Below are 144179 nucleotides of genomic sequence, written 5' to 3'. Positions count from 1 at the left end.
ATTATTTTGAATGTCACACTGTATTCCTCCTGCAAGGGTCGTGCGTATTTATTCAGTTATGAAAAACAATTTAAACGTATAGATAAGGTAGCCTACACTGCAATTCTCAACTTGTACATTTTTCAATCTTTTATCGAGGTTAATGCATTTGCGCAAAGGTTTACTTCCCTCTGCTTTATGTAATATAGTGAACTTGAATTGATTGGGGGTAAATCAATTAATAAGTGTGTACTTGTCAAAATATTCAATAACAGGTGTGTCGTCGTTAAACGTTCACCTCATTTTTCTTAAACGTTCACCTCGTTTTTAATTTATCGAATACATTGTTCCCGAAATGTTTCCTGTTATGTATATATATATAGTACATTGGCCTACATTGTGACTACCGCTTCGGATTTGAATGTTTGGTTATTTTTGTTATTGCCTACCACCATGTCATTGTCAAACCAACCCAGCGCAATCAAATAAATATAGCCCCACTGCTGTTAGGCAAAGCAGAAGCATAATATTGTATTATTTAAAGTAGAGTAAACATAATTATTATGAAAACATGACGACTGTCACATGTATATGCAGTATTCGTTTTCATTGATGGACATTCTTGGGGTTCACGAAACTATTAAAAGTAGGTCTACTTGGAAATGCATTCTCTTCATTAATAGGAAAACAATTGCTTTTCCCTCTCCAAGATGTTGCGTCAGAACACCGTTATTATTCTGCCAAACCCAACACGTATTTTCTGTGTCATGACCTTAGATATTTGGTTATAGTAAAGTTTTGTTTTAGGCACTTTTCGTGACGCATTGTCAAGATGTTCTAGGAAGTGAATTTGAGTCATACAACTGATAACGAGAACATGTAGGCTACGTCTACGATACATGTCTGGAGCTCAGAGTGGCTGGTGCATAAACTGTGCGTAATGGCTCTCATGTAGGCCGATACCGTTTTCAGGTAAGGCTCTTGTTACTTGCCTTGGCTCTCGTCTCCGCATCCATTAACTCAGGTTGGTTGAACGACTGCACAGACTGCCATTATAAAACGAAGATGAAAGTGTGTAATGATTTGAGCCCAGGTATTTACTGTGCTCAAGCTGAAACAGAACTCAAAGCACTGCCTGGAACTGCGTGGGAATTCTCCGCCATAAACGCTTTTATTCCTCTAAGTTGATGATCAGGTCTGAAATCTAAACCACAGTCATAATTATCCGACACGGCCGCCAGTGTCTCTTGTAGCTCGGTCGTAATGGTAGTGGTCATTATAAGGATATATTTCTGTCCGTTAATCAAAACAAAATTGAGTTGATTATTCTGAACTTTTACAGTTCAAGCTGAACCTTGGGTTATGTCGATGGTGAGTCTATTAGTCATGGGAAACTGAACCATTGAAACGTGCACCTCAGTCATTATTGATTTCCTAAATAACATTTTATCCAGCCTATCCTCATTTAAAACAGCCACACAAGTTGTAGTTCATGTTTAGAGAAATAGAGTCCTTAGAGTCCTGGAGAGTCCTTAGAGTCCTGGAATATAACAGCACAGGGAGAAGTATTGATTGTTTTAATTTGGCCGTTATGTTATAGATGACAATTAATAACATTCCATGGGCCGCTATTCATTTTTGTGTCCGGTTCCTTCCTCGTCCTTGAAAATGTACATGCATGGGATTGTATTATGTTAGATCAATAGTTGACAGTATATGTGGGCTAACAGTAATTCCATCAACTTTGTCAATAACTACAGAAGCAGATGGTCATTTTGACCGCATACATATCCTGTTGGCATGTTTTCATCCTACCTATATGTCCAATTTGATGAGACATCATCACAATAGGTACATTTTTGCCACTTAAACGGATCAGACAGCTTTTTCACTGTGGTACTACCCTAAAAAGGCAAATGTGTACCTTTTGGCACTTTTAAAGTACAAACTGCAAGGGTACAATTATATATCTATAACTAATGATACAAATCTGCATGTTGGTGACAAGACCACTAAGGGGCTAATGGACGGATCACTCACTATGCTTGTGAACCATGTCTTATATCCTCAACATAGTTTATTAGGTGCACCGCCCCATTCAAAAACATTGTTCACTCCTACAGAAAGTGAGTCACGTGGCTGTGGCTTAGTATATAAAGCAGGCAGACAGTCATCGAGGCATTCAGTTACTGTTCGATTGAACGTTAGAATGGGCAACATGAGTGACCTAAGTGACTTTGAGCGTGGTATGATTGGCAGAGCCAGGCGCTCCAGTTCCACTATCTCAGAAACAGCCGGCCACCTGGGCTTTTCACGCACAGCGGTGTCTAAGGATTACCGAGAATGGTGCGACAAGCAAAAAACATCCAGTCAGTGGCAGTCCTGTGGGCGAAAACAGCTCGTTGATGAGAGAGGTTGAAGAAGAATGGCAAGAATCACAAACCGACAAATCCCGGTTGCTGTTGCGTCATGCTGATGGCAGAGTCAGGATTTGGCATAAGCAGTATGAGTCCATGGTCCCATCCTGCCTGTTGTCAATGGTACAGGCTGATGTCGGTGGTGTAAGGATGTGGGCAATCTTTTCCCGGCACAACGTTAGGTCCCTTGATACCAACTTAGCAATGTTTGAACAATGCCACACCTTGTAGAATCCATTCCCCAATAATTCAGGTTGTTCTGGATCCAAAGGGGGGTCCGACCTGGTACTACCTAATAACCTGGCCCCTGAGTGTATATTTGTCATTAAGGCCCTAAACCCCTCCAACTCGACTCTGGACCTCGAAGCCAGTTCCACTGCATTTTTTCCATTGTTTCCTTCTAATCAGGGATTGATTTAGACCTGGGACACCAGGTGTGTGCAATTACTTTTCAGGTATAGCAGAAAACCTGCAGGCTCCAGACCTCGTAGGGTCAGAGTTGAGTACCCCTGCCCTAAACCATGGCAAGGAAGGTGCCCAACAAGGCCAATATGCAGGCATCCCGGTAAAAACAGTGAATGGTGTACAGTAGAGTAGTGTAGGGTATATTCAGAGACTGCTACTAAAGATCACGTGAGAACATTATGGCTCGTCTCCATAACAATCCAAGTTATGAATCCTGGTTTTGTGGTGATGAGAATTTACTTTTGTAATTATTCAACTATTATATGAAATGTTGTGCTGAGAACTAAAGCCTTGGGCGTAACTTACCCAGATAATACTGTACAGCACATTGTTGAAATGAACCCCAGTCTCCTGAAAGTCGCCAGATTGCCAGGTCTGTTTTTTTGTGGGTTGTGCTTCATGGGCCCACATGATTTTAGATAATGCCTTGCACGGACACACGGACACACACACACACGTAACACGTATAAACACACACATACACTATCTAAGGTCTGAGTCCTACCTTTAGATGTGTAACTAACATTTCCTCCCAACTCTCCCGCAGACATCAGGGTTAGGATTCCCTGACAGAGTAAAGGACATCCACTCATAATGAGGGGTCTATGCCTTATCTTAATTCTAAACATGTGCTTTTAGTGTAGTGTCCTGTTCTACGTAGTTATGCTCCTTCCTGTACGATCAAAGCTTTTCTGAAAGAAGTCATACTGCGTATTGTCTTGTAGGAAACATTTCCAGCTAGAATGAGTCAATCTTCTTTAGTGGACAGTTTTTCATCTGCTAGTTTGTTCTTACAGAACGCCATTCAAATTACACACTTACACACACTCACGTACATCTTATGTTACCAGTCATATTTGAACTATATCCACTTGTTATAACAGTTCCATTATAAATAGCAAAGAAGGACTTTAATTGGTATTCAACAATACCCATGTTGATGTGAACTGGTTGAAACTGGTTGAAATGAAATGAACTGACACCACACTGCAATAACACGCCATATAACAGTGACAACTGGACATTGAAATGATCTCTATTGTGGCTTTATGATAGTCAGAGTTATACGGTTGGTGCTAATGACCTGTTATGATTCCCTTCGAAGGAGTAGGGCCATTTTCATAAGATCTTTATGCGAATACAATGACAGGCTGCCTGTGTGTGAAGCGTCACACTGCCCTTGTTGTTTTCACCATTGCTGAGGATGTATCTGAGACAGGGAACATCATTTAGAATATATTTGAAAGTTCTTCAAATAGTTTCCAAATGGTAAAACAGTTTGTTAAGGAATCTGAAGAATCTGAAGACTTTGTATCTTGGCTAAAGCTCAAGAAAGCATGCACTCCTTTATCATTATTCCAACCATTTAATGGCGGTGCATTTGGAAGCAGTTAGAGGCATTTATGTAACCACATAATAGCCACTCTATCTTACTAAAGTGTTGTAACACTCCGCACTCTTTTCTTTGGTGCTGGCGGACATAAAGGACATTAGGAATAAATAGCCGTCGGGCTACTTCAATTTCGTATATTTCACAACTTGGTTTCATGTTAAATACTGCTACTGTTTACTCACCCAGTTAAACCAGCTCAATAACAGTAATTAAGTCGTTTAGATTTTGTATTTTGTGTTACCATGGTGGCCATGATGATTAGGATGATGGTGATTTGTTGTTGTTGATAATGATTATGTAGGGATACAAGTTATAAAGGCCATTAGTAAGCAGCACCAATAACCTTTTTACTTCAGTGCTGAAACATGGTTTTGTTTCCTAAAACTTTTCACACAATTTATTCTAGCTACACTTTGACTATAGGGGTGATGCTGGGGCTGCTGCTGATGATACTTGGTTGATACCTTTAGTGGTTTAATTAACAACTGCATATAGCTACATTAATTACCACACTGCAGTTATAATATTGCATTATTCTGAGCCTGAAAAATACTCTGACTTCATGTTCATTGAAATGACCTTGATCTGGTCTGTCAATTGGACCTTTTTGACAACTGTTATGTATTAGTAACCACATGCTGCTTAACATTCTGTCGGAAATTATAGCAAAATGGTTGAATGGTGTTGATTCTCATTAAGAGCAAGCGTCAAATGTGATAATAGTTTCGATAGAGCAGTGAAGTTGATTATGCTGCAGATCAAATAGGATTAAACATGCTTTTTTTCCCTTGGGTAAAACTCAAGATTAGAATTTAAGCCTTGAGAAATTGATGTTAATGGCTGTGAAGCGTGAAAATGGAAGTTACACGGCTGTAGCTCACGTTTTTTAGTACAAACAAATAAAAACATATATATTTTTTCACGCATGTCAGGCTGTCTAACCAGCTCTTTGAAAATGTAATTTAAAAACTCAACCAAAATCTTCTTTCAAAAATATAGATTTTCGACTAATTTACGATACAGGAAAATGTATTTTTGCCTCTCTGTTATACTCACTCCTCTATAATGGCGACTCAGCATGCAGGGTCCATATATGGACAACGTTTCATGGGCAGAAAAATTATCAAAAGAATTCAACTATAGGCTAGTCTATACAGCTATGTCTATGTTTTCTCAGTCGTCAATATCTTTTTATTTAGGGTTTCAACTGAATTGACAGGCTCTAGCATACTTTAAAATGGTGCATAATATTATAAGACGTTCAATTTAGGAAAACGTTTAATCTTCAGTGCGCGGTAGATCAGTATGGTAAAGACACGGAAAATAGAAAATAACGTGAACATGCCTAGTGTCCAAGAACTGTAGGCTATTACAATACTGCCACCATGTCTGCTGTAAATTAAAGCATGTCGCTGCATTTGCATTTTTGCACATATTCAGTTGACAACATGTAGGCCTAGAAGAACTTTACAGCAATGGACTAGGTTACTTTGATTAGTATGTATTGTGCTCCACGAATCCACTTTAGAAAACATAAATAGCCTACTATTAGGTAATTGAATGTATCCCGAAAGTCTCATTGAGGACTTAGACCTCATGGCGAAAGAGTGGCCCCTCTAATAAAACTGTTGAGCCTCAGGCCTGCGGTAGTGACTTGAGGTGAAACGCCCAACCTGTCCTCTGCACCAAATGGTGGTTCTTTAGAGATTGCAAATACTGTAAAAGGCTGCTTTGACATCTGGTTCATATTTAAAGAAAACAGTTACTATTTGGAAAGTATTCGTCGATAATTCACCCAATGGTTCGTTGTTAGGGTCTTGTTTTCAGAATGTTGATGCCATATTTATGTCCATTGTTCACATAAATTAAATCTAAATGTCGGGATCCAGCATTTTCATCAGGAAGAAAAGTTAAAGGCTACGTATCTTCTCAACACAGAGGGTTGGAAATAGTTTAGAATCAAGCCAAATGGGTCAGGCGCAGAAACACACAAGAGGCTAAATGGGAGGCCATGGCAACACGCCATCTCTGCCAAGTGCTCAAGGGTGCAATGGGAAATTACATGACATTTGCAAAGGGTTAGTATGCTAAATAATTGGCATTTATTTGTGTATTAGGAATTATTTGTTGTTTTTAAACATTCGTAGCATACCTGATCAGACAGTTCTTGGATGTAAATAATGAATTGCCATAACAAATAAATAGCACACAACCATATTGTGTTGGGCTGTTGGCTACTCGTTACATCACACTTTTAAGACCTTGTCATTCTCAAATATTGAATACAGAACTCTTAAATTCCAGAGAGCACTTAAATTCCAAGATATGGTTTTGGTAAATTTCAAAACGCCAAGGGTTTTAACCCTAATAGTCATTGGCATGTCTAGTATATACATTTCGAATCCACACGCACAAGTCCGATTTTTTTCCTGGCTACATGCATCTATTTTTGTACAAAAAATGTTGGTGAGGCCTATTCATGTTTGGTGATGCATTACAATTACGCACGACACGTTATCCTCAATAACTTTAGTAACTGCATGATATCATACTTATTCCACGATGGAGCCTAATAGTTTAATGTATTATTTCCAAACTGTATAGCCTACTGTATTCGCAAGTAACTCATACCAAATAACGCTAGCTATTGTATAGATTTTGGGTTTGAATATGTTTTATGGACAAGTAGTTTGAAATTGAATATATTACCGTTTTCAAAGTATTGGTAATACATTTTATTTACCCTCCTAGGAAATATTTAACCTGAGTTTATTTGCACGTGTACACCACTCTTTATATTGTTGTCTTCCCTCCGAGTCACTCCCCTTGTTAGTTGCGCAATTACGTACAGTTAATATTACTTAGGTTACAAATCAGTTTTGACACTTACCATTCCTTATTCCTGGATTTGGGTATAGGAAAATGCCTTTTATTTTCGTGGAGAGCGAGACAACCGTGAAATGCACCGACCCCTTTGTGAAGTCATTATGAGCCTCGACAACTGGGCCGGAAGTTTGACAATAAGGGTTATTAAGGCATTTCCTGCGTACAGTAGCTCTGTGCGCAAGTACAACATGTGCCATTAGGCGGATGCTTTGCACCTCCAGGAGCCAAGGCGCTTGGCATCGACGCCGTACGCATGAGACATGACACAGCAGACAAACGCGCCAAATACAGCATAACATACTGCAATCTCATCCTGCACTATTGCACAATTATTCAAGAGTAATCTCAATATACGTTTGGAAACTGTAGATTGAATTCTTAATACATTATTCTATAAATCATGTATTAATTGAGCGTATATAGGCTAGCCTAGTCACTTGCCCTGTGGTCTGTAGGTCTATCTTTGATTGAAATGAAAGGAAGGTGCTGGTTACAAACGTTATATGGTATGTGTGTACCTTGTGTGTTTGTGATGATGACACACAGACAGAGGCAGCCTTGAACTTGAGCATTTACTCAGGCAGGGGCGGGTCTGGTCTGGTCGGTGGCGGCCTAAACAGAGCCTTCAGGGAGGGCCAGACTCACTTTAAACTTGGCCTTGACCTTGAGGGCCTATTCTGATCCCTATGTAAAGACTACTGTCTGGGGGTTGTGTGTGCGCGCGTGTGTGTGGTGAGGGTTGGAATGAGTGAGGCGATGGGGCTGTTGTTGCACTTAAATAATCTGGGTAGAGGGTAAAGATTGAGAGAGAGTATTTCTGCCTATCCCATTTAAACACAATGTACAAATCCTGACTAATGAGAAGAATCAGCCACTAGTTTAACCTATTTGTATTGCTTGAAACGTTTTCATTATAGTTATATTGTTTGAAACATTGTCCATATCGCTGGACCTTGTGCGTCTCTCGCTGACGCAAATCAACCATAAAATGCATAATTGCGCCTTCGAGCTAAAATGAACATTTCGTTACCTGATAGCAATTCCAGAAGAAGATTGACATATGTTTTCATAATACTAGATAACATCAGGCCTACCTTCAAAATAGCAGAGTCGGAGAGGTAAAGGATTTTTAATTGCAGCATATAGGCTACTTTTCAGATTAAACACCACTTTTACGCACATGAGTATTTGCCCACTCATTTTATTTTTTATTTAACTAGGCAAGTCAGTTAAGAACAAATTCTCATTTACAATGACGGTCTACCAGTGAACATTATAGGGGCAGAACGATGGATTTTTACCTTGTCAGCTCGGGGATTCGATCCAGCAACCACTAGGCTACCTGCCGCCCCAAATCCTATCTCGCGCAACACATTTGTGAATATGAGAGCAACCTGTAATATAGGTATTTAGTCATTGTGTTTTTCATGTCGTCCTCTACAACTATGAATATAATTTTACGTACGGGCATAGCCTACACAGATTTTCCAAACCAAGACCCACTTCATGGCAGAATGAAAGCGTACTTTGCTTTTTTAAAACACTTCATGCCAGGTTTGAGATATAACATGTATTTATTTATAGTGTGCCTTTATTTAACTAGACAAGTCAGTTAAAGAACAAATTCTTATTTACAATGACGGTCTACCCCGGCCAAACCCTAACCCCCGGATAACGCTGGGCCAATTGTGCACCGCCCTATTGGACTCCCAATCACGCCAGTTGTGATACATTCTGGAATCGAACCAGGGTCTGTAGTGACGTCTCTAGCACTTAGACCTCTGCGCCACTCAGGAGCCCCAACATACTTTAGACACGTTTAGCTATATCTGGAATAATGGCAATAGGCCTATGCATTTGAGCATAAAATACTCAAATTCATAACTACAGTCATAACCACAGAAATAATGATTACACAAAGAATATTACTCTCAAGTGCCTCAAAACCCCACTAAATCTATTTGAACTTCACCCGTATTTTAGAAATCTTAAGACCTTCAATCCCGTTAATAAATTATCTTTACGATTCCTTCAGTAATATGTTTTAGCCATGAGCATTGAGCATTATATTCTAAAAGCGCACATAATTTACTATTAAACGTCCAAAGTAGTTGATTTCTAAAATCCCCCCTCAAAAATGTGCCAGGTATGCAATCTCATGTTATGCTTAAAGGATATTTTTATGACAACGATAAACTTTCTTCATGCATTTGGCAAGGACGATTATACGACTTTAAATATGTCCATAACCATTGGGAAATTTCCAGCATTTTACATGATCTAATTAAAGCCAAACCAAAAAGGCAAACAGTGTAACATAATCTGTTGGGTTTTGTGGTAAAATCTACATTAATAGTCATTTTGTGTGAAAGTTTTTTTAAAAGTATGTCTTAACAGTGTTAATTTTGAATTACCATTTCCCTATGTGAGGCCAATATGATTTTTATGCAATCGTTTAACAAAACAAGCAGGGTTACATTATTACTAGACTTTTGTTGGAGTGATTGCCAAAGTGATTCATTCCCAGATTTTCTGCGCATTCAATAGATGTCATAGGTAAAATAGTCCTCATGCCATCATTGCTTGACGTGCCTTAATTAACATAGGTAGTCCTTTGCATGGTTATCTTAGGGACTACATGCTAGTTTGTCTGCTTCCACTGGCCTTTGGAGAGCTAGGCGCATTGAGCTTTGGAAAGCTTTTTTCACCCTACAAATCCAGTACGAAATGCATGTAGAAAGGCTTTTGTACACCGGCTTTTTTTATTGAAATGCTGTGCTTCAGAATTGTAGTCAGAGGTTGAATTGTACTATTTCTTCCAGACAGCGTGTTCATGGAAACCGCAGAAAACACAACAATTGGGGAATAGAAAATGACAAAACAATACGCTGAAGAGTATCTCGTGTCATTTCTCCAAAGCAATATAAATAATGTATTTGACTGACATCCCCAACAAGGGTTTGTTGTACTTATCACGTGGTAAGCTTTTCATCCAATGGAGACGCGCCATTCCAAGTTTTGGTCCGTTGCGTCAATCCAGCTGTGGATGTAACCTGGTGTCCTACTCTGGACTTGGGTCTTTGAAACAGAATTCTCCGCCCGAATGGTGAGCGTGATATGACCACCTCCTTGGTCCTGAATCCTCGCTGGGCGGACACGGTTATGTTTGTGTATGAAAACAACTTGGATGAGCTGAACAAGAACATGGAGGGTCTGGTTGGTAGCGGCAATTTCGCGGCCAACCAGTGCAGGAATCTGATGGCCCACTCCGCTCTGGGGGGTCACCCCTCTAGCCTGGTGCACAGCTCCGGCTACTCCGCGGTGGATGTATCGGGCTCAAGCTCCGGGGAAACAGGCAAACAGTGCACACCATGCCCCGCGGTCCCTCAAGGCTCCTCCACAGGTCCCTTACCCTATGGGTACTTTGGCAACGGCTATTATCCCTGCAGAATGGGGCGGGGTTCGCTCAAGTCCTGCACCCAGCCCAGCGCGCTCAGCTACTCTGCGGAAAAATACATGGACACCCCGGTCACATCTGAAGAATACCCGAGCCGGGCTAAAGAATTTGCGTTCTACCACGGGTACCCAAGCCCCTACCAGTCCATGGCGAGCTACCTGGACGTGTCGGTGGTGCAGACTCTCGGGGCAGGAGAGCCCCGTCACGACACGCTGCTTCCAATGGACAGCTATCAGCCGTGGGCACTGACGAATGGCTGGGGCGGCCAGATGTACTGCTCAAAGGACCAGAGTCAAGCCGGACACCTTTGGAAATCTGCGTTGGCAGGTAAAAACATATGCTCTGCACACTGTTTTTGTAGATTATTAGATTACTGTAATGGGACACATTGTGACATGTGTTGGATAGCCCATATGAGGCAAATTAATTCAAGCTTTTTCTAATGCATGATCACGTAATACAATTACCTTTCATTCTGTGCATTAATCGCAAGCCATCTAATGCATTATGATTTTCAATCCCTTATTCTATCGCATGTTTGGGCTGAGTATTGAATTGTAATATGTGTCTCGGTATAGGCACGCACGTTCATATGAGCGACCATTTTGGTCGTTGTAGTCTTCCTGGTTTTCTGAGTTTCTGAATACCTCATTGTGGTGTTAATTCGTCAATATGTAGTGCAGTTATACACTTCCGTTTCTCAAAAACGCAGCATGGGTTATCCCTTGCAATGAGAAAGACTGAATTATAGAATTAAATGCACATTTTACAGACTTCAGTTTCTCTTTGTTGTCCATTGCAGATGTAGTGGCCCACCAACACGATGGCAACTCCTTTCGTCGCGGTAGAAAGAAAAGGATTCCGTACACCAAGGTGCAGCTAAAGGAACTGGAGAAAGAGTATGCCGCCAACAAATTCATCACGAAAGATAAGAGGAGAAAGATTTCAGCAGGAACCAACTTGTCGGAAAGGCAGATTACGATCTGGTTTCAAAACAGGAGAGTTAAAGAGAAGAAGTTCGTGGCCAAAGTCAAGACCAGTGCGCCGTAGTCAGTCAGGCTTGACCTAGACGATTTGGACGAGGGACATTGTTTTTGCTGTATGAACAAAAAATGAAGGAAAGAAAACGTCGACGTGGTACCTTTTTTTGGATTGGGATTTGGTGTGCTATTTTGCTTGCGCAATTGCATCGCCAATTCGTCTTTAGAAAAGAAGAAATAAAACAAGAACCAAGCCCTCTAAAGACAATGTTTTAGAGGCCTGTAAATACAGCACTTGCCTGCTTTAATGTAACACTTACGTCTGCTTAACTGTTTAACTCGTGCTATACATGAAGGTATATATAGGCTATTTGTTAGGTATGTCAATGTTGTTACTGCAGTAGAATAGGAAACGTATTATGCAATCATATTCCCAATCTATACTGTTTATAACGCTTGTAAAACAGTACTTTAAAAAAATATAGCGTAATGCTTAATAAATTGTTTTAATCCCAGTATGTTGTATACATTAAATGTTACTCCGGTGAATATATGTGTTATATATGTGATTATGTTTGCAAACCCTGTTTATATAGGGATAGTTAAAGATAAAATAGAATAATGATTGGTAAATGTACACATTGAAATAGGGATGGTCTAAGACCAAGAAATGGAGTTCAGAAATTCCAGTGCAATGTAAAGTTATTTCAAACCGTTTATAATATATTTGAAATATGAGTTTTACGCATTAAGTTGGTGATTAATTTGACATAATATGCTCCATCATAAAAGCTGCATCAAAAATATTACAAATATTACTTTTAAAGTATCCATAACCTTTACAAATAACATCATGCTTTTCGTGCCAAATAACAGTCTTTCTGGGGCTAATGATTTTGGTGGTGGGTAAAAGCTACTGTACCAATTGTGCCAAATATATCATTTATTATAAACTGGGTGGTTCGAGCCCTGCATGCTGATTGGCTGACAGCCGTGATGTACTCTTACAGTATACCACGGGTATGACGAAGCATTTATTTTTACTGTTCTAATTATTTTGGTAACCAGTTTATAATAGCAATAAGGCACCTCTGGTGTTTAAAGTATATGGTCAATATACCACGTCCAAGGGCTGTGTTCAGACACTCCGCATTGTGTCGTGAATAAGAACAGCCTTTAGCCGTGGTATATTGGTCATATACAACACCCCCGTTTATTACACTCTTTCCCTTTGCAGACTCCCCCCTTATTGCTTAAATGTACTTTGAAAGTTGAAGGCCTGCAAACACAGCCATATTTAAAATGGCTAGCTATATAATGTGTTGTATGTTATTACTTAGCCTTACTTGTATCACCTACTGATGCTCTTATTACTGCTTCATTAATACTCTTGGAACCCTTGGAGGTTTACGCAGGCCTAGGCCAATAGGCTACTTCAAAATATATATGAATGGTTTAGACAGGATTTTGTTAATTGGTAGGCCTATTTTATTTTTTAAATTAACATAATTACTAGCCTATTCAACACGAAATCAGTCAAATACGGCTACAAAGTTTAAACTGACTATAGATATAGGCCTTTAAATGCAAACTAAAACAAATTAAATTCACTTCAAGCGTCAAGAAATGAGTTGCATGTTCAATATTGGTTGTTAGTCTATATATCCTGTTCTCGGTGGATACGAGGAATGTTTATGTTCAAGAAGAAAAAAGAGCATGAGGCAACTGCAGAATTCCTTAATCCGTCCTTGACCTTGACCTTGAGTGTCACGTGCTCACCAGATCAGCAATAACGCTAATCATGAAAATGTACACGGGGAACGGGGTGTTTCTATGTCCCTATGAATAGCCTATAGCCACCGTTATGCTAGATCTGATTATATTCAGTTGTCCATATCTCGGATATACAGTAAATCTCACAACATAAACATTATTTTGTGTCACTCTTGTTATGGAAAAGGCCCTCAAAGTAGCTTCTAGCCTTGGTGCCCCACACATGCTTCCCTTCGTGTTCAGAGGATCTCATATTGGCTATCCTCCTGCGTAACTGTATGAAATATTATTATCCGAATGTTCGCTCGTTTGGATAAGTAGATTTACGCACTATAATCTGTTTAACAGTCTTTTGAGACGTGATTTACGCATCTGTCCGGTTCGGAACAGTTTAATTGTTGGATAGTGAGCAGAGCTAAGGCGCGCTCCGGCTGCATACTGCACTTAACGCCGGTCTAGATTAGTCAGGGTGTAAAAGGTGCGTCGTTATTCAAAGGCTTTGCATCATCACCTTTGCATCGTCCTGTTTTTTGCTGTGCTCTGTTTTAAATGCAAGTCGACACACCATATAGTCATGTATTTCGCTCGTTGGGGAAATATAGACACTTTTGGGGAATGTTGCCAATGGAAAAATGTTGCGGAGCGACATTTCAGATTAAAACATACACTACCGACGCATTGATTAAGACGTAGGTGTACCATAATATGTGCCATATGTAGCCTAGGCAACGCTCAGACAGACAGCATAGTCATGCAATAATAATACAGGTTGTTTCACTTTACCATTGATAAATGCAACAATTGCAAAAACGAGCTGAAGCACTAATCTAATGCTCCAACCTTGATTGGGGAAGTTTGTGCTTGGTATGGATCCTGACAGAATTTGAGAGGAACGATATCAAAGCCCGTTGAACACTGTACACTGTACTGTGCCGCTTTAGGCATTGCGAGAGACTTTTGGAAACCCGTCTGAGTTTTTTAGTATTCCAACCCAAACCCATATATTTTATGATATTATCCTGGTGCTACTATCAGACCAGTCATAATTTATTTGACATACGATACCAAAATAAGACGATATAAACAGCTATTAGACCTCATAGGCCTATTTCAACACAACCTAAGGCGCTTGTATCACTTTGAGTGTGCAGCTTTTTGTGCCCCGTAGCATTTCTATTCAGGTAAGCGTCAGTAAATAGCAATGCATGCCATTTGAAACCAAATTTGTAATGTCGTTATTTCAGTTTCATTGTTTTAAATACAATTGAATGATGTATTCCCAGTATATCTTATTGATTAAGTTTGTGCATTAGAATAAATTATAATCAACATGGCCTATAGCCAATTCATGGAGATTTTGAATGGACTAGTCATTTCTCAGTCCAGATTTCACGGCATGTGCAGTGCTGCTTTTCAGACCAACACAGCGTAGGCTAGACGTGCCTTGCACCTAACTGTGCTAGGCAATAAATGCAGAATACCATTCCTTCCACCGCTGGTTAACATTGAACTTGACAAAAGCATTCTAACAAACGGCGCGTCTGCTTTGTGTTTACGTTGTGGTTTAATGGTAGTTCCTTCTCCTCCTTTAGAAAACACACAATATGAGCATCAAGCACGGAAGTAGCTTTCCACCAGCAATACAATAAAGCTGCATTTTCCCTCAGTTGAAATACCAGACCCTATAATTCATTGTTTTACTCTTCTATTTACAATAATAAATTGTAATTGGTCGATATTTTATCAGTGTATAGGAAATATAGCAATTTCCCATTTCGTATGGCCTATAGCCACTTCAAGGCCTTTTACGTGCATCTGGGCCTATCCCACTCCGGAGTGACGGAAGATTGACGCTGTAGCCTATAGTGCCGCAGTACAGAAGCAATATTTTGGCTTTTGTTGAACGTTGTCTTCACTGTGATCGTTACTGTGATCGTTCACTGTGATCTTTAGTCAATTTAAGATATTCTCATAACACAAACGCTCAGGGACTTGAGTGTGCTTGATACCCAGCTACCAATACAATATCAGGGTTAGGAGTATAGCCTATAGCTTTGCTCAAGATTCACAGAGATATAACTTGTAACACAACCACAAAGAATAGCATCTCGTGGCTTTTTGAAGTAGGCAACAGATCCTATCATCATCACACAGCATTCCAACTCTGAAGTGTGACGATCAAAGTGTGACGCTCAAAACTAATTTATTGATAGGACAGGCTATGCCACATATTGGCTATACATGTATGCTTTAATATCATAGTTTGGCCTACTTTACTTTATTCGATGTATTTGATAGGGACAATGTTTATGTCTGTGAAACTTGACGGGTATATGGAAGCAAATTTAAAATATATATTTCAGTAGGCCTATTTTCAATTTGAGTATTTTCTCAGAAAATGAAAATATGACCTACTGTGATAGGAAAGTTACACACAATGAAATGTGGTAAAGCAGTTAATAGGCTTAATTCTATGAAATATTTTGGACATGGTAACTTTAGGCCTATTCTAGATTTGAGACATTCGGCCACTCAGGCTCATCTTTAAAACTCCTGAGTGTGCTTTAAAATATGTATTTTTTTTTTCTTTAAACAAGGCAGATTGCTAATTAATATGTCAATCTGTTAAAATAGGAATATTTTGACAGTGCTTTTGGTGGCTTGCTTGAAGACAAGAAGGAGAGACCAAGCTCTACCCCGTGATGTCTTCCAGGTAAATATATCTTCAATTGGCCGTCCCAAGAGCATGCTTCATTTCAAGAATGCGCCAGACTCTTCTCTCTCAAGTTCACGTCCAGTCCCCCGTCCCCCTTCCCCCGTTTATTACACTCTTTCCCTTTGCAGACTCCCCCTCCCCCTAGTCTGCATTGAGGACAGTCTTTTGTTACACGGTGGACTTTGCAGTTGAACTTGAGACATCTTGTAAACAATAAGTAGTCTGGCCCTTGTCTGGACAGAGGTGGTCAATAGACCTGAGGCTCAAAACGTATTCGCTGCATGCAGGAGGAAGAAGAAATGACTCTACACACCAGGCCTCCAACGATGCACCTAGAATTAGTGGTCAGCTCAGTCTGAGCTCCCTGAGCTGCAAGGTGACACACAGGCCTACATGGATTAATGAATTGAGAATAAGACCTGCATTCCCATATAGTATATATGGGGACAAGGTCAAAATCACATGGAAACATAGGCGATATCTATATACAATATTTACAAAGATGAACAATAGACACATGTAAGAAGATATTGTGGGAAAAGATCATAGATGAAAATCCCAACCTAAAGACACATTTAAAAAAGCACAACACTAATAGCCTAGCTAAACTGTAGCTGAGCTAGAATTTCCCCAAATGTGTGCTTTTATAAAGAGCATTAGATTGTAGAAACAAATGATGTTTCTTACAGCCACATCAGCTGGTGCCAACACTATTCCAATAGATCATGAACTCAACTGTAAATATATTTTCTGGCGGTGCACGTGCTTGCTGCCCATATAAGTGGTCAAATTTGCTATTTTGAACGGCTCACTATGATATGGCTACACCACATTTTGGGATTGAAAACTCGCAGGAAATAACTAAAATGCCTTTTTGTTGTTGTTGAGCAAAACAAATAGTTGGCCTTGCACTGTGTAGGTTCTCAAAAGTCACATAGGCCTATCATTTTCAACAACTTTTATCTGTTTACCCTATATGTATCCAACGTACTATTATTATTATTAGGCATGTTGGCTCTAACTATTTAAAAATAAAAACTGTAGGCTATTCTAATGTGTATTGTATGTCTGAATCTTGAATATTTATTTACATTTTTATATATTATTATTTTTTGTCATATATGCCCTCCACAACAGTTCACAGTTAGGTGTCCAATATAAATGCTACCAAGAACCCTGTTTTAAAACTGTTTTATATATTTGTTTTATGTCACATACGCCCCCCACAACACTGCACAGTTAGGTGTCCAATATGTATGTCTACAAACTTTTCGAATGTACATATTACCATTAATAAGCTACCAAACGTATAGCCAATAGCTGGATACTTACTGACATTACATTGAGAAAGGAGAGTCATTAAGATGTATTGATAAGGCTCTCATCATGTTAGGTATGTATTCGTATGCCGTTATTTACCTTCCTTGTAGAGTGACATGCCAAAAGTTATTGATAGGCCCATACGCCAGCAAAGGGACTTTTGGATAGACGCATTCAACCAGGCCTAGATTATTGTATTTTCAGCTGCCGGATATGGCTGAATAAATGGGGCTCTGGAAGACAAGGCTAGGCTACCTACAGGGATAAAAATGAACAATATTTAAGAGGAATAAAGACTATACTGAAAATAATATGAGAGGAAATTATACTAAAGGGTGACAGCATGGACTTGGCCGGCCGTTTAGCCATGCGCTAGGCTACTCAGTGTATATCTTGAATCCGGTTTGGTTTGTGCTTTCTTTTCTTATGTCGCCAGGGGAACTGAGAGAAGCGGGAGAGGTGTTGGTATTGACAAACAGGAACACGAGTTGGAACTCTTGAGCGCGCTAATGATCACCAGCCCACCCGCGCACAATGAAACCACATCATAGCATCGTTCTGATTGAGAGGAAAAGCCCGCCTACTTAAACCGAGATCAACATAACTTTAAGACTACGCAGTAAAATAACCAAATGTATTGGCATGCAACACACAACTCATCTGTGAAATTTTACTGGGCACTACAATTATGTTGACCTTATAAATCGGAGTTGGTTTTGGAAGAAAGTGAGGCAATGTTCTACATTGTGCTGGGCTAACTATTGGTTCCATCATTTTCCCTGTCATTGAAATCATTTACGCACTGACCTCCAGTTGTAGAGTCTAGTTATGTTATAGCTGTTAGCTACATTTGGATTTATTTAGCCCACCAACAATTAATTTCAATAACATTATGCTGAATATATTGTCAATGATCATATATGGCTTTACATATTAACTCATGGCCTACAATTACAAAAATAATGTTATGTCCCAAGTCCTCAGTATCGGACCGAATAACACAAACATTGCTATATCTAGCAAGCCATGCTTTGGTTTAGTTTCCCTTTCTACATGCGAATGTTTTAGCATTTGTGGCACAAATCCCATTCAATTCATGGGACGAATTTTGTTCAAAACATCTAAATGTGACTTTGTTGAACTTCACAAATAATTTGAGATACTTTGGATGATTTGGACATGATGCGCGAGATATGCTAATATCGGTCCCATGACACAAATTGAAAAACATTAGCATGTGGAAACAGTGCCAGGGAAACTACACCGAAGTATGGATTGTTGTCATACCTTGTCCATTGACTGCTTGACTGCACTGACTGGAAACCAATGTGTCATTTTGTCATTTGAGTAAACTATCACTTTAACCTTGCTCCATGCCTTGCACAAGCATTACAATCGGACTCAGTACGTCTGGATGAGTGGTGTAGCTAGAATCGTAATGAAAGGCGTGGATGTTGTTAGCAGCCCAGTGCACTAGCCCGCTGGCATCGCGTGGATGTGGTCCAGATGTGTTGGGCCGCGCCAGAGTGCAGAGGTGCCCTACACGAATCAGCAGCGTGTTAGAAGCCGAGGCCCAATTGACCTCACTCACATTCCTGGTCGCAAATTCCATATTTTGAGGGCCAGTAAAAAGGGCATTTTGTATCATGACGTGGGTGGTTTGTCAACACCTCACGCCAGACATTGCTCTCGGGGGTAGTGGTGTAGGCAAGCCTATAATGGACAAGAGTTGATGCCAGGTGTCGGAGTGTATCAGCGAAACCGCAGTTCAAAAAATAGCCTGATATAGTTATCCTGTTTTTTGCAGGCCGTTGTGTATTTTAACGTTTTTCCAAAACAATAACACACAAAATCGTCAATAACTTGTAATTCGGTTAATTCATTCTCTACAGCCATAATTGATCACCTTTTTTTTCGGTAGGCAATAGCTTCCCGGGTTAAAAGCAATTCCATTATCCTACATTGGGATACAAATTGTTGTGGAACTTCAGAGTTGTGCCCGTTTAAGATATATAGACAACGTTATATATAATGTTGTAAGCTGTATTGGTCAATATAGCCTAAGTAACATCTGGTGAACAAAGTAAACGGACATGGATAAACGAATGCAATCTTTGTAATCCGAATTGTGTTACATGTTTGATACAGGTCTAACTGCATTCCCATTTTGAGATATGAATCAGACCTGCTGTGTTTGACCTCTGACACTATTCAAAACGTTTAGTGGTTCTGTGATATAAATTCTAAACGTAATATGCTACCAATTTATTTATTTCGATAAGTGCGTAAAGAAATACTAATGTAACTCTATTAGTTCTAGAGAGAGTCTCGCAAATGCATGCTTCAATATGACCAATCGATTACAATTGAAAGTTGTTGAACTGTTTATACATTTAGCCTGAATGTAGAAAACGATAGGATACAGTGAGCAATAAAATAATGAATTATCAATAACTACTGCACACACACTTCTTATAATGAAAAATCTAGGCTACTGAAAGAGCTACTGCCTAAATACTGCAATGCGGGTTCCTGTGTGTCCGTCGAAATTAGCAATTTCTTCTTATGCATAGGCATATGCTGTGTCATGTCAATACCTTATATTTCGTTAGAAAACATGTCAATACTGAGTTGTAATTTTGCGTTATAAAAATATTTGCTCTCATTGTCGCATGAAATATCTCTAGAGGCTTTGATAGACAATAGCTGTTTGTTTATCCTATTACTTTTTAACCAATACAATAATATGCATTGTATACAATTCCGATTTAGTTTTATGTTATTATTCTATGCATTATCTTTTCAAATCTTGATTAAAATGTTGGATGTTATCTGGTCCTACGTAATCTATGCGGAACAATACAAGAGGATAAGATGAGAATGGTAAAAACGTATTTATGTGTGGTCTAAGATGTTCTTGAGTTTTATGTTATTATTCTATGCATTATCTTTTCAAATCTTGATTAAAATGTTGGATGTTATCTGGTCCTACGTAATCTATGCGGAACAATACAAGAGGATAAGATGAGAATGGTAAAAACGTATTTATGTGTGGTCTAAGATGTTCTTGAGTCGACCTACCTCGAGCTGAATTTCTTTCTACCATGTTCATCTTGTAAAAAGTACTTCCCAACAATAATACTATCGAAAAGGTATACAACAGAAGCGTTCTTATTTTATGGATGTTTAATTGTCCTTTTTTTTTCATTTTTTTTTTTCAAATCATATGAGTATATTTCGTGCTCCCAGACACAGAGTCTAGGCCTATATTTTCTGACATTCAACAAGTTATCATTAGCTTCACGCACGTACCGATTAATCTTCATGAATCATGAATACTTATTTTGGGCATCAGCGGTTTCTATTTTTTTTCTGTACGTAAATTGCAATTTTACTAGCCTTGCTATGAGGTAGCCTACTCTTGATTTTGTACAATGTGATGCTTGATGATTGACATGAAAAATTAAAATAATGTATTCAAATTGTATCATATTTGGTTAATAGCCTATTTCCCAATGCCTTAGTAAAGCAGGAAGGCATAATTTGGACTTCTTGTTGGGGTAGCCTAACTATTTAAAATAGTTTATTCACTTCTAGGCTGCACTATAAACTTGTAGAATATAATTGTGTTAAAATATGATTGGTACATTTGACATGAATTCGTATGCATAATCAAAGAGACACATTTGAGCAACGTCCTTGTCTTCAGTAGGTCGGCTCTCTTCTGCCATCTTGCGTCGTTTTGAGTGACATGCAACCAGATAGTTGCATTAAACGTCCACTAGTAGGCTGGCTACCCATGAGGTCGGTGGAAGAATTCTCCTTCAAGGGGGATTGTGCAGAGACCGCACTCACAAACCAAATATACCAATCTTTAGATCGGGATTTGACATCAAATAGAATAAAGAGAGTTATAGAAACGATACTTTACACAGACAGAAGCGAATTTCTTGGTTTTGTCCTCTTTCACGGTCACTCAAGGTCAAACGCGATCTTGAAGCGAGAGCTTCTGATTAGAGAACGGCCTAGTGTTTTACGATTCCGAAAAACCCGGCGGTCCTTCCCAGTGACGACATAGGCTGCTCGTTTTACAGGAAGGCTCTTTATTGAATTGTTCTCGCTCTGATAGGCACCCGGGACATTGAGCGTGTGTTCCCCATCGTAATTGTCTGTCGGAGGCAATACAGTCACTGAAATACATATCTATAAAATAATTCACCCTTGTCCAATGATCTAGATTGGCTGTCACCAAATATATATTAATACAAAATAAAACTCAGGAGTTATTGGAAAATACTTATTCGCATTGTGCAGTTTTGGTTCCAATTTGAGAAGTAGGCCCGTATGCCTACATGCGTTTTGCATGATTTTGAATTGATCAACTGGCTTAGTGGCTTCGTTATAAATATCAATGTTAGTCAGTCCTAGTAGTTTTTAATTCATCCATCATGAGATCACGGGTTGCCTATCGACCATCTTTACATATCGATGTTTGATTGCTTAACACAGGTGCTGGTAGGGCCTACTGTAGGCCATGTACAGTAGACGTATAGTGTGTGGTTCTTCATACTTTTTCATTGATGTTTAAGTGTGAGACAACACTGCCCAACAGGTTAACCATGACTAAAACACAGTTTCCATTCAGAATGCAGTTTATTAGATATTGGGCCTTTGTTCAAATAAATAGCATGTCCATGTAATATACTGCATGCATGCCAAGTAGGCAGAGTGGAAACCAAGGAAAATTCTTTATGAATATTCTCTTATCAGCATGTTTATTTAATCACAGGCTTTTTCAGGCTGAAGTAATAACCAATCAACTTCTCCGTCTCCCAGATTCCAGAGGGATCGTGAATAAGGCGGACTCATCAATGAGGACCCCATCCTTGCATCTTTCATGGCAGAGGGGCAGAGGGACACACCAGAACAATACACCTGACGGCTGTGGACTAATAGAGAGAATGGAACAATGATGAAGAGGAAGATTTTTGGATGACATTGAAAGTGCCCTTGATATAATTGTGGGTTGAATTGAAAACCACGTCTATTGTGGTCTGATATGTCAACATGTTGGAAGAGAGACTCTGTACAGGGTGTCATTGTTAAGCCAGATTTTGACCATATAATAATTGGTTTAATATGCTAATTGCAAGCAGACCATCCAAATCATCAGTGTTTGGGCCAAAAGTGTGTAAACTAGTAAATTTGGTTGTGAATCAGCAGTTGTTCTCTTTTGTCAGTCACTGACAGTCACTCAATTAGCGGTCAGCTTACACATTTTAGATTGATAAGTTAGTCTAGCCAGTTATCTAAATGTGTAGTAATCATATCTGAGTACCAACCGGAAATGCAGGGCACGTGCCCAAGGGCCCTTACCCCCAGGGGGCCCCATTGATTTTGTTAGTCACTCTCACTCATGGCATAAGTCATGGCAAAATGTATAGAATTGCAGGAAATTAGCTATAAAACTGCAACATTTTCTCTACGTTCCATGGCAAAAGGTGTAGAATTGCAGGAAATGAACTTTAAACGTACATTTTGTTCTCGGCTGTCATAAAAAATGACCCCCCCCCCCCAACCAAATATCGCGTAGGGCCCCCAAAAGGCTAGAGCCGGCCCTGGATGGAGTAGACAAACACATTCTGTGACGAGTTTACTTTTCTCATTTGTTCTTGTGTAAAACAATGTTTGGTAATCTCCATGGACAGTCTGTATATTGCGTCCATCATAGGCCCCATTATAGACAGATGCTGCAGTGAAACTTAAATGTCTATATCTGGGCATTTGTGATTAAAGCTAGTATCCTTAGTTGCTACATCCATTTTTTTGGACTTATAAATTGAGGATATATACCCATTGATTCTTGAAGAATATAACTTAAATGCCTCATGAGCTTTGTTCAACGGTTGTATCCCACCAGAACCCAAAATATAGGCTTGTTTTACTCCAACGTTTGTAAACAATATAAATGTAAATAAACACTGTATAGCTTTAAAACATGGTTACAACAATCATTTTGATATTATGGATAGTCAAGGATCCATTGCTCTGTCTATGAATTTGATAGTGGTTACATTTCTCCAGGCGCATCCCTGAGTTTTTTTTTTTTTTTACTAAAACAGTGGCGGGTAACAGATTTTTAATTGTTTTAGTTCAGGATTCTAACTTTAAATGGTGACAAATGTATCAGTAATGTCGCAATAAAAATACAGAGTAGATTCTCACTGCCTTATTGTTTAGGGGCAGACACCAGTACTCTCCACTGCAGACCTTGGCAGACATAAATCAGCTTTTAGTTTTCTTGCACCTTATTTGTGGAACAGTCTTCAAAATGTTCTAACAGGTGATGTTCTGGTGCCTCTATGGCAATTCAGAAAGCTGATTGAGGACGTATTACTGATGAATGTGTTTATTTTTTTATGACCTGTTTTTCTGCTTGCATTTTTGTATTTATATTGATTTGTGTATTTTCTGTAATTTATGTCATTCAGGGCTCATCTGTAAAAGAGACATTGGTCTCAGTTTGACTCCTTGATACGATTAAGGTTAAATACAAACAAAAATAAATACAGGAGTCAAAGTTAGGCAACACTGTCACCTTCTGGTCATAGGATTGTATTGCACATCGAAGGCAGACGTCACGTCTCTCATTCAGTTTGCTTGGCGAACAGTATTTCAACTCAAAGTATTAATTCAAAGGCATAGCTCTGCTCTTTGTCCATATATTCGTGGGATAAATAAGATGGCTTCAGCGAAATCTAAAATACAGAGCAATTTTGAAATACAAGACTTTTAGATTGAGAGCATCTCATTTTGATGGTGCTAATGGATGTCTTCAATGCAGAATTATAGAATTAATCCATTGACTTTTGAAAGGATAACTCATCATGCAATACAAATGATTTAAAGCATGCTGTTCTGAAATCGACTCATAAAGATGCAATTAAAAGAAACAAAAGCAGTCTTATAACACCCCATTTCCTAGAAGCAAGCTACTTAATAACAAATAAATAACAATAACAAATAACAATCCATTTACCCCGCCTTCTTCTCTCGCCTCTCCTCGTTTTTCGAGTTATGACAATAGTAATTATGATAATAATAGATAAGAACAATGACGGTAACAACAATAAAGATGTTTCTTAAAAAAACAGTCAACAATACTACTACTAACAACAACAATGCTATTATTGTTGTTTTTAAATTGTCATATTTATCACAACAATACAAGTGATAACAATACTAATGGGCATCTGGTAGTAGAGATAGGTGAAATGTAAAGGCGGGCTACACGCCTGCTTCATGCTCTAAAACCTATTGGTGACTAGATGCAGGATATTGAAGTATCTCGGTCCTTACAGAATGGTGATACTTTGTTTAAGTTCTGTTTGACAATTATGAAATACATAGCACTATAGTATACCATATAATGTTCCTAATGTGTGAAACACCCTGCATTAAGCACAAGGCAATCTATTCCGTGTTGTTTAGTTTCCCCCTCCTAGTTCAGCTTTGTAAATATAAAATGAGGATTTCATATTGAACGACTGCTCGGCACTTCCATTCATGCGTTAGATGCCAAAATGGTCATCTGCCAGATAAGACTTGTTAAAGTTCAAATGTGCCATTCCATTTCTGGTTTACGGCACAGGAAACGTATAATTGATAGCAGAACTTGCATGTGGGTTTGTCCATGTCCGTATGTCCCAAAGTTAACCACTTACTGTCGTTCCCACTGGGCACAGACGTCAGTTTAACGTGTAATTTTCATTTACATTTGGTTTAGTTGTCAACTAACTTGAATTTAACGTGAAATCAACAAAACATGTCACCATGTCATTCAATTTAGGTTCAAAGTTGGGTGAAAGAAACATGACATTTCCTTACATTGATGATTTTTTTGCAAATCCAATCAGTTTTCCACGTTGATTCAACGTCATCACATAGTTGTTGTTTTTTAAATGACGTGAAACAACTTTGATTCTACCAGTTTTTGCCTAGTGGGTTATTTCGCTTGTATTTTGCACGGAGCATGCTAGATCTATTTGTAGATAGTCTTTCAAAAGTGTGCACCGCTGAAGATTTTTACAGTATTGAAGGTAAACGTTCAGTTCTAATAGCCTTTTTTGTGTATCTATTGCGTGAGTAGTCGAAACGAAGGTAAACAGAGGAGATTCCGAATTCGCCATGGGCCTAGACTACTATGCTGCTATATGAATTGTTTCAATCCTTGACCTACGAATAGGCTACTGACTTCGTCTATACCAGACAAACAGGTATACCAATACCCGTGTTGGTAATTTGGCAAAGACCCCATGCTGGAAAATATTGACTCGTGTTCTTTTGAGGAAGCAGTGAGTAGCACATAGCCTATGAATAGCGATTTCCAGTAATGTAGCCCATGCACTCAACTCTTTAGTGCACGCGCTCGACCTTCCAACCTCAAGGTTAGACTTTTGCATTGTGCTGATTATAAGATATGCAAATCAGCTCGTTATAATATGGTTTAATTCTACTAATGCACTATTTTACTATTCTCAGCAAGCAATGCACTCACAATTCTATTTTCATAAAAACCAGTCGTTTTTTTTATATAGATAACGACTCATGCATGCATGGACAGCCTGGTGGGTTTGTCTTTAAAAAAAAGCCCAGCATTCCAGCTTTGAGAGGAAATATCTGCATAAGATCGATTCCATTACCTTCCAGAGCAGCGGCATAGTATTTAGAGCCTTTATCAGCTGTAAAACTTTATAGCAATCTGGGGGCTCCGTAGTCATGGATACAGTTATACGAGTTTGGCTGTCGTTAGTGTCACCATTTGGAGAGCAATTCTTTGTGATTATGAAGAAGGAATGTTCGGAATATATAAATTGTCGTTCCTTCGTTGCACAAAAAAAAGTTGGGTCTAAAATTGTACTTTGCATATAAGATAGTATTCTATCTGGGCTCCTAGGACATGGCCATCATTCCAAGTTCCCCACAAATGTTTAATTGCTTTAGTGCAGCCCGCCAGACAAAAAGTAAACAGCCGCATGAGACTGGGGTTGTCAACGTCAAAACTGCAGTGTCTGGAATATAAACGAGGCCAAGGGCCCGCCGGAAACGATTGGATTAATTTTTGCAAAGGAAGATACAAATTCGTTTGGTTTTGGATCAAGAGGCATACAGCTTTAATCCAAGGATGTTTACGTCAATACGTCAATATCCTCGAAGTCTGGTAAGCTTTGGTCACTTTTTCTGAGTGTAGTTTTACTGTATACGTCTTCCCATAGCTTATTGTTGTTATTATTTACCATCCCATGGGGCAGGCTTTACAGAAAAATATGGGAACAGTTCATCCCACGAGGCTACGTGTGCAGTCCAAGTTAAAGCTACATTGAATGATGTAGCGTAGGCCTACTGTAGAATAGGTAAATTATGTATAATATAAACAATTTAAATATAGGTGATGCTTTTAAAGTTGTATAGACAGACCTATGTTAATGACAAATGTGCAGGCCTATGCAGTACTAACGCCGAAGCAGTAACAATTGTCCTTCTGCGCCCATGCAAACGTTTTATACAAACTTCTAAATCGTTCTCAGTTTTAACGTTGTTTTTCTTCTAATGTAGGCTATATTTTCCTCAGACACGGTGCTTATGTATTCTTCTGTCGAAGTCTGACCTTTACATGTGTAGGCTAATAGACTTTATCATGAAATATTAGGCTATCAGTTTGCAATAGTGCTTTTGTTGACCAATGTGCATTTCTATCGGATGGACAGTCGCAAGGGCCTATTGGTTTGCGAGAAAGAAAATGTTTTGTTACTCGATTGGAATGTAGGCAAGTTATGTTTCTTAGCTATGTGTTTCATATGTACGAAATATGGTTATAGCATACGGACCTTTTAGTTTTGATCAGTTGGCTAGTCTATAATTTAGTGAAATGTAAGAATTAGGCTACATATTTATGTATTAGTTGCACGCAGTCTTTGTTGTCTGTCCAAAGCCAACATGCTGTATTAGTTAGCCTGTAAATGCAGTGCATCAAGAAAGGTGTATAAACCTCTAGGCCCTACAAATTCACAATGTTATATCTGTACCCACTATTCAACGTGTCATGAGCCCTTCGATTGATTCAACTGTACAGTGACATCTGGAGGCCACAAAAGATGTTGACTCGGGGAGATTTCCAAAACGTTCAATGTCCCTTTGTTTTTAGTAAACCTCGTTTTTAACTATAACCTTTACTTACATTCAGCAGTATCTGTATTCTCTGTCAATTTTCAACATGCACATTATCCCTTAACTTTTTTTTCCTTCATCAAACCTTTCACATCAATGCTGTAGACTACTCCATTGATTGGGCCTTGTTGAATGAGCACTAGGCCTGGCTATTTAGGATACATATTTTGCGCATACTTGGCACCAAAGAGCACATATCATTTTATCGTTGAGACATACAGGTGTTTTCATTTGTTTCTAAATTCAGAATTTACGCACGTGTTTCGAAATGAAACCCTCCATTTGTTTTGTACACTGCTGTTCATTATCGTCCCTTCACCCCTACCTACATGTACAAATTACGTCAACTAATCTGTACCCCGGCACACTAACTCGGTACCGGTACCCCGGTATATAGCCTCTTTATTGTTGTGTTATTGTGCTACTTTTTATTATTATTGTTATTTTATGTTTTACTTTAGTTTATTTGGTAAATATTTTATTAAACTCTTCTTGAACTGTACTGTTGGTTAAGGGCTTGTAAGTAAGTATTTCACGGTAAGGTGTACACTTGTTGTATTCGGCGCATGTGACAAATAATGTTGGATTTGATTTTGATTTTTTAAAACATACCATACCATTGCCTAATACCATACCATTGCCTAATCCAGTAAAATGTTGCTGCTTAAAAAAATACAATACTTTTACAATTTGAGGCTTAGTTGTAACCCAGGCTATGGGTCATGACATTTAATTTCGTGTAATTTCAAACATGTAATACTAGATAGCCTATATCGAAAATTCTGCAGTTAGTTTTTACTTCAGCTCGTTCGTGTGTCCAGAAAAGGCCTATCCTCTAACCAAATATGAAAGACAGTCCTGCATTAAATTATTGTTTTCATGCCATATTAAAGTGTCTATAGGTGTGACTGAAATAGTACTTTACATAAATGACAACAATTGTAGATTAGCGATGTGTTGCTAAAAAGGTAAGAACATTATAACTATTGCTGTTATAGCTATAGGCTTTAGTTGTTACTATTGTTATCATTATTGTATTATTACTAAACAATACAGCGTTTAAAAATACATTTACAAGATGAATCCTTATATATTTTATCCATTGTTGGAAAAATTCAAGATTGTCTGTAAAGCTGGGGGGTTTATGTACAAACAATAAAACAACGTTTACAGAATATAAATCATCAACAGCAATGACTCATTAGGTTATAAGGAGCCATGGCTAAGGCACTGTATATAACCTGTACTAAAACACAAATAAGTGTGTGATTGTACAAAGTATGAAGTAATCATCCATTTAAAATAAGATATGTGGTCATATTGTCTGCATAATGATGTAAGTGATAGGCTATTGCTAGGCGTGCATTTGAGCTAATAACTCTTGCGATGTATATGACATTGCTGCACATTTCGTCGAATTTATAGGCATAAATCTGACTGATAAATTGTTAAAATTGCCATTTTAACAAAGGATTTTAGCCGAAGCGAAACGATGCTTAATTTTGACAACAGGTTTGAAAGCTTTAATCCTATAAAATCATACACGTTAAGAACGGATATGAATATGCTCATACAGCTTGGAATAGAGGCAAGCCAGGCGTAAATATATTATTAAACGGAGTGAGTGAATTACACACTGTGTCCAAAATATAATTGAATGCAGATATTCCATCTAGCAGTGAACAACATGTCAATCTCTGCCATTTTGAAAGCCATTTTGAAAACAACTCTGCTACTTCCATTGACACATTGGCGATATGCATTTAATTAAATTAAAGATAAGCTATGGCTCTATGAGAATGGATAAGAAATCTGCAACCTATTACAGAAATCATTTAAACAGGAAGTTCTGGCAATAACAGATTTAGGCGCTTGAATTAACCAGCACCGCAAGGGGAGGAGCCTGGCCGTGAACCCCAGACGCTATTGGGTCCCTTGCAGGAAGCTGCTCGCCAGACTCTTTTCGCGAAAATATGTCCTAGCAATGTCATGCTCTGAGAGATTCGTTTTCACGGCGTCCTTGGTTAACTCTTTCGTGGACTGTCGTCCAAAGGAGCCCCCCTCTGTCGCCCACCCTGACCCGGACCGCAGAGTCCAACATAACTGGGGTTCCGTGCCAAACACGGCCATACCCGGGACAATGAACCAGCACCAGACGTTGCAGCCGCAAGAAGCTATGGCTCAGCCTCGATACCAATACCACCAGGGAATACTGAACTGGGACGAGCCACACTTGAGCCCGGTCCGAGTGCCGCAGGTCAGTGCGTGCCCTTATAGCGCGTCAAACAGAAAAGACGACTCCTCCTATTTGCTGCTGGAACCGGACAACCACTCAAAACCGTCACCAGACGTGTCTGCCTTCACCAGACTAATGTCAGAGATGGGCTCCATGACGGGTGGTTCTGGTCCAATTCAGGGCTACTTCCGCCCGGAGCAGTCATGCTCCGGGTTCAAAGTCCAGGAGTACAACAACAGCGTGCACGGCTTGCCCACGACCAATCCACCGCGCACTCCCCACTCAGTCTCGAGCCATTTGTACCACTTGAGCTTCCCGGTGCTGCCATATCCAGACACTGACATCAAGCGCGTTATTGATGACTTAGCGTTGGGCAGCAGTGAGTGTCCAGCCCAGAGAAGCGATAGCAGCAGCATCACCCTGGCCAGCAGTCAGACCAACACGGAAGACTTAGTCATAGGTTTACGGCGAGACAAGCCCCCATCAGACTTACCCAAGGGCGATAAAGGTCCCAGACAGGAGTCGCAAGGTGGGTAAATGGAATGAAAAGTGAATGAAATGAAAAAAAAAGCTCTGAAAAGATAGAACGCGACCATGGCAATAGCCACAGGAAAACATTATCCGGTCAATCGAGACAAGGTGTTTTTTTTTACTAAGGCTGTTAAAGGGAAGAGAGAGGAGAGAGGACAAAGGGAACCATTGCTCAAAATTAATTTATTGCACGGAACTACCCTGCCAGGCTAAATTGCACTCGATTTTACTGTGCGCTCCTTTGAACATCAAAACAGCGGATGTCTCCTTTGTGTTTAGGGACAGTTAGCTAGGTGTAGCCTACAATTGACTGTGGGCCCAGGTTTATGTGAGGGTAGGCTATAACCGACGGACTCAGTCTCACAATAAAATGTAGGCTAAAGCTCATGCTAGCTTCTACTTGCCTGTTGCAATGCTAGATGCTATAGCTAACATGTATATAGTTTTGTCAAATGAGCACTGAGAGGTGTCGTAAAATATCCAATTTAAAATCGGGGTCATATAACAAGGACGTTAACCAATGAACCAAATATTAACATATTTCAACTCCGGTTGTAAAGTCATCACACATGACAATATTTGCCATTGAGTGTTCAAAAATTACGTAATTTTGTTCAAAATAATACTTTTCTTTCCAACTATAACATGTTTGTCAATAGTAAATGTCGAAATAAGTTGTCCAACGGCATTTGGCATATTACAAATAAATTGTCATTATAGGCCTAGTGAAACAGATTAATGGGTCAACAACAACCCATTTCTACTTAAAATGTCAATTCATTTGTACATTTTTGTGTGAAATCGTCTGATTTCTATATCCTACTCAGATTAGAGTTTTGTCATATAATGATTTATTCAGTAGGCTAGCATCATTTAGCCTAACAATAGCCTATGCGTCGCTGTAAGGCTACACGCCATTCACATCATCTGCTACACTCAGATAGACTACTACTTAGCTCTTTGTCCATTTACAAATGAAACATAGGAAAATATTGAGATGTGTAATAGATTTGATGCAAACATGGGTCTAGCATCGTTTTTTGTTTGACGTATGGGTTGCTAGGCAAATTGAATTTACTCCAGTAGGCACAACAGTCGTTAAATTCAGTACCATACTTGTAAGACCTATTCCTATGCCTCTCCTATGCATGTCTAGTCCTACATAATTTCCATTTGTCCTTTTGATAATAGTTTGTTCTTTTGACAATACCCAATTCGCCCCCAAGTAGAATGTAATTCGTTGATAACGTGATAACAAACCCTGCATTTCAGAGAACTACCAGAGAACTAGCAATCAGTGAATTAGAGGAGAAAATAGAACACAAAACAATTGTACTACATCTCTCTCTCTCTATCACACACACACACACACACACACAGACACACACACACACATACATAGGGGGAGAGAGGCATGCCATGTGACATTATATCCCGTAATAAACTGAACTTCTCAGCCAGGTAATGCCCGCGGAAGCATTATAGAAATGTGCATATCCTGGAACAAAGAATTTGCGTTCTGCCAGTCTACCACTAAAGACTTGTTTTGTCTTGTTTTGACAGAGGATGCAACATTAGAAAATGATGCAACCTGTGGATGGCTGTGGGCGAAGGCGGGGAGGAAGAAGCGCTGTCCTTACACCAAATACCAAACACTGGAGCTGGAAAAGGAGTTCCTCTTCAACATGTATCTGACTCGCGATCGCCGCCTGGAGATCGCTCGCAGTGTCAACCTCACTGACCGTCAAGTCAAAATCTGGTTCCAGAACCGCCGCATGAAGATGAAGAAGATGACACGGGAACACAGAACCAGGGACTCGGTCACACATTTCCCAATCTGATTCCTCACAAACATGGTGTGCAGAGACAGACCTACATGGACGTGACACGAGATGACGCAACGTCAATAATAGGATGGACCATATACTGAAGGATGTGGTAGAGGCCCTGATCTGAAGGATGACCTGGATGAAAGTACTATCTATGTCCTATACACTTTGCATGAGGATGTGGTGGCTGTTACCGGTTACACTTTAGTTTTTCCATGAAGGAGACATATCGGCGAAGATTTTTTTTCTCCATACCCCTGTCCCGCAACACCCTTCATAAAAGCACTTTATTTGATTATTGTCTTGTAGTTGTTTGTTGATAGCTCAATAGAATGATTGCAACGTTGCTTAATTTGTATTTTTGCCAGACATAGGCTACTGTCTTGAATCGAAGACTATTGTTTACAGTTCATGCTAGGCTATGGGAAGCCAATTTGAAAGGATCACTTTTATTTATAACGTGAGCACTATTTTATTTATTTGCGGAAGCAATTGTATTTGTAAGCTTTGAAAAATGTGCACCAGTAAGCACAATATTTTGAACTTCAATTTTGTAAAATAGGAAGGATTTAAAACATTATTTCTTGTTTATACGGAGTCCTTTTTCAGATAGCTTGACTTGAAACAAAGAGTGTGTTGATTACAATAATGCATGATTGGATGTATAAAAAACAAACAAATGTTTTCTAAATGAGAGCATTTGAATTAAAGGTTACTCTTTCTGTGAAATAGGGAAACGTTTTCTTACGCACATGAGCCCTTGACGTTCCAAAAGGCAAGCCTGGGATATAATATATATTTTTGTCTTGTATTATCAATGTTTGTTTTTATATAGTTTCGCCTATCACTTCTGCTTGAATAAATATTCCCCAGTTCCCATATGTCTTAGTTTGCAACTTCGATATGTGTAGATAGATGGAGAAAAACATACAGCTGCTGAAATAAATATTTTCCCCACCATTACATTTAGTGTAATTGTTGGGTACATCCCATTGCAATAATTACTAGTTCTAGACACCTATTACCACCCTTAGCCCATCCCTCTTCCTAGTAGCCTTCTCCTACCAGGTCATATGAGCTCGAGTAATGTGATTATTCTTCCTGTAATGATGATTGTAATTGCTGTAACTATTATTATTACGCTAGTATTTGTGGTTTGCAGTAGCCTAGTTGTATGGTGTAATGTTCTTATCCTAACAAGCAATGTCAATGCATATATTTGGTTTATGCAAGGTCTAATTGAAAACAATTTAATATGATTTAGGAGTGATTAATTGTAAAACAAATATTTAAAAAAGAATAATGTATATAATATACTTTTCTGAGTTTAGCCTACATTTATCTTGTGGATTTAACTTTATTTCCCCCCTTTTCACTAGCTGGGTTCAGTGGCCACCATTTACTGTGGCCAACCTTCTGAATTCAAAATACATTATTTTTTTTCCCCTTTTAAGGAAAACAGAAGCCAAGTTTCCGCTGCTGATGTGCGGCTAGTCTTTCACGCCCCCTGGGAACAGCGTTGACCTACAAGCATTCCACATAGAATTTCCTCTTATTTTTGTCTTCCAGATTGTTAGAGATTGGTCGAGCTGGAATTATGACCTGGTCTGTGGCATTTATAGGCTAGAAATAAGAAGCAACGTATAGCCTTATGCCAGATCATCATGATAACCATTGCACGTAGTAAAAAAACGAATAACCTACGTGTATTTAGTGTTTACATAAGATTATTTAATCCCTATTGATTCCGTTTTTATCTAGATGTATGTATTCATTCGACGTCATTGACGTGATCCATGGTTTCATTCTGCATGCACTTTCTATAATATTGTTTGAATATGAATAGTTGATGGAAAACACATGCCGCAACTTCCCTACAGTGGACACTGGATATGCAGCTATTGGCCTTTTATCTCAAAAGGAGACTGTGTAGCGTCTCCTGCTAGTATCGCCATGTTGAAGAGCGCACGATTTTAGTGACGCTGTCTGCGGTCTCCAGATTTTTATCAGGGGCAATTGACAGGGCATTTATTGTAGACTCAGGAAGTCAGGGTAGCAGATGTGTCCCAGGGATTATAGTACTGTACTTTTCACTACAATATTATTGCCTGGTAATGTGTCTAACAAAGACGTCCTAACGTGCGTTATAGGCCTTTTTGTGCATGATTGAAACGGCATGGGCATGCTACTTCCGCTCCTATTCTTTATTCCTACTGTATTGCAGTTTGTATCTTGTCTCGTTTTCTAACTGCTGATCACTTTAGTAGGCTAATGTACATGGAATAAAGGCTACAGTTGTGTTTATGTTATTCATATTGCGGAACGAAGAATAACGTTTATGGATGTTCATCCACGTTTATAAGGTATGGGAACTTGTCCAGTGGCTCAACCAGGTTCTCTGAAGGTCTTTGAAGAGAATATGTGAGACAAGCTGTTGTGTGATTTAGGTAGTTTCAAGTTGTTGGGCTGGACGTATATCACAGGAACCTGAAACTACCTGAATTACTCCAGTACTGCACATCAACGCTCTTGCGTAATGGACGAATGCAACAACAACGAGAATACGCCGTTTACACATGTCTGCGCACTACCCTACATTTTGTAATTGCACAAAAAAATTGCATTCAATATTATCTAAAAGAGTTGTTATTGTTGACATGTATTTCGTCCCAAGAGTCAATTTATTGCACATTGGCGTGTGGAGAGTTAAATTGCTAATTTAGGCCTTCCCCAAAATGCCTGCGTACACTTGGGTGTGATGAACGCTTCTTCTAAAATAATAAATTTTATGAAGTACAGCAGGCCCAGACGCTGTAAACCATCTCCATTAAAGACACCAGCACCAGGCTCTACCTCATGTTCACCCCAGCTTGTTTATACTTTGCGTCAGGGGCAAGGCTTTCATATAATTTGCAGGCCATTTAATAGGACATTAACATTTACCGTCTACAATACATTTTCTAACTTCTATCTCGTTTTAACGTTGTAATACAAGACAAATATCATTCACCATTTTTTTAAATAGTTTTCTGCGTTGTGAACACAAACTTCTCAATAAAGCAACAAAAACAAACTCAGAAGCCACATATGCTTTTGATAAATGCGTTTATTTCTTACAGATAAATGTTACAGCATTACTATTGATGGTCTATATACAGTGCCTTCGGGAAGTATTCATACTCTTGACATACCACATTTTGTTGTCTTACAGCCTGAATTCAAAATTGATTAAATGTTTGTTTTTTCTCCCATCTACACACAATACCCATAAAGACAAAGTAAAAACATATATTCTCAAAATTGTTGCAGATTTATTACATTTTAAATACAGAAATATCTCATTTACATAAGTATTCACACCCCTGAGTCAATACATGTTAGAATCCCCCTTGGCAGCGAATACAGCTGTGAGTCTTTCTGGGTATGTCTCTAAGAGCTTTGCACACCTGGATTGTACAATATTTGCATATTATTCTTGAAAAAATTATTCAAGTTATATCAAGTTGGTTGTTGATCATTGCTAGACAACCATTTTCAAGTCTTGCCATAGATTTTTTAAGCCCATTTAAGTCAAAACTGTAATAAGGCCACTCAGGAACATTCAGTGTTGTCTTGGTAAGTATCTCCAGTGTATATTTGACCTTGTGTTTTATGTTATTGTCCTACTGAAAGGTGAATTTGTCTCGCAGTGTCTGTTGGAAAGCAGACAGCCCCAGGTTTTCCTGTGCTTAGCTCTATTCTGTTTCATTATATTCTAAAAAAAACTCCATAGTCTTTGCAGATGACAAGCGTACCCATAACATGATGCAGCCACCACTGTGCTAAAAAATATGAAGAGTGGTACTCAGGACATAAAGTACATTTCTTTGACACATTTGTTGTAGTTTTACTTTAGTGCCTTATTGCAAACAGGATGCATATTTTGGAATATTTGTATTCTATTGAGGCTTCCTTTTCAATCTGTCATTTAGGTTAGTATTGTAGAGTAACTACAATGTTGATCCATCCTTAGTTATTTTCTATCTCTGAGTGGTTTCCTTCCTCTCCAGCAACTGAGTTATGAAAAGACGCCTGTATCTTTGTAGTGACTGGATGTATTGATACACCATCCAAAGTGCAATTAATAATATTCAATGTATTTTATATTTATTTTTACCCATCTAACAAGTTGCCCTTCTTTGCGAGCCAATGGAAAACCACCCTGGTCTTTGTGGTTGAATCTGAGGGACCTTACAGATAATTATTTGTGTTGGGTAAAGAGATGAGGTAGTCGTTCAAAAATGTTGAACACTATTATTGCACACAGTGAGTCCATGCAACTTAACATGTGACTCGTTAAGCAAATGTTTACTCCTGAACTTATTTAGGCTTGTCATAACAATGGGGTTTTCATTTTTTATTAATTTGTCAATGTTGCTAAAAACATACTTCCACTTTGACATTATAGACTATTGTGTAGGCAGGTGACACAAAATCTCAATTTAACCATTTTAAATTCAGGCTGTAATACAATAAAATGTGGAAAAAGTAAAGGGGTGTAAATACTTTTTGAAGGCACTTTCCGAAGGTACATCTTCATCTATAACCCAAGAGTTACCATGAACGTTACCACAGGAATGTCTCTGTTGGGGATATGACTGTTACACGTGAATGGCTGATACACTTTCTCTTGTTTGTTTTGATGATTTCATGGGAAAGAGTATAGACTTTTTGGACTGGTACAAAGAGCGAGGCCCTCGGGGGTGTGTGTGTGAGTTCTGTGTTGTGTGTGTGTTTGAGAGAGAGAGATCTGTCATCATGAAACCTAACAACTTCATTAACTTGGTCTGAAGGCGGATTCTTACACGTTCAATGGCAATGAATTTAAAACAGGTTAGGCCCTATCTGCCTTTGCATTCTGCATTTCAGTTGGCATTGAAGCCTATGATCTACTTCCCCAGAGTTAGATGAACTCATGGATACTATTTGTATGTCCCTGCATACATTATGAAGGAAGTTAGAGGTAGTTTCGCGAGCCAATGCTAACTAGCAATAGCACAATGACTGAAAGTCTATGGTTTCGAGTAGCATGCTAGCAGTTACTATAGACTTCCAGTCATTGTGCTAATGCTAGTTACCAATTGCACTAACACTAGCACTAACACTAGTTAGCAAATTCCTTAGCAAATTCCTTCAATTCCTTCAAATTGCACGCAGAGACATAAAAATGGTATCCATTAGTTAATCTGCCATTGGGGAAGTAGATAAAGGGTTTCATTGCCAAAATCCTGAAGTATCCCTTTAAGGCTTATCCAGAGGGGGCTCACAGAAAGATGACAGAGTATGTACATGTCAGAACGGTCATTATCAGACATAGTGTGTTTGTATGCAGTCATGTCAAACTTTCAAACTTCTGTAATATTATTTCAGCAAAGTATTCACGAAAACACGACCCTTATTTAGACGCTAGCCGAAAAGGCTAAAGGCACTTGCACTTCAACTACAACTTCATGATACTGCGTTATATATATATATAAAAAATAATATAGATATATATATATTTATATATATATATATATATATATATATATATATATATATATATATATATATATATATATATATATATATATATTATTTGTCATTATATTTTATCTGATCAGGATAGATAATGCAGTCCAATATCTTAAAGGCTGGTACTTTACATTCCACAGAAATGTAACGCTGATTCATTGTGTCTAGTTATTGCTCAAATGTGTAGGTTACTGTTTACTGCTTTAGGCTAGTAGCAACAATCCCCGAAAGAACTGCAGACTTCATACTATTTAGCATATAGGCTAATATTAGCTGCACGCTATACTAATGCTGAAGCTTCTACTACTAACCTATATAGGCCTACTGCTGCTACTGCTTGCTTCATATATGACACCCCGTAAGGTTATATATAGAATAAAATTGGTTCCATATATAACCTTGTATGGAATGGAACCCTAGAGTTCTATATGGAACCTTACGGGGGTTCTACATATAAGCTTTAGTGGTGCTTTACGTATGAAGCAAGCAATAGAACCCTTTTTGGTTCTATCCAGAACCTTTTTCTACGAGTGTAGGCTACTCACAAAACGTATTTGATTAGCTCTCTTGTGCGGAAATCCACTTAAGAGACTTTATGAGTGTCTGTAAACAGTTATAAAGAACCTGAGCATAATCATAAGGTATAATTTAACTTCCACGTCACTAGTGTTGCCCATAGCTTTGGAGAGGCTATATGATAGCTGTTATAACTCCTGCCAATATCAGGTTTCTTATTGAAAAGTGAGGGCCTCTGTAGTAGAAAGAAATATCTGATGATGAATTATAAGTTTGGATAAATATGTTTATTTCATGGTTTGTTTTAAGTTGATTGAACCATTTTGTGTTATCAAATCCTTATTATTGTAACTTGTAGGCCTATCTGCTTACCAATGATTACATTTTGTTACGATTTCTGTATTTCTCAATTTGCCATGTTAAATTGTATTTGCCAATATGTATTATCAAAATAAATTAAGAATAGTCTGAGTCTAATTTGTGTACATTTTTATGCTCAATGCATTATAGTCTACTACGATAGTCTACAACAATTAATTAAACGTTTCTCTTGACATGTTTTTAAACATTTCGTGCGGTTTGCAGATAATGTTTTCAATGTTTACTACTCCAATGTATCTAATTAAATTGTTGGCACTTTGCACAGCGGGTATTTGGTGGAGTTCGTTAATTAAATGATCACTGCAACGTTCAAGCCAGTGGAAGGCAACATGCAATGCTGTTTTTTATTTAACCTTTATTCAACTAGGCAAGTCAGTTAGGAACATATTCTTATTCACAATGACGGCCTAGGCACAGTGGGTTAACTGCCTTGTTCGGGGGCAGAACGATAGATTTGTACCTTGTCAGCTCGAGGATTCGATCTAGCAACCTTTCGGTTACTGGCCCAAAGTTATGTAGTGAAAAACATTCAAATCACCTTACATATGAGTCTCATCTACCCAATACCCCTTTCGCATGTTTTCGTGTTTTGCAATTATCCTATATTTTTAACATAACAGCTGTTAGGATATTTAGTGCTCAATAAATATGCAGATATGTTCGAGTGCAAACACAGGGCAAAGTTTTATCAGCCGTAGGTAATTTCTATATTGCTGTTCTTTTTGCGCTTGATAGAAGTTATTCTGAAGCTGAAATGCATTAGTTGCTAGCACCTGAGCCAGTGGAAGGCAGAGAGAGCAGTGAAGGCCGAGGCCAAAGCTTTGACCCGCTTGAATGTGACAAGTCATGCACAATACGTGGAAAGCCGCCAGAAATAAATATGAACTGTCTCCAAAACCGTTAACTTACGAGTCTTCTTTGCTTTCCCCTGTATCAGTAAAATGGTTCTCTTCCGCTGGGTTTTAGAATATCCTGGTGTAGTCTCATTAGTCTCATTTCTTCGGTGTTTACTTTTTGTGTCTGAGTGTGAAGTGAGCGTTTTTGTCAGTGGCAGGAATGCTACAGCAGAGTCGTTTACGGTCCCCGCCACAGGCGATATATCAGGTCTATAAAAATCAAAGCTGCCTGATGTAGCATTTTATTATAGTATTAAACGACCAAAAAAGTTCAAGTAGTTTATTCTATAAAGACAGGGGATTGGCACGCAGTAGTGTTTAATGCGCTCGTTAAGAAACATGACTGTTAATCTGCCAATAAAGCATGAACATAGACATTTCCTACACCAGAGGAAACTCAGACGGAAGTTTGAAGAAAACAAACTAATAAAGGTCTAAAACCTGAAGATTTGAAACATAAAACGTGATAGGCAAGAGAGATGCATTTGATTTGATTTGACATCCAGAGATGAAAGCGATAGAGAAATAATGGCGCCTTAATAGTATCGTGATGTTACTTTGATTCTGATGCTGTATTGGGCATTCATACACGTAATATATTGGATAAGGCTTATTGTATTCAATGGCCTTGTTCCATAAAACGCATGCATGTATCAGTTTGATTAAGAAAATAATGTGGTCGCTTATTTGTCGTCCATTGTTTCCAATATGCATTTATAATATCCTTGGGATCCATAATTTAACTGGATATTTCTACGACAGCCTATAGATACCCACATATATATGGACGCACTCCCATTTTGCATATTGCATAAACAAGACAATTTATTTAGAGAGGAAAATATGTACAGTGCTAGGAGAGGTGCAGCCCCTTGGCGGATTGATTTACGCCCCATTGACGCTTTATCAGGGTCGTGAAAAAAGTCTGACCAATCATTTCGCTCCGAGCGCACAGCCCCAGCAACCCAGCTCTACTTTGTTCGTGCGCTCGTTGAAGGGGAGTCGCGTAAAAAAAACGACTTCTGTCCTACATGTTTTGAATTCAATGAACCGTGTTTTGTATAATGTCCGAGAATGTCAATTTCTGGAACTCTGAGCAACTATTATGTGGACTCTATAATAAGTCACGAGAGCGAAGATCCGACTTCAGCCAGGTTTTCCAATGTACAGTATTCCAACTCCAGGCAACCGGGGGGACATGGCGAGCATCCCGAATTCCCCTCTTGTAGCTTCCAGCCTAAACCTCCAGTTTTTAGCTCGTCCTGGAGCCCTTTCAGCCCCCATGCCTCCAATGGCTTACCAGCGGTTTACCATCCATACATCCCGACTCAGCCCGTGCCTTCCACCGACACCCGATACATACGCACTTGGCTCGACTGCGCTCCGCGCTCGGAGTCCCTCCCCGGGCAGGGACAGGTCAAGATGGAGCCGCTACTGGGACACCTCGGGGAACCCCCCAAAATCGGTGGACACGAGTACATTTTGGAATCCTCTTCGGCAAGAGAGATGAATTCCAGCCAGGGCTCCGGATTCGAGGACAATAAGGATATTTGTGAAGTTAGCGAAGACAAAGACGGGCCAGATCAAAGTAAGTTATAAAACGAGGAAGTGAACAGTCTGTAAAGCTTTTAATGCGGTCATAAAACAGGAACAAAGAGATTGCGAGTCATAGAGGCTCACTACCAAATCTGGTTCCCGTAGTGTGCGTCTAACTTACTATGTATGTTTACGTTAGAATTATTATCATACATTTATACATACAATCTGGTCAAGATATGGATGATACTCTGTTTTGGATTAGTGCGACATTTCACGTGCGCGGTTTTCTGCGCTGACCTGCCTTAGTTTTGGGGACCAACTGGGAGTGAATATAATTTTACTGCAGCCCTTTTCACACTGAGTTGTGTAAGTTTTGGCACACAGCCTCTGAGAACAGGTTCTCTGCGCTCAATTGCACTTTAGTGCCGTTCATTTTCTCAGCAGCTTGTTTTAATCCAGTAATAACTGAACAACACCTCAAGAAAAACGTCCCTCTGTTGAACTATGTGCCAAGAGTCTATCCAATGCAGAATTAGAAGTTACCAGAGAAAGGCCCTCTTAACTCTAGTCAATATTTGAGTGTAAATATCCTCTCTAAGGGGAAACGTGTTTTTATTTCATTCACGTCTGATGGCAGTAGTCTATTTATAGACGTTTAATGTCGTTTAGAAGGTGGAGTGTGGGGGATTGGGCTATATGTTCGTTTCTTCAATTATTATTTTGGCAAAGAAACCGCATTGACGACATTTTCTGGAAAGCAAGTTTTATTGATGCCTTTGGGACTGTTGAGTGGGCAAGAGTTTCTCTTTAACACCAGAAAAATAATCTGAAACATTTTCCAAGTGAGACTCTCAGTTTTTTTTTTTTTTTACTAGCAGACTCATTTGTCTGAGCTATATGACATTATGTGGAGGATGTCGGTCACTACTCTCAGTTGACTCACTGTTCTAGCCATGCCTATGGTTGCCTTGACAGAATAAAAATAATTTTCTGTCCTTTACCAACACTGCATCATAAGATCAGGCTGGCTATTAATCAGGCCTGGAGCCGAGTCGGAGTAGAAACCTATTTATGTGTGCTACTCTGCAAAGCACGGTCTTGTTGAAATAGGCTGTGCGTGCTCGCCCGGTAACGTTTTGGTGCACCGGGAAACAGAGATATACCATAAATATAGGCTATCTGAGGCATAACCTTAATTGGATCGGTCAAGGTTCTGACTGATGGTCATTTTCGAGTAGCATGGACTGACGGTGGAGACGAACATTGATTTTAATCCACAAAATGGGTTTACGCAAACGTGAACTCTCTAATGGATGGTGCACAACAGAATTCCCCTTTGTGTTGTCCTGGGCGGCATTCCAGAATAAACTACGTGCAAAGGCAATGAAGTTGGGAATTACACGTCCCTCTTTGTGCTAGCAGCGGCTCGTGAGTGAAAAAAGTTATTGCCCCAGAAGTTTATTAAGTTATAAGACCAGCAAACATCACTATTAATTGTTGTATGTTGGCTCCCTGGGACAGTTCGGGGAAAAAAATATATAAAATACGATGCAACCTTATCGTAGAGAAATGCAATAACGAATCTCTCTTGGCATATACGAAAGGTCAATTTCTCAGACTATTAAGGTAAAATTGCAAAGAGACATGATGGTATTATAACGGTCTGTAGCCATTATGTGTTTCCATCCCAACATTCGTCACAAATCAGACCCCCACGCCATGATTATCCAGCGACAATACCCTCTTAAACTTGCATTGTTGCAGATCATGTCTTTGAGCTGTCTCATAAGTATTTAGATGGCACACCTCTATCTCCGACGTGTCCGCCGGCAACGGATAGGTTTACAGGGTTATCAATCATCCCCGGTGGGGTATTTCCTTTCATGATAAAAATAGGATTGCATCATACGATTTAGGATATTGGAGACCGTTGATGTGGTATTAAAGTGCGTGTCTAGGGGCATGGGCCGATTGGATTTCCTTACATTGGTTACATGTATGTAGCCTAGGAGAAATGGCCATCGGCTTCAATGAGCCCAGATTTTTTTTATCTGTAGAAATGCCCAGATCCATTGGCCACAGCTATAACCCTTCACATATCCATACGCGTTATGGGATAGCACTGGATGGTTTGTCATGCAGTGACAGGAAAAGCCCTGTCTTTGCACGGGACGAATGACACTAGGTGATTATGTACTTGGGGAATGCGAAGCACCACTTTGCGTGTCACAAAGCCCACTTCTACCTCTAGTGCCCCGGAACAGGTATTGGTGTCCACTTGCAGATGCAATCGTTCCAATGCCATGCCTGGGAGATTTATATCCCCACTGCCTTTTCAGTAATCACGGCATTCTCAGTTTAAGCTTTTCAAGGCCATTTGAATGCCATGGTAGCCCAACATGCAGGCTCTACACAGTGATGTTATACCAAAAGCAACTGAGAAGAAATGTAGATGGGCCTACATGAAAATACATAGCATGCATTCCCGAGAAAGCCACCAGAGAGGAGAGGCGTCTCCACGGAGACAGCAAGAAATATTTCCCCTGGAACATTTCCCATAAAAAGGAGATCATCCACTTTCCAAAGCAACCGCATTTGAGGGGGACTGCATTTTTGTTTGGGTTAGCCTCTGTTGCTCACTACACGTCTCTCATAGTTCGAATGCTTTTGGCTCTGTTGGGGGAGGATCGCTTCTCCTCATAAGGATGCTGCGCTTTCTTCCCTAATTGCATTCGGCTGAGGCCTGCTAACCAAGCTGAAGGGTGGAGTGCATTGCAATGATTGGAGGTTTTGACCAACAACAACAAAAAAACTACGGGATACGGATAATCACAGTTTACGAGATAACATCACATTCCAAGTGTTCCATCCATGTAGAGTGCACTTCTCACAAACAGGGTGATTTTCAAGGTCTAGTGGGGTGAGGAACACGAGGACCTTTTCCATTCTCTTTGTGTTTCCCATGTATGATATTGTTACGGTAACGTGAAAAGACACCTTGCGGTCCAGGAAGTACTTTCATGGTAAACATGTACAGTGAAGGAACTGCCTGTCCTCTAAACCCATTTACAAGACCCACCAAGGTCACCTTCGGCCTGAGGGGAGGTGAGGAACTACTTTCCTCTCTTCTCTGCTCCATTACATTACCGAACACTGTTCCATTTGGAGCAATATGAGATTTGGCTTTTGATATCACTTTAACCCCAATTATGTATAGCATTGGCATGGAAATCTTGTTAGCACGCACGCATGTTTGTATTTAGTTATGTTATTAGGCTTGCTAGTCTCGGGCCTATTCTGGTCTGTGTTTGTTAACCCTTTACTAAATGTGTCTGTCTGACTTTCCCTTGTAGATGACCCATCTGCCAACTGGTTGCATGCCCGGTCTTCCAGGAAGAAGCGGTGCCCTTACACCAAATACCAAACCCTCGAGCTCGAGAAAGAGTTCCTCTTCAACATGTACCTCACCCGGGACAGAAGGCATGAGGTAGCACGCTCGCTGAACTTGACCGAGAGACAAGTCAAAATATGGTTCCAAAACCGACGGATGAAAATGAAGAAAATGAATAAGGACCAACCCAAGGATTAAGAAAAAAAGGGAGTTATATTAAAAACACCACCATCACAAAGAGTCTGCTTTCGCGTGACTTTTTCCTTAAATAGGCATACATGGACTGTCATGGGTAAAGTGGGGGTGCAGGAAGCTTGTTTTTATTATTTTCCATAGCGATGTGAAAAACACCCTCTGATATTATAGAAGCGCAGACCAGTAGAGAAAACTCTTATGGTCCTTTGTAGCTGAGTTGGTATAGCATGGCGCTTGTGACGCCAGGGAAGTGGGTTTGTTTCCCGGGACCACCCCTTACATAAAATGGATGCACGCATGACTGTAAGTGCTTTGGATAAAAGCGTCTGCTAAATAGCATATATTACATTATATAGTAGAAAGGAGGGTGGATTCACGCGGCTCTTTCTCAAGCACTACTTTTATCACTTATTTATTGCTTTACGCATGACACCAACGCTTCATCAGGAGAGGCATGGAGGTGCTGAAACGTCGGTTCCGTGTGGTCATTAATACATAAGAGAAACGGTTGTAGTTAAAGGGAGTGTGCGACCTGCATTTATTCTTATCTTTTAGTTTTTTCGCTCCATTCCTCTCTTCAGCTCCATAGATGCGCCGGACATAACTGGTCTTTCACGAAAAATACATTATTTTATTATTCGAGCAGCAGTTCCCCCAACTCAGTCGCCCCAATTATGTTATATTGTAAATCGATTAATAAGCTAGTGTAAAGGGGTTGGCCTATTATTATTATTATTATTATTATTATTATTATTAGTGTATTATTTATAATTCCTTGTAGAGTCACATCCCCCAGAGCCCCTTTGACTGGCTCGTTTTTAGTAAAATATCAGGGTTCCATGTATTTGTTGTAATCCCTTTAAATACTAACTCAACAGGTATGTGCACACTCTTATATGTGTCTCTTTTTTCTACATGTGCATCATTTTACCTTCAAGTTCCTTGTGCGTAAACGTGCGTAATAATCCAACCCTGTTCCTGGAGAGGTACTCTCCTGTAGGTTTTCACTACAACTCCAGTTGTAACTAACCTGATTCAGCTTATCAACCAGCTAAATATTAGAATCGGGTACGGTAGATGAGGGTTGGAGTGAAAAGCTACAGGACAGTAGCTCTCCAGGAACAGGGTTGGAGAACCCTGGTCTATGGGGTATTTATCCTTTAACATTTCCTTGCGGCCAATGTTACTATTTCGTTGTGTAATTTCTAAAAAAATAACTTAAAGAGTTTAAGCCGCTACTGAGAGTAAATATTTTAGACTACTTTGATGTGGAAATTAAACAGGAATACGTGTTTTCGGGTAGATAGCGCGACATGGTATATTTCCTTGAAGCATAATATGCAACATGCTACTTCACATTCAATATGGAACCTTGTTCGTGATTGGGATTAAGCCTAGTTTTATATAGTTCGGTCTGCCAATATAAGGTCAGCAGACCCATTGGCCTGTAGCCATCTTGCATTCATCTAATGACTGTGCATTCTAACAGTGGAACGTTTTTAAACATTTACGTGGAAATGAAAGGGCCTTCAATAACCCGCCCGTTTACACTCTCTCTCGTTTTGATATATGCCATGAAAAGATTTACTCATATGCGCTTAAATACAGGATATAACATCCGTCGAAGAAAAACAAGCCTACATTGTCTAAGAATAAAAATGTTTACATTGTTAGCGCATGCCTAATATCATAATGAAATGTAATTTATTTCTTTACGTTTGTGTGTTTTGAAAATGAAATCTATTTGAAGAAAAGCAGTTTTTGGATGGTAATATTTCTAATTGATTGTAAATAGAACTAGGTGAATAACCTCGATTGTTTTAATTGGAATGAGTTGCATATGTTAAAAATTGGTGTTTTGGGAAATGACATCGGAGTTGAATGAGCAGAAGTCATTTTTCCAGTTTTAGATATTGTTTACATGTTCTTGTCCAGAATGTACTGAGCGTTAATGGATTTAACCGTGTTGTCGATACAATAAGGAATGATGTACTTATTTGGTGTACATGTATTTTTGTTTGTTTGTTTGTGGGAGTACTTACAAACATCCTGGGAAACTCTTATGATGCATTTTCAGTGAGATATGAAATGGGTGGCGTTTCTGGAGTCGCGCGCATGGCTGTCCTTCATTCTGAATATTAAGGAGCATTAGACCCTATTGTCTCTCCATGCGCTCGAGCCTCGCAGCTTTCATTATAGAGGCCTTCAGGTCATCTCAGTTGGACTCTTCATTTTTAATAACAGCAACGCTGTAAGCACCGACTCCAGAAACTACTAACCCCCTCTCAGTCTTTTTTTATATCACATTAATCTCTTGTGTCTCTCATGTAAATTGTATTCAGTCCTGTGTTGTTTATCTGTGAGATAGCACTGCTGATGTTGGATTCGTATTAAAAAAATAGTTTACATTAGAACATTGTCTCGGCACTTTTTTACTGCTATTGATAACTTAATGGAATTGATATGAGATTAAAATGAAAATAAAGCAATTGTATTTATGATAGCCAATTCATTTTAGACAGTGAGAAAGTCTCGAGAGTGCGCAAAATAGGGCGCATATGCGCCTTCTCTGCGTGTGAGTGAGAACAAAACAAGTTTGAGCCTTTTCATATTTCCAAATTCATTTCATCTTTTAGGAGGAGCATGTGTTCAAAATATGTCTCGTGCGCCGGAGCATTTGTCTTGAATTGTACTTGAAGGAAAGGAGTCAATTTGGCCAAGTGTGCACATGGTTCCCTGAAGAAGATAGCCCTAGACCCTAGCATCCATTAAGATGACCCTATGGCAATGTTTATCTTGAAGTCTTCATCTCATACGTTTATGAAAATTTAAAGTTTTGGTTATGTGTATTTAAAACGTGCCACTCTGGGTAGAACCCGAGAAGGGTTTAGGGAAGGACGTGGAATGAAACAAATCGGCTGTGCTGTATTGTGCGAGGAAAATACTAATCATGAGGCCTGTGACACATGACTTGTGAGGTAGGTTATGATTCTAAGGCCCATGTTCCCTTTTTTCCAAAGATGAACGCAAAGAAAACTGTATGATTTTTGAACGCGTCTTTCCAAAAAATGGCACGCCCAGCAAATGCCCAACCCTTTGCATAACGAGTCTATGCATTATATTGAACTAAAAAGCAGTCTATTCATGAACTTGGATTAAATAGTTTTATAGATATTGCGCATATTTTGGTACAATGTGGTGCATAATGGTACAATTCATACCCTATAACCTTCTGTAACATCCTATAATAAACTATTATGCTAAATGTTTCATTGATTTATTTTCAGAAATGGAAAATAACAACATGGGCGCGGAACTCTGGAAACTGAATATAGGCTACATGAGGTTGAATGCACAATAACATTGTTGGGTGTTATTCTCTGAATCCCTGCAGCCTGTAGTAATTAAAATATATCTTGAAGTTCGGGCCAACCAGAACTACTGGCTTGCAGATGTGCAACTGAGACATCGAAGTTTTTTGCGTCGCCAAGCATATGTGAATAAAAGGCCTATTTCTTCTTAAGTAGTCGAGGGGGTCAGTATTGGTTATTACGGCTCTGTACCACCCAATCCTGGGCCTGTTATGGTATTTTTCAAGAGGAAACAAACAGCAAAGAGGATGTGGGCTTTCGTTTGGGGAGGAGGAGATGTGGAAGCCGACTGTCATAAAAGAGAGAAAGAAAATTCAATGCGGTGTGCCGCAATAAAATAATATGACTGCAATAAAACTTTATAGGGTATAAATTTCTGAAGGTTAAGAACTAAACGGCTGTAAAGCAAACACCGGGAGAATGAAAAGTTTCAAGTCCTCCTTAATAACTGTTTCGAGGTGTCGTGGGGTAGGCCTAAACCACGTTCTAGACTGGGGATTTACGTTGTTCCATTGCGTTTTGTCGTTTATTGTTTGCTGCGTTTGTTGTTTACGGATTCCACTAGGAGTGGGGGGGCTTGCGTGGCGAGGTCTGGACTTCCAGATGAACCGCCGGAGTCCAGTGTTCTCGCAGCCTCCCTTTGTTTCACTTCCGAGCGCATCCTGGCCGCCCTACAGCAGTGCCATAAAACGCCACAAAAAGATTCTGGCGAGACGTCTGACATAGGGGAACCTTAATCTGTATACAACCTCGCGCCCAGGCTAGGCTGGCCATTTTGTGGCAGAACTTTACATTGTTAGGTCATGGAATAGGTTATAATAGGTGGTCAGAGTGCAGCTCTGTTACTTTTTAAAGCTCTGTTTTCCCATGTTCTCAGTTTGTAATTCTGTTGTATGACAGTATGATCGGATTTTGCAGACATTCATTGAGTAAAAAGGCAAACTCCTGGATAGAGTAAATAAAATGTATAAAATCTGTAATCTGCATCTGTAATATGCCAGATTGTCATACCAAATCTGAAATTACTATGATCGTTGCAACCTCTTTTTGACAATCATTACCACTCGTCACTATTTGCTACCACTATGAGGCCTACAATTAGCCTAGCTCTACGACACTTTTCAAAGAAAATACCATAATTATAGGCTACAATTAGGCCAAACAATAATAACCAGAGATGAACGAATAGTAATAAGTAAAATGTATATAATACTGTCTCTAAATTTCTTTGGCATTTAAATCTCTGCAAGCTACACTTCTCAAATATGTGCATAGTCAATGAATGTTTCTATTCATACAGATTTGTATTGTGAGCAAGTTTTTTAAAGTTTTTTTTTTTTTTGGTTGACAGGTGAAACAAAAACCAAAAACCAATAGAAATGACATAAATGCCCACCCCTCCGCTTCCAACCCACAGGACCTGCTTAGATAAGTACACATATTAAAAATCATGACGTTATACTGCCAAGGGTTGTAAGTCCATAAGTTAATATTCTCTACTTTTGCACCATGTAGTCGAGAGATCATATGAACAAATGTTCCAGGAGTACCCTGGGGGCAGAGAATACAGACAGGGGTTGAGTTTGTCTTCATCTGGGAAGATTTTTTGGAGTCGCATAACTCATATGGGCTAAATGAATATTATATTGTCTCTAAATTGCTTTGACTTCTCAATCACGGCAAGCTAGACTTCCCAAATATGTGCGTAGTCAATGAGTGTTTCTATTCACATTGTTGATTATGTTTTTCCATCAACTTTGGCAAAAGTATGGAAATGATCATTTCCTAGCATGAGCTTGAGTCAATGTTCTTAAAATAAATATTCGGATGATTCTTATTTTCGAATATGGTTGAAGCATAATTTACCCTCGTGTTTACACGTCATTCGTTTTAGAAATAATGAATAACCTCACTTGCCATATGATTACAAAGTTACATAAATATTTGAACATTTTCGTGTTTTTATTTTTTTCCCTTACAGCATCTCAAATTATATGTTTCATTTGTTGTCTGCATATTATCAAATGCAAGGTATGCTTTCTACTAGGTAGATAGCTCATAGTGTAACAACTTAAATGAAACAAATATGTGTTCTATTATTTTCCACAATATGTAGGCCCATGTACGGCAGCTAATTATTTCTGACAAAAATACGTTTATAAGCTACATATAGATATTCCTCAATTGATAATGTGTTGTCAATTAAATAGACCTAGATAATTACCCATTTTTAGCTGTATTAATTCATCTAGACGGCATTAGGCCTGTGTATAGACTAACATGTCTTCAGACTGTCTTCAGACTCAACCAGAGGAACAGCCCTTGTAGCCTATATGTTTATATATATTTTTTTTCCGAAATAAGGCCTATACTTTCACTGTTTAGTTGTGAAATACCTTCATTGTGTGAGTGTATGTGTCGTGTTTTATAGAATCATAAACTGGTAATAATCTTAAATCCCTGCGGCACACCTAAAAACGGCCTCTTGATGGCGATGTTGGTCCACGAAAGAAAGCCACCACTGTGTTGTCCGCCTATCCGGAAGTCCTTAGAAAACTCAGACATGCCACTTACACCACCTAAACGTGGGCCAAGAGAGCCTCTTGAAGAGATTTTGAATGGCGGCAAGAAGATTAATATAGGCCTATATGTTTCTCCTATTTTATGGTAAGATTTCAAATAAAGGCCTTTGTATTTGGATAGTGAAATAGAAGCGCATTGACAATGATTTTAACTATTTGCTTGCTTCTTCAGAAATGTTATTAGCCTAGAAATAATTTATTTGCCCTAAAGCACTTATATAGAGGGCACAGCTCTTCTGAGAAGATTATATAGCCTACTAATTTTAAATAATTTATCTTCTGTTGGTTTAAAGTTGTTGTCCATGACTTTGGGAATAATTATTCAAATCAACCGAATGTTGTGAAGGTTTTTATGATTTATTGTTATTCGACTGCAATATGTTATACTTTGTAGTACAACTATTATATTCATTATTTTTGATCGAAAAACGATGTTCATATTGATGTTTTTCATAATGTAACGAAATATGGAAATAACAGACTCGTGCTGTAAATCGTCATACTAGATGTAAAATGCCGCTAAATTGGGTTCAGCTCTACATTGGTAACGCTTTAGCGCTGTGAAATATGTTTGAATTTACATTAGAACCCCCTGATATGTAAAGGATAACATTTCATTCAGTGTAGCTAATTTGAAAGTTCGTTATAATTCTAATATATAGCTAATTGGTTTGGGTTAGAACCTTTATTACAATTGCAGGACACTCCTTAACGTAACCTATCGTGAATGCACATGCTATACAATATGAACATGGCAGACAAATTGTCCTACTGTAAATTGGACATTCACATAACATACATTTTATAGTTTTCCAAATACACGGTCAAAGGGTAGTCCTCATTCAGTTCTTCAGGTCTCCTTTGTCAATAATATGTTTTAAAAATGGCAACGGTTACGTTTGACAGTAGCCTAGCAGGGCTAATACCTGCATACGCACACTAGGAATAAAATAATGCACATAAAATAGATATTTCCTCACATCATTTCAACAATCCTGAACATATAGGCCTGTATCTTACATAATATCGGAAAACTGCATAACGCAAGAATAACAAAAATCGTAAGTCATATATCGGCTAATATAGCCTAACTAAGAAATGTTATCATAATCTTAATTATCTAGGCTAGTTGTCCTAATACTAGAACTCTGAATAAATGCTTGAAGACACTCCTCCTTGGCTTCATTTAGTAAATGCAAACTACGCTCAGCCTATTTCTTAAACCAATCACGTATAGACAGGTCTATATTCTCTTTAAAACTGATTTTAGTCCCAATCCTAACAATATTTTCGTTTTTATGAGGTCATTAACGAACACAACCTTTCCACAAATTGTCCCCTCGTTAGTTATTCCAGAAAATACGTCTAAGGGTTAAAATATCAGCTTCTATAATGACAGTCCGTATGGAAAACACAACTAAAATGACAATGAAATACTTGAATATTTCTGTATCGGTGAAATTGCTCCAAGTGAAGCATTTATGGCTTTGGTCGTGGAACCTCATAAAATCCTAACAGCTTTTTTGATGCTAGGTGTAAACAACAAACAGCCTCAGCGTTTATTGCATTTTATAGTTTGTTAAACCATTTACAACCACTTTCTCCATTATACCACGAGTGGCGCGCCTTCCAGACATCACATCTTTATGAATATCATATTTATAAAAATACGATAATCAAAATGTTAAATCTGACTACCTCATTTGTTCTCAACAAGCCTCAGACGCTGGTGCCGGGGCTTTGACAAGTTGTTTTAGAACTGCAATTACATTTATAGGACTTGTTAAAACTGATACCAATTACATCGTGTACTTTCACAATTTGCCAGGGCGACCCTGACATTTTCGAAAAAGAGGAACCCACCTCGTTAGAATTTAGAAATGAATGAGTAGGCTATATGTGCATCCCTTTAGGTTGACCATTAGCCAGCCTACATGCTAAAAATCAATCTCTTTAAGAGAGGTTTTTAGAGTGGGTACGTTGGGGTGGGGGGTGCTCTGTATTTGATCTGATGCGAAGCGGCAGATTTCTCATTAACTTACCCGCTTGAATATATTAATGCGCATATTCTCCCCTCCTCTCTCCCCGACCCCCCTCTCTTTCCCTTAGTCCCTTGCTCCCTCTCCGTCTCTCTCCCTTTCTCTTTTTCTCCCTTTTTCATTCTCTCACTCCTTCCATATCAGAAGCCCGCAGAGCAGAGCAGTGTCCGTGTGGGATGCGAGAAGCCAATGAGATGAGGACCCGATAATAGATGCAAATTATCGTGAAAAGACACCGCAAAATATGAAACAACTCATTTGCAGCGGAGTAAATCACAGAAAACTGTTTGTGAACTGGCACCTCATACCGGAATTGTGATGCAGGAGCATTTCAGTGGAGACGATTTTATGGAATCGGCATGATTGTGGCTCCAGCTATTTAGATTGAGTGTTTTGAAATACAACATCGGTCCATATATTGCGAACTAGCTCGGGTTCTTTTTTTTTTTTACCCAAGAACTCGTCAATTGCCTTCCTCTCGAGCTCTTGAGTCTTTATAATCACAAACAACAACAAAACCAACAACAACAAAAGATGAGTTCATATTTTGTCAACTCTCTCTTCTCCAAATACAAGAGTGGAGACTCTTTACGTCCCAATTATTACGAGTGCGGGTTTGCGCAGGACCTTGGGAGTAGACCCACAGTAGTGTATGGACCAGGCACTGGAGCAACTTTCCAACACCCCCCTCAAATCCAGGAATTTTACCACCACGGCGCGTCCACGCTCTCCAGTGCCCCTTACCAACAGAGTCCCTGCGCCGTAACATGCCATGGCGAGCCGGGCAACTTCTACGGGTACGACGCTCTCCAGAGGCAAACCCTTTTTGGACCCCAGGACGCGGATTTGGTCCAGTACAACGACTGCAAGCTAGCGGCTGGTGGCATCGGGGACGAGACGGAGAGCACTGAACAGAGCCCCTCTCCAACGCAGTTATTCCCGTGGATGAGACCGCAATGTAAGTCAGAGCTAAAACTGAAACACTGCTTGTGGGTATGCATAAAAAGAGGGAAAGGGATCAAATGTTAAACCTTACACCATCCGCAAGTAGGGCTGAGGTACATTTCCTGTGTTTAAAAGGAGAGAGACGGTGCTTTTATGGTTTTATGGTGTCCAAAACTTGCGAATCACTTTACAGTTTAATGACCCCGCCATATACAAGAGAGAGGGGAATAGAGAGGAGAGCAAAGATTTTCTCTCCGTGTGCGAGCTGGCCCGCAGCTGATTCTCTTACTTCTCACCCCGGTTAAAGTTTTACTACTCGCTTTTACGACTTACAGTGGTCTCTGGGATTATTTCGCTACAAGGTGGCCATTTCCCACAGGTTAGGCGCTTTATAGCTTCACCTAATGCATTGAGTATCCTATGTGTGGACGTCAGACATGATTTACTTTGGATTTGACTTCATATCCTATGAATGTGTGGACATTGAACATCCAATCATTTGAATTGTATTGCAGTGCTGCTAAATCACTTCAAGTCAATCTAGGTTTAAGTAACCTTGGGGATATAAAAACGAGTGGATTTTATAATTGATAGCTTCACTTTGTAGGCCGAAAGACAATAACAATTGCTTATGGGGATATTGGGGATGGAGTTAAGAGGATCGTATTTGTGAACTTGTATAGGCTATTCGTAATGGCTATTTGTATGTGTTCCTCAAACATGTCCCCTCATTTTGCCAACAGCTGCCGGACGAAGGCGAGGCCGACAGACCTACAGCCGTTACCAGACACTGGAGCTAGAGAAAGAGTTCCTATTCAACCCCTACCTGACCCGCAAGCGGCGAATCGAGGTATCGCACGCCCTGGGACTGACCGAGAGACAGGTCAAAATCTGGTTTCAGAACAGGAGGATGAAATGGAAAAAGGAAAACAACAAGGACAAGTTCCCCAGCAGTAAGACAGAGCAGGAAGAGATCGAGAAGGAGAAACGACAGAAGGAGCAGGGCGCGGGGACACACTCGTCCGGGGAAGACTGCGACAAAGCCAAGCAAATGTAAGCTATAGGGAGACTGGGGGGTCAAAATCAGCACCGCGGAAAAGGCAGCGAGAGCGATAAGGAAAGAGGAGCCAGCATGTGGTTTTGTCTCGGAAAATGGCAGTCTTTGGCTAGTCGTTCACGGTTTGATTCAATCGATGGGAAAGTCTCCTGGCGGTGACAAAGGACAGGACCATTCACATTGTGGTTGTTGGGAGACAAAACGAAACATTTGAACGGGAAATTAAGCATTTGTACTTTTTATCTGCTGTTGGAAAGTATTATTGTGTTAAAAATAGCGTCCTTTCTTTGTGGAACATTTATCGTGAAAAAAACAAACATTTTTATTGTTAGAATTTTGACATTAACAATTATCTTGGCAGCTGTATAGTTTTTAAGTTAAATTGTGCAATTTTTACTGTTCTCACTTCAATGTTATGATGACGTAGAGAATAATGAATTCCAACAACATGAAACTGCCTATTTATGCTGTAGGCTATCCTCTTTTTACACTTGTCCTTCCTTAGTTCGTTTTGATTGATGGTATTTTGTTGTCTTCCTTATTTGGGTAAGCATGCGCACAGTGCAAAAAAATAAAAATGAATAAAAATACAATGGAAATAAAAAAGGATGTCATGTGACCCCTCGTTCAATCAGAATGTGTACTCTAGGCTACTCGTTAATTAGTTTATGGGGACTTGATGATACGCTTTATTGTTCTTCATCACTTTGTTCTATTGTCTAAACCTGGAAACGGCGGAAGACAGAGGACACAATAAAGTTTACAAGCGAGGATCTGTGACATCATTGCTGTTCTCTGCTTAATTTCCTCTCAAGGTGTGAATCCCAATAGCCACCGTCACCACACAGACTGACTCGGCCAATTAGTAATCTCACCCAAAATGACACAAGTGCATCAAAACCTTCACCAAACCAATAACTATTTATGGATACTGGGTGCATACATCTAACCATGTAGGATGACGCATGGTCAGAATTGTGTCGTACGTGTTCATCTCCACACAATGTTGACGTAGATAAGGCCGTGGCATGTGGAACCACACTGTAAAGGCTGGCTAAATCATATGACCCACTTCAGAAGAACACGTGATGACATTTCACTTCCAATAACAGTCACATTTATGTTGAGTTTTATTGGAGAAAGGAAAGAAAAAAAAAGGTGCATAAAAGCACCTGTGCGCCAGGTGAATCCTGTCAAACACTGCGATAGGGTGGTAAGTGGCACGAGGCGACTCGAGACAGCTCCTGGCCCCCCTGTTCCGTAAAAGCTAAAGTGCTTGTGTTAGAGGGATGCTCGAAAGCAGAAATGATTCTAGAACGGGCCCGAGTGGGCACCACTGGTCCACGGACAAAGTTCAGGCTGCATGCGCAGAGACCAGGATAACAGACAGAGGAACTTGCTGAGAGATCCCACCGCTGACAAGGATAAGTAAAATCAATATGCAAACAAATAGGTTTTTCTTATTTGTGGGGTAGCTAACGAGAAGTCGAGGACATTGTATATATTCATTTGGATATTTGTAAGGATCGGGCCTTTTTATCATTGTGCATCGCGCCGGGTGATTACATAATATATTCTATTGACCATCGATTTGTTTGTGTTCTAGTTAGTTCCCTGATTGGAGGTAGGCCTACCGTTCGGCGTACAGTGAATAGACTGAAGTATTTTTATTTGTATGGTCAGTGGTGCACTTTTTTTCCACATTAGCTGAGCTTGTAGGAAGCCCTGTTGTTATTGGATGAGTTTGTATCACATGGCCCTCGTCACGTGGCCCCTGAGGAAAAAGGGGTGATTTTTGGTGTAAATCTAGACTGTAATTCTGTAATATATCACAGTACCTCGTAAAACCGACACTAAAACCTCCCGGCCTACAAATCACCGGTCAAATTATGAGTTCATTGTATTATGCGAACGCTTTGTTTTCCAAATATCAAGCTGCAAGTTCGGTTTTTCCAAGTGGGGTCTTTCCCGAGCAAACTTCTTGCGCCTTTGCGTCCAGTTCACCAGGCGCCAGCAGCTATGTCTCGGGCTCCGGCGGTGCAGGCTTCTCCTCCTCTTCCTCCACACTGTCGGGACTGTACAATAACGCAGGGAACATGCCCACCCAAACCCGAAGCATGTATCCCTCTGCATATGGGCTGGGCACCGGCTCTCTGAACATGCACTGCTCCCACTTTGAACACCCCGACCTCTCCATGATTTGCTCCGGTGGTGACCCGTCCAAAGTGTCCAGCTGCGGTAAGGCGGAGCAGAGACAGAACGAGGACAGTTTACGGATCTACCCCTGGATGAGAAGCTCAGGTACGTGAGCTTAAAATGTATGTTTTCAAAAGAAGAGGAAGGGAGAAAGGAATGGGGCTTTGCTCCCACCTAATAATTGCGCTAAACGGTCTTTAAACAGTGTCGTTGCGAAGTGGCCAGAGCGACTTCCTGAACTATGCTTTACACCGCTTTGCCTGCGCAGATCTTTTATTGCTATACGACCTCAATAAAACCATAATTTAAGACATCTGAATATTCATTAGGCGGTATTGTGTTAAAACAGAGAGAGGGGGCGTTGGATTATTTTACTCCGTCCTCGGGTAGAAAGAAATCACTTTCTGCATGATTTCCTGGTCCCTGCCCTGTGTTCACTGGCTTATATTAGTATCGCAGAAATGCCTCCGAATGTTGCAAACACCCTAAATAATACGATGCTAATAGTTGGTTAGCTCTTGGTTTGCGATGTTAGGTTGTGTTGTTTTGTTATTGAAACGCCATTGTCTAACATTCTGAACTGGCTTGTTGAATAGTTTCAGTGGGCCTTACAGCTGCCTACTGCCCACCCAGCAAACAAGTAAATCTAGTCTGAGAAAATGATGCTCACAAAATAGCAATTCATGTTACGCCACTGTTAGATTAAGTGTACTGTCAAATAATGTGTGTAAGTGGCTGTGTAGCTGTAGTATATGTCTGTGCGCGCGCCTGCCTGTGTTTGTGAGGTGTGCGTTTTACGCACTCAAGGAGGCTGAAAAATTACACACCATCAAGGAACAACAACTTTCAGTGCGCGCGGCTCAAGTGAAAAAGTGTCTGACAACTTTTTGTCTAATGATTTTCAGTAACCTCTCAAGGCCTTGGCTACTGCTACCACAAACTTCCTATCAGTCAATTGTCAATTTAGTGCTCCCTTCTCTTGTTAGCCTCTGGCGTAAAACGTACAACATCATAAATCGTTTTGAAAATGATACGTCCTCATTAGCAGGGCTTTTGACATTTACTAGCAGGTATTCGTTGCCACACGTTTTCTCATAAATTTACACTCGTCGTGTAAGTTGGGTGTAAGCTATTTATGTCCTTGTGTGAAATATGCGTACTTGAAAAAAAATCCTCATGGAAGCGTGCTCATGCCTGGCATGTCTGACTCTCTTTGCCAGCCTACCGCTTGCTAATTTGGTTATAGGAGCCACCAACTGACTTTGAAAACCTAATTTAGATTTTCAAGTGTCATTTAATGAGGTACCTGGTATAAAGAAATACGCGTCATTGGTGTATAACAAATCAAGACATTGCTCAAGTTGACTAGGTAGACACAGTGACAGGCAGTCTCTCTCGCTCTCTCTCTCTCTCTCTCTCTCTCTCTCTCTCTCTCTCTCTCTCTCTCTCTCACACTCTCACACTCTCACACACACACACACACACACACACACACACACACACACACACACACACACACACACACACAGTCTTGTACAACTAACCTTGTGGGGGGACACAATTCACTCCCATTCAAAATCCTATTTTCCCTAATCCCTAGACCTAAACCTAACCCATACTCTTACCCTAACCCTAATCTTAACCTTAACCCTAACCTTAACCAAAAAAAACTCACCTTAACCCTGAACCTAACCCTAGCTTCTAACCCTAACCCTAAAACTAACCCTAGCTCCTAACCTGTAACATAATTCTAACGTTAACCCTAAACCCCCTAGAAATAGCATTTGACCTCGTGGAGACTAACAAAATGTCCCCAGTTGGTCAACTTTTTGTTTGTTTACTAATCTTGTGAGGACTTCTGGTCCACACAGACGCACACACAAACACACACTCACACACGCACACACACACACACACACACACACACACGCACACGCACACACACACACACAAACAATCTTTCAGAGATGAGACTTGCTAAAAAAATGTATTTTCCTGACATGTTCATCGGCGTGGCATGGCCTAACAATGAATTTATATAATTTAATTTAGATGAGTTGTTTAACTAGCCTATATGAGTGTGATGTTTCAGCCTAACAAAGCAAATATTTGGTCTGGAAATACACCCACTTCCCTATAACTTATCCTCAAGCAAATGTCACTTTATAAATAATACCCTTATCAAATATAGTTTATAGATAGTAACCCCCCCCACACACACACACACACACTTTCAATGTCTTATACACTGGGACGGGTGTGTAGTAGACTATGCGCGAGCGTACTAGAGGGCCTCTGAGAGCACAATGCTCGCCCTTGTTAAAACTCCTGACAAAACTGCGATTCACGGAGAAGAATTCCAGCCAAGCCGTTTCTCTCTGCTGAAACACAAATCACTGAGGACACCATAGGAGAGAAAAATATAATCAATATGACCCCCCCCTCTCTCTCTCTCTCTCTCCCTCTCTCGCTCTCTCTCTTTCCCTCCCTCTCTCCTTCCTCGACGGGCTCCCCAGACCTCCAAACCTCCTCCTGTCTCATTTCGAGCCAGTTTCACCCAGAATGTGACACGTCGCCAGAGAGGAAATGAGAACCACACCAGTGACCACGTCGTGCAATAAAACCCCACAGTGCAGCAGCTCAGCTCAGACTCCATTAGATGTCTGCCTTGAGCGGAAACGGGAGGAGACCCGTCCCATTCGCATCGTATGCGGAACTTTTGGAAGTAAAACCCCTTGTGTATGTCAACAGGGAGTGATCTTGTTTTGCTCTTCGCTTATATGCCATCGAGGTTTATTCGAGAAGGCCCTACGCCCCATTACGAGATAGGGGTTCTGTTGTGTGGTGGAGGTTATGTTGTTGAGCACATCAAAACACCCATTTCTGTTCCAAGGCAATGGAATGTTAGGTATTTTGTGCGAAAGGGAAATGCATGAATACACAGCTGAGCATTTTCAGCTGGATTTTATGGTTTTATAGCCTACTTGTATTTGAATGATACGGAATGATACTGTATATCAGTCCATATAGCATTACAGAGTTATATTAATTGCACCATGAATGTCAATGAAAAGTAAGTGGCGCTAAGTTCGTTTAGACACTTTACAAAATATAATGTATTATGCATATGATGGAATAGGAAACCTATAGATTACCTAAGATGGTAATACTAAGCATGTAAAGGCCTATAGTATCTCATTACAAATATTGCTTATATATTACTTTTCTTTTCTTATTATTTTCATGAAACGTTGCTGGATTCCAGGGCAAAATTACACGAAGGATTTGTGATAGGCCTATAGCCAGCTATACAGTCAATGCTATCTGACCAAGGAATACTAATGAAAAAAAAACACATTTCTGATAAGTGATACTTTTTTACTAGAATTCCGTAACAAAATAACAGTGTGGAGATTACTATCACTTCCGTTCAGGCCTATACATCCGCTTCCCTCTTACTACCCCACGGTTATACCTGCGGGGATTGTAAAACTGTTTACTGTACACTCTTAAAATTAGTAGTGGGAACAGCTCGTTAAATGTAACTTTTAGGTGTTTATATTTGCTCTGCAACATAGGCCACTACTGAGGTAGCACAACAGATGCACCCAGCTAGATTCAGAAATGTAATTATTTCCAAACTATGACAAAGATTTTCCCAGTTGCCTTTTAACCTCTGAGAAGATAGTAAATAATAACAATATCCTCTCCACAACTAATCCTTCGAATCATATCATCTTCAGAAATATGACTCAATTGTTGCATTTATTCAGCAAATATCACAACATTTCCTTCCACTGCACTTATGCTTTCCATGCACGTTTATCAAAGCTTTGTTATTTAGTTTAAAAAAAAACTAACGACAAGCTATGGCCTATATGCCTACTCTTTCACAAGAACAAAAAACAGAGTCGATCTAGATAGAGCATTCGATTTCATTGAATTTTTTTCTATTTCAGTTTGCTGAGGAAAAAATGAAATATGTTTCCGCTCAATTTCTGTCTGTTCGGTGTTCTCACGCAAGCTCTGCCTCTGTTATATACAGGTGCAGACAGGAAGCGAGGTCGACAGACGTACACGCGTTACCAGACCCTGGAGCTTGAGAAGGAGTTCCACTTCAATCGCTACCTGACCCGCCGAAGACGCATAGAGATCGCACACGCGCTGTGTCTGACGGAGAGGCAGATCAAAATCTGGTTCCAGAACCGGAGGATGAAGTGGAAGAAGGAGAACAAGACGCCTGGCCGGAGCTCCCCTGCAGCCGAACCGCCGGGGGGCGAGGAGGACGAGGATGAAGACCAGTAGCGACGGTGAATGGACGGTGAAAAGACTAATGAGCACTACATGAGACTGATATTATATTAAAACCGTAGGGGAAAACCGTGTCCCCCCTATTCTTACACTGAGTTAAACATACAATACTACCTATAAGATTAATGATTAATGTAGCCTATAGCCACGTCTTGTGTTGTTAAAAGTACAGTGAAATTGTATAAAGAAAAAAAAATACTATGATTTCTAAGCGATACTAAATAAGCTATTGTTGCTTAAATGTTGATTTAGGTAAATATTATCTAGTTCTTTGGCATAGACCGTAATATTGCAAAACTCTGGTTGGGAAAACTAGCCTGTATGCGAGAAAAGGGATCGGCTTTGCAGCAGTTTGGCAACTCTAAGGTCATCCTTGTTCTTATATTTTCATTCTCTGTCATCTTGTGATCTTCTGGATGTATATTTTATGACTTGTTGTAAGGGCTTTTACCCCCATGTCAAATGGACCACGATATGTAGGAATTTGTATAATTTCGTGTTGTGAGGAACTATGTGTTATTCAATTGCACAAGTGTTCTGTCAATAAAGCAAACAGTAATATAAATAAATATATTTAGTTTTTTATTTATCTTGGGTTGGGTGTGTGCTACATTCCTAAATGCTTAGGCCCTATATGTTTGTAATACATAGGCATATGCGATGGCCTATCGAGGAGGCTTAGGCTATTTGTTGAATCAGAAATAATATTCTTATCGAAGATTAAAAAAGAAAAAGACAAACGTTAATATGTATGATGGTTCAATGACTAGGCCTAGGCTCCATGTAGGTGATATTTATTAAATGAATTTCACCAAATGAGCCTACATTAAGCATTTTGTTTAACAAGACCTTTGAAAGCATAATACTATCCACAATCTTATCCGAATTTTGTCAACTTTTTGTTACGCCCATTATCACATTTTGTTGAATGTAGGCTAGCCTTCCACTGACAGGCTAGTCTGGTCAAATAAATAAATAGGCCTATTCATTTGTAGGCCTAATAGCAATGTGTTATCATTTTCATGTAATATTATTTTGAATCTATGTTTATAAAGACAAGGTAGCCTAACCTGTTTATTTTGTAATGCAGCCCAATGTTTAATATTGATAATAATAGGGATACTGGCATCGCTATGAACAGCCTGTCAGTATTACGATTTCGATCCTGTTTAGTTTACTGATGCAAGCGTTTGAATTATTTTGAATATTTAGTTTAGTGGTATATATTTTAAGCTAACCTATGGATGTTAATTATACCCGTTTGCCCTGGAATTGTTGGCTGTAGTCTCTGCCTTGGTTCTGTGCATACACCACTGACCAAGAGAAGACGTATATTGCGGGTTGTAACTAATGCGTTTATTGCATCAATGAAAGACCGGAACCCACCATAAAAGTAACCAAAAAATCAACAAAATGGGAAACAGGCGCTTACGAAAACGTCTGCTGATGTGCCAGGATTGCAGACCCTGCAACAATGCCAGTCTTCGGAGTTTAGTCTTTCCATTTTCATATTCGTTAACAATCAACACATTTCATTTGCTTATAGGCAGCATCAATTTGCATCGTTTAGTTATTGTATACTAGACGAAAACGAAACCAGGATGCAAATGCGTTTCATTCTCTTTAGGACCTTCTTAGAAGATATCTTTATGATTTGGGCCTTGGCCACAATGCGGCGATTGTATGCCGCAGTGCGAAACATTTTACGCACGCCTTTTGTAGCAAAGATGTTCAGTTGAATGTTGATATTTGCACATTTCCATGGTTGTGTTGTTGCACAAGATTGTGTTGTTGCACAAGATGAAACCTTCTTTATCAAAGTATCTCCTATTGGATATTTTGGTCGACTGGAATGCTTTGTTGTTTAGTTTACACGCCTTAAAGTCTGTTTTCAATGCTATATCGTAGCCGTGCAATATTTGTTGTTCTGAAAATGGTTTTGTTCTGAACATCCACCACCAATACACCGTCAATACATACAGCTGGTCTCATATGCAAGCAATATTAATGCGACTAATAACCCTAACATCTGAACAAAGGCCTCGGGAATGCGTCGATAGCCTATAACTAAGGTAAATGGCTAACATTGATGTAATTTGAGGATGCAACTATTCAATGAGATATGCTGGTTCATCATTATCTCTTGTTGTAAGTAGTTCTTGTTTTTTATACAATTTAATTTTCTTTTACATTTCAACAATACAATGATAATATAACTAAACAGCTGGGAAAAGGTCAATATAAGCCTAGTCTTGTCCTCCAACGCATTGTGCCAATAGCACACAAATATATCCTTTTTCAAATATCTTTGGAGAAAAGACTAGATATGAAATATCTGAGCAATGTAGTTGTATTAATTGCTTATAAGAGCACAGAAACACCCTCACAAGAAACGTTTATGTCTCACCGATCGGCCTACAAAATCTTTCATGTGAAACACAAGAGAAATCCTCCCTATGCTTTTCCTATTTGAGAGAAAAAAGATGGCGATGGAGGAACCACTGCTGCTAAAGCAGTCATGAAGAAACGCAATAAATTCCTTGTTGTTTTATGAAAATTTACAACTTTGTGATAGAACTTTATGAGTGCCTGGGTCCTGGGATTGGCCGAGGATGGTCATGTGGATGGGTAACCGTGAACATGAACTTTTTATGATTTCCCAAGTGGTTATATTGCAGCAATCTTTTGGACACCGCACCTTCTGCAGCAACACTGTGCTCCTTCAAGGTTCTAGGCGGTTCAATCGCATGTATGAAATAAAAAAAATAACATTGTCCCCGCGCAGTGTTTACAGAGAAACTGGGAGACCTGCCTCCTCGCCCTGCGCTATGCTAATGTGGCCGACTGTGATTGGGATTTCCGCTGCGATGGAGAGAGTGACTGACTGTGAGAGATCTGGACACACCGGAGGGTCTCGTCTAATTTTTCATACCGGGATGCTTCATTCCTGTTGACTAATGTAAATGAAACGGTATGGAGGCGGCCTGCGACACTGTAAAGCCACAGTGGTGACTTCGCGCGCTAATGGCTGTACGGAGCTGGGGCAACGGGAATGCTGTACCGCGAGCTGTGCGAGACTCGCGGATGCTATCCAAGGACTTAGTGACGGATTATCAACAAAGGTAAACGCGTGCTTGTCTGTCATTACACTCACGCTGTCTCGTTTCACAGAAAGTTTGAAAACAATTATTCAAAACGCAATCATAACTTCTCTCTCCAATGAAAATATTCACATTTTAAGTGTGCATAAACCTTTAGTAAATATTACATTCTATTATGACGTTCTATGAGATGTCGTCACTCGAAAGTGCTTGGAGATGTTTACCTTCTTATGTGTGCATGACGAATTTGTATTTGGTTCGGAGGCATATTAGAGAAATACATATCGATTTCGATATGCTCATTTGTGGCTGGCTGAGGTTGTTTGTGGTATAAGGATACCCGTCTCCGTGCTGCGAGGGCGAGGTTTGATGTAGCGGCTCCTATGCAAATAGAATTTCTGATGTACAGTCTTGGGTCACCTCTTAAGTGGAATCCTTAATCAAAAAACACGGAGCTACAACATTCCTTCGCTCTCATACGCCTCCCTAAAGCGTGGAAACGAACAAGACGAGGCACACAACATGGCGTTTTGTAGAGATAGCAGATGATCGTTTGAGTTTAGCATTGAGACTGACCGTCTTTTTTCTAAATCCTCCATTACGCTTGGGGTTGACAAATAGTGGTGTAGTGAATCACTTCCAGATCACCGACACAACGCTTCCAGGTTACTGGACAGTTGGTACGTCTGTGCGGTGTAGAATGTTTTTGTATGTGTCTGCGGGGTGATCTCGCCCACTTTTATTGCTTTATTTCCCCTTTCATTCCCCCTTCTGTGCCATCATCCGGTATTGTTTTTACACGCTAGACCCTTTGGTGCCCATTTGTCGTATCCTCCTCATTAAAAGGTCCCCACACCCACCATAAAGGCTACTTCAACAGTGCACTTGTTATGATATCTGTTTCATTCCGTCTGTGCCTTAAACCAGACGTAGTCTACTATTTAGTTATTTCAATGTACCACCATACTACAACTACCACAAATAGCCTATACTTGTTTGCCAATCCTCATCCAAAGTAATAACATATTATTTTTCCAATGTGTAATCAATGGCGGTATTATTATTATTAGTATGTAATGCTTAATTGTGTGTGATGCTATTCGCTTCTAGCTGTGTATCAAGGGTCTGACAGTCTATCTGCTTATACATCGATCTGCAAGTATATCCATCCGTGTGTGTGTGTGTGTGTGTGTGTGTGTGTGTGTGTGTGTGTGTGTGTCTGTCTGTCTCTCTGTCTGTCTGTCTGTCTGTCTGTCTGTCTGTCTGTCTGTCTGTCTGTCTGTCTGTCTGTCTGTCTGTCTGTCTGTCTCTCTGTCTGTCTGTCTGTCTGTCTACAGCTTATCACAATATCTCTAATATCAAAATCAATTTTCTTTATCATCTCACTTCAGTATATGACATCACAACAAACAACACAACAATTCCTTATTCAGTTTATTCAGTAGCACGCAAAATACAGACTAAAATCCAATAAAAAAAGTGACATGAACAAAACAAAGAACCACTGGATGAGATGGTATTTAATTGCAACATGTTGTAATATACATTTACTATGTCATAGCATAGTACATTTGTTATTGTGTCACATATTGTCAGCAACAGACGCAGCCCACTACAGAAGTTCATCCATGCAGATACAATAACTATCAAATAAATAAAGGGTAGCAGCCTAGTGCATAAACATATATCCTATTCCACTTAACGATTATAGAGACTTTGTTTTGGATTTCATTTCCAAATGTGATAAGCTGACTTGGCAGTCTTGAAGCTTGCAGTAATGCCAGTTGATTTGATCTTGCAGTGACGCAGGTCGCTGTTTGCTGCAGCTTCTGCTCCTTCCTAACTCTTTGGTGCCATCTAGCGTCCATTTTTCCTTAATGCCCAACAGCCTCCAATATCAGGGCCTTCTGTCTGGTGTGTGTGCGTCTGCGTGTGCATGTGCATTTATGTGTGTCTCTGTGTTCGAGTGTAATAGTGTACAGTTGAACCCTGCATATTGTGCTCCTATGATTGTGCAGAAATGTGTTTGTCGCTAAGTGCGTGAGCTGTTGACAAACAGCCCACAGATGTGATATTTCCAGTGTTATTGGTCCCTCTTCTGAACTATATTGTGTAACAAAACGGTGAGGCCCTGGCTGGGGCAGGAGATAACAGGAAAGCTGTAATGGGCGGGTTGGGCTCGGTGGCAGTGAAACGTAAAAGAATGCAGAGGTTGTAAATTCTCGAGCTGCTGTTGCCGCGCTTTGATGTGCCTGGGTTTGGGGGAGATTTGTGGCACACATGCAGAAGCCCAAGCCTTAAGGCTCGATTTCTCCCCTTCTAAAAAGCCCTTCACCAAGACGTAAGCGGATGACCGCTCCAAGGTTATTGCATTGTGCAGTGAGTGGAGCGTGTAGTGATGGCCCCGTGTTAGAGCCAACCTGGATTCACTCACTCAGTGTAACTTTCACTGTTATTACCCGGCTGACTTTAGTTGGTCATTTGGTGTATTAAGTGATGTTGTGTGCTCTCTCCCCAAGAAAACAACCGTGCTATAAATGCAATCTGGCCCTATTATTTGTGAGGGTCGTGTTGAAGTGGAGACACAGTGAGAGGGGTATGGAGCTGTGGTGGTGGATACAGGGGAGGTGTGTGTGTGTGTTGGAACCACACAGATTTGTCCTTGGTCACTGTTTTCATTTGGTTTAGTGCGGTCGCACACTCAAGGCAGTCATTTGTAAACACCTCGATACATTTTTTCGTACCGTGTGTGTGTTTACATTGAGATGGCTTTTTAGTTTTAATGTCAAATTTAATTTTACAGCTCGGGGATTCGATCTTGCAACCTTTCGGTTACAAGTCCAACCGCCCTAACCACTAGGCTACCTGCCGTCTAGCCTATGTTACAACAACATAATAATTTCCATTTGAAGTGTGTATTTTACAATATCAGAATAGATTAATGACTAAATATCTATATTTTGACTGACAACCATGATTAAAAGTTACAAAACATCAGAATATTAGCAGTACAATGTGTTAGAAGTAATTAGGTCTACAGTAGGCCGATATGAAACTCTATGAGACTAACGCTATGAAATATTTAATGAGTAACCCGTGTCCAAAGCTTTTGGCTGAAGGCTGATCAGGTAACCGTCTAGTGACTTCACAAGGATTGAAAGTCCGTGAAGGACTAGTCACTTTCTGGAGAGCAATAACAAATATGTAAGAAACGGTCTGCCCTGTCTATCATTAACCAGTACAGTCATTCACTTGATAGAACACCGTTGTAACACCGCGACTTAAAACCACGCAATGCTGCATGGGCCTATATAGGCTACGGTAACACTATTTGCTAATATTGATACAATTAGTTTGCTACTATTTGATTATAGTTCTAAACGTTAAACTATGCATTTCCAAGCTAAACATGTGCGGAAAAGCATGGTTATGGTTACCTTTAATTCATGCATTATTCACTTAGGCTATCTACCTCCGTTTAATTCGATATTTCCACACACTGTCATGCATGTAAAGACTTGCAGAATGCCTTGTGCAGAACTGGAGTTTCTTCAGAGTTATCGAGTCGCTGTGTTTGCAATGAAAATGTATAAGACTGGTGAACCCTCGGTTTAATTTAATACAATTGACTAAAAAGTAGAATATTTCAATCACAATAATCACTTTCAATAATCAAAAATGTTAAAAGTAGGATTACTGTTTATGACAACTGTAGCAGAATGGGGCGGAGAAGTGTCAAAAACAGAGGCTTCTTTTCGATAACCGAATGAATTAGGCTACGCACGCGAGTGCGCACTAAACCTGCGAATAGAAGTCAAATGGCTCTAAATACTTCTGAATTGTTTCTTGTGTTATGGTTAGGTAAGTTCACTTATATAATAAGCACTTAAAACAAATTTACAGTAAAGTAAGAGCTAAGCCAGGGGCATTTGTTATAACTTCTGCTGCCACCACTTGTTTTCAATTCCAATCGTGTCTGTGAATTTACAAGCCCCCATAAAGTCATAAAACACAAAAACACTTTCCCCAGTGAAGTAAAACAGCAACTCCAAAACACAAGACACCACAACTCGTTTACAGTTTTCTTGTATTTTAATGAAAGGCCTACATTATCACCAAGATTACAGATAGGCCTTTTGACATTATACGCAGTTATTAACTTAGCAGAACAAACAATCGAGATGTTTAATCGTGCAAAATATACTTGTAAGACAATTATTTCCATCAAAATGCTGCGCGTAAAACCCCCTTTTATCCACAGTAGAAAATATAACATTTACAAGGAAATATAGGCCTATTACTACTTGACTTTGTTTCACACACATACTCATATACATACATGTATTAATATATTATACCTTAAACAAATATACAGGACAATGCAAGACCGTGAAAAGAGCACATACTTACATATGCATATGTCATGCGGAACTCGGGGGACTATGAGGTAGTTCCGGGAAATATGACAAAAAGTGACAGGCGAGTGTTTCCTCCCTGGTCTGTATAAACAAATCACAACTTTTTCTCCCTACAGTCAGACGCATCTTCACTTGGATTTCCGGTCATAGTCCATATATATTGTGTAATGTTCAACGAATTGGTATCCAGTGTGTTGCTTCTCATGCAATTTGTAGACAACTTTTCTGCAGTGCAGTTTTGTCCACAAAAGTTACCAAGTCAGAGTACTTCAGCTGGCTTTTACCTTGCTGTTCGTAAAGTTATAAGGAGACCTGCAACGAGACAAAAAGCAAAATGAGAATTGGTTCAGAGGAACAGACATTACAGTTAGTTTTTTACACAATAATAGCCCCATATCATCAGATCATTATGCTAAAATTTGCATTGTTAAGACTGAAAAAAAAATGGCTGATGGTAGTTATTATTAATTAATTATTAACCGAGACTTAGACTGGCCCATTTCTCTGTGTACTTTAACAAATGGTCACACAATGGACGTTTTCCGTTCACACAAAACTAAGCCAAACCAAAGGAAGCTCTGTGTCCTGGTTTGAAAGGGAACCAAAATGAAAGTAAAAATACACAGACTGCCGGCGCTATTCTACAGACAACACTTGTATGAGGACCGGACTTATTTATGGGACTGGCTAATTTATGATTTTGTAAATGCCATTTGTAAATGAAAAACAGATCCAGACCTGACTTGACTCGTGGTAGAAAAGTCAGCGAAACATGCAAAGCTTTACGACCTTCCCAGTCAATAATTTTGAAATAAAAACCGGTGCATGAAATGTGGTCAGGGCAGCATGCATGTAAATACACACTCAGACTAGACACATGCGGTAATAAGGAACTTGTATGATACCGCAACGTAGGCCAGAGCCGTTCAACAAACAACCAATGGTAACATATCGACTAATGTACGGCAGCTAATTTGCTCTAAACATTTATAAAAGCCAGGGCTCTCAAAATATTGTATCATATTCAACTAATATAGGAATATTGTTTAGTGAAGGCAACTGTTGCAAAACCCAAAGCAATTGTAATGCTGAATATTACAATAAATTCCAATAAATATAATAAGCACGTGCATGTTGAAATATACTTTAAGTATATTGTCAAATACCCGGATGGAAATCGCTATGGAAAAAATGGTGATGATAATGTGATGTAAGAGGGGAGAGGACATATTTCATCACATATCTACTGTACTGAGCGAATAAATCAGGCGACCAAAAATATAAACGCAAAATATTTCAAATGCAGAAGATAACTCAAACTCCCATTGGTGCGTCTCTATGTGATTTACGTTTTCAAGTCCTTTTTAATGTGGGGATTATTTGAAGGGTCATATTTGTTGTCTTGAGTGAGTAGGGCATTTACCGTATATGGCTCACCAAAGACCAAAGAGAAGGGGGAGAAGTGTCTATGTATTCAATTTACCACTTTAAAATTCCAGTGTGATTCGTATTGTGCAATCTCATTGGAAGGAGAGAAAGGCGAAAGAGATGGAAGAGAAAAAATGCCTGCTCTCGGGTTTGCGTTGGGGTCCCCCGGCGCATGCAATCACATCCCCCCCCCTCCAGGGTGCTATTTTGCAGACACTAACGCACGCTATTGGTCAGCGCCTGGTCAGATGGTATGGTTTCCCTCTGTCCCGCACTGGCACATCGCCACCCAGCGCCCCCCCTCAACTAAAACCCAATCTCCGATAAACTACTAATAGCTAAACCAGTTGGACTATAAAACACAACAAATCATAAACCAAGGAAAAGAACCTGTACCCTCCCAATGAGTTCCTATTTTGTAAACTCAACTTTTCCAGTGACTCTGCCTGGAGGACAAGAGTCTTTCTTGGGACAGATACCGTTATACTCCTCCGGATACACTGATCCTTTAAGACACTATCCTGGTGCTGCCTATGGCGCTACCAGCGTTCAAGACAAGGCGTATCCATCCTCGTATTACCAACAGGCGAACGGTGCCTATGGCCGGGCCAGCGCCGCCGGTGCATGCGACTACGCAGCAGCCAGCTTTTACAGGGAAAAGGACCCCGCCTGCACCCTCGCCAGCATAGAGGAACATTCGCTCGTCCTGAGCCAAGACCATCGCAAGACGGACTGCTCGGGGCAAAATAAAAGCATATTCGGGGACAGCGAGGACCAGAAGCCCTCGACGCCCGTTTATCCGTGGATGCAGAGGATGAACTCGTGTAACGGTGAGTCCACATTGTCATGTCATTTGTTTTTTCTTACCGTTTGTTTTGGTTTTTGCTTGTCTGGGCTGATACATAGAGCTTGCCTATTACATGTGACCTGCAGCAGCACTTTATAGCGCCGGAAGAGCATACAGTGGGAAATATTGTCGCTCTGGTTGTGTCTTAACACCCAGGCTGAAAGTAAAGGAAGCAAAGCATGCTATACAAAATCAAATGTACACTTTTGATGAGTCCTCCATGAGTACAGTTTTTTTCTCCCCATAAACTGTTGTGATTATGGTTCTTATCGCCTCAAGGCTGACATTATTCACGTTGTAGATTCAAATCGCACGGAAAACACGAACACATCCTTGGCAACAATGGAGCAGCAGTTCCATCAAAGATGGGTTCTTATCACAAAATGGCTCGTATTGTTTTTTTGACAGAGTTCCAGCTATTAGTGCTTAGTTATTCACCACAAAAAAGACTCTCACTATCACAAAGTTCAAAATGTATCACAAGGCAAATACACATAGTGACAGTGCTATGGGTTACAGTTATAAATGATGTCCGAGGCATGACATATGATAGGGAAGCACACTACACACAATAGAGGAATAAATTAGCACCATAAATTACATTCGAGGAATTCCGTTTCGACACACAAAAAAAAAAAAACTTAAACAACTCTTAATAGACAGTGAGCGAGAGCTACTCTTCCTTGACTGTTGGATATCCTAACATTTGAATTATGATCACTTTAAGTGCACCCTTCTGTATAGGCTTTTTATTGTTTTCTGTCTCTAAGCAGAAGCTGTGTGTGACTTGCCAGAAGCAGTGTGGGTAAATTAGTGAATGCTTAGAACTATGATGATCAATAAAGAGCTCCTTGTTCTTTAACGTTATGATGCGCCATGGTTTGCCCCTACTGCAGGCTAGAATGTGTTTATGAAGATAAAATACGTTGTTATTAAACTTGTCAAAACTAACACCCCTTCTCCAAATAACTTATCTTTTTGTATGTGTGGGAAAAAACAACAGGAAATAACATGATATTTCAGTTGCTTATATGTAATGGTCATTGTTTGGCGCAAAAATACAGCCATGATTCAAATATCGTGCATATTTGTAAAAAATATGACATAACCCTGTGCAATATGATGTAAACAGCACTTTTACGAACTAATTTAAGGGCAGCTTCTAGGACTATGGAAATTAATATCATTTTTTTTGCTACTGTACACCACATGTCTACCAGTAAGGCGTAAATCTTCAGCAAAAGCTCACGAGTTCCAGTCATGGTATTCGCCCCAAGCGCTTTCTCCTCGGACATAGCCTGTCTATATCAGTGGTATAAACACAAGTTAATGTTTGACTCTCTCTTCCCTTTCTTTTGACAGGGACCTTCGGTAACCCCGGTCGAAGGGGTCGTCAGACGTACACACGCTACCAGACGCTCGAGCTGGAGAAAGAGTTCCATTTTAACAGGTACCTTACCCGGAGGCGCCGTATCGAGATCGCGCACGCACTGTGCCTAACAGAACGCCAGATCAAAATTTGGTTCCAGAACAGAAGGATGAAGTGGAAAAAGGAGAATAAACTGATCAACTCCTCTCAGACCAGCGGAGAGGAGGAGGAAGAGAAGAGGTCAGAGTAAAGAAAAGAAGAAGACAAAAAAAATGCATAAAATGGCTTATGGCATCATCTTCGGATATCCTACACATATGAAGATACTACCTTCATATGTCCAAAGCTCCCACCGGTAAAGTTGTGTTTGGTAAATTTGTTGTAGCATTCCAGAAGTTCACTTAACTGTCTATTTTTGTTATTGTTATTGTAATTTTATGTTTCTTTTTTTTAAATCATGATTCTGGTAACTGAATGACAGTGTTTTTGTGCGCTTGCATCTTGATTTCGGATGTGGCCCAAAAAATGATTGGTCATGTTTAACGAAACTATTTGAAATATATGTCATATTCGTGTTCATATTTAAACTGTATAGAAATAAAAGGAAATTCTCCTTGTATGGTGAATTAATGTATTTCTTTTGTAAGTTAAATACCCAGCCAGATCTAGTTGTTTTGTTGACTTGTTGTATAGTTTCATGGGGAGAACATACTCGATCTACTGATAATTCAAAAATACTAAAAGACTGGGTCAAAAGTTTATATTTTATGGATTTTATACGTGGTTTATGTTTGTGGTTTTGTCACAAATAGGTATCTACTTACGAAATCATTCAATAAAATGTAATAATTATTCAACCTGTCTTGCACGGTCTGAGCGAGCATGCTTACAGGTCTTTGAGATTTTGTCACTGCTTAGAACGCCATTTTCAGTAAGTAGACTAGAACACATTTGGCTCAGGAAGTGAAATAAGCCTAGGCCTATATAATTCAAAATTATGTCCAGAACAAAACTTGTGGATAAGGTTTTGAAACAGGAAATCATAGGAAAGCTAAATTCCTCTCTGGAAAACGTATTTTTAAAGAACCGTCTACCATTTGGCCCTGCATAAAAACAGCGAGCACCGTCCATCTGCTGCAGTTATAAAGGTATGCGCTAACACTGACTTGGTCATAAACCAAGGTTTGCTCTTTCACAGGTGTATGAAACACACGAATTTGAATTTAACCGATGGAAGTGAATACTTAAGGCTCAGTGACAGCAAACTGTGCGAGGCTGATTTAATTAATGGCTGGGAGAGAAAGTTGACCTGTCAGCCCAGACACTCACCCAAACACTCAAGTGTCCATTCCACGACCCCCATGTCTCTCAATGGTCACGTTCCCTTTCCAGGTACCATCAGTGTGACATTTCATATTCAATAGAACCCTCGGGCCTGGTATTCCCTCGTAGATAATTACACACAAATGATCTGGAAATTGTCAACCGACAACCTCCCCAGTGTACATGACACATAAAGTAGCCAAGACATCATAGTGTTGTCATTTAGAGTTTGAAGGAAAACAGCACAAATACATATGGGGGCTACTTGTGAACTACAGCAAAATCTATAGAAGTGGGCCTTGCTCGGAGTAGACTGATATTCTCCAGGCTTCATGTTACAGAAGTAGCACACACACTTAAAATAGCCTCAAGTGTGATATGTGGATACGTAGAATGCATAAGTATCAATCTGTCTCCCCTTGGAGATAGTCTGGACTATTTCAACTATCCTTTTCCGGTCTATATGTAAGCATAAATGTGTGTTGTGTATAGGGGGGGTTTTACATATCATGGTACTCATAGCCCATATGAAATAACTTGCGCCTTTCAATCAACAAACCATAAATCAATCATTACCGTATATCATGACTTTGCATTCCTCTCGTGAACAGCGACACGTTTCCAGTCAAAAACTTTGCATGCGTGGTGCATTAGAAAAGAGCATAAAATACATAGACAAATGGTGTGAAGTCGAAACAACACCTTTATTTCCTTTCACGGCTAGGTCTACTCACCGACGACATTTTACTTACAGGTAAGAAACATTACCAGGTGTGCCATTGGCTTAGACTGAAGGTTTACTCTTCGCTTTAGAGTCTAGACCTATTGTGTGTTATGTTCTAAACCTCAAATGAGTAACCTCAAATGAATAATACAAAAAGGGAATTATATATTAATATGACTAATATCATAGTGTTCAATATCAATCAGATATTATTATTATTAGTTTTTATTTGTATTATTATTATTATTATTATTATTATTATTATTATTATCTATGATGGAGAGCCAGTGCGACTAAAATCTTACGAGACACTTCCCCTGAGCATGGTAGAATGAACATGACTCTAAAATCGGCATCATAGCTATAAACGTTATTAGCTGTAGTGTGTGTTGGTCTACTGTATTAATATTCAGTTATTAATGGTGCATTTATTGCCAGGAGCCCACTTTTTCTCCCATAGAAAAGGTTAGCAAAGACGCAAAATGATACTGCGATCACAACAACCGATAAAGAAAGTTATGGGGTAACAAATCATTTTTATTCTTTCCGAAAAGAGACCTAGATCATAACTAAAACTCCTTCTCTTAAAGTCCTTCTTTACTGCATTAAATTAAATTCCCAGTAGGTGACGCTCTCTGCCAACCCGGAGCACAACCCTGCAACGGGGAGGCACACGTTGACTTGAGTCTAACGACTCCCATCTCGTCATCATTTGTAACCATAGAGCATGAATTACCTCTTGAAGTCATCAGTGAGAATTTACGACTGGTCAACAAAAGCACGTGATTCTCAAACGCACCCCCACCCCCATATTTGGCCGCATACATAGCAAAAACGAAGTACAGTGCATTGCTATAATTCATTAATACATCATAAATCGTGAAGCACAGCGTTATAACGACCAAGATCTACAAATCAAGCCCTCTAAAACAACCTAAATGAGCTCTTACTTTGTAAACTCGTTCTCAGGGCGCTACCCAAATGGCCCCGACTATCAGTTACTAAATTATGGAACTAGCAGCAGCGCTATGAACGCCTCGTACAGGGACTCCGGCACCATGCATTCGGGCTCGTACGGCTACAACTACAATGGGATGGACCTGACCGTCAATCGTTCATCCAATACGGGCCACTTTGGGGCTGTTGGGGATAACTCCCGGGGTTTCCAGTCTCCCGCTCCGGAGACGCGGTTCAGGCAGCCGTCAAGCTGCTCGCTGGCGTCCCCGGAGCCGCTGCCGTGCTCCAACAGCGAGAGTCTGGGACCCAAATGCTCCTCGCCCCCTTCCGACCAGAGCGCCTGCACGACGGGCAGTAACCTCACCAACACCACACATTTCACTGAAATAGACGAGGTGAGCGCTTCCTCCGAGACCGAGGAGGGCACCCATAGAGCCAGCGCCAACCCCGCCGCCCGGACGCAGCAGAAGCAAGAGTCCACAGCAACCTCCACCACCACGGCATCGAGCGATGGCCAAGCACCACAGATATTCCCTTGGATGCGGAAACTGCACATTAGCCATGGTATATAGCCTACGTGATGTCTATCTGTACTTATTTTGATATCAGAAAGGTTGTGTTTTGTGTGTTCGTTTTATCCGTTAGCGTTTCCTCTTGTTGCTCCTGATGGTGCCTTTATTTGAGCAAATTCCACAAAAGCACCATAAATCTGTCAAGAGGGTAAGCCTCGCAAACCGAGGGCTAGAGAATGGAACGGGGTGAGAGAGAGAGAGAGGGCAAAACGGCAGGAAGACTTAAAAGTTGTTGTACCTTTGAAAAGTTAAGCTTTATTACGTGTGGGAACTTTATTACTGCAGGGTGGGAGTAAAGGCAATAAAATGTGGAGAACGGAGAAAGCCAGTAGAGGGGAAAAAAGAATGCAAGAAGTTGAGGGATGTATTATTAAGGACAGTGGCTATTCAGGAAAAGAAAATACTACTGTTGTAACCAAGCATGTTCTTTGTAATGGGGAATAAGATGCCCAGTGAAAGGAATTCATTGATAGCCTAAAAAAAACACACAAAAATAACCTGATACAGCCGGATGAGGCGTGTAAACACCATTTGGGGTAGTTTTATGTGCAGTGATAGCCGTTGCCTATATCGGTGGACTCGGTCGTGTGTTGTGTTTACAAACGTGTGCTGTTCAAAGTTATTGAGTATTTGCTTGTGTAATGCTTTTTGGTGGTTCTTTCTCGTTAATGTTTATCCCCTTGCGTTTTATCCATGCTATTCAGATATGACTGGACCGGACGGCAAAAGGGCCCGAACAGCATACACTCGCTATCAGACGCTAGAGCTGGAAAAGGAGTTCCATTTCAATAGGTACCTTACCCGGAGGAGGAGAATAGAGATAGCCCACGCGCTGTGCCTCTCAGAACGGCAAATAAAGATCTGGTTCCAAAACCGAAGGATGAAATGGAAAAAGGACAATAAACTGAAGAGCATGAGTCTGGCTACTGCAGGTAACGCTTTCCAGCCATAGACGTCACGCAAGTAAATAATACACTACGTGGGGTGAAAAGAATACACACATTCAAAATAGTTTTTAAAAACACTATAACTGAGTACTGTACAGCGCGGCATCTTTTGGCATGTTGTTGATGTTTTAGGGCAACTTAACTTATACTGTGGTACTGCTTCTATAAAAACAGTTCATATTCATATTCCTATGTTGTTGTCTTTTTAACACAACGGTGATTATTGTTTGGAGGGGGGGAAAAGAAAAATAGCTATCAATGCCGCCCGTTGTTATTGTTATAAATATCGTTTATGTGTCAAGTGCTATGTTACTGCTTTCTTGAAAGTTGGCATGTGAGCTCTTAAATGTTATAACTTATTTACAAACTATAACGAACATACTTTACGAGTTTACATCTTTAGAGACTCCTCTGCCCAAACATGAAGTTAAGCTATTTTAGACAGGCCCCTGTATTGCTTTAGCAGGAGTCACGGTGTGTTATATATGATCACCTTCATGTTTTCATACCATTGTTTGAATCATTTCTTTGGATTATTGTGTCATGTGTTTAAATTACTCATTTATTTTTTGAAAAAAGGGAAACTTGTATATACAAAATCGTGACTAGAATTCCCGTATCCGTTCATACGTGTGTGTATAGTTATATTCCAAATGTAATTGTATATTATTGGATCATGCTTATGTTCCAGAAAGGATGTATATATTAGACATTTTTCATGTGACCAATTGGCTATTTGTATTGGGCAGAGTGAATGACAAGTGTGTGGGGGAAAATGACAATTGTCATGTCGGACTGCCTGTAAGCATTCTGCCAATAAGCTTTTTGTATTTGTTTGTAGCTTACCTTGGAGTACAAAATAAAGTTCCTCATACTCAGACCAAACCCCTCGAGCACACTGCTTGTAATTCTCTACCCCCTGCCTACCTCACAAACGACCCAGCTGGGGTCAAACACGCATCTCCCAGACTACCCACTGTCCAAACCTGGTGGACATGTATCCTGCTTTGTACGACATCAGCTGTCAATTCGTCTCCAAAACCTTATCAAAATACTTCGGGAACATGTCTTCCACAAATGCAGTCGGCCAAATGATAGGCTGGAATTCAGTCATAAATGGAACAATCGCAGATACGCATTACGCACAAGGACATAGCCACTACTGCAGTCATTCCCATGTTTAAAATGCAACCTGAGGGACATGTGGCAATCCCAACGACAAAACAACTGAAACTCAACTAAAATACACACCGAGCACACACTCTTGGCCCATCTCTTGTTGACAAACGTTGACATCCAAAACATTAACGAATTGGGCACTTTTCTGTAATGATTTCCTCATTGTTAAACGGTGCCCCTCCTGTACAAATTAGTTTACGTCTCACTTTCAGTAAACAAGCACTGAACTTTCAAACTTACCGGTGGGTTCTCAACCGTTGTTTCTGGTCCTACGCTACTTTTTAGAGCCGAGTAAAGGTCCTGCCAAAAAGCCCCATCTGCCCGGCGCTGCCTGGCCAATTGCGTTTTGAAAATTTGCTTTCCCCTTTGGCCAAACTATACCAAAAGAAGCTATGACATTTACATGTCAAACGGATGAGGGTTTTATCTTGAAGTTAGATCGTAAAAATCGCCCAAGCCACCAACAGATACCCCTTACTGGCTCTCAAAAGTCACGTGGGGTCCATAAAGTTAGTTTTATGGTTTTGGGGAGTTGACAATATATATTTCACATTCTAGAATGCAAGTGACGGTTTAACTGCTTCCGAGGGATTCTAAAGGGTCAGTAGTTAGACAAGAGCTCTGTAGTAGGCCACTGCCATGCCCTTGTCTGGTACACACAATGTCAGCGCTCCGGTTCGAACCATTTCAATGCGGGAAATGTAGCCTGTGGACTGTATGAACGCACCAACTGCACAGTAAGTCCAGTTTTAAGGCTGATTTGGCTGGTGGTTAGGCCTAGGGACAAGGGGGGATGAAGAGGGGAGGCATCGTGTGTAATGACTGTAATTTATTTGACTCTCAACAGTGGTATTAATATGGTGCCCATTCTCTGGAACTTCATATATTTCGGGTATTTTAGTTAGGCCTATCTGCTATGTGTGGGGACATGTGATATAGGCGTCATAGATGCATGTGTTTATGTGTGCTTGTGAATATGCTTTAGTTGTGTATTTGTTGATGTAACTATACAAACCTTGACCTCTGCCTCCGAGGGAATTCATGTAGACTCTACTGTTGAGGGAAGTTACTTAGACATATAGCCTGTCGTTTTTTATTGTCATTTTGCATCTATGAAATAAAGTTTTGTTGTGGTATACACTTTGACATCCTGATTTGAAAGTATTGTTATTAGATATACAATTATTGAAATGTTATTGTCAATAATCTCATAACGAATTAATAAAAAAAAAAAGCTAAGGCGTTAAAGTGCTTGGTAACCTGGAGTGGAGTTGCTTCAGCCACAAACAGATTACAGCATAGGCTACTCGACGGTCATGGCGATGGGTCCTTAGACAGTATAGAGCTGTGAACAGAAAATAGAAAAGTTCAAAGTGATTATTAATATGAATATGAGTGTAATATGCGTGATTATGGTTGTACATTGTTTCTACCTGTCTGATTTGAGGATCAGATATGCTATTGTGATTATCCAGTTGGCAGTAGATTACTTTTACCCACACTTTTACCCACACTTTTACCCACACTTTTACCCACACTTTTACGCACACTTTTACGCACACTGGTTTAGTGTGTGGAATGGATATCAATACCAGCAATCAGAAAAAGTCACCAAGTCCACTATGCCAAATTCCATGATTTTCATAGAACGAACCCCCCCCCCCCCCCACCACACACACACACACACACAATAATGATATGCGTCCTAGAGGTACAAGCAAATCTTTGTTCGTACCCTGCCAAAGTATTTTCAAGCAGGGAGGGTGTGAATAACTGAACTGGATGCGAACATTCACATTCGACCCCTGTATCAAAATCTCCATGTAGGCAGGACTATTTCAAGGAACAAAGCCTTGAGTTAAAGTCCTTGAGATATATTCAATCCCATGGAAATGGCACCTCTGTATGACGTATGATTAAATCATGTAAATTGTTTAATAGTTGCGTCAACGCGACACTTACATTTGAGACCAACTGTAGCTGAACTCATTTGTAAACTTTAAACTCTAAATCATTACATGTCCTTGTGTAAAGATCTTTATCGTGGAATCTCTGGCAGTTACTGTCGTTCAAAGAACAGAGGATACAGACGTCATTATTTTAACAATTAATAGCTATGTAGTCTACCCAAAGCAGGGGGCGACCGCAACAGAGATAGGCTAGCGAATCAACGGCTGCTGATAGGGAGGGATTTTATTTCGGAAGTTCCTCAGAACTCGTCTACAGATCTCCAACTGTCATTAATTATTTTCTCTCAGATCTATCCCAATGTATTTTCAATCTGGGAACGATTGGCCCTCTTCCAGTAGTTTCAACAGTCTGGACAGTTCTTGTTTGTAAGGACAGTTGTGCGTGCACATAATGCAAAATATTAAAAAAAAAAACATCTTTACGCAGTGGAATATTTACCAGAAGAGTTATTCAGAATCAACAGTTTTGGTTAGCATTACTCATATTCATGACAGGCCAAAATTAATTCACAAGGATATGGGTTTTATATGTCTAATGGCAACTTTTGCATTTGATAATCGGAAAATGGAAAAAGGCTTCTCTACTAGCCCTATTTAAACTTATATTCATAGGACGAATAACAGCATATCGAACTATGAGCAGACTGATGTAAACACGTTATTAATGTTTAGTTTCACAAGAATACCTATATTACAATAACGATTGCCAATTAGGTTAATATCAGATTATTTTCACTGAGACTACATTTAATTGCACTTTCTCTTTTCACAAATATTGTCAAAATCAACAATCATATATTCAGCTGTTGGGAAGCGTCCCATACGGTAGACAATTTGAGAATCCAATATTGTCCAGTGGGATCTTAGGCCTAGTTCATGTGTTTTTTAACTCTCAATCCTACAGCGTCCTATTTATATATATAAAAAAAAATGAATATTGGGTTTCCGGTGTATTTTACTCTTGGCTCGTGGTGTGTGTGTATGTATATGTGTGTGTATATGTGTGTGTGTGTGTGTGTGTGTGTGTGTGAGCGCGTAACAGACGGAGGAAGTTCCAGCCAGTAAACAGGAAGGCGAAACTCTGGTCGCGAGGAGAGGTTAGGGCTTCCATTTCATTTTTCATTGGCTTCCTTATTATAATGATAGCCAACAGTCGGGAGGGCTCTGGCCAGAGGCCTCAGCCGGTCACAGAAGTAGTGCGACTTATGCATTTTTTCCTCTTCAAAGTTGTCCAACGGGTTCACCGACCTAAACCCCCACGATGTCGACCACTTAGTTTTTTCATCATCCGTTTCCCGTTTAAGTAGGCTACATGTACTTTTTGAACAGTCAGAGGTTTAGCATGAGCATAAAAGTTTGTAGATGCGTGGGTGAGTAACTAGGCGACAGCTTTTTCATTGCAAGGTGTGTGTGCTTTTACGTGTGGGGTGTGTTTTGGTTATGTGTAGGCACAACATGAGAGAGCAGAGAGAAGCGTATCGGTAAATGGGTATGACAAATTGTATTGTGTTTTAACAGAAATTCTAAGATGTGTGTCACAAGCCTTGGTCTTTTGCAGTGCTTTCAATTTGAGGCGTGTATATAGCCAATTTCATTTGAGTTTAAAGAGAACATGACTGACCTAAATAATCTTGAATTATGACTGAAACTTGTCTATGGAATTTAGAGAATTGCTGTTGCTTGTGTACCATATGAGCACGACTTTCCCTTTTGTCTGTGTCTCTACTGTTATTTGGTTTCACAAAAACCTCAAAATCTTTCCGGTCTTTTCGATGGAGGACCTGGAACATTCGTGTGCCACAATTTCGAACGTTTAAATTGCCATTTGAAACCACGTAATGTGTTTTGCATATTGATAGGGGTAATCTGGGTGCATATCTCATCCATAATACATAGGGTGTCACCGCGAGGTCAGCAGACGAGCGATGCAAAGCGAGCTCTGAGTGCGCAGGCGCAACCACATTACAGCAAGCCCATCAAGTACCATGTTTACCCACCGACAGGGGAAAAGGAATGAAGTAAGTTGTTCTTATTTACCTATTGTTTACCCGCTTCTGTATCCGCTTCTCAGGGTGTAATAGGTGTGGGGGGGGGGGGGGGGGGGACGAAAATATCCTAAATGTGTTTTGCACGTGGGCCATGTAGTCTCCACGTTTGAGAGATGACTTCAACGGAAACGCGCTGAGTACTACTATAAATCTGTTTGCAATTGCAGGCTGAGCAAATCTGATATTCCTTGCGTTGAGATAAGAACTTGATAACGCCAAATCCTTGTTAATATTCGCTAAGATTTATGATAAGGGGATCACCCTCCTGCAAATATTTGAGGTTGTATATCACCTATATTGGATGTGTATTCCATGCATGTTGAAGTTTAGTGATAACTGGGGGAAAGGGAATCTGTACATCATTTCATTACTTCAACATATTCCCTTCGATGGGCTATTAATTCATCCAGAAACCGCAAGTTATATTTGTGCAACTTTTAAAATTCTTATGTAGGCCTATGTATGTGCTTTTTTTTGCATATTGCAGATGTGTAACATTTATTTCACTTCTAAACTAGTTGTTAATGGTTTGCGTCCTTCAATTCTATCTATACAATTATTATTATTATTATTATAGTTTAACAATGAAAGTGGGCCATTATTGATCAAAATGTAATGTGTGAAAGACACGTACGATATACAGGACTGTTTCATGTGAATACATATCGAATCTCACACTTTTACCATTTGATGTCAGCATTACAAAGTATTTCCCAATAAAGTTTAGTTAACTTTGGTGATCTTATTCTTCCTCGAAAACCACTTCACCATAATCCAACCATCCACCAACAACCTCTTTTCAAAAATACTTATACAACTTAATGTGTTTCATATCTTATTTTTATCTCAATTTTACGCATGGTGCATATCTTCATCAGGCTAAATATTTTCTGGAGTAGGCCTTAAACCACAAACACAAAAAGCTGGATGTCTTCCCCTTGTAGTTATTTTTACACAATTAGATCTGTGCCAAGGAATATTCACTTAAAATGCAACTCTCTCCCATCGCCAGCAGAGCCCGCTTTAGACCAAGTTCATAGCCACAAGAGAGAGTTGTGAGTCCGCTTATCTTCCACCCACCCAGCGCTTCGACCATTTGAAACATAACAGTCGATAACCTAAACACTGTTCTTTACTAAAATAGCCCTCTCAACTGCGTAAAATTAAACTTCGATTCTACAAAGTGGAGACCACGAATCGAAACAGTCTTACTACAATACAAACAGCAATTCACGTCAGACTGTCTATCTCCCTGTTTTTCGTCGCTTTGTTAACTACACGAAGAGCTGGAAAGGCAACAAGAAAATAAACCAGCAGTGTCTGTTAAAAGCAGTTTTGACATAAGAGAGTAAGCATCGTAGTCTCCCGGTCTTTCTCTTCTCCCCTGAAGCTAATAAAGGAAGTTGAATCCAGTATTGGTAGAATGGCTGTATAGCTAGCTGCATGGGGTCAAACAGTTGAGGGGTCAAAAGTTTACGTCTTGCGTGACTCTGCAGTCGGCTGTCGACTCTGTATTATAGACCAATTGCTTGGTGTCAATGGCAAAGTGGGAAAGGAGAGGGAGGGATAGAGAGGAGGGGGCGCGAGGGAGGGGGCTATAGATTGTCTCATGCGCAAAGATGAGAGAAATGATAGAGAGAGGAGAGGGATAGGTGAAGGGCTGACCTTCGTGGTAACAAAGCAAGCCCCAGCGCGCGACGGAGAGAAAAATGGACGCTTAGATTGAGGGAAGAAACGGAAGGATTTGGTGACATTGGGGGTCTCTCACGCACAATGCAGGTGTTTGCTCTCCCCAAACGTCCTGTCACAGGGACAACGGGAAATATCTAATGGCTCGTGCAATAAAATTGTATTTATTTTCAACAGAATCAAACAATATGTCTGTTGTTGTGGTGGTCTAGTTTACCTTTTGGCAAAGGATTACGTACAGAACGAGAGTAAACTACCCATACATAAAATGCATGATGAAATTTTGATAATTTTCTCTAAAATAGCTCACGTCTCTTCATCGTATTGCAATTAAATGATAGGCTAGCATGTGTGGTTCTATGTTAATTCGTGGGTGTTTTAAAAAACATCACCATATAGGCCTAGATCTAGAATTATATAGTTTCCCCCTTTCCAGCATTGGATAATCAAAATAATGATAGGCCTTTCAATTAAGCACACTTCATTGACACTAACCTATATATTTCCGCGCGTGTTGCATTCTTTTAGTGTCAGACATTTAGCTAATTGGCCTGTATGAGGACACTTGTCAGTTGAAAAAATATGGGAAATTACAAAGTAAAATGAATGATTTGCTTTATTGTTATTAATTCTACTCTTCTAATACTACAACAACTGCAACTATTATACTTGTGTTAGTCGTAGTTGTAGCAGCAGCTGGCAGTAGTGATGTGCAGTAAATCATTATGGCGTTAGTGTTACTGCCATGGTGGAGGTCAAATTATACAAGTAATAGGCTATATAGTATAGGCCTAATAATACAAGTGGTGTTAAACTTGAATGTAGTGAAATATCTAAAATATCTGTATACGATCTGCGGTTATGAACCCCAGAGCCCTCCCTTCCCCCCCCCCCTTCCCCTCTCTGTGCTTATCAGCGGAACGCCTTCAACAAACATTTTTATCTTGCTTACCATCTTAAAAATCCCTCACCTTATCTGATTTTCCGCTCAAAAAATAATGCGCACGGAGACAGAACCAACATCTTGAAAAATGAGTCTTTAGGCATCCTAAAGAAAGTTTATGTTATAAGGCTGGAATCCTTATTGAGCAGGTTCATTATATTTCTAGACGCTACAATTGCATGTGATGGTTTTCCCCTCACAAATGTGTTGGATTGTTTTTGTTTATGTCTATTTTAAGATCATGTATTTCGCAACCCCTGTAACAATTTAAACAAAACACAACCAAGTATGTAGGCTACTAAAGGCGTATTGCAATGTCGATTATTTCAATAATCAGAAGAAGGAAATCACCCTCTCTGTTGAAAATGTAAATGTTTCATTTCCAAAAAAAACTGCTATAAACAGTGAAAATACAAGGAAAACATCCCGTTCCCCCACCCTGAGGAAAACAACCGTTTTCATTTCACTGTGAAAGGGATGGGTAAAGGATAGTGGTTGGCAGAAAAGGGATGTTTAGACAACGTTTTGTCCACATGGTGACAACTTTCCCTAGTAAGAATATCAAAGTTGAATACCTGGAATAAGGCTATCATACAATCTGGTTGACCTTTGGAACCCTAAAACACCACCCTTCAGCAAATTCATCAACAAAAAGGACTCCATTTTTCTTGACGTAAACCTCTTTATCTACGTCGAGAATTTGAATGGGTGACTTTGGACATATTGTTGAGGTATGCTTAATGTTGGGGGGAGAAAAGAGAGAAGGGAGAAACGAGATAATTGATAATGCAGTAAGTAAATAATTACGTTATTGACAAACATTTGGCCTAATGGTAGAGTTTAGGATTATATAATTCTGGTTGGTCGGTATTTTGGCAAACAAATAAGTGCATAAGTGGTGAATAATGGTGTTAGAGAACATATCCCTATTGGAGTTCATCCGGAGTTCACTGAATTAATTTCAATTCCATTGTAGCTTGTGCGGTTGCCTAGCAGGGTATTGCCGTGAATTTTAATATCTGCAGTTTGCACACGGCTAGAGAAAGACAATAATAAATGTAGCTATCGTAGCTTTACATTTTTCACTACGTCAAAATAATTAACATCGAATGATAGCAAAGATTATTTAATTTCTGTTGAGCTTAAACACGATGCGTGCGTCCCTAAAATGTGCAATGTAGGCCTATTATATATTTAGATGAAAATAAGACAAAAAGTGAGCACATATGTTAGATCCACAATACTCAATAAATCTAGTGTAAGGAAAGGGTATCGAATATCCTCAACTGCAATTACTTAATACTTTCAAATGCATTTATGGTGAAATATAGGCTATATAGGCAACTAACAATCAATTCATCAATTTATAAAATGTTAAATGTTAAACAAAGCATATACATTTTAAACAAGATAGATTTCTAAATGTTAGTCTACATTAACAATATTGTATATCACGGTTTGTTAACTGCACATTTTGTTCATTGTGCACAGGAGATTTTATTTATGCAACAAAGAAAATTAAAATCACTATGCTTGAGTTGTTTTTCGGGCTTGGAAAGCCTTTTTGAATGAGCCCCCTTCCTAGTCCATTTTTCTTCAAAGTAATGACCTGGGCACAATTCTATATGACCGAGCAAGCTATGCATACATTACTATAGAAGTTGCGTGTGGGAGAGACCCAAAGAAGGGGTGAAACGCAGGTCAGCACGTCTAACAAATATTAAAATGTCCTCGGACTCTTGACACGCCTTGCTGTTTAACAAAGACTGCCAAACTGCGAGATTAATACGAAAACTTGAGTCCACAACAAAAATGCCTTAAAGCACCCGGTGGTTTGTCGCGTTCACAACAGTAGAGGGGTAATGTGCATTTTATTTTTTTTAGATGTATTAGGTGGCATGCGGTGGTGTTGAGCAGGGGGATAGACTAGCCCTCTTTAGTCGCCCACCGCAAGGTTAAAGCGACTATGTCGCATTCGTTCGACTGAGGAAGTTGGTCTCCTGCTGTTTAATCGAATTATTTTCTTCCTCTTATAGTATGTGTAGTCTACGCGTCGGAGATTGGCTTGCGCCCTTTGGATAGTGTAATGTCCGCCTGCCCATTGTCGCCCTATGCAACCGGAGTGAAGCTTAGGCGAACACCGCGGAAATGAGAGGGAGTTTCACGCAGAAAGGTATCACGGAGAGGTCACGGGCTAAACCTGTAGTGTTAGAGAAAGGAAAAGGGGGCTTCAGGGCTCACGGTACGGCGAAAGAGAAAGAACGACTTGGAGAATCGACAATAACCGGAGCAAGACCGCGTCCTGTGTGCAGCAGGAGAGATAGGGAAAGGAGGGAATCGAAGACGAGATGAAATGTGCCAAGGAGAGAAGTAAGTAAGAAATTGGCGCTTCATTTACATATCGCGGTGTTCTCCATAGAGCAGGTGCTTGCCTGGGCGAACCACGTGCTTTGCACTGCGGTGAGTGGCACTGTTCCCCCTCCTTTCATATTCCGAGTAGTTATGACTTTAATTCAACCCATTGAGGCGCAGGACCCTGAGCACCGTGTGGTGTTTTGGGGGTGAATATTTACCTTGGCTATAGTTTGTGGGTGCTCTCCTTGGAATGCCTGTCGGTGTACACATTAACCCCCGAAGGGGCAGATGGCTCAGGGGTCCCAATGCCGTTCAGAGGGGGTGGTTAAGGGGGTGAAGGCGAGGTCGTGGACTCCAGGGGGTGAAATGGCTAGAGTGGGCACAAGGGCTGGACATTCTCCCTTATGCTATGAAAACATATTGGTCCAATTTTTGTGCATTAGAATTTAGTCGCGTGACATAAGTATGATTAAGACTAGCTGGATTACTTTGTTCATATTGTCCACATTGTATATGATTCATTCAGCCGCGATATAAAGAATTCCAGCTGTTTTGAGGAGTAAGAAATAATAGACTGAGACAATGCAAGAAAAGGACGATTTGAGTGTTCAGGACATTGTTAAGGCCTATTTGAGAATTAAGCAGCCCAGCGAACATGTAAACGCTAGGGGTGCTAAAGATTTCGTAATATAGATTTTTTTTTTTTTTTTCCCCCTCATTACAAAGTATGAAACGAACAAAGATAATTTTGGTATAGAGAGGTTCACTTCGATTCCGTCTACATTTTTTCGTTTTTCTGAATTTACGTTGGCTTTTGCGCAGTAATAGTTCCATAAGTTGAAATTGGTCCCAAATTCCATAACAAAGAGCCCTTGCGATTTCTAAACAAAGACCCATCCAAAGAATAACCTATACTCATTGATATATGAACACTTTGAGATATATCTATAGACTAAAATGGACACATGGGATTATGAAATATCAATATGCCTGCTTTTTTCTTGTTTTATCGCTCTAACTTATTAGTAGCCTATTAAATAATGGCACAATATAAGATATTTCAAATTATTTTAATTCTCCACCATATGAGTAGCCTACACATGGGATTATGAAATATCAATATGCCTACTTTTTTCTTCTTCTAACACTGGTATCGTGTTAGATTATTAACTCGTATCTCCTCATTAAATAAATAGCCTCAATAAATATATAAATATTCTCCTCAATAAATATTTGAATATGTAAAAAATATATTTTCTAAGTCAATATTGCAATTCATTTTAAAAAATGTGTATGTGAATCTAATTTGAAATGCCTCTTACAGAGGATGGTTTGAGAAACATGCTTGAGGTTGATTGGAGGTGAAGGTCTTTGTTTTAATGTGTATGTACATTATTTTATTTTTGGAAAGTAAAAGCTGTGCTCAGAGACTATTTCACATGTAGCCTGGGCCTATCATTCTCAGGGGTAGCCTATACACACATTTTATCCGAAATATTTCAACATCGTTTGATTAGCATTTTAATATAACTCTGTAAGTCATTTACAGATATAAAATGCCAACGCAACCTATTTCTATTAGGTATTGTTTACAACACATTTAACACACATTTAGCTCTCACAATGAAGTCGACATCAAATGGTATTCTCTGTAGAAGATTATTGTGGTTCTAAATGCTGTCGTACACAGGTCTTACCTTGATAGTATTGATGATATTTTAGCCTTTTGTATATGCTTGCTTCTTCGTAAGGTTTGAGTCTTGAGTAACCAGAATGAGTATATGTGTTTTTTTCCAGGACGTTTAAAATCGAAATGAGAGACTCTGAGCTTGTTGTGAGGGGGAAACTTGTTAAAAAGGTCGTAAATTCTGCTGTGCTGCTTTAAGGATGTGAGAGGAGTTGGCCACTTCTTCCTTCGTGCATATTTTATTGTTTTATATACCCTACATCCGGATATTGCAGTTTGAGTGGTGTTTGCCGGTGACTTGTAAACAAAAATGACCTGTCATAAAAAAAACAAATGTTGTATTATAGCCTGGGCTCGAGCATCGGTTGACCTTTCTGAAGTTTGACTCACTTGAGCTTTCTTACTATGTGTATCGTTGCTTGTCAATATTGTGTACAGTAGTCGATAAGGAGCTGGCTATCTTATCATCCCGCACACCCTCAAGTTTATTCACTTGGCTTTTGTTCGCTCTGCATTGTCAAATGGATTACTGGCTTCGGTTATAAACGAGCTACCCCTTCTCTTTTAATTGTAGAAGTGTGAGCTTCAGTCTCCCCTGAATATAAATATTTTTTAAACCCAATTACTTTCACTGATTTGCTCTTACTATTATATTGTGGTTACTCAAAATCCCAATGCCATTCACCTATTGTGCAATATATTTTGGTGAGTCATGATGTCTTTTTAAAAACATAAATGCATAGAAGAAACAAATGTGAATTTGTAAAGTTGGTCCCTGCACATCACGAGCTAGCTATGTTTGCGAGCAATGCACCTTTCATTATGTAGTGCTGTAGCACATTGCTGACACACTTGAAGGAAGCCTGCTTTGGGCGTAGCACGTTGACATGACGCAGTCAAGGTGAGCAGCCCCTTTCAATACCTGTCCGGAGAATACCTGTCATCTATATATACCCTGTAGATCCGGATTTGTGTGAACAGACTCACGGTCACAAATTCGTATCTAAGGGAGTATGTAGTTGATGTATACACTACAAGCCATCGATGGATACAGAAGACTGTCAGTTGATGTTTATTTGAATTGTGTTGTACCATTAGGATATATTATCCCAATGTAGGCTAATGGGGTGAGATACTTTGTTATTGTTTTTCATTGTTGATCATTTCAGTGGAAAAGGTGAACCGAAAGTTATAATGGGTTTTATTTGCCATGTTAATCTGTCAAGTGCTGTGATTTGCTTGTCTTCCACTGAAAAGCGTATTCACGGTGCCACCATTTCGATTGAGAAACAGTCCATTTGGACAACAAAGGAGTTTATCGCATGATCACTCACCATGCATGGAGCCTTATTCCATCGATAACATTGCATGGGTTAGGAGAATGGAGCCCTGATAAGGACCAAAACTATTATTCGGTTGGCAATGCAAGGGCGCCTGGTCTCAATTACTATGCAAGGTAGGTGTGTAAATTGGTGTGCAGGATAAACGTGGTGTTTAGGGGGAACTGACGGTGAACTCGCTTTAATGCAAAGGTCTAGCTGTGATTTAGGAGGCTTTGTAACCTGAATTAGTTGATGAATTTTTTATCGATCCTAAACAAGCCTAGATTCATCTCTGACAGCCTTCTGCTGCACGCAGCGCACGCCAGGGCATTCTCTCACCATTATTGGGGAGTGCATTTAAAAGCTTGGCAAGAACGAGCACACGGGATCACTTTTCCCAGCCCTTGTTTTCAAAAGCTCCATCCAAAATAATAAAAAAATAGTGAGTGAATAACTATCAAGCTTGGGACGCAACTCGTTTCTTGTTTATGTACTGTATCACGAATTGGACAGGTGAGGGGGTTGGTTAGTTGATCTGCTCTGTAGACGTTTGGAAACTCCGGTGGTATGTATTTCTGGCGTGTCTGCTTCAGGTTGTTATTGTTTTGATTCGTGCTTTTCGCGAGCGTGCTAGTGTGCAAAAAAGTATGCAACATTCGGATGCCACAAACTATGCCCAGATGATGTGCGGGTATGGCTAATCCTATTTCCTTATCCGGGAATCGTCAGGATCCACGCCATTGGCTCCTGCTGTCACATGGATTCTTAACTTTGTTCACTTGACAGAAAGTAGGAGGGTTCTACGAAACAGGAAAACGAGTAAAGCGATAGATATAAATTTTAGTATATTTTGTGTGCAATTCAAAGAAATTAATGGCCATGAGTTCCTATTTGATCAACTCAAACTATGTGGACCCCAAGTTTCCACCCTGCGAGGAATATTCACAGAATGACTACCTACCCAGTCACTCTCCGGACTACTACAGCGCCCAGAGGCGAGAGCCTGCTTTTCAGAATGAGTCGATCTACAACCAGCGGTCAGGCTGCACCGACCCGCCTTACACAACGTGCCAGGGTCCGGGGCAGCCCACGGTGGTGATATCTCCACGGGGTCACGTCCTCCCCCCAGCCGGACTCTCAACCCCTGCCCCGGAGCCTAGCCACCATTGCGACTCCGGAACTCCAAGCCCTCCACCCGCCTGTGGCCAGAATCCCCTCAACCAAAGCCCTTCCACGGCCAGCTCTCGCAAGGATCCCGTGGTTTACCCCTGGATGAAAAAAGTCCACGTAAACATCGGTAAGTGCTGCTAACTTCTTCCTAGTCTGCGTCTTTGTGAGCCTGAATCAGTTTACCTAAGGTGGGAAGCTTAGTGTCTATCTCCCCTCGTGAAGTAACCCTTGGTCTAGATTTACGATCGGCTGTTTGCAGGGCAATATAATTACATCCACCATAAATTTTTATTGCACTTCTTCGCCAAGTACCTTTGAAGTCTATGCAACCTAGCCCTTCTAATTTCCTCCTAAAATTGGTTTTATGACGACTCGACTATCCCATAAGTTAAGTTTTATGCTTTGGTAATTTGATTTTAAGTGGTTGGATGTACAAACGTGTACTTTCCTCTGTCGCCTCTCTATTGTTCATGGAAAACTTTTATGGAAGCTAAAATATTCATATTTATGGAGACTTCAGTAAAACACTGATGGTAAAGGCAAATAGTTGAACTCTATTATGGACCCACACAACTATTCTGCAATAATTAGAGTGTGTGCTTTGAGAACTAGGGCATGCATTCAGACAACGACAAATGAGACTATTGTAAAGTCACTGTTTAAAGACTTTGCCCTGTGCATAATGCCAGCGCCATACTCCAGAAATTAAAAATTAAGGAGTTAGGGCCTTACTTTTAGATAGGTTACTGTGTTTTGTTTTGTTTTGAATTAGTTGAATCATTATCCAGCACCCATTCAGACTATAATAACACCCTCATGCGCCCCTCATTCACAGTAAACGTAAAGAAAATACAATGAGCATCCATGGATTTAGGCTTACTTGTAGAATTTTGCATAACATAATCCAGCAAGGTTATGTCTATATAGGCCTACCCTGTGACACGTTCTGAGGCCGATTTAATATAATATAAAATAAAAAAAACATTTAATAATATTTGTTTCGGCCTACAAATGCGATACATGTGTGTTTTGGGGATGGCCTGTAATATATAGTTCTCTGTCCCACAGTGAATCCAAATTACACAGGGGTGGGTGAGCCCAAGCGCTCGCGGACAGCCTACACGCGACAGCAAGTCCTGGAGCTGGAGAAGGAGTTCCACTACAATCGCTATCTGACCCGGAGACGCAGAGTGGAGATCGCCCACACCCTGGTTCTGTCCGAGCGCCAGATCAAAATCTGGTTCCAGAACCGGCGGATGAAATGGAAGAAAGACCACAAGCTGCCCAACACAAAGATCCGCTCCAACAATAACTCCAACAACACAAACTCGCAAAGCAGCGGGCTCGCGTTGGGGAGTTCTCAGAACCGAACCAGCGGGCCTCCACCGAGCCTATAGCCTCCACCCTCCCCTAACCATCCACCACCCACCCACCATGCACTTTGAAACCTCCGTTTCTGGAGTGGGATACATGGATTCCACCATGTTTTTACCTCCCCTCTTTAATTCAATTACAGGGATAGAACATGTGCGGGGAAAGAGAAGGGGGAGTAAAAAACGAAGAAGAGTAAATGTGTATCTCAAAAAATGTAGAAGGGGAGACGATTCAAACACAAACACTTCCAATGATGTGTTCACAACCTGATCCAGTTCCCTTTTTTATCCCGTGCCCCTCTCCTACTCTCTCTATCTCTCTCTCTCTTTCTCTCTCCCCCTCCATTAGAACAGAAGGCGGCAGATACTTTTCAGATTTGGTGAAGATGGATCCGTGTTTCATCTTTAATCATGCCAAACTCGGCCCCATTTGTCATGTTTACTCTGCAGTACAAAGGATGAACCGTGGGCCTGCCCATTACCTCGACGTCCAACGTTGTGTTTAATAAATGAGCCCTCTTGTTTCGTCAAGAGCCGTTTTCTTACTCCTTTTTCTCTCCTCAATACTAAAAAATACACCGAATATGTTCTCCGAACATGAAGTTTTTTGTAAGAGAAAATATAGCTGAATCTCAGTTATATTCTATGTTTATATATTAAGACTGACAACGATTGTGAGGTCCGTTGCTAGTTCATTTTTACAGGGACTCGTTTTTCCTTCTTTGTTTCTAGCAAAGACAGGGTGCATTTGAACAAAAGATGGTAAATCACGGTATTAACAAAGGACAGTCGTCGCAGTGGAATGATGGACCTGGACTTATAGAATACTTACATATATGAACCAAAATCTGGTACAAGCCTACCTAAGCATTATAAACACAGCACTACAATGTACTACCTAGCTATTATAATTACCTCAGTTGTACTTATGTTCATTATTTTCTTGCCTTGTGTTATGAAGTGACAGGTTGAGCTCATTTGAATTTTGTGGCAAGTATCTGCAATACGAACATATTCATTTCTTGTAAGTGAAATGTAATTTAAGCAATTTTGTTGGCCAGGGTTGTAAAGAGAAAAAGGTGCGTATATTGCATGACTGAATACACATTTATTTGATATTTTATATTTTTCTGTCTGGTATCCTTTCTTGGCACAAACATGCGCACACACTCCCTCTTTCTTTCGCCCTCTCTCTGTCTCTCTCTCTCTCTCTCGCTTTCTTCTCACCATGTGCCATTTTGGGTATTTTATTTGTATGTGTTCCTTTTATTTACATTCCAAAGATCAGTCCTGTCGCTGATAATGTCGAAATTTTAGTTTTTTCTTCCTCCATAATTGAATGTTGCTCTTTTTCTGCTCTTTCTCCTCAGTGTCTACCTATTATTTGTAAATAGCTATAGAAATGTAATAAATGGCTGAAAAAGCATCCATCTATCCTCTTTGTGTCCTCCTTTCCCTCTGCCGCTGTTTCCCCAATGCTATGGGTCCAAAAGATACTGAGATAAGTCGCTCTCTTCAGACCAGCTCCTTTAATAGCAAGGGATGTGTTAAAAAAAAAATAATAATAATAATTTCGTCCTCCCATGGTGGGTTTTCGTTTGCCTTTCTTTGTAGCCTGTCTTTAAAAAAAACACTGAACATCTCCGTGGTGATTTATATCTTATGGTCATGAGTGATCCTGGTACATTATGCCTTGTAATCTCGTTTTAAATCACAAACCCCTTCGTTTCACTCTCTTCTCTCGTTAATTTAACGGTGCTCACTGGTGCTGAAAACAGCCTGAAAATATGGATCCTCGTTCTGAAAAAAATGCTAAATAGGTTCTCGGCTCGTGGGCTTTTAATGCTTTAATGAGTCTAATTTTTGCACAACAGTTTCTCGGTGTTTGCTGGCTCGCTGTGTATTTTTTTAAATTACAAAGGAGCGGGTCGGTGCCATAGCTCAAACCCTGACAACCAAATAGATAATCAAGAAGACAAATGGCTTCTTTTGTAAGGCGCGGCTCTTGTATTAATTTTCATTTTCTTCTCTTAGAGCAGGTATCGAAAATATAGAGCAGAAGAAAATAACATTCCGTTTGGGTGTTGAACTTTTAAACAAAAGTGTGGCCTCAAATTGGTCTGCTCGCATTCTGTGGAACAGAGAAGATTTTCTATTACTTGCTGGTAGATGTAAGCCCTTGTGCCATATAGCCCCCTCCAATCACTTGATGTGATTATATTTCTCACCATATATTTATGAAATGCCTTTTGAAAACCCCCAGCGTCCTACAGGCCTACTATGCCTCAAGACATTGAAGCAAGTCCAGACAAAGATACACACATGGTACCATTGAAATACATACAATGTGATAGGCCTACTATCGAATTCGTTCGTAGTATTTTTGAATGCGCTCTTTTTTAAGTTCTAAAATGTGTTTTCGCGTGAAACTGATGGTAGGCATTACAGCTCACACACATAGATGCACACCATTGATTTTCATGTGGGGCCTTAGGCAATGTCTCTATACTTCTCAGATGGCATGTGATATTATGTCCAAATGTTGTTATATTCACAACAGTTCAAACGTCGTTTATTTGAATAGATACATTGGTCCCCACGCACATGTGTCTTCACACAAAAAGCCCCCAAGCACTTGCATAGTGAAATAAATGAATTTGCGTGTGACATCACATACAATATGCACCTTAGAATTCTATTCTTATCCTTTATTTTTATTTCTTAACTTCTGCTTTCGGAGGGTGAATAGGAGCGAACAGATTTCTAAGGGGCCCCAAAAGTTCACCACCATTATTTGCGGACAGAGCCAAGAAAAATGTGAAAATTATACAGAAAAATCATTAATCACCTCTTCTCTTTAAACACTTCTTCTCCTCTATTGTCATTCAGCAGCACAACTGCACGGACCTTCTGCTAGGAGAGGAGAGGAGTCTTGGAAGACACTTGAAGATAACCCCCCCCCCCCTTCTCAACCCAGCACCTTCTTTTTGACCAAGTCTTGCCACAAGAAAACTTTTTTCTTGAAGAAAATCCCCATAGAATCCCAACGCATTGAGAATCTTCGCATTACCGAGGATGGCAGCGACGAAGGTAATGACTTTTGTTTCGTTGGTATGCTTTGGTTGGAGTTTTATTGCTTTATAGCCCTTGCTTTCACAGCCGGGTAACAGGCGCGCATTTGTTGTGGTCGGGGGGAAGGCTAGGTAGGTTTTATGGTCGCTTTGATATAGTGTGGGGGCTTTTGGAGCCATGCTGTTGTGTATCCATGATCGGTGTGGAGGGTAGAAATGAAGTTGCGTTTTCCTTAGAATTTGTGCAACTGTTTACTTCTCTTGGGCTCCAAGCATCACCTCTGAAATTGTATTAACATGTCAGACGTCTCTCTCGCTCACCCTCTTCCTCTCTTGCTCTCTCTATTTGTTTCTTATTTCAATGGGCCTATGGTTTTAGTACATTATATATATGGATATGGGTGCGTAGGCTTTGTAATAGGCCTACACCCTCATGCATAATGTTGGCCTTTTGGAATGGACAGCATACATGTCTTCAAAGCTTGACACTGCATTCTTCCAGGGTTCGGATATTTACATTATTAGAATACTGTCCTATAATTGGCCTATTTATATATTTTCGAATTGAATATACTTTTTTAGTGTTACCTGCAGTTAGATTTGAATTTGAATATGAAGGCTAAGTCCTATCGTTTATATACAGGTGCGTAAATGCAACAGAGGCTTGGCTATGAGTAATTAGAGGATCAATTGGTCAAACCAAAAGAACGATTCATGGGGGGATACCGAGTGCTAAAAAAATTATAATTTACTTCAAAATAAACGACTTGTAGCACATCTCTGCAGCGCTATTGCATTTAGTAGTTTGCTTAGATGAGCACGAATGCCTCAGAAGTGCATTCACTGCTGGTTGACTCATTCAAATCAGTCTCTGTGGATATATATAAAAAAAAAGTCCATAGGTTTTGCTATGGCTTCTGCTCCCTCTGCGGGCCTGTGTGTCATGATGCGTGTTAAAGTAACCGAACACACATTGTAAAAATATAGGGACTGGTATCGAAGAGAGAGGCAGAGAGAAAAAAATCGATGGGTGGAATTGACAACAGAATGGCCTGTCCGAGCGCGAGTTCAACCAGGGGACAGTCACAGACTGACCCTTGGTACCCCTTGACCCCTCGCAGACTGGACACCGCTCCATGTTACATTTCCAACAAAGACCCCGGGCGAGTTAGTCATAACACCGCGGCCAGGTCACTGTAACCTCGGGGCACGGTGCTATCTCGTCTCAGACACCCACGTAAACCAAACAGGGCCTTAAGAAAACAGACAGCGGTGCCCTTCACCAGAGCTATCTAGCTGCATGGATCGTTTTTTTCTTTCTCGTTCCCCTCAGATTCACAAATATATAGGCTAAGCCTCTGGTTGCTTTCGGAGACGTTTGAGTTGTGTCTCACATCTCCTTGATAGGCCTCGCTATGAGTGAGGCTGTACATTTCAGCAGCTTCAGCTTTACACAGGAAGTCATGGGGCTTTATACCCCCCCCCCCCCCCCTCCCTCTTCCCCCAGATACGACTACTATATGGTATGCCAACGCCTTGCATTGTATCATGCTCCCTCAGTCCCTCTCCAGCCCCGCTCCCTCTCTCCTTGGCCCTAAAACCCCTCCAAGATTTGTTGGAAGCCTCTGCCGCTTGGCCCGGAGAGCTGCGGTGGTGTGGTGCCTGTTTCAGATCACACCGCTAATTGCGAAACAAATAGCCTCCGCGCATTGCTGAATTATTATTGTGGACAGCCATGGAGCGGAGGTCAGCGCCATGTAGTCACATAGATATATAGCTAACGCACGCGCACTTTGTGTGCAAAAGCTGGAAGCGTTTTCATTAAGTAAAGCAAAGCACCATTGTTACTGCTGCCAGCAACGACCCCCCTTCTAACCCACTGTCCACTAATACATAGTACAGTATAACGTTTTACTGTATTATATGTGTAGGGTGTTGTTTTGTGAACACTAATGCCTCAGCTTACATTCATTGTGCACAAATGTTAACTTGCACAAGCTACCTAGAATAGTGGTTGTTCTCTTTGGAGTCTTTTCCCTTTTCATTGTGGACCCATGGGCTATTACTGAATGTGTGGCTCAATATGATGCTGTTTCATCATATAATCACCAAATGCGGAATGTGAAAATAAAAGTTCCATGTTACTATTTTAGCGAATAAGTTTTGGTTTCAAGGGTAGTAATGCATGACAATAATGGATAATGAAATGAATAATATCACTGCTCCTATCTATAGCATACTTCTAGCTGGCCTCTTTACTACTCTATTACTTAGCCTACTACTACTAGTATTATTAGAGCCTGCTACTGCTACTACTAGCTGCTACTACTACTAGCTACTACTACTACTACTACTAGCTGTTACTACTTTAAGAATACTGATATTATTACAGCCTACTACTGCTACTACTAGCTACTATTACTACTACTAGCTGCTACTACTTTAAGAATACTGATATTATTATAGCCTACTACTGCTACTACTAGCTGCTACTACTACTACTACTAGCTACTACTACTTTAAGAATACTGATATTATTATAGCCTACTACTGCTACTTTAATTATCCTGCTAATGTTAATAGCACAAATAATGACAGACAGACAGACAGACAGACAGACAGACAGACAGACAGACATAGAGTAAATACATACAAAGGCTACAGTACATACTAACAGCATCCATAATTCATCTTTATAATTATGATCGCAACGCCAATACCTTGATACCGTTCATCATGTAGGCCTACCTTCATGTTTTATCATATTTCAGACTGGCTTCCATAGATTTAGAATAGTTTTCAGAAGCATACAGTATTGATTGAAACATACCTAAAATAACTCTAGTATAATACCAGGTTATGTTACATACTGGCTGGATGCTGTCCTATGGAGTCCATGTCCTTCTCAGAATATATTTGAAAAAAGATTGTGTGTGTCCTGCCGGCTCTGACAGATTTACGATCCCCAATAAAGGCCGGGATGTTGGGCTTCGTAAATCAATCTCTGCTTCCCCATATAAACCTAGCCTTTAGCAAATCGTTGTGTTTACATAGCCAAACTTCAGCTTTGATTTTCATGGACTGCTGTTTGATATTTTTGTAGATTTATTTTGATTGACTATTTATTACTATGATGATGATGATGATTATTATTATTATGATGTCTTCTGTAAGCAATAGTAACCCACATATAGGCAATTCTTTATTTACAGAATATTTCAATTGCTTTTTTTATGGACACTTCAGTTTTTATATGCAGTTTTATTCAATTCCAGAGTGATTAGGTTAATCATTTACAAGGATAAGGCTTTTGGGTGTTCCCATCGATCACGGACTTTTCTTAAACCTTTTCTTGCAACGTATCCCCCCCCCCCCCCCTATTATTAGGCTATTATTAGGCCTATATAATCATCACTATTATCCTCAATAAGCTATTGGTGTTGTTGTTGATGTCAATATTATTATAACAATTAGGCTACACAATATGGTGCCATTTTTTGTTAGTAGTATTCGTTTGTTGTTCTTATTGTGGTAATCTTGGTTGCGATTGTATGGGCCTACTGTGATCAGTATAATTTATAGCCATCATTAATAGTGCTATCACCCCTGCAAATATTTGATTTAAATTATGTGTGAAATCTTTTGGAACTCCTTGAAATGTGTTGTCAGTTTTGGATTTCTATGTTTCCCAGTCGTACCTTTGTGTCTCCCCTATTCTTTTATCGAAGAGAGCAAATCTACTATAATGATACAATAACGATTGATCTGATATGCACAATTGTATTGTTCTACTCTGTCATCCGCATGTAGGCCTATATTGCGTGCATTGTTCACATTTCCCCCGACCGCAAATATTTCAAAGAACCTGCTGGGCAAAGTTATAGCTGCAAAATAGCTTATCTACACAGCGTTGATTTCTTTCCTAAATAGTTCTGGGTAATTACATTTGATATCAAACCCGTTTGTGCCGTTTTCCCTTCAAGCTGTTTAATTTCTTGTTTACGATATTCCTGGGGAAAAGGGAAGCAGCTTCAGTGTTCTGTTGTTCTCTGGTACTCGTAGGCACAGCACCAAGTCCTGCTATTGTTTGACCTTCAGGATTCTCCTTTAGACATAGCTGCATGGGTTTGTTGGACACAGCCCCAGGTCTATTGTTCTGAGTGAGTGCAATGGCAGAGCACACCAAAGGATTGGTACCATTGTTGCTAAGTGCTTGCGGCAGGGTCTCTCCCCATACAACTCTCTCCTTTCTGCCGCGTGCTACCTGTCTTTTATTCGCTCCATAATGGTCCCTGTAAAAATTAATCACCCTCGTGCCACGGGCTTCCACCAAACTTGTTAATAATTAGATGCCTGCTATTTAGAGATCTCGTTGGCGCAGCTATGTGTGCCATCACTTCACAACTCCTATCGAAGTCATTCGAAAATAAGGATACCACAAAAAGGTAGTTGTTTTCTTTGATCTTTTAGCAATTTTGCGGTATTGAATCACCATCAGTAACGATAGTGCTATTATGAAATTGACTGTGGGTGAAAGAGCGTATTCATCGATTTCATTTCTTCCAGAATGGCCAAAGATGTATTTAATTATTGTGTAAACAAAAGATTTGTGCAAACCAACAAGGGCTTCAACGAATAACATGACATCAATAAAATCAACAATAGACCAAGCAAACAAGTTATTACAACATTGGCTTTTAGTGTACGCCTTCTGTGCATAAATCTATATCTAAATAAGGATGGCTTGTTTTTAATCGAAATAAAAACACCCTTATCTCGAAATACATAAACAAAGGTAAGGAATAAAGACCAAACGAACGCACCCAAGAGTTTCACTATCCTCCTCTATTCGTATCATGTCATCCCTCTCATATGGCCACTTACCACAACTTCTTTCAGTAGCCTACATAGCACACACATAGCATAAGACGTATTTCTCCCTTTCACAAAGAGCTGTAGAGTAAACGGTGCAGGCCTATAGGCTAGTCTTTATTGCATATTTCTGTAAAAGATTTAAGTTAGAACGTGGGCTCTGGAGTGTTGGGTCAGAGTGGTCCGGGGAGCGTGCAAGGAGAGGTACCCCATCCCCTCCTGGTCACGTGATTCATTAAATAATTAATGCAGAGGTTGCAGAATAGATATGTATTCGTCAGGAATATCGCAGACATGGTCTCCTTGTGTCTGACGTGAAATTCAACTGTCCTTTTAAAAACAAGCCCTATAGCGGATGAAAAAAAAGAGAGGGGAGAGACACACAGAGGCTGCAATAAAACAAATTTGGACGGGAGTCTCTCGTCGTGTGGACATTGTGAGTATAGCGGAAACGGGGACGCCACTTCCACGCAAGTGCATTGCTGCGCCGTTGGCTTACCCGAGTCAATGAATTATATGCTGTTTGTAATATTGTGGTAAATATGTCAAAAATACTAATCTTGCCGTACTTTGACATCATGCATGTGGTTGCACCCATCATCCCATCGTTTGACTTCAGCCTTGGTTACATGCACAATAGTAGCCTTTACATGTCATAGTACTGCACTGTGTTGCAATGCAATGATAGCGATGTATATATTTTAAAAGCAGCCGTATTACTATTCTCATCCGTCCCCCATCCCATCTCGGTCTTCCTCATGTCTGCATGTCTCTCTCTCCCTCTCTCTTCTTTTCAGCCAGCTACTTCGCTTGATTTATAGTGATATGTGTGTCAGCGGCAGCGGGCTGCCATTGTGTGTTTGTAAGGCAGTTGTGTTGTTTATGGCCGTCTCCACGATAAATCATTTCTCGGGGAAAATGATTGGCGAGTGATGATAAACGGGAATGAGGAAGAGATTCCTGGATCTTCGTTTCTCACTCTGGCTTTTTCGGTGCTTCTTGTCTCTCGCCGGTCGAGAAAAGCGTTTGCCTTTTTCACACTCCTCTCTCCCCCCCGCAGTTGATTATCGCGGGCGATTTACGGCAATGGATCAGCGACTAATATGAAGGCTAAGTAGCTGGAGGTCTTGAGTTACTGCATATGCGATTACCAATTAAGGGAAGATTTGTTTAAATTTGGCAAAACGGGAACGCCTCGTCGCCATGTGAATCTCATAAAAGCGCCAGAGCTCGCCAGCATAGGCCTAGTCATAGCCAGGGGTGTAATACCTGAGCTCCAGACGTTTTTCTGGACAAGATAGATAGACAACTTAATTGGAATTCAAACTTAGTAGGAGAAGAGTAGGGCTATAATTCAGCTAGATGGGCTGTGTTGTATAGAGGGGTGGCATGACGAGCATAGCTAAAGGGACTGAAGGATTCATTTTTAGAATATTTTCCGACATATTTTTTCGATACATTTTCTGTGGATTTTGTTCGACCATGAAATGATGCAACATTCGATAACTTATGTCAGTCAGTATGGTGGTGTTTAGCAAACAGAAGATAGTATTTTATTATTATTTAGTGTACTATTGTGTCCATTATGCCATCGAATGTCTGCAGGTTGTGAGAATAGCACAGGCATCATTTTTATTGGTTGTGGTGGCATTTTTTTGGGGGGGGGGGGGGGGGGGGGGGGGGGGGCATATGTTATTTTCTGGGCTAACCGTAGTCAATGTCGTATATGACGCGTTAACGTTATTTTGGTGTGGATATAAAATATGTGTATGCTGCATTGAGGCTACTGAAAGAGAAAACTACAAAGACAGACAAAGACTGCAACAGTTTTCCATTTGAAAATGCTTTACTCACATTTTGGTTTGAAAAAGGATGACATTACATATAATGAAATCAGTATGTTGTCGGATAATGATAATAGGCCTGATAATAACAATAATGATAATAATACATATTTATAATAGAGTGCTTTTTTTTTTGTATTCATGAATATAAAAGCAGCTTATAAATGTCATTACCATGGCTGGCTCCTTCCACAATCCTCCCCTTCGCCTCGCTAGTGTAAACCTTTGTGTAACAAAATTAGAACAACTCTGTGGCTCCCATCAAATATTAATGGGCATAGCAGCGAGGGGCAGCACTTTTCAAAATGTATATTCCAGCGGCGCTACTTGTTGTCGGGCGCTGTGTCAAAAACAATATTCCAGCTCATTTCGGTGGATGCTCAGGGGGCGATGAGAAGGGGACATTGTGCGTGTAAGAGATCACGGTTGCTCACTGAAACCGCCTCATGTCTGATTTCAATGACAGCCCAGCGTTGGAAAAAATTATTCCAAATGCCAGTCAGATGGGTAGCTAGGCTGGGTGCTCAGATTCTGGGTGGAAACAATTGTGCATCATCATCATCATAGTAAAAAACGAACTATTAACATTACGCACAGCTCTAATACACGTAAATAGGCTACAAATAGATTAACAGTAACACTTGTAAGTAACATGTAATGGTAGCAACAGTGGGTTATGAGGCTTCTATAATAGCATCAGTATAATACTATTGCAAATGTTCTATATGGCCCTCCCTGCCTTAACTAGAGGTTGAAAGCTGAAAGTGGGCCCTTTGTTTGAATGGCTCTTCGGTTCGATTCTATAGGATAGGCTACTGCACTTCAAAACCTTTCAACAACCTGCAACTGATTCACGGCGTCCAGATTGTATATGTTTATCTTTATAGGGCTCTATGTGTGTATACAGTAAGTGTGTCGGATTATTGTTTATCATGTGTGTCCCAGACAAGGTCGTTAGAATCCCACCCATAAGAGACGAGGCAGCAAGAGCGCATCTTCCCGCTCAACAGCGTTGGGAACAATACAAATATATGGCAGCCATATTGAGCCCTTCTCTCACAAAAAGGCGCGACCCTCCAAGAATACACCATTCATAAGCATAGCATAGCATAGTTTTTATGTTTACATACTAGTGTTTTGGAGGTAGCTTAAATTCGATTGTTGCACTTTGTTTTAACAATTATAAATGGACTACCACACTGCTTACTACACTCATTGTACTATAAAAACAATAATGGAACCTGTATGTAAAATAGCATGCATGGTACATAACACTGCAGGCGATAAAAGATTCACTAGAACACGATACTTTTCCTGTGGACAAAGAACAAAAGACGTACTATTAATAATTAATTCACGCGTAAATAAGTAACACATGTATCCACCAAATAAAAGCCTGGACAAGAGGGTCCACAAAACGCCATGGGATTGTTTTAATATATCCAAACAAGAGATAATTGTTCCATCTAAAGCCTGTCCTTACCTCGATCTAACGTAGCTCTATATTTGCGATATTTTTCATTGTAAACAAATATCGAAAGCATTAGGTTAACTTTTAAGCAATGGAAATCTAACCATCTAACATATCTTGCACTTATCCAAATGCCTGTAAAACATAAGCGTAATATGTATCCTCTTTATTTCAGTCACATTGACCACCCTTAGCCATAATATTGAGCAGAAATGTAACATAATAGCTTACGAGTAGCCTAATACAATTTCGATATAATGTTACTGAATGACTTGCCCAAAAGCTACACAATAATTTAGCACCCCAAACCATCTATTAAAAACAGGTGAAAATACAGATAAAATATAAATCTAGTGGTCAGATTAGTCTTAAACTTGAGTCTTAAACTTGAAAAGAATAGCTGTTATTTCCCCCAAGTTATATTACTTCTACTATTATTATTATTATCCTTGTGAGTAGTCTATTTCAAACTCCTAATTCTGTTCAGAGGGCCAGGTAGGTAGGTATTGGTTGGCCAGGTAGGTATTTCCCCGGCCTTCAGTAATGCAGGAATGATTACCCCTTCGGAAATAAATCAATATGAAGCCCCGCGCTAATTTATAATGATCTGCAAGAGTAGCAATTCAAAGGCGCATGAAAAATGACCGGTGAAACCGTATCCAGAGGCTGCAAGGAGAATATTCACCCGGCTGAAGAGCTTGCAGGAGAGCGATAAGAGTACTAAGCCGGAAATGTTCAGAAGAAAGGCAAGGTTTTTCATGCAGGACTAAAAATAAATCGGATACTATCGTGGCACATTTGCATCAGCATAATTGAATTTCCCACTATTCGTGTGGGTATCTCTCCCTCCCTCTCCCTACATTATATCTCCTTCTCTCTCCCCCTTTCTTTCTATCTATCCCTCTCTTTCTATCTATCCCTCTCTCTCTATTTATTTCTCTCTCTCACTGTGTGCGTGTGTGTGTTTGTGTGTGTTTGTCTGTGTGTGTTTCTTTGTGTTGTCTGAGCGTAGGCAGATAACACTCAGACGCACAAAAGGAACGGCCAAGAAACAAAGCCAAGTGCATCCGACTTAGTCACAAATTCTAAAACGTAATAATCTACATTTACAAACGTTAGTGCAATAAAAACAATCACAGGGTGAGAGCTTTTAAACACATCAAGATAGAGGTAATTTATTTTCATATCCCCTTACTAGCCCTCTGCTATGATGCAAGCCTCTTTCATTCGTGAATAACATACTATCCGCTATCCGCCAACCATCCCCAGCCTAAAAATGAATTTAACTCTGACAAGAAAATGGCAGTATCGGAATGAGGTTGACCACGTTCACCCCTGCAGAAGCCCGCAGGTTGTAATCGCCATATGGCCCGCGTGTCGGCCTCGCAGCCGTGCAGTCAGATCCCTATTGGACAGAATAACCCCTTTGCCTTCTCCACCCTGTGTGTCCTGTCAGTCCACTGGTTCAGTAGTTCACCTTGTCAATCCACCCCGCTCCATGCAAGCAGCTATAGGCGGAAAAAAGAGGCAGAGGGTAGAAGTGGAATCTATCGCCTGCTGCTGACTGCTAAGCCCGAAGGAATCGCATGCAGGGTTCGAAGAGTTCGGAAGTGCAAAGGGGGGCTCCGTGTTCGGGAGTGCTCGGGCTCGGAAGACCCGCTCGTGTTGATGGGTGCGCGCGCGCATGTGTTGTGAGCAGTCCGTCCTGCTCGCTGTTGAGGATATATAGCATTCTAAAGCCGCCATGTAGATTCTCTTTTTTGTTTTGTTTAGTGGAGAGATATCATTACCAAATTACGCACAACGCATCCAAGGTCACCAAAAAGCAAAAAAACGATATATTCCAAGCGCGTCTACAATAGATAATCCCTCAAACGCTGGCCAAGCTTGGCTCGTGAGACCCAGAGAAGTGCTGGAAGTCAGGTAAGGTTTTCAGGCATCTACTGACGCCGGATGCTTGGGCTCTTCCCAGTGTCCTATGCTCCTCTGTAGACAAGTCATTAATTATCCGTTGTGTGACCCATCTTTGGGTGTGCCCGAGCTCGCAAACTTTTGTGTTTTCGAACAGCCGAAGACAGATGCCTTCGAATAGGTAACCGAGGAGGGCTAAAGGGTGACTCGCTGCCCTCACTCTCTTTTCCCTCACCCTCTCTCCATTTTCTCCCTCTCAGTGCATTTCTTTACCTCTCCCTGACTGTCCCCCTTCTTCTTCGTTATACTTCTCTGTCAAGCATTAATATCTGGGCTCCCACACCCCTATTTAAAAGTTTACTCATTGCGTAAAGTGCGGTGCATCAAATGTTAAGAGAGGGGAGTGGGGGACTCGCGGTGTGGGGTGAGCCGTGAATGGATCTGATGGCTAGGTGTAAAAAGAAGATGCATGTGCTCCTGATTTATGACCGTGTGAAAGGATTGCTAACTCTAGCTGCTCCCAATTTACCCTCCGCTTTTTCTCTCTCCCCAGGAATCCCAATATACTATCAAGCCCATCACTACGGGCTCTCTTTGTTATTATTTTCAATATTGCTGTTTGTGGAACAACTGGTGCGCCACACAAACCAACAAATGTCAATTAATGTAGATTAGCGCTATTAATTCTAACACGACCTGGAGGTTCATGGGATATTGAAAGATATTGTATTTCATACTATAACTGTTAACCTCTAGGCGTGTAAAATAGAAGATGTTCTAGTAAAATAGAACATGTTGACTTCAGAGGACCTCGAGAGCTCACTGATAATAGTAAGATAGTCATTCATAGGCCCTCAGTGAGCCTACACCCACATTGCTAATTATACTTCTCCCATGCATCTCGGTCTGTACATCTGCAAACACCAAATACTTTTTGAGTCTATTAAATATATTGTTTCTATTCTAAATGACCCATCCGTGAAATGTTGAGATATAGATAAAGGCATATGGTCACACAACCTCACTAACAACATGTTCTAACGTTACAAGAACATGAAAATAAACGGTGTAAGAGGACTTTGTACAGCAGGAGATGCAGTAAACGAAGCCATACAATGACATGCAGATGTCAACTTTGCACAACGTTAAACCGTTGTAAACCGATTATCTGCAACTGCCATTTTACAAGTACACATTGTAAACACATTATCTATGCAAACATGATCTAGAAGATCCTCGAGATAAACACGAGCAAGACGTCAGTGAAAAATACATCTTCAAGGCACGTGGACTTGCAACTATATAGGAACCAATGATGCTACACGAACATCGTGCCAACTATAGCTTCTTTAGCCCACAATAAGTAGCTGCGCGCAAAGGGAAACCTAACAAGACACCCACATATGTGGGACACCTGTGTTGTTCTTGTTGTTCTTTCTGGTTTAAAAAAATATATACATATATTTCATTATTTGTGAACCTGTTTGACATTTTACTGCATTGTTAGGAGCTAATAACATACGCATTTCGCTGCACCCGCTATAACATCTAAACGGTGTACGCGACCAATACACGTTGATTTGATTTGAACATGGTCCATGGGTCATCTCACTACATGACGACCATTGTTTTGACAATACCATTATACTTCCACAAAATACATTTACCTCTATAGACTAAGTTTGTCTATAGGCTATAGTCTGTACTGCATATCAATAGGTAGTTGGATAGCTCGGTGGAAATCATGACCTGGCAGTTTGTGCGTCATGGTGGTGGAAAACTGAATGAAACCACAAAAGTCTAAGTGGCCATGATTTAATTGATTTTATCATACATCACTGACAATATAGGCAAGCTCCAATGGAAAAAGGGAAAGTAAAACTACTGTGTGTCAGTATATAATATCAGACAGCTTTGGACAGCATCCATGTGACCTTTATGCAAGTTATTTGCAATAATAGCATCTGCTTAAGACGCCTTGGATCACGTTGCAACACAGCTATCATTAGCATCATCTCTAAAGAACAAAAGGTGTAATGAAAATCTAAACTTTCAATTTAAGTCGTTTTAATATTGAAAATAGGTCCAGGTTCCAGTAAAGCCGACTATATTCAACCATTAATTACCTAACGCTTGGTCACGTCCCCCCTACCCCATCCTCACATGTCACATTGGCGAGGTTAGCACTTTTTAGTTCCCTGGAGCAGAAAGGGTACTGTGACCTATAAGGCCCCCAACCAACGGTCTCCAAGTCAGTGTCCTCTTTTGAATTATCGGTTAAAGATTACCACCTAGAGCCCTTCTCTCATAAAGATTAACCCTGATCGCTCAATGAAACTAGCTGATGGAAGGGATTCCTTGTTGAGCATTTAGAACATGAAGATGTTCTATGTTCTGCAACCAAAAGCCAATATGCTGAAGTCCCTCATATGCAGAGAGGTCAGTGGCACTGATGCCATAGCAAGGCATCCATTTCTTCCCTCCCCATTGGCACCTTTCTCTCTCCATTTGCACCTTCAACAAAGGAGGTGAACAAATTAAATAAACACTTAGTAAAATTAGCTAGAACGCCAGCATAAGAACTTAATCTAATGACATTCACTCTAAAAGCACAAAGAGCTAATCTGGCATAGACATATTTGGCCATATGTCTTATTCAAACACTAGCACACCACTTCGGAACTTGCGTAGGTCCTTTTTCACAATGACAACTAGCTCCACGGGGATCGATATAGACATAACGCTCAGGTCACCGGGCCTCAAATGGGAGTTTAATTGTAATCTGGAGATCTTTAGTAGAGGGCTATCTGCGTGGGTGTAAAACCAAGCCCACTTGCTCCACCAGTCGCCCAGTGAGCAGTGCAGAAACCCCTTTTATCACCCAAAGATTGGAGGCAGAGGCCTCGCATCCACACTGGTCTCGCTCTCGGTGGTGTTGAAAATCTCATGTCATCCGGCAGAACGGGAGAGAAAATAAGATGTGTCATGACTCTCCTCGTTTAGAACAATTTGTCGCTTGCCATTTGGGATGCCAGTCGTTAGATCTCATTGCATTTCAAAGTGGTGGAATTCGGCGAATGGACTCAATAAAAACGACACCCTCCCAGAGATTGGGAGAAAAATATATTTTTTGGGGGTGGGGGGTGCCTTGCAACATGGGGCAAAAGTCAGAGAAGCAACCAATCCGGAAAAGGTGAAAGAAAATATATTTCTCCGTCGTTTTGGAGGCATCAAACAAGGGGGGAAGAGTAGCCACAATTCTATCAAAACCAGAGTATGTTGACGTACGCGCATCACGTGAGCGCATGATACCGGGGCATTATTTTGGATTTGGAAAGGACCTTATTGTTGCTTGCTGGCTGTGTTTTCGCCCAGTCACTAACTCTGCTGTTAACAACTGCCTGGTAATTACACAACAAATGGGATTTCGGCGTTTCGCTGATTTCCAGACGCCCATGCGGCTTCTTTGAAAGCCTTGGACAGCAAGGCCCGGATTAATACATAAATATAATACATTAAGAGAGGACTGCAAAGTAGACTTCTTCCGTTGATTGATCATTAATCTGGTGAGTTATTGCTCTTCAACGCAAAGGTCACTTGGAAAACCGAACGCCAATCCGTCACATCGAGATGTAGCCCCGGTGCATGCTTGTTAATTTCGCGTGTTTTGCATAAACATGTTGAAGTTGTGATGGTGGAGAACCGTTTGTCGGTAAACGAATGGCTACGGAGGGAGTGAGGGAACCATGGCCAGACGCAGGCTGGTGAACGGACAGCTAACGGAGTGTTGAGGGGGGAGGGAGGGGGGTAATAAAGTTGGACAGAAACTGTTTGTGTACCAGGGCTCTAGTGTGGAGCTACAGGGCTGTGGGATTTGATCATTGGCATAGATTTCATAGAAATTTTCCAAGCAGGCAGCATTCCCCATTCCCCCTAATGCCCGTGCATCCACTTAATATGCATTTTGATAAATTATTCAGGAGCCCTTTGTTGCAACCCGTGCAGAAACGAACCAGCCAAATCCCTATGTTGTTTATCTCCGTTATTCCAATAGCCCTTTGCACATGCCAGGCTTTTTGGATGATGTTCGTTGAATTAGTGCTTGGTTAGTCGTCATTTCTTCTGAATTTCCTCGCTCCCTGGCTTCTTTCAACATTTTTCCACAAAAAAAAAATTGGCTCATCAGCTCTTCTGCTTGTAGCTGCCTCCTCCCTTTGTTCTGAGCGTGCAGCGTTGCTAGCTGCGGGGGCTGTAGCACCCTGCACTTTGTAGGTAACTTTACGTTAGTCCAGTAGGGCTCCGGGTCGAGCGAGCTATCGGTGCTGAAAATCTTCAAAACTACCAGGGTAGCAGTGGAGTAAAAACCGGGGCAACAGGGATGGAAGCGAGCCAATGCTGTGCGTGAGTGCGGGGATGCAATAAATAACTTTATATCGCTATAGGCCGCAAAGTCGGGGAGGTCGGGGAATCCTCGTTTTGATTTATGTGTTTGGGGTAGCTGTCAGGAGCCGGCGAACGAGAGCGTCCAACGTTTTTATTCCACTTTTAATAAGAGCTACTATGCAGACCATCATGGCCATTTGATTTCATTTCTGCTCCGGCCCTGTCTCTGGATAAAGCCCTTTCTGTCTACTTTTACTCTGAAACTGGATATAGTGCTACATTTACCTAGACTTTGGGATTATTTTCCCAGAATGGTGGGGCTTTTATTTACGGTGTTTCTCAGTGGGCGCTACACTTTCGTTTATTTTCGATTTCATTCGTTGAGCTGTTCCGTTTATTGGGACTTTGTAAGATATTTATCACCTTCATAGCTATCTATATTATAATAAGGATATTTTTTTCCCTTATTATTGTGTTTATTATTCTCCTTATTATTAGCCTGTGGATATTATTGTTGTTGTTCTTATTAGGCTATTAGAATATGATTGTCATTAGAACATATGTTCATCCCCACTGCCTTGATTGCTAAATTAATAATAATGAGTCATAATGTCAACATAGCAACAACTAGCCTACTATTATGGATGATTATAATATGATTACATCAATATCCACACAATTGCTTTTAGATGTATTAACATTGCGGGAACATTTTTGTTTATTTATTCAACATGAACCTCACTGTCGTGTGGATTGATTGACTCCAGATGTAGGCCTACCACGCGAGATTACGGAATCTCAAAAATAAATAATGAGAAATATGATATGCAATCTGATAGATAATTGAAATCAATACAATGGGCTCATGAGAACACACTGGATTCTATCCTTTGGCTTTGCATTTATTCCGTGATTCCACGGGAATAATTTAAGGTTAACGATATCTGTCACCTGTGGTAAACTCTCAGGTTGCCTGTGTGTTCGATTTGTAGACAAGAGGTCATATGCACTGTATTGGATTTTTTTATGACCTCCTTTGATTGCATCTTTCTATTTTTTCCCTCCTCTGCAGTTCCCTCAAGCCTTCAGGAAGCTGTATTCTTGCATAACATCCAGTGATAAGAAGCAACATAATCTCGGTAAGTCACCCTATGACAAGTATATACACAGTGCAAATGATTATTTGCTCCTTATTATGAATATGAATGAAAAACGGATGTGCGATTGAATGCAATCTCTTCGATGAATATTTTCATTATCCCATTGAAATGATATTTTTGAACATAAGAAAACATACTTTTACATATTTGAAAGTAAATATGTTTTTATTGGAATGAAGTATGCATACATCGCATACATTCAACAATGATGATTTAGTCTGCATATGACATTCACATAATCGGTAAACATTTCCTATGCCAAGAGTGTTTATTCTAATCTTCTCTAGTGTGGCATGCATGTAGCCTGTGAGAATGGCGTGTGATATATTTTTTGAGGCGTTGGAATATAAGTATGAGCTTTTAAATTGAGCTTTAAAAAAACACAAAAAAAACATCTCATGCATAAACCACCACAGATGAATCAAAATCATTGTCAAAATGGTGGTGCATGTGTGTGTCCTTGTGTGTGCTTGCGCTCTCTTCTTTCGATGAGTCAATGAATGCCATAGTGTAATATCTGGAGAAAAAACAAACATTGTGGATGATGAAAGTATGGTCGTGTAGCGTTATGTAGATTAGCCATGCAATAAAATCGTAGGGTAACTCACATAGTCAAATAGGCACAGAGGTGGCAATGTCCTATTGTCCAAAATAGAAAACGAACACTTTCAATATATATAATAAATAGATTGGCTATGTCTTTCAATGTAAGGGGTCTGTCATATGAATACAGTAGACAATACAGTAGACAATTGCTCAGTAGACAATTGCTCAATCCATTTCCAATTAAATATATTCACACTCAATGGCGTATTCACAAGCATTTACCATTGAAAAAAAAAACAATACACAACGTTCAAAACACTTTCCACCTAAAAAGCTTTCCTTCTCATTAACAAAATAGGAAATCCACAACGAAATGTCTCATTGGAGTTTGTAGTCTCTTTATGTAATATGTTGGTTGCAATGCAGGAAAAATGAAAACCTTGGATCCCCAAATCTGTCCATATATTCCACCGTTGAAATAGTATATCCATGACTCAGTCAACTCCAATATATTAGGAAGACTGATGCATCTCTTGTCATCCTATGAAAATAACGAAAATACTCTTCCTCAATCTTCTAACAAGCACTGGCATGTTGTAATCCCAAAAATCAAGTTGGTATAGATTCTTCTCTTCCCGGTATGTGCTTAGTCGTGAAAAAAATCTACCAGTTGTAGATAAAAAAAAATACTGGAGTGTTTGGGTTTTTAGTTCATTAGTAATATTTTAAGTGGGTTGCATTTGTCCATTTAGCAGTAGTTGCAAATCGAGAACAATGTCAGCCAGATAAAGTTGCAGACACCTACATTTTTGTCTCCTACCTTCTTCCTACACGGTTGGTGATCCTCTCTATTCAAGTTCCCACACGAAATGCATCTTTTTAAAGTAGCTGTTTACAGCTAGTCCTGTGTGGTAGAAGTCATAAATCTTACGTAGCCATAAACGAAGGGGGTAGTGTCCTGAATAATAAAAAATAGAGAGAGGGAGAGAGAGGGAGGGAGGGAGAGCTAGTGAAGAGAGAATATAAAACCTGTAAAACACCTTCGCCTTCGTGTTTTCATTTCTCCTCGTTTCCTTCTCAGTTTTTCTTCTTGTTGATTTACTTTTCTCTTTCCGTTGGGTGTTAAAGTCCAACATAGCCTACAGTAAAAACACAGGAAGCCCTTTCTTCTATTTTTAACATGGACTCGCTATAGACGTTTTTCTAAGAAGTTTGTGTGGCACCGGCTCGTCCTAGCTGTTAAATACCACAGATTCTCTCTTCTTTTTCCCCTTTTACTGATTTGTTTTTACACCCCTCCCTTGTTTTTCAAGTGCGCCTGTTGTCTGTTCCCTGATCCCCCCACCAGCCTCCCTTTTTCATTTTGTCCATTTGTTATTACACTAGTTGTGTGTGTTGGGAGAGATGTGTTGAAACATTAACAATACAGGGAGAATTCGGTTTCTGCCGCGAGCCAAGCGGGAGCCGGCTGTGGAAACCCACTTCCTGGTAATTTAATATAGGCTACACCAGTGGAGGGAAAAAAAGAGTCTCCTCTCATATACTTAACAATATTACCATGGCTTGACACCTAACCAGGAAACACGTGAATCATCAAAAAGTACTAGCGCTGTCTCTCCGCTTGTAAGGCCCCTGTCCTGTCCAGCACGTCTGCAATTAGCATAATTTTTCACTGGTGACGTTGTTTGATGGGGATTAACAGCCGCTCCAAATCAACCCCGCTATATCCGAATAGCTGCACCAAGGCCTTGTGTTGACAATACAATAACCCACCGAAAGAGCTACGAGGAGCGAGAATAACCACGGAGAGAAACACACGCATGGGGGGAAATGCATTGGGGTTATTTCGCGGCGAGCCGCGGCTCTGCTCGGATTATGATGTTAAGGTTTGCGCTGTGAGAGAAAGGGAAATCTGAGGCCATTGTTATCAGCGAGCAGGGCGTACCAGTCGACAGGGCAGCCAGGCACTTGCTGCCTGTCCATTCGCAGCCCCCTAGCATTCCTCAGATCTTTCATGCCAGACCGTCTCCCCCTTCCCAAGCCGAGGGGATCCGTGCAGGAGCGCCCGGACTCAGGCTCGGGGCAGCAGTCCTCGAGATACCGGCGGATTTACATTCGCTGCGAGTTTCTGAAGGGAAGCGGAGAGCTCTCGTTTTATTGATTGCATCGAGGCCGAATGTGAAAAATATATGATGCCTGCCCGTGCTTCCTTCGTCAGAGGCTAAGGTAAGCTGGTCTGAAATAGGCTATCAGTTTGTGAATGGCGGAGAGTGTGTCCCGGTGATTTATGACCATATGACTCCAATCGCGGTTCAAGAAGAGTTCACAATGCTTTAAGCTTCCTTCCACGCCGTACCCCCCCACCCCCCTTTTTCCCTTTAGAATTTCTCTCCAACAGATTCATTTTCCCCTCTTATATTTATTTAAAAAGCAACGGGGAAATAATTTTTGGGCTATCTGTTTTCGTGGGCTTTGATGTTCAGACATGGGTACGCGTTTATTTTCAGCTAGTACCGAGGCATGGATCCCCATGTTATTGGACTGCCGTGCTAAACTAATCTCCATTTTTATTATATCTGGCCATCTTTCTAAATGTTTTGATATGGTGTTTTTCGTTTGACGTGCCATTCGGACGTCCAAGGCCTATTGTTTTTAATTGAACGAAGGCAAGGAGCGAATGAAGACGGCTCGACATGAGAGACCATTGCACTACTCATTTGTTGTTTTGATGCAATAATTGCCATTTCTCAATCTGTAAATGGGCTAACACATGTCTCGATACATAATGTCTTTATGTGTGTGTATTACAGGCGCCATTTGTATCCATGCTAAACTACAAATTGGACATCCAAACTGGTGTCTAGCTCGTCTCCATGTTGTTGTTGACGTCCTTGTATGGGATCGCTTTTTATCCAGCCCCCATTCGCTCTGGACCCCATAATTGTATTAGAGCGAATCTATAGGAAAGTTAGTTATTGTGTTAGTGTTACAAGCAGGCCAGGACATTACGTGTTCCATTTAATGGCATTGCGATATGATTTAATATCTATTATTCCCGTAGCCATTTTTCCCCCATTCTTTCTCTCGGTCTCTCCCTCGAACAATTCCTTAGAGAAAATAATTAGGATTCCAACCGTCTACTGGAAAGATAAATGAGCGACATTTGTGACGTGGTGAGAGTTGGTGTCCTAAAGCTGTAGCCCAGGATCCCCTTCCTTCTCTCAGACATAGCACTGCTCTCATCTCATTTAGCCTATTCCTTACCTCTTACACATTTTTTATTCAAATTGGAGAATGTCTCCATATTCCATTTTGTTCGTCGTTTTAGTGGGTAGGCCTATATTATTAGGATGAGCTATAAGTCTCACAAAGGATATACATAAAATAAGATTCATTATTTATTTATGAACACAAGCTTTGTATTTTCTTGGAATAGCATGTGTAAGAATGATCTTGTTTTTATGGGTCGTTGATTTTAGCCTTAAAAACGTGTATAATGGTTATTCTTTGGATGATTCAGATTGTCTTTTTTATTTTTAGGCAATAGTATTGTTTATTGTTGTCCAGGGATTTTCTAGTGATTATATAATTTCAATTTCCGTCTACCATTTATGTAATTGTAGGCTATTGGGTAATTTATAATAGATACTAATAGGCAATAACATAAAATATGTCAATATTATTATGCAAAAAGCCTAATAATAGAACAATTTCATTGATATAACTATATTCACTGTTAGATTATTTGGTGGAATTTGCCATCATAGTACCAAGTGTAACCACAAACACAAAGCATGTGTTTTTGTTTTGACTTATATGTAAGTGAACCTACTAGTTGGCTTTCCAACTGGCTTCAATGGTCTTTTCAAATCTATTTTTCCAACGTTTTATCTCGGTTGTCAAGCGTCCAAACGAAATTAATCCCAGGTGCGTTATGGTGCTTGGCAGGGGACACGCACACTGCCCTCTTGGCCACCCCAGCAGTTAGCACATATAAGGTCTCGAGCTTTTTTTAGGGCTTATAGTCAGTCCTCTTTGGCCGAGCGACCGTTATGAATCAAACTCGCCTGAAGCTTCCGGGACGCTCTCTCATTCTCCTTCTATGGGGACCTGCAACAACGTTCACAACGGAGTCTCAAGTGCCGTTTTTTCTGGGTTTTAATGTTGCCCAAATACAATGTTGTGTAACCTGAGAAAACCTGGCAGGAAATGGAGCTAAGAGCGACATATGCACTGATTTCCCCCCAACAAAATTGCAAGGTCCCATTCCTAGCTTTCTATACAGGCTAGATAGCATTTTACAGACAGCATTTTAAGACCATTTTTTTTCCAAACATCCCTAATTGTATATTGCTCGTTTTCATTCATGAAGACAAACGAGAATACAAGCCACTATATAGCCTAGCTTGTTTTTAACACCGAAATGCACCTTCTTTACTTACGTTTCTATTACAACCATAACACAAGACATGTTAGGATAGTATTTTAATACAAACAACCTTCCGTATGAAAACGAACACATCGCTCTATCGCAATTCAAACGACTTTCAATGTATGAAAAAAGAATGATAACAAAAACACGTTTTATTATCTTAGAAATAACAAAGGCCAACGCTGAAACATTATTCAAAATGTTAGATTGTGAAAATCCGGACAATATGCACAAGTAATGGGATATACCTACCCAAATAATGCAATCACCACACGTAAGGTTATATTCGTTATTTATTCATGGACAACATCTTGAAGACAATCGTGTCCGTGCTCCCATGTGCGAGTGCAGAGTGACTGCCTGGATGTTGTTTGTGTTCAGTTGTGTGTATGTGTGTGTTTGAGAGAAGGAGAGAGAGAGAGTTGGGAGAGGGGGAGTGCTGCTCATAGTGAGAGAGTAGGCCCAGTGCACTGTGGCCTGACATGGCATCTGCAAGCCGTGTTGTGGGAAAGCGCTATTCATGTCATGGCGCCTTTCAGCGGCAGAAGATGGATTTATTTTGCGCCTCTCTTATTATGTGCTTCTTATAACCTTTCAGGTCAGCTTCCAAGAGGCCTTTGGAAAGAGACCGTCACGTGACATCTGGTGCCAATGTTCTTCCAGAAGGTCATCAGGACCCTGGTAGCCGGTAACTCCACTTTTGGAAATGCAGAAAACGACCTACTACGACAACTCGACGCTTTTCGGAGGTTACTCGTACCAAGGGGCCAACGGCTTTGGCTATGATGCTCCTCAACCGGCCTTCCAGTCCGCGGCTCACCTCGAAGGCGACTACCAGAGGTCCGCCTGCTCGCTGCAGTCCCTCGGTGGCAACAACGCTCCTCCCCAGCAGCATGCCAAGACGAAAGAGATGAATGGCAGCTGCATGCGGCCCAGTCTGCCACCTGAACACCAACCACCACCCCAGGTGTCCCCTCCGGTCAACCCCGCCAACGCCACCAGCAGCAGTGCCACCGCCACCAGCAGCAGTGCCACCGCGCAGCAGCCGGGAGGCAGCGGTGGGGCCGCCAAATCAGCGCCCAAGACGTACACTCTGTCCACCAACCCCACCCTCAACAAGCAGATATTCCCCTGGATGAAAGAGTCGAGGCAGAATACTAAGCAAAAAAACAGCTCTCCAAGCGCAAGTTCAGCTAACGGTGTGTGCCCCCCTCCCCAATGCCCGTTACCCGTTATATACACATTCAAAGCTGGATAGCTTAACTACAACACAGTTACAATACATAATCATGGATTTGTATCTAATGACCTAACTTATTATTTATATATTTAAAGCCTGTATTTTTTTCCAGAGTTAGGTCGTTAGGAAAAGCCCTCTAGTTATAATCACATTAATTTAATAACTGAGACCTCTATTAATTGGACTCACAGAAAATAGAAGCAGTCATTCTCTTTATTGATGAGCATTTGAAACAATTGCATTAGAACATGGCAGTGTTTGGCATATACTGTGTATCTTTCATGAGACAGATATGATACGTTTGGAATCCGAATGTTCTTGTTTATTTGTAGATAAGAGGAATGCTTAATCTAAACTGTAGGTGGTCAAAGATGATTGATATGAAGATATTGACACACAAACACACACACCAATTTATGTACATTCACTGAACCTCAGAAATGTGTGACACAATTCAAGTGAAAACAGTTAACGTGCAGCTCCTTCAAATATAGTAGGCTACAGTTCTGGCTGTGGGCTTTGTCTATGATGCAATTTACGTACATGGTCAATGTAGGGTCTCGAATCTCTTAATAAATGACAAAGTTAGGAAGTGTTGACAACTCATATCTAGGGGATACATTTCGTTTCCTGGCCTCTGCTTTATTAGGAAATGATGCATTCAATTTCCGTGTGTAGTAATTATGTTTTATTTCATTCCCACCCCAGCAGAGAGCAGCGGAGGTGAAAAAAGCCCCCCGGGTTCCGCAGCCTCCAAGAGAGCGCGCACCGCATACACGAGCGCGCAGCTGGTGGAGCTAGAAAAGGAGTTCCATTTCAACCGTTACCTGTGTAGGCCTCGCCGCGTGGAAATGGCCAACTTGCTCAACCTCAGCGAGCGCCAGATCAAGATTTGGTTCCAGAACCGGCGTATGAAGTACAAAAAGGATCAGAAATGTAAAGGGCTGGGCTCGTCATCAGGGGGGCCCTCTCCAACCGGAAGCCCACCCCTACCCATGCAGTCCTCAGCTGGCTTCATGAACTCCATGCATTCAATGGCAGGCAACTACGACGCCCCCTCCCCGCCATCTTTTAACAAGTCCCATCAAAACGCATATGCCATGTCCTCAGCCTACCAAAACCCCATGAAAAACTGCCCCTCCCAACAGAAGTATGCCAACACAGCACCAGAATACGACCCGCACGGGCTACAGGGTAACAGTGGCAATTATGGGACTCCCAACATGCAGGGCAGCCCCGTGTATGTGGGAGGAAACTACGTGGAGACGATGCCCACCTCTGGGCCGTCCATGTACGGCCTCAATCATCTACCACACCACCAGGCTGGGAACATGGACTACAACGGTGCCACGCAGATGTCAGCAAGCCAACACCACGGACCGTGCGACCCCCACCCGACATACACGGAGTTGGCAGCGCACCATCCTTCTCAGGGTAGAATCCAGGAAGCTCCCAAGTTAACTCATCTGTAGTAGCAGGTTTGGGAGAAAAAACTAAATTACAACTACAAATAACTAACCCATGGGACGCTGCAATGGGGTTGAACAAAAAATATGATCCAGTGGTTTCTTGCCATGGCCAAAAAAGTATTGTCTGTTGTCTTTATCATTGTGCGTATTAGTAACATTCACTTGAATTTGCGTTTTGATTAACAGTTTACTTCCTTGAATATGGAGCCCTCCCTCGAATACAAGTAATTAAACAGTAATAGTTGGGCTTAATGGACAGCTAACAAGGTGGGAAATGTATTACTGTCAGACCTTTTTGACTCGATGGAACACATGTGATGTCAACGAGGAATAATGCTTAGCCTGATTCCCTGCAGTCAGCATAAATGGCTAAGCTTGACTGACATCAATATGCATTCTTCAATTGGTGCAAGCAAACCACTGGATTGTTTTAGATTACTTCCCTTATTCATATTACCTCTCTTTGGAAATGTCTCACTAACCCACTGTCCAGTGACATTTTTTTTACATGTCCTCACCAAACATTGTGGCTTCAAGGGAAGAGCCCCTTCAGCATCCCACAGATGCATAGTAGGCCTACACCCCCACTGGGTTTATGGTGTTTGGGTTCACATTGCTATGCTATGCTAGCTAACATCCATAAACAAACAAACAAACACACACACGAGGACACAAAATAGATATTTGTTATGTTGTTATATCATCGTCACAGGGTAAAAAGGAGTTGAGAACTCTTTTGAAAACTATGATAGGCTCATTGCCCCCTCCTCCCCCTCTATCCCTTCCTTCCTACTCTCTCGCTCTCTTTTCTATCACTCCCTACTCTCGCTCTCCCTACTCTCTCTCACTCTCTCTCTTTCAATCGATAGGGTTCGCTTACATTAGCCAAGACTAATGCGAAAGGCTCACATTTTCTCATGTCTTGACTTAACGTGGAAACAGGGTATATTTGAACAAAATGCATGTCCGGGAACCAAGCTGAAGTGTAGGTTTACACTAAAGCTTTCTCGTCTGGGCATCATTGTTGCACTTAGAGTTTACATTTTGATGGTTAAGGAAAAAAATACATCTTATTTCGGAAACGGAAGACCTCCAATCAGCGTCTTTCTCAATGTATGTTCAAGTGAACATTCATAAATATATATTTATTTGTTATAGCCAGATTAAATACTTTCTTTTTGTATTATTTATCCCCCATGTATTTATATCAAGAAAAAAATGTAATTTTTTAGTATTTACCTGTTATAAAGACGTTGTGTTCTTGTCATTGTAAGGAATTAATTTTTAGTTATTGTATTTTAGAAATAAATAGTTTAATGTTACCCTTGTACATAAATAATGTCTTGACTTGTACAGGGGACGCGAGGACGGAATCAGACCGTTCCTGCATAGTCGAGAATTAGACGAAATATAGCTAAACACTTTTGGAGAACTTCCTTTGTCCTTTGTAGCTCCTTTTATTTCATTGTTAAGAGTTGTCTGTTGAACAATTCTTTAATAAAATGTTATGTTATTCAGCTCTATCTGGTCATTTCAAGTTTTCACCTGAGGCAAAACGAGGGCCATACTTTTAAAGTTGTTAAAAAACGCAGAGGTATTCATTTGTATAGTAGACATGTGCACAAACTCTATTGCTCCCTCGCTGGCGCTATTCCCCTCTCTCTCTTTCAGCGACGCACACACACACACACACACGCGTACGCATTCACGCACACAGCTTCTTGGGAGCATCTTTCCTCGTGCTATAGTGCCAGACCACTGAAAGAGCCCTCGGGTATGCGCTTGGGTTGGTCACGTGGTCCAAGGCAACACAATCTTTGCCAAAAAAGTTTAGTACATAATTTACACATAGATCGCCTCACATACCGAAACCTATTTTAACGAGAGTAGGCCTACTGTATGAAGATAATCAAAGTATGGAAAATAACATTTATTTTAATAGAAATCAACATTTATTGGCAAATAAGCAGATCACAGATGTTGGAATATGCCTATACCTAAATCTAAGAAAATATAGTTTAATAGCTTTGCTACCGAAAATACTCATTATCGTTGAAAATGCAATTAAGTTCCCTTTCAGATGCTGTTAAATATTGAAAGGCAACCATCAAGACTAATACTCTTGCTAAAACTAACTGCAACTGAGGAAGTTGATTAATATAGCAGTACTAACACAAATAACACTAACAGAATAGTAATAATAAGTAATAAAATACACGGTATATGCTACGCTTCTACATCGACACATTTGCCTTGTCTTAAAATGATCAAATCAACGTACACCTCATTGTTAATGTGTGAAAACACTCATCACCCAACATGAATAATAAAAGACAACATATAGCCTAGCTAATAGTCTGTTAAACAGTAGTTAAAAGAAAATAATCGTTTTTCGAATTGTTTGCTTAGCTGTAAAAAAATATATTAAAAAAAACAGTAAAAAGAGCCCACCACACTCCAAATATGAAAGAGCAGATTCCCAATAAATAAATATAGAAATAAACAAATAACGTTGCAAGTCCATGTTCTGTCAAGCATCAAGATTTTTGTGGCACAAACAAACCACATGTAAAAACGCAGAGCTTCTCAAACACATAAAAAGTCCAAACAAATAGTCATAAAAAATAGGAATACACTTCCTGATGGAGAGAAATACTCCCCAGTTGTCCCAGTTGTTGCACAGTCAGCTCCAATATAAGCAAAGAGAGCCCGTGCTTCTGACCTCCTTTCCATATTATACAGCCTGCATGTATGGGAGAAACGCGGCCTACTCACTGCCTTGTATTTAGCTTTAAATGGGCCAAACACCCACGCACATTTCTCCCGTCGTTGTTTTTAAAAGTCAAATGGATTTGAATAGTGCACTGCAATCTTGGCCCTTTTCGTCTTTTTTGAGATAGTGCTGAAGCTTATTTCAGCAACAGGGTTTTATGCGCAATGGAAAACAATTATTAGGCCTGCGTTTGGGTTGTTAGACTATTGGCTTTTGCGTTAAAATCAGTAGGCCTAGATTCTGGGGGATAGAAAGAGAGTTTCTTTGTTGCGATCTTGAAGGAAAGAGAAGAATTCTTGAGGCTGGTTGCTGTCAAGCGCTTTGCCTGGGAAAAGATTGATCACCGCAGTTCTTTTTTCCCCCACTAATTCTTCGTTTCCAAAAATATCCTAGCAGCAAGGCTACTATCCGTGTTAAACTTCTACAATATCCTTCAAATCAATACATGTAACCTAGCCCTATAGGCAATACACTACGTCCTTGCTTATCGATAACAACGAATTCGTAGTGTAAACACAGAACAAGTTTTTCGTTTTTAAGAAGCTAGGATTCCCAGTTGTACACGCGACCTCGCTGTGAACTTTAGTCAGTCGGCTCAGTAAACAAGCCGTCCATTTTTTACACTGTGAGAGAAAACTCCAAGCTAGCAGTCAGTGGAAGGCCTTGATGGGCTGCATATTTTTAGGACCATTTCACACACACACACACACACACTACATAATTTAGTAGCATATCTCCCTGCAAGGTGATAAAGAGCTAGGCTAGCAGTTATAGAAAGATAACATAATGTAATTATACACTTACACACACTGACCTGGCTCGTCACTCTGTAGCTTCCATTTATGAAAACAAAAATATAGCAGTCTCCCATTACAACATGCAGGCTGCTAACCTGCACTATGCTAGGCTCTAGGAAACCGTTTTTCAGTATTTTGCCAAGCGAATCTCAGCCTCTTGTTGAGACATCTCCCATCTAGGTTGGGTGGAGTTATTTTTACCTTAAGTCTGCTCCTCTTGTCAAACTTTTAAGATTAATGGGCTTCTTTTGTATAAACACGCCGTTTGCCATATTGAATATGTGCTCTTAACAACAACCAAATTTTACTGGATTACATCACCAGGGTCCAGGCAGAATCTCTGCATGCAAATCTCCATTGTTTGACATGAAGGCCCTCACATAACCTCCCACTCGAAACAACGAGGTGAGACAGTTGGCAACCGAACACTTTTTTTTTCTTCTCGAAAATAATACCCCCCTGCTAACACAAACCAATATCTTATGGTATTTTTGAGCATTTGTTGAAAATAATGCTTTCTTTAGCCACCAGGCCCCGGCTTTCCATTGGTTGAATCTTGTCATGTGACCAGGAATTGGCTGCAATTTCGCCCATAGTCTTCAGTTTAGTAGACCAAGGTCCCCATACGCTAGTAATATCACCAATATACACAATTATTAAAGCCCGCAAATACGGGATAGCGGGGAGCTAATAATCACGCGTTTTTCTTTTTATTTTACTCGTTTTGATCTCGCCGTCCGTCTGTGGACCAGGATAAGCTATGAATTTTGAATTTGAGAGGGAGATTGGGTTCATAAACAGCCAGCCTTCCCTTGCAGAGTGCCTGACGTCTTTTCCCGCTGTCCTGGAGTCATTTCAAACTTCATCAATCAAGGACTCGACAGTAATTCCTCCTCCTTTCGAGCACACCATCCCCAGCCTGAGTCCCTGCACAAGCAGCCAGGCGCGACCGAGGAACCAAAAGCGAACCTCCAATGGCCTCCAGCTTCGGACGCCACAGCCGCAACAGGGCCCAGCCCCGCCGGCGAGCGCGGCTGGCCCGCTGGCACACGAGTTCCCCTGGATGAAAGAGAAGAAATCCTCGAAAAAGGGACCCAAATCTGGGAATGCCACGGTAGCCTCCTCTTCTCCCTCTCCTGCATCCTCCGGGTACGCCACTGCAGGACTTGAATCACCGACAGGTCAGTACATGATGTAAAAGACAAGGCTATACATTTGTTCTGCATTTTCTTTTCCATTTTCTTTATTTGCATGGTTCCATTGCATGTTGGTCTATACTGCTGCACCTCATAGAAACAGATATGGAAGCCTAATCTTTCTCAAATGATTGTTGCAGGGCATTTTTCTCATGTTGACGTTAATAAAAGGACAAGAACCATGCATTTATTTCTGAAATATGAGTGCCATTCTGCTCTGTGTCGTGTGTATGGAGGAGTCAAAGATACCTGCATTATGCTGCAGTGTTGCTTTGCATGAGCTATTTCCCGTCATAATACTTATTACTAATCTATTACACAACTTTCGATTGTATTTCACTGTAACATATCCATATCTTGCATTGCGTGATTTGATGTCAGGCATATAAACATTGATATAGCCTACACATAATCGGTATATGTTTGCTATATTGCAAAGTCTTTGTTATGCCTGTATGTGTCAGATATTCTATGCATAATGCGGATGTGTGTGTGTGTGTGTATTCTTACTGATAAAGTTGCATTTCTCAAGATACAGATTGCAAATCTTGTCCTAGAATAACGATTTAATCGCAGTCAGTGTCAGTGCTGTCTTAATGATATATATTCATAACCATGTCTAGAGGTTTGGGGTAGCCATGTTGGATGTCAGTACATAACGTGGAGGCAATGGGACAAAACAAAATATGGGGCTTAGAGGAATAACGCGTGTTCTCTGCAAACCTGATACACTGACATCAGAGAAGCACTGCAGTCATTTGAAAACAATGCACGTGTGGTAGGCCTATTGGGATTTTGATACGCCTCGTTCATTTTTATGGTTTTCAGTAGCTGCGTGCCAAATGTCTAGGCTCAACCCTATTAGCTTGCTATTTTGGACTTATTTATGTTCTATGTCTGGGTTCTTGCAGAGGCGCAGGGTGGATTGGACAGCGGAAGCGGATCCCGGAGGCTGAGGACTGCCTACACCAACACGCAGCTACTGGAGCTGGAGAAGGAGTTCCACTTCAACAAATATCTCTGTCGGCCCCGACGGGTGGAGATAGCTGCCCTTCTGGATCTAACCGAGAGACAGGTCAAAGTGTGGTTTCAGAACCGGAGGATGAAGCACAAGCGGCAAACGACACACCACAGGGAAGGCCAAGAGGGCGACCCCGGCGGGTTCGAGCCCCTGGAAGGTGCCGATGCTTCCTCGCCTTACTCGAGCCAGCCACTGGAAGCCTCGGGCTCGGCTGCTTCCGAGGAAGAGACGTGTAACTCGGCAGTCTCCTACACGAACAGCAGTGACAATAACCAGCCCACGCCTGAGGAGGGCCAGCTGAGCTGCCAGGAGCCCGCATCAGTCTCTGACACAACAGTGCGGTCGACTCCGTTCCCAACGCCCACTGCAGATAACCCCGCAACAATGGGCAACGGTGGCGCATCTGGCCCGGATCATTCTTTTTCAGAGCAGCAGGACGCCTCCTCCCTGCCCGATTTGAATTTCTTTTCTGCTGATTCCTGCCTCCAGATTTCTGACGCTTTATCGCCCAGCTTGCAGAGCTCACTCGACAGCCCGGTAGATTTCTCCGAGGCAGACTTTGACTTATTTACGAGCACACTTTGTACAATAGATTTACAACATTTACAGTTCTAACAACAAGAATAGTGCAGAGCAATCGAATTAAGGAGAATGTCCCACCGTCTTACAATGGTATGAATGCTTCTCGGCAACAGTCCTGAAACACACTTATGAAAAAGATTCCTGGGTTTATTTTGAAGATAACATAGAACCTGAGATAGCAAAGGAGCTATTATGTTCTTTCCTGGCATTATAATTTTGGTTTACTCCATCGAAATCACATACGGATTTCCCCTTGTTCAAATTTCAGGTATTTATTGCCTTCTTGTTTTCTGACAGTATTAATTGGCAGTTACAGTAATAGACTATACTGTCTCCTTAATGTTTCAAAACTGTTCAGTGCAGCTCAATCTTTTAATTCTCAGGAAATGTAGGCCTATCAGATATATAAGCCTAAAGGATAGTTGAACTGCTTTTAGAAATGATCTCGAGACGGGCGTTGAACCTGTTGATGAGGTTTAGAACTAGTTTATTTATTGAGATTCTTTAATAGTAAATTTCAAATTATTTATTGTACATTATTTTCATAGTTGAAATAAAAACAAACTTTTATAATGTGGCCTAAGTGTTTTTGATGATGTAGTTACTAGTAAATGGAAAGTGCAATTATTTCTTTCAGATAAGAAACATATAGAAATATTGCAAATAGAGACTGTTTGAGATGTATTGGTCTACCAAATATCTGTTACTGGTATTGGCAAATGCATAATTTGCTATTGCATAGTTGATATAATAATTCTAATAATATTAATAATAATAATAATAAGTAATATTATTATTGTCGTTAATATTATTTCCACACAATTATGTTGTGATGGTTTCATCTATTATATGGCAACACATGGAATCTCCAAAGGTTGTATAGCCCGTTGGTTTCAGATTTTGGGGTATTAAAGAAACACAAACGAATAATTTGCTATTTTAAATATTATTGAAATATTTTAATTATTATCTTCCAATAAGATATTTCTGGGGGAAATGCATTCTTATTGTGAATTAATTCTGTGCAAAAATAAACACGACACATATGATACAACTGTTTGGGTAAAGACGTTAGCCAAGAGAAATCCTCATAATCAAGAGCTGATACAGAACACAATGTGTTGGCCAAGTTATTGTTTTTGTCTAGCCTAGCCTGGTGGGAATTTGGTGCATGGTAGGCTAGTCGACCTAGCTTAGCTTACTTTAGATAGCATTGTAGCATGAGGGAATGACTGAGCTAACGGCGCTCATGGCTGCTGTCATGCTGATGCAAAATGGCGCTGAGAACACAATGGGCGATATGAACAATAATGCGGCAGCCATTATAGGACATTTGGGGTATGTGGCTTCACAGCCCAGCATCCTGCAACACTTTCAATTATAATTGGGTAATACATAGGCCTATAGCCAAATAGATTAAAAAACAAACAGTTATGTAATTGAACCGTACCTTATGTTAATTAATGAGATAGGCCTGGAATATTTAGCACTACTGACTATTTATACCTTTGTTTGGTTTATACCTAAATTATTGACATGGTCAGAACTAAAATAATAACATAATAATAAGAATAATATGAATAATGAATAATAATAATAATTATGTGCAGTATTGCATTGTTTATGTAGGACTAATACGCCTAATAATCAGGCATTATAGTAGGCCTAAAATTCACAATGAATAATGTGTATTCCTAAGACATAAATGAAGCTCTTCTCTGACTCAGCCTGTCTACTGTACCTATTTAAAATGCATCTCCTGGATCTGTGTTCCAATAAGCACTCTCCTCCATGTCAACTTTACCACTGCCTGTCTTACCCGCCTCTCCATAATCACAGTCTACACACATACATGTTATCTTATAAAGCAGTATTACTATGCCATCACTACATAACTCACTAGCTAGTCCAATATTCCCTTTTATGATGGTACTTAGAGGGAGTTATTTTATTAAAGACATTGATATTAAGTTCCTATATCAAACATGAATACTATCATTATTTCATACTGCAATTACTTAGCCTACTGTGTCTCTGCCAAAGTAATGGCCCTTACATTGTACTCCTGGTGGGGAAACCAAATGTATAGTGTGCACCAGCTAGACCCAGAATGGCTTCCTAGTGTGCATGGAATCAAGTTTAAGGAGAGGAAACTGAGAACTAGAACTGGGTCACAGACCTTTGGAGTCATCAGACTCAGGGGGCCTTCAGGAAAAACAGTGGAGTGGTCCAGACAGGGTTCAGCTAAGACTAGTGTGTGTGGCAGGAATTGTCACCCCCCCCCCCCCCCCCCCCCCCTTTCCATGAAAGACAAAGACACCTGATCGATCCCAACTTCAGAGGTCCCCATCTGCCTCGTCAATGGCAGAGCACACTCACAACCCTGGGACCCTAGCAGTGACAGGTATGAATCAATTGAACGTTCAAATAACCACCGGAATGAATGGGGTCAGTTCAGTTCACTGGTGTACCTTGGTGTGTGTGTTTGTGTAGGTGTGTACGTGGCGGAGATAGAGGAGAGTGGGATTGAGGTAGTGTGTGTTCATATTTGACACGGGTGTGTATCACTTGATCCTTTCAGGATATATCAGCTGATCAACATACATCGTGAAGGCTATGGAAACATGGGTTGTGACAAAGTGAGATGTTAACAAAATTAGCATTAGTAAACTTAACATTAGCATTAGTGGAAGGTGAAGAATTACGATTAATGTCAAGTTTAAGGTTGAAAAGGGCAACTGGGGTGTCTTATCGACCAAAAGAAAGCCCATCTAAACTGTCGAAACGTGTATCCTCAGTGCTGCATCTCAGCAGACAGTCACTTCTTGGCTCAACTTCAGCTAGCTTAAGCTAACACTTCCCACCCTCCTGAAGTGAGTCGCTATGAGAATGGACATGTTCATTCAGCTTCTCATGTGAAACATCTAGTCCACTCTACCTGCGACCAGACCAAAACCTGGGCATAAGCACAAGGAAGACCCCGGCCATTGTTTAGACAACAGAAGTCACGCCCCGAAGCCCTTACTAGATCAGTAAACACAGGAGCAGGAGGTAATGGCCGACTGATATGGTTTAGGTGCTTGATAATTGGAGGTGTGGTGCCTGTGTCTATGCTTCTCCATCTATATTTGTTTTCTTTGGACTCCTGCCACTACTAAGAGAGAGAGTTCATCAGCCGGGTCCCCTCACAATCGGCGAAAATCAAGACGTTTGTTTATTTCCCTCTTAGAGAGCGGCCATTGCTGTGAAGTTCTTGCGAGGTGTTTCTCTTGGACGGCACAGGCTAGTAAGGTGGAGCAAGGCAGAGATTTGTTGCATAAAGAGGAATGTCACTGCCCCAGATTGTTCAATATGATGTTTACATAGTTATGTTTACACATTAATGTGGGATGGGTAAGTGTTCGCAATAGCCAATCACATTTGAATGAGCCTACTGAGTGTTGGCTATAACTCGTCTGATTGGCTATGAGGGCTCACATGAGGAGGAAGTAGGAGGTAGGCCAGGAAAAGCAGCAGCTGCATGCACAAACTGTCTTCACATTGGAAACCTGACTAGGTTGACCTGTATGTACGGTGCCTTCAGAAAGTATTCGTACCCCTTGACTTATTCCACATTTTGTTGTGTTACAGCCTGAAACATGTTACAGTCTAAATTGAAACATGTTTTTCAATTTAAAAAAAATTTGAATAAAAAAAAAAAAAGACATTTTTCATTTACATATGTTTTCACACCCCTGAGTTAATACATGTTAGAATATCCTTTGGCAGAGATTACAGCTGTGAGTTATTCTGGGTAAATCTAAGAGATTGGCACACCTGGATTGTATGATATTTTCACATTATTCTTTTTAAATTCTTCAAGCTCTGTCAAGTGGATTGTTAATCATTGCTAGACAGCCATTTTCAAGTTTTGCCATAGATTTTCAAGCCAATTTAAGTCAAAACTGTAACTAGGCCACTCAAAAATATTAAATGTCATCTTGGTAAGCAACTCCATTGTATATTTGGCCTTGGTGTTTTAGGTTATTGTCCTGCTGAAAGGTGAATTTCTCTCCCGGTGTTTGTTGAAAAGCAAACTGAACCAGGTTTTGGATTTTGCTTGTGCTTAGCTCTATTCCATTTATTTTTATCCTAAACAATGTTGTTGATCCATCCTCAGTTTTATCTTATCACAGCCATTAAACTATGTAACTGTTTTAAAGTCACCATTGGCCTCATGGTGAAATCCCTGAGTGGTTTCCTTCCTCGCCAGCAACTGAGTTAGGAAGGACATCTGTATCTTTGGAGTGTATTGATTCACCATCCAAAGTGTAATTAATAACTTCACCATGCTTAAAGGGGCATTCAATGTCTGCTTTTTATTTTTTTTACCCATCTCCCAATAGTTGCCCTTCTTATCAAGGCATTGGAAAAACCTCCCTGGTCTTTGTGTTTGAAATTCACTGCTTGACTGAGGGACTTTACAGAGAACTGTATGTGTGGGGTACAGACATGACGTACTCATTCGAAAATCATGTTAAACACTATTATTTCACACAGAGTCATGCAACTTATTATGTGACTTGTGAAGCAAATATTTACTACTGTATGTATTTAGGCTTGCCGTAACAAAGACTCAAGACATTTCAGCTTTTCATTTGAATTCATTTGTAAAAAATTCCTAAAAACATAATTCCACTTTGATATTGTGGGGTATTATGCCAGTGACACACAATCTACATTTAATATATTTTAAATTCAGGCTGTAACAGATCAAAATGTGGAAAAAGTCAGGGGGTGTGAATACTTTCTGAAGGCACTGTAGCTAAAGATGTACCGTAACAGTGTAAGGTATCAAACTCTGACACTATTCATCACTTTGTTCTTTGATTCACATGTATCTTTATGACCACAACATTGTTGTTATAGTAGATAAACAGTTGAAATGTCATATTATGATCATAACATCATAGGTTTAATATTTTATATTAAAGTATGACGTAGGGTTTGACATAATCTCACACAATAATTCAATAAACCGTAACTGAAAAGTGGAGAACTCATCACATTTCTTCTCATATTGTCTGAATTAAACAAAGGGTTTTGCTGAGGAAAATGAGCGACAAGGCTTTGGTTGCTGCTGTTACGGTTTGATCACAGAAGCCGCCACATCAAAGATTTCCAGGATGGAAAAAGGCAGGTCATGTGAGCTGCTCCTGACACACCAGAGAGAATGGTAGGCAGTAGCCTCAAGTGATGTCCGCAATGCCGCGGAGTCACGTCTTGTCATATCTGTATGGTGTACACTGGGGAAATTACAATGAAACTCTCCTTGATTCAATAGGACAGGTAACACTTTACATGTAGTTCTCCTTTTATTATCTGGTTACTCGATTACATCTTTGATAGCCAGAATACAAAATCACCCAGAATTACTTTATATCGGCTGATAAAGTAGTCCTAACATACATAATCATTAGGCCTACACACATTATTAGGCCTACACACGTTACACTAAACCTCCATATTACTAATCCGTGTATTGTAATATTGTAATACAATTGGTATTTACACAATTATTACCAAATAAATATAAATTATATGTGATGTTTGGTCAACTATAGAATAAAAAGGGACCTAAATTATAAATGGTATGGAACGTAAAGTCAAACCTTATAAAGTACACTGTATATGAACATGATGTCACCATCGCTCCTCCTGGAATTTCCCTGTGTTTCTCCAGGTGGCAATCTGAGGTGATAACGTTGGTTGACAGCCAGATAACTTTTTAACCTTATCAGCGATGGTTGCACACAGATAAGACAAATCCAATGTGGCAGTGAACCAATATGGCTGCCGACACATTGTCTCAGCCCACAACTGCTGATGTCCTTCAAACACAACTGGGCCAATCCACATGGAAAGAGGTGCAAAAGCAAAGAAACAAACAAACTGTGTTTGAGAGCCATGTAAATATGGCTATGAAATATGCCGCATGTTTTGATAGGCTAGAGACGATACAGATTCAGTAGTTCTCCATTGTTCAGTAACATTCTTCATATCTCATCATTCCATAGCCTCACAGATGTGCCAGACTCCCATACACACAGACACATTCACTCACGTGTATCAGGTCAGAGTTCAGGGGATATCACAACTGAAGTTTCTGCCACCATTTAAAATAGGAATTTCTCAATATACAGTAAAGGCAGTGACAAACATTGGTAACACTTGATACCGTAGGTTACATTGCCCTCAATTATTCTATAACCCCTACGGTAACTTCTGAACTGTAACTTCTCAGCATTACACACACAGTAACTGAAGAGAAATAATAGGCAACAGGACATGACTTGGCAAAGTGACACTTGATTTGGCAACCGGCCAGATTCTGTTACTACCAGCATCGTTTCCATGTAGCTACATGATAAAAACATGTTGGAATTATAAAGCATGCATATATCTATATCCTGCAAGTGTCACCCCACCCCCACCTCACACACACACATATTGACTGTGTTGGAATTATACTGTAGATTCCTCACATTTAGCTTTTCTCCACATATCAAGTTAAGAACTTCAACAACCTACAGCTGAGTGTATTGTGACCAACTGAAATATGTCTGACTATAGCATGAGCAGCCTGGAGGGGCCTATAGATAGGGGGGTTGTGGGAAGAGGATTTTGGGGTCATATCCTGTGGTCTAGAACATGGGCGGAGAACCGTGCTGCTTGTGAGCCAGGATAGTCCCCTCCGTCAGCACCTCATTCAGAACCTCAGCAGCCATACGAGATGACCTCATCCAAACTAAGGATTCCATATGGCCATCCACATCTGAGGGGAAAAACTAACCAATCAAGGTTGTTGTTGTGTCAACCCCATTGCTTCATTAGCAACTTCTCACTGATACTTGATGTGATTACGACACACACAAAGGCAATGGTGAGTTTAATAAACCAATAATCTGTGACACATGAGAATATCACTATATACCGGCACTTTCTTTCTTTCTCCTCTAGTCTTGTTTGTTTTGTGGTTCTGGTGTGGAGAGTGGTTCTACATTCTACATTGCGGCGGTGTTAATGTAATAGGCTGCCTATTCAGCAGCCGAGAGGGAAATCTCCTCAACCCCGTCGCCTATCACATTCCACGCTTTTCGGGAAAGACGGGGCCTGCTTCCAGGAATGCTGTAATGGGCCCGGAGGGTCATGTGACTGTCTAAAAGCCCAGAGTGCGCTCAGTGGTTCTCAGACCGCCCTCTGTATAACGGAAGGATCCGATGACGCAGCGCTTAGAGAATAGGCGATAATGCGTTGTTTTATCAAAATCAGTATGTCTAGGTGTCATGATATGGCCCATACACTGCTAGAAAGTAGAAGAACACACACTCACAGAAGGACACACACTCACTCCTCCTTGAGGAGTGCATCTCACACAAAGTGGGTTTTGTCAAATGACGGAGCTCGAACCAGGTCAAAGGTCACGAGGTCATTATCGAATCCAACTGTTAATATCTACGATGGAGAGATGAAGTAGCCAGTTATTGCACTGAAGTCACTGACTTACAATAAAGCAGGAGATGAGATATAATTATTTTTAACCTGATATTGCGCAAATGAAATGAGATCATTTGACACATATCTGTTTGCTATATTCAATATTCAACTTGGAAAATATTGAACTAAATATAGCACGGTTTTATCAGAGGCATATACACTGAATGTACAAACATAAGGAACACCTTCTCTTTCCATGACATTGACTGACCAGGTGACAGCTATGATTCCTTATTGATGTCACTTGTTAAATCCACAACAAATCAGTGTAGATGAAGGGGAGGAGACAGGTTAAAGAAGGATTTTTAAGCCTGGAGGCAAAAGGGGGTGCAACTCAATATTAGGAAGGTGTTAATAATGTTTTGTACACTCAGTGAATAGCGATGTATTCTATGTGGCGCTGGGTATACTGTATTATGACAACACAATATTCTAATGTGTTTTATTACCAGTTGATGGACTTAATTTTCTCCCCTGGGATACTGCAACACCCATCACAATGGTGTTGTCACCGAGCACTGTACAAATTATTACATTGAGTGGCCGGATAGACAATAACTGTGGTGACAGCAGTTGACTAATCATCCCTGAGAAATACCTTACTCTCAAGTATTGACACACAGCGTGACAGGTACCATTATGAAATGAAAAACTAGCTGTCAAAACTGACTATCCTCGCATTGTGAAAAAAAATGGTTTCAATGTCGTACCATCTGGTTTAACTACAGTAAATCAAGTCAAAATAAGCCACAGTCAATAGATACAAAGGCTGAAATAACTTGGTTATGTCTATCTTTTTTAAAGACGTAATGAAGAACAAAGAAGAAAATAAGATAAATATCTATCTGAAGGGTAAGTTTGGAAAAAGTGTGTGGAGGGAAATACAAGAAAGCCCTTCCCACAATAAAACAATTTTAAGACGACATTAGGGAATACTGGTAATGTGATGTCATAGAACAGTTTCTGCCGCTGATTGGCTGAAAACCCGGGCCGTGGGGTGGTTGGAATTGTCAGTAAAGCAACATGACAGAAAAAAATAATAAATAAAAATAAATAAATAAAATTGGAGCCTCCCGGGTGGCGCAGTGGTTAAGGGCGCTGTACTGCAGCGCCAGCTGTGCCATCAGAGTCCCTGGGTTCGCGCCCAGGCTCTGTTGTAACCGGCCGCGACAATTGGCCTAGCGTCGTCAGGGTTAGGGAGGGATTGGTCGGTAGGGATCTCCTTGTCTCATCGCGCACCAGCGACTCCTGTGGCGGGCCGGGCGCAGTGCGCGCTAGCCAAGGTTGCCAGGTGCACGGTGTAGCCTCCGACACATTGGTGTGGCTGGCTTCTGGGTTGGATACGCGCCGTGTTAAGAAGCAGTACGGCTGGTTGGGTTGTGTATCGGAGGACGCATGACATTCAGCCTTCGTCTCTCCCGAGCCCGTATGGGAGTTGTAGCAATGAGACAAGATAGTAGCTACTACAACAATTGGATACCACGAAATCGGGGAGAAAAAGGGGTAAAAAAAAATAAAATAATAATAATAATAATTTTCTATTGCAGATTCCATCTTCCCAGCCTGGTGCAGGTCTACAATTTTGTTTCTGGTGTCCTTTGACAGCTCTTTCATCTTGGCCATAGTGGAATTTGGAGTGTGACTGTTTGAGGTTGTGGACAGGTGTATTTTATACTGATAACAAGTTCAAACAGGTGCCATTAATACAGGTAATTTTTTATTTATTTATTTCACCTTTATTTAACCAGGTAGGCAAGTTGAGAACAAGTTCTCATTTACAATTGCGACCTGGCCAAGATAAAGCAAAGCAGTTCGACAGATACAACGACACAGAGTTACACATGGAGTAAAACAAACATACAGTCAATAATACAGTATAAACAAGTCTATATACGATGTGAGCAAATGAGGTGAGAAGGGAGGTAAAGGCAAAAAAAGGCCATGGTGGAAAAGTAAATACAATATAGCAAGTAAAACACTGGAATGGTAGATTTGCAATGGAAGAATGTGCAAAGAAGAAATAAAAATAATGGGGTGCAAAGGAGCAAAATAAATAAATAAATTAAAATACAGTAGGGAAAGAGGTAGTTGTTTGGGCTAAATTATAGGTGGGCTATGTACAGGTGCAGTAATCTGTGAGCTGCTCTGACAGTTGGTGCTTAAAGCTAGTGAGGGAGATAAGTGTTTCCAGTTTCAGAGATTTTTGTAGTTCGTTCCAGTCATTGGCAGCAGAGAACTGGAAGGAGAGGCGGCCAAAGAAAGAATTGGTTTTGGGGATGACTAGAGAGATATACCTGCTGGAGCGTGTGCTACAGGTGGGAGATGCTATGGTGACCAGCGAGCTGAGATAAGGGGGGACTTTACCTAGCAGGGTCTTGTAGATGACATGGAGCCAGTGGGTTTGGCGATGAGTATGAAGCGAGGGCCAGCCAACGAGAGCGTACAGGTCGCAATGGTGGGTAGTATATGGGGCTTTGGTGACAAAACGGATTGCACTGTGATAGACTGCATCCAATTTGTTGAGTAGGGTATTGTAGGGTAATGAGTGGAGGACAGAGGAGCCTCTTAAAGAAGAAGTTACAGGTCTGTGAGAGCCAGAAATCTTGCTTGTTTGTAGGTGACCAAATACTTATTTTCCACCATAATTTGCAAATAAATTCATTAAAAATCCTACAATGTGATTTTCTGGATTTTTTTCTCATTTTGTCTGTCATAGTTGAAGTGTACCTATGATGAAAATTACAGGCCTCTCTCATCTTTTTAAGTGGGAGAACTTGCACAATTGGTGGCTGACTAAATACTTTTTTTGCCCCACTGTATCTTCTGCTGTAGAGGTAACCTTCCTGGTATTCCTGTCCTGTGGCGGTCTTCATGAGAGCCAGTTTCATCGTAGCGCTTGATGGTTTTTGCGACTGCAGTTGAAGAAACTTTAAACGTTTTAGAAATGTTCTGAATTGACTGCCTTTCATGTCTTAAAATAATGATGGACTGTCGTTTCTCTTTGCTTATTTGAGATGTTCTTGCCATAATATGGACTTGGGCAATCGTCTATACACCACCCCTACCTTGTCACAACACAACTGATTGGCTCATTTGCATTAAGAATGAAAGAAATTCCACAAATTAACTTTTAATGAGGCACACCTGTTAATTGAAATGCATTCCAGGTGACTATCTCATAAAGCTGGTTGAGAGAATGCCAAGAGTGTGCAAAGCTTTCAACAAGGCAAAGGGTGGCTACTTTGAAGAATTTCAAATGTAAAATATATTTTGGTTTATTTAAAACTTTTTGGGGTTAGAGCAGGATTCCATATGTGTTATTTCATAGGTTTTGATGTATTCACTATTATTCTACAATGTAGAAAATATTAAAAATAAAGAAAAAATCTTGAATGAGTTTTTGCATCCAAACCTTTGACTGGTACTTTATATAATTTTATATACATGTTTATTTATTTTTTGGGACCAATCACAAACTGGGCGTTGTCCCTAACACCCTAATGAGCGGGCCACCACTGTCGTAGAATCAAAAACATCAAGCAACCACTGGTTACCAAAACATTACCCTTTGCAGTACCATATCTAGCCAGCAGTGGAGACAACTATATGGATTCCATAGTGACAGGATGCCTGGCCACATTCCTCCAACATTTTCATCAATCAATCACAGTATAATAGTGCCTTCATTTTGTTGTGATACAGCCTGAATTCAAAATGGATTACATTTATTTTTCTCAGCCATCTACACACACATTACCCCATAATGACAAAGTGAAAACTTTTTCGAAATTGATGCAAACTTATTGAAAATGAAATATCTCATTTACATAGGTATTCATACCCCTGAGTCAATACTTTGTAGAAGCCAGTTTGGTGGCAATTACAGCTTTGAGTTGTCTTGGGTATGTTTGCATCAGCTTTGCACATCTGTATTTGTGGATTTTCTCCCATTCTTCCTTGCAGATTTTCTCAAGCTCTGTTAAGTTAGACAGGGAGCAGCAGTGAACAGCATGTCTTTCCACCGATTTTCAATAGGATTCAAGTCTAGGCTTTGGCTGGGCCACTCAAGGACTTTCACATTCTTGTTCTGAAGCAGTTCCAGCATTGCTTTGGCTGTATGCTTGGGGTCATTGTCCTGTTGGAACATAAAAATTCCCCCCAGTCAAAGGTCTTTGCACTCTAAAGCACGTTCTCATCAAATATTGGCCTGTATTTAGCTCCATTCATTGTTCCCTTTATCCTTACAGTCTCCCAGTCCCTGCAGCTGAAAAGTAACCCCCATAACATGATGCTGCCACCACCATGCTTACCAGTGGGGATGGTGTTAGACGGGTGATGAGCTGTGCCTGGTTTTACATTTTGGTCTCATCGGCCCACAGAATCTTTTACCTTATGATCTCAGAATCTTTCACATGCATTTTTTTTTGCAAACTCCAGGCGTGCTGTCATGTTCCTTTTTCTCAGGATTGGCTTCTGTCTGGCTACTCTCCCACAAAGCTCAGATTTGTGAAGTGCTGTAGAGATTGTTGTCCTTCTGGCAGGTTCTCCCATCTCAGCCAAGGAACTCTGTAGTTCTGTCAGAGTGGTCATTGGGTTCCAAGTCACCTCCCTGACCAAGGTCGTTCTTGTCCTGTTGCTCAGTTTGCTCGGATGGCCAGCTCTAGGCAGAGTCTGGTTATTTCTATATTTTTTCCACTTCCAAATGATGGAGACCACTGTGCTCTTGGAAACTTTCAACGCTCTAGAAATGGTTTAATACCCTTCCCCAGATATATGCCTCATCACAATTCTCATAGATCTACGCACAGTTCCTTGGACTTCATGCTATAGTTTCTGCCCCGACATACACTGTCAACTGTGGGACCTTATATAGACAGGTGTGTTTTGCTTTAAATCATGTCCAAACAATTTAATTGGCCACAGCTGGACTCCAATCAAGTTGTAGCGATATCTCAAGGACTATCAAAGGAAATTGGATGCACTTGAGCTCTGTTTGGAGTTTCATAGCAAAGGGATGTGACTACTTATGTAAATGAGATCTTTCTGTGTTTCATTTTCACTTTGTCATTATGGGGTATTGTGTGTAGATCGGTGAGAAAATTATTCATATTTATTTTGAATTCAGGCTGTAACACAACAAAATGTGAAATAAGTCAAGTAGGTATGAATACTTTTTGAAGGCACTGTACATTAATTTGGCAAATTAGAGAAGTGATATAATAGTGCATTGGTATATTGAGTTTAGAGCAACTGGTCCATATCACCAGAATACTACGAGACTAAGCTATCCATGAAACACAACAAACACCCCACTCATTTCTATCATTCTGAATATCAAAACACATAGCACCATATGAGTGTCTCTGAGCCTCACTACTTTCACCTTCTCAAAGCTCGTGAGACAAAATGCAAAAAAGTCAAAGCTATGTGTGTACAGTACACAGAGTGAGTTAACATCCCTGAGAGAACACATCAAATACACTTTCCTTGCTTGGATAGAGCTGGAGGACAGTAGCTTTGCATGTAGGTAAATATTGTTGTCCGTATCTGGAGGCAGTAGGACATGTCTGAAAATAAGGGTCCGGTGATGATGGCATCTCCATGCTCAGCCAGCTGAAACGAAAACAGCAGCGTATACTGACGCAAATCGCATAGCGCCATTTGCATCATCATTTGCAAAAACACTTGGGCAGAGTCCTTTGGGCTGTGTCTCAAATGACACTGAATTCCCTATATTGTGCATTATGGGATCCAATGGAACCTGGTCAAAAGTAGTGGACTAAATAGGGAATAGGGCCCTGGTTAAAAAGCAGCGCACTAAATAGGGAATAGGGTGCCATTTGGGACAGAGCCGTGGTCAATGCCAGATCGCAGCATCGGAGCACTTGAGGATGGAGGAGAGGATGATGCCACTGCCACTATGTAGAGTCAACAGAGTCTGGCTGCAGTGACATTGCTAACAAAACAAGGCTTGTATATTGTGATGTAATGATTATGATTTTAGCCGCCCATCTGCATCTGCTGTATGATTAATGTCAGCTAACAAAACAACAGGGCACAGCCTGCTTTGGGGATCAGACAAGTACCCAAGGGCAGCATAGAAGGCCACATTCAGATCCAGAGTGTACACTGCAAATAACCCAAGAGAGTGTTCCAAACCTTCTTAGATACATTTGCCCCCCTTTGGACTCACACTAGCCACGACACCAATACGACAAACCCAGGTCTCCTGTGTGCAAACAAACAGTGTCAACCTGCTAAGCTGAAGATCACGGAGCCAACATAAGTCTTCACAGGTCTCAAGCAAAGTTACTTATCATGTGAGCGTGGCGAACCAGACATAATGGTCTGGGAAAATGAAGAGGTTTTAGGGCTATGCTTCAGCTGTAATATAATGTCTTAAAGGAATTCCTGACTCATTCTTAAAGATTCCTCTTTACACTTAGGGCCTAAGTGTTCCTTATCTAGAATCAGCCCTGGAAAATTGCACGGAGCAGTAGAACAACTAAAGGGGGAAAATGATTTGGCTTTATGCAAGAGAATCATATTAAACACAACATAAAGATGTTAACATTACTTTCTCCACTTTCAAGCATTGGGGCTTTTTTTAAATCCACTGGGCTATCAATACAGTTATATTCATAATGTAGCCGCATTTATTGTTTCTCTTTCATTTGCTATTATCCTCCCTTATAAACCACTAATATAGCCTACTATTTTCATGACAGTTTTATTATGATTACAGGCTGTGAAATCAAATGGATTCTTGTATAATGTTCTCATAAAATGTTTTTGTTATCATTTCGAGTGGTACTACAAAGATAACTTTTATGCTCCTGAACAGATAAAACAAGCTGGGATGGGACGCATTAAAAACGTCGCCAAGAAGAAGACTTCGAAGTCCCTGAGTTGTTGTTACCTCGTCGTACCGCTAGGTGGGTCCTACTAGTGTCATTACCATTTGCTTGTATGGCCGTATCTGTTCTGTTTGTTAGCAGTTTCTGTGAAGGGATTACATGCTGCGAAGTGTTAAGAAGGGGGCAATGATCAGAGCGTTAGATTCTAATCCCTGTTTACATTTGCATTTGAATTCATCCTTAGATGGATTAAAATTTCTTTCTCTGTGACCTTTCGTTAACCTCGCAGCTAACTGTTGATTTTGCCACAACAGTTTGTTTACAGCAGAAATGTAGCCTAATGTTTCCTCAATGGCCTATAAAAGTCTGCAATGTAAATTACTGATTGTGTTAAGGTAAATTATATGTTTATTATAAACTCACGAACGTTGCTATATTGGAGAGCATATTAGCTGTTACATTTTTTTTTCAATAATCCCAAAAAGTTTTTTCATAAATAAACGAACACAAATGACCGAAGGAATTCGTAGCCTATGCATAGTCAGATGCGTCCGTGCATTAAATCCCTCCAATAGGAAAATTGCCCATTCAATGTGAAAATACCAATAACAATTTCCATAGTTTATTCAAATATTAATTAACGTTTAACATAGATATTTAGTTTTATCTGGAGCGTAGCCTATTGCACAACGTGTAATGGTATTTGTAAATGATTGTAGGCTATTGCTTTTTATTTCATTTTCTACCTTTTTTTTATTGTTAACTATTTGTAGTGTTTATTGAAAGGTACCATGTAACAAATAGGCCTGCTATAACCAAACAAACAAACACAGCCTAATGTGGGCAATTCGTTACCACCTAGCTTTTAAAACGTTTTGCAGGCTGCTTGCTCATTGGTAGATTGAATAGCGTTTGGACGTTTTTTTACCTTTTCATTGCCAGCTTGAATAACTTTCAGAAATAAATTCTTATTTAAAAAAATAAGTAATGTTTTCTGTTAAAGTGAAGGATAGACATGTATGCATTGTTTTACTTTAATGCATGGCTAGTTTACTTTTTTTTCTTCATAAGATTATTGTTAATGAAAAAGACAACATCCCAGATTAGAGTTCACGTCTAACACAGTCGATAAAGAATATAATGTAATCTTGAATAAACAAAGATCGATTGTGAGTTACAAAAACAGCTGTTTAGAATAAGAACAGCCGTTTTAAGTGTCAATAAATGTATTAAGCTCTAGTTTAAAACTCCAATTGAAACAAGAAAGCAAAATCAAGATAGCACATTATTTTATTGTTGTTATTAAGGCGTTAAAACGCTCCTCAACTAATGATATGGGTCACTCGTCAAGGGCAGTGTGTTGTGTGTCTGTGAGGGGATGGTGGGGGTAAGCAGGTTGAGATGGGGTTTTCTCCTGAGAAATGCCAGGCCTGGTTGACTTGCTTGCAATCAATGTTTTCTGAAGAAACATGCTGAGGTTAACCAAAATACTGAATTTTTCCGATATAGTCAATGACAAAATGATTGTAAACTGAGTAAACTACTAAACCTATAAAGACCGACTATATAACCCATTAATAATATTTAGAAAACTAGGACTACTTTGCAGTGAGGCAGCATATCGAATGACTCTATGGGTTGGCTCTACTAAACCGATAAGCACATTTGAGGGTTGGTAAACTAAAAGGTTGGGAGTACTCTTAAGAGAGAAAAGATATCGCCAAGGTAAACAACAAGCTACTTGGTTTGAACTTTTGGCCGCGCAATGCAACCATCCTGTTCTCATGGATGCGAGCCGAACAGTAAACATCCTGACAAGTAACAAATTACTGTGGGCGTAGTATTGTTAGTCCCTCTCGTCCACCATGTATCAACGAGCAAATATATTAGAGATTCTTCAGTCTCCCTCCTTTGAGCGTGGGCTGCTTCATGAACAGGCAGACTTTCGTACCTATTGTCACCACAATTAATCATTAGCCTTTGCCATTTCCTCTTCTTTTTCACCTCCGCCACCTACGCTTGTTAACCACTGGTCTAGACAACTCACCCATTACACTATTGAAGGTGCCCTCGTTGTTGTGGAATGTGGATGACAAAATGTATCACATTTCAACATAAGTATAGTGGCTCTTAATATGCTCAGTAATATTTTTCTGCCTTCATAAACACAAGGTTCTATTCAACACTTATTGAACTGTACATACAAAGGACTCCGTAACAGTGAACGATATCCGGACTTCTTTCTGCTGGTCTTTCTGCTACCAGAAGGCTTTGCTGTCGGCCTAACCTCGTTTCTGTAATAGATCAGCTCATTGATTAAATTAGATAGGCCAATGCAGGCTCGGGACCGATCTGAAAACGATGGCGTCACTTCCAATCCGAGTGTTAAACAGATTTCAACCCAAAAACAGATATTGGGTTCTGTGGTGAGCCCTTTTCTCTTGGGCCAGAAGTATCTAATGACATTATGCAGTCCTCGTTGTGTAATGCGGGCCAGGCCATGGAATACAGTGGATGTTATGTGTTTAGTTGTAGCAATGAGAAAAGTGCATCCACCTCTCACCATAGCTCAACCCTCTGATAGGCCTAACCAAATGGACTTCTACACTTTTAAAGTATAAGTATAGGGAATCCAATAATAGGGGAGAAACGAAATGGGGGGGATAGCGAATTTCCAACTATTTCTTTATTTCATTCTCTGCCGGTTCGGGAGAGGTTTCTTCAGAGGGGTTTGACATATACGTGCTGTTATCAGATTGATGGGCCGGTTTGATTGAAGTGGCTTTGTCATGCAAATGTCAGCCGCGTGATCGATGATCGCGGTGCGCTGACAAACTTCTGGAGGTCCCCATCACCATTGGCGCCGTGACGGCTCACGTGACCAGCAGCTGAGGTTAAAAAAAAATAAAAAAAAGTGTTATAGGGAATCCCAGGGTGACTTCTCCGTGAGGTGAGAGCTTCTTTTTTTATCTTCCACATGACATACCGAGAGGTTGCAGGGTAGGAGGAATCCCCCGAAACGCAGGTTGATCCTCCGTCATCAATTTGCGCATGGAGAATTCCAGAATGAACTCTTTCTTAGAGTACTCAATTTGTAGCCGTGGACCGAACGCCTACTCACCCAAGTCCGGATACCACCACTTGGACCAAGGCTTCCCGGCACCTTTTCACTCGGGCTCCGGCACAACAAGTGATAACGGCGATGGACGGCTTTACGTGGCGGGCAGCGCCCAGGCAGTGGTGGCCCAACATCAGCACCAGAGCAGTAGCTACGCGCATCATCATCAGCCCCAGTCGCATCATGCCAACATGGTCCTTCCATATGGCAGTACAGGGACTGCGGGATATGGGACGGAGGCGTGCGCAAACCCGGACTATGGACACCCACAATACTTTATCAACGAGCAGGACGGGATGTACTATCAATCAACGGGCCTTTCCGCCTCCAATGTAGGCCCCAACTACGGCTCCCTGGCCGGGGCATACTGCGGGGCGCAGGGGGCTGTCCCAGCGGCACAGTACCAGCACCACGGCTGCGAGGGCCAGGACCACCAGCGGGGTTATTTGCAGAGCACCTATGTTGACATTTCGGCCTCTCAGGAGAGGGAGAAGGACGCAGAGCAAACACCACAAGGAAAGACTTTCGACTGGATGAAAGTCAAGAGGAACCCCCCTAAAACAGGTGAGATGGGAGAGTCCAAAGAAAAATCTGACCCATGCACGAAATCGAAACGTTCTTGTCAGATAAGGTAATTCAAAGTTCATTAGGTCCACCAGGTGACCCAAACATGTCGACCCACCGCTCAGGTAGGCTAATGGATGTGGTATGCAAATGCACATGCACTCTCCAGCCCCATAAGGGACATGACTGAGGACTGAGGATAGTGTTGCCCCACTCCACTATCTCTGATCCACAACATATGGGGATTTCTCAGCACCATTCCGAGTCATAGCGGTATCTCTGACCAGACATGCCTCTGGTAGATTTGCTTGATGTGTTATTTTCTCCCCGTCTACTCAGCCTTTGCACTAATGCATCGAGCAGACGTGCTTTCTTACGCCCTAGGAAGTGACCCAACTCTGTTATCTTTAAACCTGTCCCAGTTCTCGTTTCAGTTGTCCTCCATTATATTCCCCAGCCTTTCCTTCCTCGCCATGCTTGGCCCGTCTGAATTGAGTGCACAGACCCACGTTTTAACCTCACGTAGTAGGCCTGCTACTGTGGGCAAAGATCGTAAAATATTACGGTCGGAATATGGAATTACACGTATCAAATGCGTTTATGTCTCCCCCAACGTGGGGCAGCATTATTTCATTCTCCAGGAGTGAGTAATGGGAAAAGATGTAGGAGGTTGAGTCTGTGAACTTACCTATATACAGTAGTCAACAGTTTGGGACTTGAAATGGTTGGGTGC

General features: G+C 40.4%; 11 protein-coding genes and 1 long non-coding RNA gene across 24 annotated transcripts in view; 11 read left to right on the top strand and 1 right to left on the bottom strand.

Annotated features, from left to right (window-relative positions):
* Window positions 1–10144: 10144 nt before the first annotated feature.
* On the top strand, window positions 10145–12528 carry LOC110539165 (homeobox protein Hox-B13a). Its single transcript, XM_021626125.2, has 2 exons — window positions 10145–10924; window positions 11400–12528. Exons 1-2 carry the CDS (start codon window positions 10258–10260, stop codon window positions 11645–11647), a joined length of 915 nt encoding a protein of 304 aa, XP_021481800.2. The 5' UTR covers window positions 10145–10257; the 3' UTR covers window positions 11648–12528.
* Window positions 12529–29556: 17028 nt separating this feature from the next.
* On the top strand, window positions 29557–33080 carry LOC110538097 (homeobox protein Hox-B10a). Its single transcript, XM_021624685.2, has 2 exons — window positions 29557–30378; window positions 31944–33080. Exons 1-2 carry the CDS (start codon window positions 29598–29600, stop codon window positions 32219–32221), a joined length of 1059 nt encoding a protein of 352 aa, XP_021480360.1. The 5' UTR covers window positions 29557–29597; the 3' UTR covers window positions 32222–33080.
* A 7407-nt stretch (window positions 33081–40487) lies between these two features.
* Window positions 40488–47094, top strand: LOC110538096 (homeobox protein Hox-B9a). The gene is made up of 2 exons (XM_021624684.2): window positions 40488–41143; window positions 44448–47094. Exons 1-2 carry the CDS (start codon window positions 40630–40632, stop codon window positions 44681–44683), a joined length of 750 nt encoding a protein of 249 aa, XP_021480359.1. The 5' UTR covers window positions 40488–40629; the 3' UTR covers window positions 44684–47094.
* A 5647-nt stretch (window positions 47095–52741) lies between these two features.
* On the top strand, window positions 52742–55450 carry LOC110538095 (homeobox protein Hox-B8a). The gene is made up of 2 exons (XM_021624682.2): window positions 52742–53630; window positions 54361–55450. The coding sequence occupies exons 1-2, from the start codon at window positions 53207–53209 to the stop codon at window positions 54672–54674; spliced, it is 738 nt and encodes a 245-aa protein (XP_021480357.1). The 5' UTR covers window positions 52742–53206; the 3' UTR covers window positions 54675–55450.
* Window positions 55451–55916: 466 nt separating this feature from the next.
* LOC110538093 (homeobox protein Hox-B7a) lies at window positions 55917–61752 on the top strand. Its single transcript, XM_021624681.2, has 2 exons — window positions 55917–56975; window positions 60916–61752. The coding sequence occupies exons 1-2, from the start codon at window positions 56564–56566 to the stop codon at window positions 61173–61175; spliced, it is 672 nt and encodes a 223-aa protein (XP_021480356.1). The 5' UTR covers window positions 55917–56563; the 3' UTR covers window positions 61176–61752.
* A 2040-nt stretch (window positions 61753–63792) lies between these two features.
* Window positions 63793–120519, top strand: LOC110538088 (homeobox protein Hox-B3a). Of its 13 annotated transcripts, none has more exons than XM_036938131.1 (5): window positions 63793–64303; window positions 95493–95693; window positions 111228–111294; window positions 116892–117492; window positions 118242–120519. In XM_036938131.1, exons 4-5 carry the CDS (start codon window positions 117000–117002, stop codon window positions 119003–119005), a joined length of 1257 nt encoding a protein of 418 aa, XP_036794026.1. In that variant the 5' UTR covers window positions 63793–64303; window positions 95493–95693; window positions 111228–111294; window positions 116892–116999; the 3' UTR covers window positions 119006–120519. The 13 variants fall into 13 exon arrangements, with proteins under 13 accessions (XP_036794026.1, XP_021480352.1, XP_036794024.1 ...); XM_021624677.2 differs by lacking the exon at window positions 63793–64303 and adding an exon at window positions 78647–78783 and having other exon boundaries at window positions 118245–120519; XM_036938129.1 differs by lacking the exon at window positions 63793–64303 and adding an exon at window positions 78647–78783.
* Window positions 68356–78422, bottom strand: LOC110538094. The gene is made up of 2 exons (XR_002475700.2): window positions 78287–78422; window positions 68356–69012 (listed from the first exon to the last, which is right to left on the bottom strand). It is a non-coding gene; the product is annotated as an uncharacterized LOC110538094 (long non-coding RNA).
* Window positions 70101–72963, top strand: LOC110538092 (homeobox protein Hox-B6a). The gene is made up of 2 exons (XM_021624680.2): window positions 70101–70958; window positions 72338–72963. The coding sequence occupies exons 1-2, from the start codon at window positions 70532–70534 to the stop codon at window positions 72592–72594; spliced, it is 684 nt and encodes a 227-aa protein (XP_021480355.1). The 5' UTR covers window positions 70101–70531; the 3' UTR covers window positions 72595–72963.
* LOC110538091 (homeobox protein Hox-B5a) lies at window positions 75016–77752 on the top strand. The gene is made up of 2 exons (XM_021624679.2): window positions 75016–75912; window positions 76625–77752. The coding sequence occupies exons 1-2, from the start codon at window positions 75330–75332 to the stop codon at window positions 76870–76872; spliced, it is 831 nt and encodes a 276-aa protein (XP_021480354.1). The 5' UTR covers window positions 75016–75329; the 3' UTR covers window positions 76873–77752.
* Window positions 89741–94029, top strand: LOC110538090 (homeobox protein Hox-B4a). Its single transcript, XM_021624678.2, has 2 exons — window positions 89741–91357; window positions 92299–94029. Exons 1-2 carry the CDS (start codon window positions 90934–90936, stop codon window positions 92625–92627), a joined length of 753 nt encoding a protein of 250 aa, XP_021480353.2. The 5' UTR covers window positions 89741–90933; the 3' UTR covers window positions 92628–94029.
* A 139-nt stretch (window positions 120520–120658) lies between the features above and the next one.
* LOC110538087 (homeobox protein Hox-B2a) lies at window positions 120659–129257 on the top strand. The gene is made up of 2 exons (XM_021624667.2): window positions 120659–123753; window positions 124680–129257. The coding sequence occupies exons 1-2, from the start codon at window positions 123333–123335 to the stop codon at window positions 125402–125404; spliced, it is 1146 nt and encodes a 381-aa protein (XP_021480342.1). The 5' UTR covers window positions 120659–123332; the 3' UTR covers window positions 125405–129257.
* A 13188-nt stretch (window positions 129258–142445) lies between these two features.
* The window catches only part of LOC110539164 (homeobox protein Hox-B1-like), a 3534-nt gene continuing 1800 nt past the window's right edge, over window positions 142446–144179 (top strand). Inside the window, exon 1 of the mRNA XM_021626124.2 lies at window positions 142446–143446. Within this exon, the coding sequence (XP_021481799.1) occupies window positions 142816–143446 (631 nt within the window). The 5' untranslated portion in view covers window positions 142446–142815. The remainder of the gene's footprint in view (window positions 143447–144179) is intronic.

This window comes from Oncorhynchus mykiss, chromosome 12 (assembly GCF_013265735.2).
Source record: "Oncorhynchus mykiss isolate Arlee chromosome 12, USDA_OmykA_1.1, whole genome shotgun sequence".
Taxonomy (NCBI): domain Eukaryota; kingdom Metazoa; phylum Chordata; class Actinopteri; order Salmoniformes; family Salmonidae; genus Oncorhynchus; species Oncorhynchus mykiss.
Note: the sequence above shows the minus strand (reverse complement) of the source record. Positions and strands in the feature narration are given on the sequence as shown.

What these genes read in the sequence shown, in the direction of transcription:
- LOC110539165 (XM_021626125.2), top strand. Translation starts at nt 10,258, where the DNA reads ATGACCACCTCCTTGGTCCTGAATCCTCGCTGGGCGGACACGGTTATG. An exon ending in TTGGAAATCTGCGTTGGCAG is followed by an intron (nt 10,925 to 11,399) that starts GTAAAAACATAT and finishes TGTCCATTGCAG; the next exon opens with ATGTAGTGGCCCACCAACAC.
- LOC110538097 (XM_021624685.2), top strand. Translation starts at nt 29,598, where the DNA reads ATGTCATGCTCTGAGAGATTCGTTTTCACGGCGTCCTTGGTTAACTCT. An exon ending in TCCCAGACAGGAGTCGCAAG is followed by an intron (nt 30,379 to 31,943) that starts GTGGGTAAATGG and finishes TTGTTTTGACAG; the next exon opens with AGGATGCAACATTAGAAAAT.
- LOC110538091 (XM_021624679.2), top strand. Translation starts at nt 75,330, where the DNA reads ATGAGCTCTTACTTTGTAAACTCGTTCTCAGGGCGCTACCCAAATGGC. An exon ending in GAAACTGCACATTAGCCATG is followed by an intron (nt 75,913 to 76,624) that starts GTATATAGCCTA and finishes CATGCTATTCAG; the next exon opens with ATATGACTGGACCGGACGGC.
- LOC110538088 (XM_036938131.1), top strand. Translation starts at nt 117,000, where the DNA reads ATGCAGAAAACGACCTACTACGACAACTCGACGCTTTTCGGAGGTTAC. An exon ending in AAGCGCAAGTTCAGCTAACG is followed by an intron (nt 117,493 to 118,241) that starts GTGTGTGCCCCC and finishes TTCCCACCCCAG; the next exon opens with CAGAGAGCAGCGGAGGTGAA.
- LOC110538096 (XM_021624684.2), top strand. Translation starts at nt 40,630, where the DNA reads ATGTCAATTTCTGGAACTCTGAGCAACTATTATGTGGACTCTATAATA. An exon ending in CAAAGACGGGCCAGATCAAA is followed by an intron (nt 41,144 to 44,447) that starts GTAAGTTATAAA and finishes TTTCCCTTGTAG; the next exon opens with ATGACCCATCTGCCAACTGG.
- LOC110538090 (XM_021624678.2), top strand. Translation starts at nt 90,934, where the DNA reads ATGGCCATGAGTTCCTATTTGATCAACTCAAACTATGTGGACCCCAAG. An exon ending in AAAAGTCCACGTAAACATCG is followed by an intron (nt 91,358 to 92,298) that starts GTAAGTGCTGCT and finishes TCTGTCCCACAG; the next exon opens with TGAATCCAAATTACACAGGG.
- LOC110538092 (XM_021624680.2), top strand. Translation starts at nt 70,532, where the DNA reads ATGAGTTCCTATTTTGTAAACTCAACTTTTCCAGTGACTCTGCCTGGA. An exon ending in GAGGATGAACTCGTGTAACG is followed by an intron (nt 70,959 to 72,337) that starts GTGAGTCCACAT and finishes TTCTTTTGACAG; the next exon opens with GGACCTTCGGTAACCCCGGT.
- LOC110538093 (XM_021624681.2), top strand. Translation starts at nt 56,564, where the DNA reads ATGAGTTCATTGTATTATGCGAACGCTTTGTTTTCCAAATATCAAGCT. An exon ending in CCCCTGGATGAGAAGCTCAG is followed by an intron (nt 56,976 to 60,915) that starts GTACGTGAGCTT and finishes TGTTATATACAG; the next exon opens with GTGCAGACAGGAAGCGAGGT.
- LOC110538095 (XM_021624682.2), top strand. Translation starts at nt 53,207, where the DNA reads ATGAGTTCATATTTTGTCAACTCTCTCTTCTCCAAATACAAGAGTGGA. An exon ending in CCCGTGGATGAGACCGCAAT is followed by an intron (nt 53,631 to 54,360) that starts GTAAGTCAGAGC and finishes TTTTGCCAACAG; the next exon opens with CTGCCGGACGAAGGCGAGGC.
- LOC110538087 (XM_021624667.2), top strand. Translation starts at nt 123,333, where the DNA reads ATGAATTTTGAATTTGAGAGGGAGATTGGGTTCATAAACAGCCAGCCT. An exon ending in AGGACTTGAATCACCGACAG is followed by an intron (nt 123,754 to 124,679) that starts GTCAGTACATGA and finishes GGGTTCTTGCAG; the next exon opens with AGGCGCAGGGTGGATTGGAC.